General features: G+C 41.9%; 2 protein-coding genes across 2 annotated transcripts; both read left to right on the top strand.

Annotated features, from left to right (window-relative positions):
* Positions 1-33,334: 33,334 nt before the first annotated feature.
* INTU (inturned planar cell polarity protein) lies at positions 33,335-105,899 on the top strand (the record flags this gene model as incomplete). Its single annotated transcript, XM_080697314.1, has 16 exons — positions 33,335-33,423; positions 53,282-53,817; positions 59,452-59,537; positions 67,874-68,077; positions 74,254-74,372; positions 76,891-76,980; positions 80,521-80,598; positions 85,184-85,373; positions 88,207-88,260; positions 91,483-91,545; positions 93,364-93,585; positions 94,897-95,379; positions 97,539-97,636; positions 99,014-99,203; positions 103,352-103,509; positions 105,788-105,899. 16 exons carry the CDS (start codon positions 33,335-33,337, stop codon positions 105,897-105,899), a joined length of 2,772 nt encoding a protein of 923 aa, XP_080553440.1.
* A 7,910-nt stretch (positions 105,900-113,809) lies between these two features.
* Positions 113,810-132,433, top strand: SLC25A31 (solute carrier family 25 member 31; the record flags this gene model as incomplete). Its single annotated transcript, XM_080696971.1, has 6 exons — positions 113,810-114,035; positions 118,268-118,395; positions 124,651-124,768; positions 125,869-126,023; positions 127,365-127,490; positions 132,236-132,433. 6 exons carry the CDS (start codon positions 113,810-113,812, stop codon positions 132,431-132,433), a joined length of 951 nt encoding a protein of 316 aa, XP_080553097.1.
* Positions 132,434-134,849: the final 2,416 nt, after the last annotated feature.

Raw genomic sequence — 134,849 nt, forward strand, 5'->3', positions numbered from 1 at the left:
TAAAATATTCTGGAATCAGCTAGTAGTTATGGTTGAACAACTCTATGGATTTATTAAAAATCACTGCATTGAGCCAGGCGTGGTGGCGCATGCTTGTAATCCCAGCATTCGGGAGGCTGAAACCGGAGGATCACAGTTCCCAGACAGCCTCAGCTACTTAGTGAGACCCTCCACAACTTAGTGAGACCCTGTTTCAAAATAAAAAATAAAAAATAGGGCAGGGGATGTAGCTCGGAGGTCAAATGCCCCAAGGTTCCATCCCCAGACCGGCAAAAAACAACAACAACAAAAAATCACTCCTGTCTCAGTCTCCCACATACGAGGATTATGCCTGGCTAATTTTACACTTTCAAATGGTGAATTTTAGCTGGGTATGGTGGCTCACGCTTGTGATTCCAGTACTTGGAAGGCTGAGACAGGAGGGTCACAGATTCATGGCCAGCCTCAGCCACTTAGTGAGGCCCTCCACAACTTAGTGAGACCCTGTTTCAAAATAAAGAATAAAATAGGGCTGAAGGTATAGCTCAGAGATCGAGTGTCTCTGGGTTCAATACCCAGTACCACAAAAAAATAATATAAAACGGTGGCTTTTGTAGTATATGAATTACATTTCTATGCTTTTTCAAATGAAGGAGAGAAATTCTCTGAGAAGTAGAAAGAACTTGGGGACTAATGACCAGACATAGAATAAAGCTGCCCTCGTTTACCATTGACCAGTAAACATTTTCTCCTTATAGTCTGCAAAAGAGAAAAAGAAGTACTTCAAAATCCAAAGGCTAGCCGGGCATGGTGGCGCACGCTTGTAATCCCCGTGCTGGGGAGGCTGAGACAGGAGGATCGCACGGGTTCGAAACCAGCCTCAGCTACTTAGTGAGGCTCTCAGCAACTTAGTGAGACCCTGTTTCCAAATAAAATATAAAAAAGGTCTGGGAGTATAGCTCAGAGGTAGGAAGCCTCTGGGTTCCACCCCCAGTACCATAAAAAGAAAAATTCAAAGGCTGTAAAGATAATAAAGATAAAAGCCAGGCGTGGTAGTGCACATTTTTTTTTTTTTTTGGTGGTGGTACTGGGGTTCCTGAAAACCCTTCTACCTCGGGCTACACTCCCAGACCTATTTTATATATTTTCTTTAATTTGGAAACAGGGTCTCTTAAGCGAGCAAGGCTGGCTTCAAACCTGCGCGATCCTCCTGTCTCCGCCTCCCAAGCACGGGGATTACAGGCGTGCACCACCACGCCCAGCATGGTGCACATTTATAATCCCAGCACTTCGGCGGCTGAGACAGGAGGCTCACAGATTCAAGGCCAGCCTCAGCAATTTAACAAGCCTCGCAGAAACTCTGCAAGATCCTGTTTCAAAATAAAAAAAAAAAATAGGGCTGTATCAGAGATAAAATGCCCCTGGGTTCAATCCCGGCACCAAAAAATACATACATACATACATACATACATACATACATACATACAATAAAATACATTATACTTTATTCTATCCTGGCCAGGCAGATCCTTTTCCTACATGCAGCAAAGATTAAGAGGAAGGTGGAACTCTCTGTGGTGATAGAACATGGTACTTGAGATCCTGGCATCCCCCACACATCTTCCACGAGGACATCCCAGAGTCCTTTGCTTTCGTGGGTGGTGCCAATCATTAAATGATTTTTCTTGGCCTCATACTCTTCTCCCATACTGTGAGCTGTGGTGCTGAGGCCGGGGCGGGAAGCTGCCACCAGCTTTGCCAGTTGAGTGCCGGTGCGCTTTCCTAGGCAGCAGAGCGAGGCTACAGAAGGGAGAGTGCAGACAGAGGGGGTCCTGGCGCTCAGGGCCTGCTCCGTGCTTGCCATCCTGAGTGAGAGCCTCTTCAGTCCAGCAACAGCTCCTTTTGTAGAGGCAGTTGATTCCTGCTTTTTCAGAACCAGCCTCCAGCATCCCTCCAAGATCCAGCGCTGGCCGAGCAGCACCGTGGCCTACAGGTCCAGTTCCAGCTTCTCAGGGCTCCTCCAGGCTCCGTGTTTATAACATTCCAATGCCTTTCTGCCAGGCTGAGGATTCACAACTGCTTCCTGCAGTGCTCTGCCCGTGGGACCTCTTCGTCCAGTTTCAGTTATCTGGTTAGCAGCTTTATACCTACTTTCCTGATTCTCTATATTCAATTCCTTCTGTTGAAGTAACCAATGTGCTTCATCAGCACTGTAACATGTATTTGTCCCTCATTCCTTTTTATAGCTGGATAATATTCCATTATATACATATGCCACAATGGCTAGTTTCACACCAATTTCACCTCACTTAACTAAATAACCATCATGGTATGCATGTACCGATTGGACGCTGACAAACGCACCACCCTTCAATCCACGAACAGCAGCTTTCAAGGCTGCCTTCGCAGTCTTGCCTTCGCAGCCTAGACCGACGGCCTCTCACCAGCCCTTCTTGTCTATTACTCCAATTTCCTCTGTTCAAGAGGTGGTTAAAAAAAAAAGTATTATCTTCCCCTGTGATGTCCAATATGGCAGCCACGAGATGCATGTGGCCATTTAAATCTAAATCAAACTTAAAAAAAAAAAAATAGTTGAGCCGGGCGTGGTGGTGCATGCTTGTAATCCCAGCATTTGGGTAGCTGAGACAGGAGGATCATGATTCAAAGACAGCCTCAGCTACTACTTAATGAGGCCCTTGGCAATTCAGCGAGACCCTGTTTCAAAATAAAGAATAAATAATAGGGCTAGGGATTTAGCTCGGAGATAGAATGCCCCCAGGTTCCATCCCTAGTACCACACACACACACAAAAAAAATAATTAGCTGCATGGTTGTGCTAACCATATTTCAAAAGCTCACTATCCTACTAGTGGAAAATAGCTACAGTACTGGACTGAACCAAATGCCTCCAACACCACAGAAAGGTCTACTGAACCGCATGAATCTGCACCTACCATAAAACCTCCAAACTCTATCATAAAACCTCCAAAGTACCTTGCGGCTGCTGGTCGACCTGCAGTCACAGCCTTCCTAAGACCTTAAGGGAGACCCGCCAGGGAAGCACTAGAGGTAACGTCAGGGACATGAGCCTTAGAAGTTTTCTGGACTAAACTCTGCCATTTTTCTTTAACCCAGTAGTTCAGTTCTCATTTATCTTTTTTCCTAAGTACATATAACTTCCTATCTATTCTGATTACATGTTTGTAAAACTATAGACTACTCCAGGGCAGAGCTTGGGGGTTTTTCACCCACACCCCCCGCATTCAGGGGTATATATTTCTTGATCGCTCACCAAAGACTTACTGATTGAACATGCAATGAGGCTAGCTCTGATTTCACGGGATCGGTTCCAAACTGAAAAAATCGAGCTCTGCCAGCACAGTGGTAGTACCCTGCCTGAATAAACAGAAGTGATTTGCAATGCTTTACTCCTGTGATTTCTTCTGGCTTTTATTTTTGAATGAGTGCACCACTTCAAAAAACATCCCTTGTATGGCTCAGCCCAAAGAATTCCAGTAGGAGATGGTCGCCTTCCTTGATAAAACCAGCCCGGCATTAAATCCTTTTTGTTCCTGGGTCACAGATCAGATCCAAAATCAACCCCAAGCAACAGGAGCCAAGTGCACTGGCCCTCCCTCGAGACTTCTCTACAAGGGTGCTCCTGACTTCAGTGGTGTGGCTTTCAGAAAAGGCCCCGGAGACTTTAGACGGAAGGTTTCAATCACAGCGTAACTGTTAAGTCGTTTTGAGCAATTTTTTGCAAGCTCATATCTGACATTAAAGCATTTGTAAGTTACAACAACCTTCGCAATATTTATGAAGACATTTTGAGGTAAATGTGTGTTTTGTGCAGTTTACAGACCATTTCTGCAAGCATGACAATGTGCTGGGCTGGCAAGTGAGTCATTTCTCTACTTCACTGCATGTATGCTATGGTCATTCTACATTTAAAGTGGGGATGATCAGCTAGGCGAGGAGGTGCACACTTATAATCCAAGTCCTTGGGAGGCTGAGACTGGAGGGTCACAGATTTTCAGGCAGCCTCAGCAACTTAGTGAGGCCCTCCACAACTTAGTGAGATACTGTTTCAAAAATAAAAGAATAAAATAGGGCTGGGGGTGTGGCTCAAAGGTAGAGGGCTCTAGGATCCCATCCCCGGCAGCACACAAAAAAAAAATTTAAAAATAAAGTGAGGATAATCAAGATTAATGTGCCGGGCGTGGTGGCGCACTCTGGTAATCCCTGCGTTTGGGAGGCGGAGACAGGAGGATCATGATGGTTCGAAGCCAGCCTTACTGGCTTAAGAGACCCTGTTTCCAAATAAAAAAGTATAAAAATAGGTCTGGGCATGTATTCCAGAGGTAGAAGGGTTTCCAGGAACCCCAGTACCAAAAAAAAAAAAAAAAAAAAAAGGATATGAGAGCCTGGCATGGTGGTGCACACTTGTAATTCCAGTACCTGGGAGACTGAAGCAGGTAGATCGTGCAGATTCAAAGCCAGCCTCAGCTAATTAGTGAGGCTCTTAGCAACTTAGGGAGACCCTGTTTCCAAATAAAATATAAAATAGGTCTGGGAGTGTAGCCCGGAGGTAGAAAGCCTCTGTGTTCCATCCCCAGTAGCCCAAAAAAAAGGAGGGGGGGATATGGGGATGACTAATAAGTTAATAAATACATGAAAAGATGTTCAACATCATTAGCCATTAGGGAAATGCAGATTAGAGCCACAAGATAGTACTACATGACTATTAGAATGACTGAAATATGAAATGGGGACAGCCCCTCGTGTGATCAGAAACTGGATCACTCATATCACCAATAGGAAGGTAAAGGGCACAACCACTCTGGGAAACAGCTTAGCAGTTACTTATAAAGTAGATATGCAATGACCACTTAAGTCAGCAACTATACTCTTGGGCCTTTATGCCAGAAAAGTGACAACTGAAATTGTGTTTTTGGTGTCAAGTCTGAAAATACTTTGGCCCTAGATCAAAAGATTGCACATGGATACTTACAGAAGCTTTGTTCATAATAGCCCCAAACTGGAACCCATTCAGATGTCATTCAATAGATGAACTTTTGAACAAACCATGGTACAGCCATACCATGGAGTACCACTTAGCAATAAAATAGAATGAACCGTTGAAACGGGTGACAGCGCATGAATCTCCAGGGAATTACATTTAGTTAAAAAAGAAAAATGCTCGAATGTTACAAAATATATGGCTCATCTAGACTTTATACAAACATTCTTGAAATGACAAAATTGGAGAAATAGAGAACAATTTCACAGTTGCCCTGAGGCCAGGAATGGGGGATATTATAAATATCCCATGGGGGATATTATAAAATGCCAACACAGAAAGCCTTATAGTGATGGAACTAGGTTTTAGCTCCCCTCTGGTGTGGACATACAGTCGTATGCGTGTGATGATAAATTGCACAGAACTAAGTGTGCATGCGCTGTGAATAAAAGTAAACCTGAGCCAGGCGTGGTGGCGCACGCTTGTAATCCCTGCGCTTGGGAGGCTGAAACAGGAGGATTGCATGGGTTCGAAGCCAGCCTCAGCTACTTAGTGAGGCTTTCAGCAACTTAGTGAGACCCTGTTTCCAAATAAAATATTTTTTTAAAAAAGGCCTGGGAGGATAGCCCAGAGGTAGAAAGCCTCTGGGTTCCACCCCCAGTACCACCAAAAAAAAAAAAAAAAAGTCAACCTGAGTACAATCACTGGATCACTCCGACACTGTGCTATGGTTGTGCAAGATGTTACTGTAGAAGGAAAGCTGGGTGGAGAATACACCCTATTTCTCTGCATCATTTCTTACAATTGCATGTGCTAAATCTATAATGATCTCAGAAGAAGCTTAATTTTTTTTAAATTGGCTCTAGACTTGAGTCATCAAAATAATGCATTCTACTAATATAATCCTGTTAAGGATAAAAGCTTACATGAAGCTGAAGCAAGGGGCTCAAGCCTCTTTGACTTTGTTCTCTCATTATTGCCGTATGAAGCAGCATCAAGACCTGAGCCCAATCAAAACACCGGCAATTACCATGACTATGTTATTTGCTGCAGAGCCTGGGAGTAGGAGATGCAGAAAGAAGATAGAGGTTGCAATTTCTCATCATAAATGTCCCCAAGAAAGCCAAAGGTTAAAAGGTCGAACAGGCCATTCCCCATCCGTGGACAACCAACAAAGAAGCAAGCACCAGGCTGGGTGTGCCGTTCCCCTGTGTGAGTGACTTGGGCAAGGAAACTGAGTGCAGCTCCTGCTTCACAAGCATCCAGTGTGGACATGCAGAAGGAAGGGCAGCCCTGCTTTCTTCTACAAAAGTATTTCCATTCCCTCTTGGCCATAAAACTACCATTTTACAGATAAAGAAATCAAAGAGCGAGGTCAGAAGCAAATTGCCAACATTGCAGAGTTAATAAATGACAAAGCCAAGATTCAAAACCAATTTTTCTAGCTCCAAATCCAGTGCTCCCTCCAAGGCCAGCTATGCCCTGCCTGCTAATAGCTTTAGACAGTCTTGGCTAATAACTGCATGGAACCCCGTAACTGGCAGAAGTGTGTGATTAAATAGATGGTACTCACCCTTCAGCCTGTAGATTCTGCGTACTAGTTTGGAGAGATAAATCTTTGAGGGCAGATGTAGGAAAATGATTTTGCATGTGAATATCCCATTTCATTAATAACACGCAAAATGCTTTCAAGTACCCTTGATCCTCACACAATCCTATAAAATAGGTAAGTCTGGATTTGTTATCACAATTTATTAAAATAAGGAAAAATGCAGGTTGAGTGACTTGCCAAAGACGTCAAGGTCTTATATTAGTGGTGGAGCTGGAACAAGAACTTACGTTCTATATCTGCAGGTTTCAGATACTTCTTTTTCTATTTTATTAATTCTTTTCCATACAGAGGATAGAGATTATTAACCCTCTCCTTTTAAGAACCTAACGTTGTCCTAAAAAGAACCTAAATGATTTTTAGAACAAACTCAATAGAAAACTCCGGCCCGGTACTTCCTTTGTGGGGGTGCATAACTCCTGATTCAACTTCTTTAATGGTTATAACAATTCAGGTTTTTAAATCCTTCTTAAGTCAGTTGCAGTGGGCATTTTTCTAGGAATTTGTCCACTCTGCTTTTAAATATACTGGCATAAACTTGCTTGTAATTGTCTCTTATCCCTTTCATCTCTGTAGTATAGTCTCTTCTCCATTCCTTATTTTATTTGGGGCCTTTCTCTTTTTGATACAAACCTTGTCTTCCATTTGGCACTTTACTAGCACTTCAAAGAGTCAACTTTTGACTTCTTTACTCTTTACTGGATTTTTTTCTAACTTTACTAATTTCTCTCTTATCCTTATTATGTTTTTTCTTTTATGTATGCTTACTCTTCTGTATTTTCTCTCAGGGTTTTTTTTTTTTTTTCAGTACTAGGGATTGAAGCCAGGGGTGTTCTACCTTCAAGCTACACCCCCAGCCGTATTTTTTATTCTTTATTTTGAACCAGGGTTTCACTAAGTTATGGAGGGCCTCACTAAGTAGCTGAGGCTGACCACGAACCTGCAATTCTCCTGTGTCAGCCTCCCAAGTACTGAGATTACAAGTGTGCACTACCATACCCGGCTACTTTTTCTCATTTCTAAAGAGACTTTAATAGGTTAATAATTTTCAAATGTCTTATTTTATAATACAAATATTTAAGGCTATACATTCCCATAAGTCCTCTTTCTTATTTTTCCTAGCTCCAAGCTACAACCCCAGCCTTATTTTTTATTCTTTATTTTGAACCAGGGTCTCACTGAGTTGCAAAGGGCCTCACTAAGTAGCTGAGGCTGGCCACAAATCCATGCTCCTCCTGTCTCAGCCTCCCAAATGCTGGGATTACAAGCACGCGCCACCACACTCAGCTTTGCGCTATTCTTTAGAGGGGAAGATGTGGCTTTATAGGTGAGATGATATATTTTTTAATTAGGCTGATGTAACCATTCTTCAGTATATACATATATCAAATCATCTCACTGTAGCCCATAAATACATACAGCTACTTAGTGAGGTTCTCTGCAACTTAGTGAGACCCTGTTTATTTTGTTTGTTTGGTTGGTTGGTTGGTTTTTGGTGATACTAGGGGTGAAACCCAGAGGCTTTCTACCTCCGGGCTATACTCCCAAACCTTTTTTTATATATATTTTATTTGGAAATAGGGTCTCACTAAGTTGCTGAGAGCCTCACTAAGTAGCTGAGGCTGGCTTCGAACCCGTGTGATCCTCCTGTCTCAGCCTCCCAAGCGCAGGGATTACAAGTGTGCACCACCACGCCCAGCACCCTGTTTAAAAATAAAGAATAAAAAGATCTGTCTGGGGATGTAGCTCGGAGGTAGAATGCCCCTGGGTTCAATCCTCAGTACGGCAAAATAATAATAATAATAATAATAATAATAATAATAATAATAATAATAATAAATAGTAGTAGTAGTAGTATGCATGTATTTCACCTACAAGGTTCCCAACACTAACAATTCTAAAGAAATTCCTGAATACCCAACTGTACCTGAAATTGCACTGGAGCTTCTGATGGCTGCAAACTTCTTAGATCGTTAAATAAAAGAAATCATAAAAGACCATTAATATTTTCATTCTTTAAAAAAAAATAAAAGATTTGTGCCTTTTACTAGAGAAACATGTGGAGCTTTGGAAGGGTTTGGAACAGAGAAGTGTAACCATTGACTTTAATTTCTACAAGAAATTTTCTCCGTTAAATTTGAATATTAAGGTCAAGGAAACCTTTTGTCAGAAACAGTCTTTTCTTTCTTCACACATATGCGCATAAAAATACATGTTACCTAGATAAAAAGGAGGTGAGGAATCCTCAGGAGAAATGGTTTTGAGTGTTTGTGTCCTATACTGAGTATGCCTTTTTTAATCCAAGGTTTCTGTAAGAAAAAAAAAATCATAGATGATCAGAAATTTAAAAGTATGTTTTTTATTATCTAAAGAATAGTGAAACTACTTTATGTTTAAAGATACTATAAATATGTACATGAAGTATGCTTTGTCCTTGAAGAATACACTATGACATTCTTTCACCTAAGAAAATATATATATATATATATACATATACATCATTTTTTCATGGGAAAGTGATATTCTATTCAAAAGATGAGCCATACTTTATTTTTAAAACATTTTTATTCCCCTTTCATTTGTTCCTTACATTTGCTATATAAAGAAATCTTTGATGAACAACTTCTCATTTATAACCTGTTACTTGTTTTATTACTTTATGGATATACATTTCTTTTTTAAAATACTTTTATTTGTGCACTGTAATTATACATCACAGTGGGTGTCAAGGTGACACAGACACGTGCACACTGCACTTGGAGCATTTCCTTCCCCGTCCTACCCTGGCCTCCCATACACATGAGCGAGGTTGATGATGATACCTTCACGTGTGGGCATAACATTGTTTGAACTATTTGGATATGCATTTCAAGATGTGACTTTGCCAAGTTTACTTTCAGCTTTTCAGGATTCCCCAGTCTGTGGAACTTTCCTGTTCGTTTAGCTCTCTGAAAAATGATGGAAGGTATTCTTTTAACACAGTCACCCCCGCCCTGCTGGTCGATAAATCCGAGCATTGCCTGAGCTGGATATGGCCAAAGAGTACTTAGCCAGGTGTGGACGGAGAACGTGCAAGCTACTCGCTAGAATCCTTTGGGATGTGCACTTAACAGTCTTCTCCCAAGAGAAAAACAAAACCGAGATACGGCAAGAATTCAAAGAAAACTCTGGAAGCCCTGACCTGCTATTTCTTGGTTTCAGCATTTCAGGATGATTATTATGTCATTTGCAAGCAATGGTGCAGCTTATTCTGCTCAGATAACACATATTTCTCTTTCTCCAAAGATGTCTCCCTTTATGTCTTCCTTCTGAATGTTCTTTAACATGCTGTCTCTGGAGAGAAAAGAAAAGAATTAAACATAAGAAAGAATTTCTGGCAGAAGAGTACAGTCTGCACCAGAAAATGGGCTCTGTCTTGCTTCTTAGTTTCTCCCACAGTTAGAGGTCTGCAGAAGAAAAAATATTACCGATGGAATTACTCCTTAATCTCTATATAGTTTTATTTGGAAACATTCCTAATCTGGCACGGCAAAATAATTTAGAGCAAGTAAAAACAGTGAAGTTGACCATTCCCAGACTCAAGCAAACGCCCGAGGTTGGTTCTGTCGGAGAAACTGGGCATCTTGAGGCCAGGTTGTGCCGAATGAGCGGGACGGGGAGAGAGTTTTCAGCACCCCTGTGCCTCTGTGCACAGGCCAGGGCTCTGTGATTGGAGGGGGCGAGAGGAAGCCGATCAGAGTGCTCTGGTATCCTGAAAAGAACACCAAATGCAAATATAATGGGTTTGGTTTGTGGCTCAAGACTCAACTATTTCAACCATCAATTTGGAAAGCATTATCACTAAGAAACCGTAGGGTGTGGCGGTCAAAGCTGGACTTTGGAGTCCAGCAAAGGAAAAATAGAAGACCTCATCTTGGAACTCAAAAAGACTGGAGACTAAAACTTTTTCATGTCCAAGAGTTAAATATTCATCTTCAGAAAGCCTGTCCTAAAAACAGGTGACATGGAGTAGCCCTGTCATTTATAGATAAATTCCTTAATTTCTGTCAGCCTGAGTGTGCTAGTCTTTAAAGTGGAATTAATAACACCCCCCCACACACAGACTTCTGTGAGAACTAAAGGTGTAAAACACTCAGCCTGGTGTCTGACACTGCGAGGGCAATGAATATAATTGTTTCTCCTTCTGGGTCACCTCTGAACCGTCCAGGAAATATAAAAATGCACAACTCAAATATCTTAAATCTAAAATATGGTGCAAGTATAAAACCTGCACCTACATTAGAGATTTAATCACAGCACTTTACATCAAAATATATGTTTTGTTCACATATAAACTGTTTTCAGATAAATTAGGTCATTGCAGTTAAATGCCTGCCACCATATCTAGCAACTTCCACTTGACCCATTGAGGATTAGAACATAGACATTCAAACACATGCCCAAGCCAGGCATGATGGCACGGCCAGAAATCTCAGTACTTGGGAGGCTGAGACAGGAAGATCACAGGTTCAAGTCCAGTCTTAGCAACTTAACAAGGCCTTATGCAACTTAGCAAGAATTTGTTTCATAATAAAAAACTAGGGTTGAGGATATGACTCAGAGGTGAGATTAAAAATAGATTCAACTGCCGGGCGTGGTGGCACACGCTTGTAATCTCCACGCTTGGGAGGTGGAGACAGGAGGATCTCGCAGGTTCGAAGCCAGTTTAAGAGACCCTGTTTCCAAATAAAAATTTAAAAATAGGTCTGGGAGTGTAGCCCAGAAAAGGGTTTCCAGGAACCTCAGTACCACCAAAATAAATAAATAAATAAATAAATAAATAAATAAATAAATAAATAAAAATAGAGTCAACAAATAAAAGGAAATCTCTTAATTCCAGAAAACATGTATAATGTTTTTTTTCCAGTAAGTATGTATAATAAAGATGTTTGTTTATTAGAAGCCTTAATTACTTGCTTACAGGAACAATTGTTTAATTAAGCATATGTTTAAGTAGTTGTAGAAAGACATAGAATTTTAATTTCAAAATAAAAAAAATAAAACGTTCTGGGGAGCCAGGTTTGGTGGCATGCACCTGTAATCCCGATATTTGAGAGGCTGAGACAGGAAGATAAGATTCAAAACCAGCCTCAGTAACTTAACAGGACTGTTTTCAAATAAAAATAAATATAAGGCTAGAGGTATACCTCAGAAGTAGAATACTCCTGGCTTCAATCCCTAGCACCAAAAATTAAAACAAAAGGGAATGGGGTATAGTTCAGAGGCAAGATGGCCTCGAGTTCAATCCTGCTCCCACCCCCCAAAAAAGCTCAAATCTTTTCTCCTACTCACACTTCCCACTTCTGTCAGTTCTTTTCTATAATACCATCCTTCTCGGCCTTCTCCAATCTCTACAGTCTCCAATGAATTCCACGAGGCTCTCAGCAACCGAGACCCTGTTTCAAAATAAAAATAGCTAGGAGCATAGCTCAGTGGTAGAGTTTCACTGGGTTCAGTACTCTGGATCACACAAAAAAGGGAATTTGTTACCCCCTTTTCAAGAAACATGAATAATAAATGTGCCAGAATTAAAAATTTGCTCCGGTATTGATTTCCAATAAAAATGTGCTGGTCCCTCCGGCTCTCGGTACTGCGTGCTGTCGGCCACTTGGTACCACACCGCCTTGGACTGCGAACTGATTGGATAAATCCACTGTTATCATAGATATTTCCCATAAGTTGTTAGTTCAGTGGCCCCAGACCAATCCATGAGGAATAGCATGCTCATTTGTTGTTTGAATGTAATACCTTACAGTTTCTTTCACATACCACACGCATGCCTGTAATGTTATTTAAAAGTTATATGGATATGGATATATGAGTTTTTAAAGACTTTTTTTTGCAGACCTGGGGGTGAACCCAGGGGCGTTCTACCTCCAAGCTGCATCCCAGCCCTACTTTTAACTCTTAATTTTGAAACAGGGTCTCACTGAGTTGCAAAGGGCCTAAGAAGCTGAGGCTGGCCACGAACCGTGATCCTCCTGTCTTTACCTCCCAAATGCTGGGATTACAAGCATGCGCCACCACACCCACCTTGATAATTCTAATAAAAAAGACTATACTATAACTCTCAGTTATAACTCTGAACTTTGCTTAAAGTTTCATTTTTATTAAAGTTTTATTAAAGTAGAAACCATTTATATAAATAGCTTGAGAGTTTCTTGTTTTCACTTATAACAAAGAATCCCTATAAATTTGAGACATTTTTTCTTCCTTTCTTAAAAGGGCACTGAGCAAGTTCCATGCTCTTGCCTGAGTTTAGGACAGTGACATAACATAAAAATTTAAACATTTTCAGCCGGGCGTGGTGGTGCACGCTTGTTATCCCAGCATTTGGGAGGCTGAGACCGGAAGATCGCAGTTCGCAGACAGCCTCAGCTACTTAGTGAGGCCCTCCATAATTTAGTGAGACCCTGTTTCAAAAAATAAAGAATAAAAATAGGGCAGGGGCTGTCACTTGGAGGTCAAACGCCCCTGGGTTCCATCCCCAGACCCACAAAAAAATTTTTAAACATTTTTAATAAAAACCTTACAAATGTATTGGCAAAAATATTTAAAAATTAACTGGATTAATGGAAATTAACATGTCCATGAGCCAGCACATAATCTCTTTTAAAAATTCATAGCAGCTGGGTGTGGTGGCGCAGGTTTGTAATCCTCAGGCTTGGGAGGTGGAGACAGGAGGATCAAGCTGGTTCAAAGCCAGCCGCACTGGCTTAAGAGACCCTGTTTCCAAATAAAAATATAAAAATAGGTCTGGGAGTGTAGCCCGGAGGTAGAAGGACTTCCAGGAACCCCAGTGCCACCAAAACAAAACAAAAAAAAAATCATAGCAATCATTTTTAGAACCTTAGTTTTTCTATTTCAAAAGTAATTCATACTTCTTAGAATTTTAAAAATATTAATATTGACCAGGCATGGTGGCACACACTCGTAATCCCAGTATTTAGGAGGAGGACCACAGGCCAGTCTCAACAATTTAGTGAGGCCACCTGCAACTTAGTGAGTCCTGTTTCAAAATAAAAAATAAAATCAAGCTGGGGATATAGCTCAGAGGTAGAATATCCCTGGGTTTTATCCCCAGTAACACCACACACACACACACACACACACACACACACACACACACACACACACTTAAAAAGAGAAAATTTCGATAATAGTGTTATCACCCTTAGTCAGCTTTTTGTCACAGTGATAAACATAACAAGATCAAGAACCTATTTTAGCACATGGTTTCAGAGGTCTGTCCATGGCCGGCTGGCTCCGTGGCTCAGGGCTCGAGGGGAGGCAGAACATCCTGGCAGATGGGCAAGGTGGAGGAGAAATGCTCACCTCATGACAGCCAGGAAGCAGAGGAGAGAGAGGAAGGTCCTGGGGACAAGATGAACCCTCCCAGGGAGTGCTCAGTGACCTAGTCCCTCCAACTAGGTCCCACCACCCCAGAGCCCAGGAGACTGACCATTGGTGAGGTCACAGCACTCATGACCCAAGGATCCCTGAGAGCCCACCTCCGAATGCATGAAAGTGAGGGGCATTCCAGGTTAAAGCCCTAGCACACCCCAAAACACCAAAGGGCAGACAAAGCTGAGTAGATCTCGGTGTCTCACCAGGCTAGAGAAGCTGGCACAGGAAGAGAACACTATCGAGCCGAGTCAGAGATTGAGAGTTGCTGCAAATTAAAGTCAACAGAAATGTCATTACTGCACCAGGCGTGGCACTGCACATCTGCAGTCCCAGTACCTGGGAGGCTGAGACAGGAGGCTAGCGGGTTCAAGGCCAGTCTCAGAGGCTTTGAGCCTATTTAAAAATAAAAAGGGCTGGGAGTATAGCTCAGAGGTAGAATGCCTCTGGGTTCAACTCCCAGAAACAAAGAGAAAAAAGAAGAAAGAAGGAAAGAAAAAGGAAGGAAAGAGAAAGAAAGAAAGAAAGAAAGAAAGAAAGAAAGAAAGGGAAAGAAAGATAAAGGAAGGAAGGAGAGAGAGAAAGGAAGGAAGGAAGGAAGGAAGGAAGGAAGGAAGGAAGGGAGGGAGGGAGGGAGGGAAAGAGAGAGAGAAAGAAAGAAAGAGAAAGAAAGATGAAGGAAGGAAGGAAGGAGAGAAAGAAAGAAAGAAAGAAAGAAAGAAAGAAAGAAAGGGAAAGATAAAGGAAGGAAGGAGAGAGAGAAAGGAAGGAAGGAAGGGAGGAAGGGAAAGAGAGAAAGAGAAAGAAAGAGAAAGAAAGATGAAGGAAGGAAGGAGAGAAAGGAAGAAAGAAAGAGAAAGAAAGAAATATAATTACTTAAAATATGTCCACACAAGGTAAAATGGGCATGTTTTAGTGTAAGAAGTACTCCAGGCATGATCTACAGACATTAGTAAATGTGCTGAATGAATAAATCTTCCCCTATTTAAAAAAATTAATTGTTGAATTGATTTTTTTTAAATAGGATCTTGCTATGTTACCCACATTGGTCTCAAATTCAGCTCTGAAGTGAACCTCCTGCCTCAGTCTCCTCAGTAGCTGGAATTCCAGGGCCCCGCCCACACACCCTACTGAATCATCCAAGAGTCGTGTATATTTTTCAATAACATATTTAGCTTTCTAATTACATTTAACAAAACCTGTCATTTCATTCCCTGATATCACACTAACTTATAGAAGGCGGATCAGAAACAGTGCTGATTAGGAGAAACTAGTAAAAGACCCAAAGCTTACTGGAATCATTCAGAGATTTGCAAGCCAAGGTATTATGAGGTTAGTGATTGAAAAAGAGATATAAATGTTCATTTTTAATATTTTTACATTATGTTGTGATACAATTGAGAAATTCACTCTTCCCGGTTTGTCTTTTTTCCGTGTTTAAGGTAATCTCCCCTTGCGTTTATCTTCTTGCTCCCTGTATGACTGGGTGCTTTTCTGCAAGACCTAGACACTGTCCGGCAACTAGATTGTCATTTCTGGGGAAGCACTGACTCTCACAAAGCAAGTTATAAAAGGAGGTGTCGTCTTCATTTTCACACTTAAAAACACAGATCTGGTAAATACCAAAGTCAGGATTCAAACCCCAAAATGAAGATTTCTTGCAGTCACAAAGGACTTTATGCCTTTTAGAGAAGTTTATGCCTACTCTTTCAATTTTCTTAACTTACCAGGTAAGGTGGCTCATACCTGTAATTCCAGTTCTTGGGAGGCTGAGACAGGAGGTTCACAAGTTCAAGGACAGCCTCAGCAAGTAGTGAGACTCTCATCAACCTAGCAAGACCCTGTTTCAAAATAAAGCCGAACATGGTGGCACATGCTTATAATCCCAGCATTTGGGAGGCTAAGATCGGAGGATCGCAGTTCACAGACAGCCTCAGCTACTTAGGGAGGCCCTTCGCAACTCAGTGAGACCCTATTTCAAAATAAAGAATAAAAAATAGGGCAGGAGGTTTAGCTCACAGGTAGAAAGCCCCTGGGTTCCATCTCTAGTACTGAAAAATAAATAAATAAATAAATAAATAAATAAATAAATAAATAAAATAGGGGTGGGGTGTAACTCAGAGGTAGAATGTCTCTAGTAACACACACACACACACACACACACACACACACACATACACACTTCTTTAACTTTCATCAGATTCTTCTTTGATGTGAAAAAAGGAAGAGATATGTTAAGATCATGTTTATGAAACTTTGATAAAAATTTCACATACAAATACAAAAATGAGTGGTTAAAAATGCTTTCTCAATTTTTTTTTTTTTTTTTTTTTTTTGGTGGTACTGGGGTTCCTGGAAGCCCTTCTACCTCGGGGCTACACTCCCAGACCTATTTTATATTTTTTATTTGGAAACAGGGTCTCCTAAGCCAGCGCGGCTGGCTTCAAACCTGCGCGATCCTCCTGTCTCCGTCTCCCAAGCGCGGGGATTACAAGCGTGCGCACCACGCCCAGTGCTTTCTAAGATTTTTTAAGCCATGTTGTTGCATAATGTTACTGGTCTATATACTTGCTCATACTGTTTTATATATTGTGGCATAAAATCAAACAAATACATAGGTAGTAGCCACATGTCTGGTCTAAAAATAAACCTGTCCAAGGGAATTAAAACTAAAACAATCTGCTTTTTCTTTCATATCATATCTATCATAACAAATGTCTGTGCAGATTTTCACTTAGTCTCAAGTTACTGGAGCACATTTTGCTGCGGCATGCCTGTGGTATTGTGAGAATGGCGATGCCCAACCTAATACCTAGAACACAGAGGAGGGACCCCATGACGGAGTTCCATACAGAGACAAATAAGCTAAATTATACAAAGACCAAAAGAATGCCTAAGTGGCACAAAGACTGGAATAAAAGCAGGATGAGTTCAGTGGTCTTATAAAGTGAAAATTGGGAAAAATATAATTTAACCCCTCAATGCTGCTCCTATATAAATTTTGTTTTTTGTGTTTTAAACTCTTCTATGTGCAGCCAGGTGTGGTGGCGCAAGCTTGTCATCCCAGCGTTTGGGAGGCTGAGGTTAGAGAATCACGGTTCTAGGACAGCCTCAGCTACTTAGCAAGGCCCTCTGTAACTCAGTGAGACCCTGTTTCCAAATAAAGAATAAAAAATAGGGCTGGGGGTGTAGCTAGGAAGTAGAATGCCCCTGGGTTCCATCCCCAGTACCACAAAAAAAAGAAAGAGAGAAAGAGAGAACAACAAAAGAAAGAAAGAAAGAAAGAAAGAAAGAAAGAAAGAAAGAAAGAGATATTCCATGTGCATTTAAAATAAAGATTACAGTTAGGCAAATTTTTCCTATGCTAGAAATTCTGAAAACTTGATATTTGCTAATTTTTGTTGGCATATTTTAAGAGAAATGATGTCACAATGAAGTTATTTAGGGGTTTGTTTTCATTATAATTTCAGTGTATATGGGGTATTCTTGGGCCCTGTGACCCACTCATTCTTTTTTTTTTTTTTTTGGTTGGTTAATTTTTTAGTATTTTTTCATAAGCAGAGACGTGTTAGAAAATAAAATTTTTCATAGTCAATTTCTTAAGCTTTTAAACAAATTGCATAATATGTGAACAATTGGATATAAAATATTGTGCAAATGTCTTTGAAAAGAGTAATGGATGCCCTCTAGTGTCTCTTGCTAGAATATGTTTTAATAATAGGGAAATAAATTATGTATTTAAAGTTTATTTTATAACTCTTTAAAAAGTAAACTCATAAACAGTAGAATCTAAATGTGTAAAATGTGTCACATGTTACTAAAAATGAGAGCAGCAATATAAAATATATGTCCTATTTAAATAATAGATATTCTTGGACTGTACATATGTAACCACAATCGTGACAGAAATCTTAGCTGTTCTGAGTTTTTCAGATATAGAATGCACATCTCGCCTCCTTCCTAAGTACTACCTTTCTAGCTACCATCAACATAAAAGTAGTTACAGGAGTCATTCTTTTTTTTTTGTGGTCCTGGGGATGGAACCCTTCTACCTCCGGGCTACACTCCCACACCTATTTTATATTTTTATTTAGAAACTGGGTCTCTTAAGCCAGCGAGGCTGGCTTCATCCCAAGCACGGGGATTACAAGTGTGTGCCACTACGCCTGGCCACTGGAGTCATTCTTAAAGGAGCAATATATACAGGTAGTTTGTCTCAAAAGCCATGCCTGTGGCCTGCCCTGGGGCATGTATATACAGATCTCTCTCCTCTCTTTCCTCTCTCTCCTCTCTCCTCTCTCCTCTCTCCTCTCTCCTCTCTCCTCTCTCCTCTCCCCTCTCCCCTCTCCCCTCTCCCCTCTCCCCTCTCTCCCCTATCCCCTCTCCCCTCTCTCCTCTCTCCTCTCTCCTCTCTCCTCTCTTTCCCCTCTCCTCTCTCCTCTCTCCTCTCTCCTCTCCTCTCTTTCCTCTCTCTCCTCTCTCCTCTCTCCTCTCTCCTCTCCCCTCTCCCCTCTCCCCCCTCCCCTCTCCCCTCTCTCCCCTCTCCCCCCTCCCCTCTCCCCTCTCTCCCCTCTCCCCTCTCCCCTCTCTCCTCTCTCCTCTCTCCTCTCTCCTCTCTTTCCTCTCTCCTCTCTCCTCTCCCCTCTCTCCTCTCTCCTCTCTTTCCTCTCTCCTCTCTTTCCTCTCTCCTCTCTCCTCTCTCCTCTCTTTCCTCTCTCCTCTCTTTCCTCTCTCCTCTCTCCTCTTTCCTCTCTTTCCTCTCCCCTCTCTCCTCTCCCCTCTCTCCTCTCTCCTCTCTCCTCTCTCCTCCCTCCCCTCTCCCCTCTTCTCTCTCTCTCTCTCTCTCTCTCTCTCTCTCTCTCTCTCTCCCTCCCTCCCTCCCTCTCTCCCTCTCTCTCTCTGGAAAATGAAACGCTATTTCTGTAGATACCTGCTGTCTCTACTAAAGCCCCCACTGGTGAAAAGAGAAAGCAGTAAAGAGACCAACTGACCTGAACGTGCGCCAAGCTTGTAGTATCCCAGCATGCGTTGCCTTCGGTTTAAACCCAGCAATCATTCTGTAAACTTATAATGCCAAGAATTAAAAAGTCCAATGGTCATTCATAGTGGTCAAGAGCCAGTACCTGACCTACCTAGTACAGCACTTAGAAGAGGCAAGAACTTCAAACAGCATGGTGGTGGGTACCTGAGCTCGTCCTGACCTAGACTGCGCAGGTCACCTGGCAGCTAAGGGACACGGCCGACACAAACTGAAAGAGCATCGACAGAGTTGAGCTGAATACATCAAGTGGTGGCTCTGCGGTCTGTTTGTTCCTAGCCATAATCCCTTCGACTTCTCTTGGAAGAGACTCCTCTTGTCTTCCATGGACTTGGTATTCCGTGGAAGGTACTTTACCTTCTTAGAACCACAAGATGAGTAGAGAGCGCAGCCTTGGCCAGACTTCAACTTAAGGAATAAGAATCGTGGCAAAGCAAAGGGAGGGTGAAAGGTTGACTCCATCCGGGTATAGTGGTGCACGCTTGTAATCCCAGCACTTGGGAGGCCAAGACAGGAGGATCGTGGTTCGCGGACAGCCTCAGCTACTTAGGCCCTCTGCAACTCAGTGAGACCCTGTTTCAAAATAAAGAATAAAAATAGGGCTGGGGGTGGAGCTCAGAGGTAGAATGTTCCTGGATTCCATCCCCAGTACCTTAAAACAAAAGTTGTGTCATAGATCCCAAAGCAGCCTTTTTTCTGACCTCCTCAAGAGATAGATAACTCAACTTTTCCTCATCAACTCTGAGATACTAGAGCGTTTGTTTCCTCTCTCTCTTTGCTTACGCTAACCAGAATAAAGATAATTAAACTACTTTATAACAATGGTGTTACACTTATCACAGTTGGGCTTGCATAACCCATGAAGAATAAAGTTAAATAGCACAATTATTTTAATTATAAAGGAATAATTTATGAGCAATATTTTGTTAGCATACAATATCACTGTCAGTTATTCTTTTAAAATAGAATTTCTGGAGATAAATTATTAATGGATTTACAAATGAAGATGAAAAAGTATTAGAGCACAAATATTATTCGTTGCAGATAAGCAAAGATTTCTTTTTCATTCTTTGCTTCCCCAGATCGTATAAACGTATCTCCCCTCTGACACTGCCCCAAAAACTGAAGGAAGAGAATTGCTTTCCTATGACCTCTAGATCTTTCATTCAATTAATATTTGTGCTTCTTGTTTTCATTTTTAAACTTTCAAAGGATAATTAAGTGATATGTTTGTCTTGATTATTAAATAATCCACATATCTTACATGACAAGAAAAGTCTATTTAAATCATTGTTTCAAAAAAATGATATCTAAGAGCTATCTTAGCATGTACTGGAAAACTCAAAACTCCTCTAGAGGACCAGAGCAACCTTAGAAACACAATGAAATTCTGATAATCCAAACTTAGTTTACCAAACGCTCTCACATGGCTCTGACCCTTACCATGGTGTGAAAGCGTCAAAGATTTGCATCTCTGTCTTACAGATAAGGAATCTGAGACTCAAGACGGCCAGGGGCTTGCCCAGCTCTGCAGGGTCGTCAGAGAGTGAAGCCGAGGCTCAACCCAAGACTGTCTCTCGGGCTCTGGACCTTCCCACTCTATCACCCTGCAAAGTATTGTGAAGTTTTATTTTTCCAGAGCTGTATTACCTCCTAGCAGAAGTATCAGTGAGATGGAAGCTAACCAAGAACTCGGCATGCCACCAGACCCTGGGCGGGCTCCAGAAAACGTTACTGGTGTTCCCGGACTGGTTCTCCTGGACTTTCTATGAGGAACTGCGAAATGTCTTGCACTCCATAACGTCAATTATTCTTTAGGATATCCCAGTAATGCATAGCCCATTTCAAGGAGAAAGCCAAACCAATCTGCAGCTCCGTTTGAATCCTCACCACACTTCCTATTAGAAGTGAAACACTCCAAATAACTCCAGTCCCTCCTTCCACAAGTGGAAAATAATCCATGCAGTTATTTGCTTCCGTGAACGTCCTCTCCACTGTGGTCTAACGACCTGCCGTGCAAACCTGAGAGTAAGAAAGATGTACTGGGATTCACGGCTTCTGATGTCTGAATCCACAGGGCTGACGCAGAAGCATAACCGGCTGAACACGGTTCATGGAGGCCAGAGACAGAGCGGGCAGAGGGGTACGCATGTAATCCCCAGGGCCACAGCCCCAGACACAGACTTCCTCCAGCCCCAGCTACCTGCCTCCCTCACCACCCAATTAATACGTTCAGATTGTTGATGCATCCGTGCTTTACCCACTGATGAGATTAGACCTCTCCACTCAAACAGAAGCAAAAACTTCGCAGCGTTTTTGCATTATCCACATGTGAGCTTTTCTATTGCCCAAATGTGTGTGTGTGTGTGTGTGTGTGTGTGTGTGTGTGTGTGTGTGTTATTGGGGATGGAACCCAGGGGCATTCTACGCCAAGATACACCCTCAGCCCTATTTTTTATTCTTTATTTTGAAACAGGGTCTCACTGAGTTGCAGAGGGCCTCACTAAGTAGCTGAGGCTGTCCGCGAACCGCGATCCTCCTGTCTCGGCCTCTCAAGTGCTGGGATGACGAGAGTGCGCCACCGCGCCCACCTCCAAATCTTCACAGTATCTTTTCCAGAAGTGGTGCTGGATTTGCACTGATGCATCCTTACTCTCGTCCATGTTCCTCTGTGACTGTTGCAGACAATAACACCAGCTAAATGAGGGGTCCACCCTGTGGACATGGAGCCAGTGATCTCACAGGACACGGTTTCCCCTGCCACACTAATCAACAAAACTACCAGATACCTGAGTTTAAGAAGTCAAAATGCAGCCAGACATGGTGGCACACACTTAGAATCCCAGTACTTGGGAAGCTGAGATAGGAGGATTGCGAGTTTGAGGATATCTTCACCGAGTACTGAGACTCTCATCAACCTAGGGATACCCTGTTTCAAATTTAAAACATAAAATAAAATAGGACTGGAGTGTAGCTGAGAGGTCTAATGCTCTATGTTCCATCCCCAATACGACACACCAAAAAAAAAAATCCTATTTAATGCAGAAGAACCCATTATTAGACATCCCAAATACTAGAAAATAAGATTGATTGCTTCACTTATTTTTCATAAGACTTTAAGAAGGGATATTGCATTAGCCTGGGATGCGGGAAGAGCAGATACCTAGACACACTTGAATGTGCAAAGATTTTATAAAGGGAAATATCCCTGCAGACAGAAATGGAGAAGGAGCTGGGAGAGGCCCAGAGAGCCGGTAGGTTGTCCACAAGTCTAAGCAAAGATGAGGATGGAGGGGGATAGGGCTGAACCGAAGCATGGCAGACTGCGTACAACCTGAGGAAGGTGTGGGAGACCCCTGAGAGGTCCTCCTGCCCAAGTGGACAGATGAAGGAGACTCCTGTCCCCAGGACCCAGCGGGCCTCAGTATCCCGTGGCACTCCATCACTGGCCAGAACCCCAGCAGGAAGCAGAGGGGTTTCCACGCACAGTGGCCGAGGCCCTCACCCACAGGTGCAATTTCACGGCTGCCCCTGATAATACCAAGGGAAGGTGTAGGAAATAAATATTCCTGAAACCCTTCAAATGTTAAAGGAGAAGGTCTGTTTTTATCAGGAGATACAGTCAAAATTCGCAAAGAAAAATAATCCCATAACGTTTGGGACAATAAGAATAGCATTGCTAAAAGTAGACTCAAAACCCAGAAGAGCGTTCAGAACTACAATTCTTAGAAAATGGATATTCTAGATCATCAAATAAAAATTAGGAGCCGTGCTCAACACCAGGTGGAGCTGTTTTGCTTTTTAAAAGCATGAAAGAGGATTTTCCCCCCCCCCCTTAATTTAATACAGGTTTAGGCTGATCACAATTTATAGCTCTTAAGCCCTCTTTTAAAAATCATTTGAGAGCCGGGCGTGGTGGCTCACGCTTGTAATCCCCGTGCTTGGGAGGCTGAGACAGGAGGATTGCACAGGTTTGAAGCCAGCCTCAGCTACTGCATTGAGGCTCTCAGCAACTTAGTGAGACCCTGTTTCCAAATAAAGTATAAAATAGGTCTGGGAGTATAGCCCAGAGGTAGAAAACCCCTGGGTTCCAGCCCCAGTGCCACCAAAAAAAAAAGTAAAATCATTTGAAAATTTTCATACCATATTTATCACCATTGTAAACCTGATATTTTTCCACATACCACAGGCTAGATAAAACTGCGATGCGAATATAAAGGCAAGACTAAAAATGTTAAATCTCACCAAACAAAGCTTTAAATAATACTCTCTACATTCTTCCAAAGGAAAAAGGAAAAACTTGATTCCAATCTCATATTCAGTCCCTCAGCAAACCAGTAACCTCTGCAAATGTTACCCAACACCCCAGTCTATTCCATAATCATCCTCTGTTTATCTAAAGTACTTCCTCTGTAGGGAGTGTATTGCTTTCAAACAGATTTCAGGTTATAAAAGTAAAGTATTATATTTTAGCAACTTTTCTATGTCAATACCCAAGAGAAAGCAAAGGATACATGTTTAAATGTTTATAATGTTGTTTTTTTTTTTTAATAAGGAGGGTGCTGAGAGGTATGGTGTAGTCATCATGGCTATGCTTCTGAATTCATTCATTGCCACTGCAGAACAAAACATACAAATAAGTGAATTTATGTAATAAAAGAATTTCAGTTATAAGTTTGACAAATCCTTTGGTGAATGAGTTAAAGCCCCAATTTTAAGACGTTAATTGCTACATAATAATTGCACATCCATAGGGCTTGCAGAGCGATATTTCCATACATTGTATACAATGGATAATTCATCACCGCAAACATTTACTATGCTTAGTGTTGGAAACCCTCAAAGTCCTCCCTTCTGTTTTGATATATATAATAAATTATCACTGACTATAGACCTCCTGTGATGCTGCAGAACACCAGAACTTACCCCTCTCCCAGCTCTCTTCCAGTACCCATTAGCCAACCTCTCTCTGGTCGCTCCTCCCTGCTTCCCTCCCAGGATCGGGTAAGCAGCGCTATTCACATGTGATTAAGAATATGCAGGTTTTGTCTTGCTGTGCCTGCCTCATTTCACTTATAATGTCAAAAAGACATGTCCTCCAAGTTTATCCATGTAGCCACAAGTGATAGTATTTCATTCTTTTTATGGATGAATGCGATTCCATTGCGTGTGTGTGCGCGCGTGTGTGGTGTGCGTGTGTTCTCTATCCATGCGTGCAATGATGACCACCTAGGTTAGATCTACATCTTGGTGATTGTGAACAGTACTACCATAAACAGGAAACCCAGCTTGTTTGAATGATACAATTGAGGTGAAACTTCAGCTGGGACTCCTACAAAGGAGAGATTGGGCCAAGAACAAAAGGCAGGCTGTTTAAGGTGAGTAGGTAGCTTCTACAAATGCCTGTGGGTCAGAAAGACAGCTCAAATCCTAAAAAGTAAGTGTTTCTGCATACCTAAAACACAGGATTGGAGGGTTGAAAGCGTGGGGGATTTGTGAGGACCAGACTGTGTGCGGGGAGGGGGTGTCTTTCAGCAGAATTGGGAAGTCTGTATTTCATCCACGAACAACGGAAAGCCTACATCCAGGCTCTGTGTTAAATATAAAAGAATACGATAACCAGACTAAAAAATGTTCAGTGTCTAGAGGAGCAACATGTGAAATGAATCACCAGTCTACTAATCACAATAGCCTTCTTAGATACGATAATACGAGCTTTCCTTACCCATTAAAATAACAACATTGAGATACAGACTCGGTCCATATAACAACTGTTGATTTCAGTGAGTTTTTTTTTTTTTTTCATTTACCCTAAAACCTCTTGAAAGTTTTCAGGAATCAATCTCTCTCTCTCTCTCTCTCTCTCTGCCTCCCTCCCTTGATTCTCCCTCCCTCCCTCTCCTGGGATATTATTACTTTTTTTACCCAAAATATGCTAAGTAAATGCAATAAAGAAATGTGATATTTCAAAAGTTTCAGAAAAAAAGACAATCACCAACTCACTCCATACATTTCTAGTCAAGAAATTTCAAATGGAGCAAATTTGAATATTGTTTCATGTTTGGATGATTCAAACATATTCTGCTCCATGGACCTATACCAAGAGATCTATGCTCTGCATCTTGAGATACACATGAGCTATCCCCATGTGTTTCAAAGAACTGTAATGTTTACTTGTATTTTGTCTGGAAGGTGTTTTTTTTTTTTTCAATAAACTTTACTGAAAGTACAATTTGAGTGCAAATAATTGTGAACTCCTTGAAATAATAATAACAACAACAACCTGGTGAATATCACGCTGAAAGAAGGCATGGTGTCACACACCTTTAATACTAGTACCTGGAAGGCCAGGAGAGGAGGATTGCAGGTTCAAGGACAGCCTCAGCAAGTAGCAAGACTCTGCTTCAAACACAAAAAACTAAAAGGGCTGAAATGTAGCTCGGAAGTAGAAAGTGCCTGGGTTCAATTCCCAGTACCACAAAAACTAAAATAAAACTTAAAATAGGAAAAGAATGACTCTCTGCTGTCCATCTCTAACATTACCATCTTTTCTTACTTTAAAGACTCCAATAAATCATCATTATGCCTCATTTTATGAACAATCTGTATTTAGTGAATTCCTAGTTGTTATCATACTTATATTTCCATAATTCAAATGGGTTTTTTAAAAATTTACAATTTTTAGTGCCACATGATTATACATGATAGTAAGATTCAAAGTGACATGTTCAGATATGCACACAACATTTCATGGTATGCTTACATTATAACCCCATCCCATACATGATAGTAAGGTTGATAGTGATAACTCAAGGAAAATTTTATTTATTTATTTATTTTTGCAGTACTGGCGATGGAACCCAGGGGCATTCTACTGCCAAGCTACACCCCCAGCCCTATTTTTTAGTTGTTTATTTTGAAACAAGATCTCACTGAGTTGCAAAGGGCCTCACTAAGTAGCTGAGGTTGTCTTTGAACCATGATCCTCTCTCTCAGCCTCCCAAATGCTGGAATTACAAGCGTGTGCCACCATGCCCGGCAAAGATCAATTGATTTTTTTTAACCTGTGGAAAGTATTTCATTACATTGGGTTGAAACGGACTACTTTGTCGTTTTCCCATTAAAATTCAAAGAAAAAATTAAATGATTGCAATTTAATTATATGGGTTTCAAAATAATGTCATCAAGCAAGGAATGGGTGTTTATCAAAGGCAGAGTTGAAGCCAAACATTTGAGATGTTTCAACAACTGCAAATAGGCTCTTTATTTTTTATTTATTTATTTATTTATTTATTTATTTATTTATTTATTTTGGTGGGTCTGGGGATGGAACCCAGGGGCATTCAACCTCCAAGCTACACGCCCTGCCCTATTTTTTATTCTTTATTTGAAACCAGGTCTCACTGAGTTGCAGAGGGCCTCACTAAGTATCTGAGGCTGTCCACGAACTGTGATCCTCTGTTCTCAGCCTCCCGAATGCTGGGATGACAAGCGTGCGCCACCACGCCCAGCTTAGGCTCTTTCTTAAACAAGAAATTGGAGAGGAAGAAAATGGCGACTGTGGGACATAGCACATCTCAGTAGCTGTAACAAACAAAAATCAACTACCAAGAAGGCAGCTCCTTGACAAAACAAAAGCAGCAAAGATAGCTTAATATTAGAAAATGTAAAATAACTTAATATTAGAAAATCTATTACTGTAATTTACTTTAGTGATGTAACTCAAGATAAAAACGATGATCTCTCTGTTAATACTAAAATAGCAGCCAGGTATGGTGGTAGATGCTTATAATCCCAGCATTCGGGAGGCTGAGACAGGAAGATCTGGGTTCGTAGACAGCCTCAGCTACTTACTGACGTCCTTTGCAACTCAGTGAGACCCTGTTTCCAAATAATGAATAAAAACTAAGGCTAAGGGTGTAGCCAGGAGGTAAAATGCTCCTGGGTTCCATCTCCAGTACTGCAATAATAATAAGTAATAATAATAATAATAATAATAATAATAATAAATAATAATAATAATAATAATAAATAAGTAAATAGCGTCTGACAAAATTTTGGACTCATCCTTCATCGTCCCCTTTAAATTGTTGACTGGTAACCCATTCAGCTCATAGGTTGAAGCCCTAATCTCTGGGATCTCATAACATGATAGAGAAGATAGAGAGAGAGGAGAGGCCGGTGCACCTGGAGAACAGTAAAGATCTGAAGAAGATCGTCTCAAGTCTGCAGCTAAGGTCTGGTAAGCAGGTGACATGGGAAAACTTCCCAGGCCAGAGAAAGAATCCCTGGAAAGAGGGAGGCAGAGTGTTTGGTCCTCAGAGCTCACACAGAACAGGCAATAGTTCTTGTCGCCACCAGCCAGAGTGGAGACGAATGAAATAAGCGGGAAATTGGGTAGAATATGAGTCTGTAGTAACAGAAAAAGAGCAGTGCTTACCTGGGGATAAGCGAGAAGGGGGAGAGATGGGTTACAAAGAGCTCGTGGAAACTCCAGGGCTAATCAGTACATACAAGATGTACATTCGAGATCATCTGGAATTGTCTCCCAACACTCAGATCTTGGTATCCAAATACCATTCACTTTAAAATTAATCCATCAATTAACTTTTTATAGATTTATTTGAGCTGGGCACAGAGGTGCATGCTAGTAATCCCAGTGCTTGGGAAGCTGAGGCCAGAGGATGGAAAATTTGAGACCATCCTCAGCAACCTAGTGAGGACCTGTTTCAAATTTTAAAAATATATACATATAAGCCAGGCGTGGTGGCACACGCTTGTATTCCCAGCATTCGGGAGGCTGAGACGGGAGGATTATGGTTCATGGACAGCCTCAGCTACTTAGTGAGGCCCTCTGCAACTCAGTGAGACCCTGTTTCAAAAAAAAAAAATAGGGCTGGGGGTGTAGCTCGGAGGTCAAATGCCCCTGGGTTTCATCCCCAGACCCGCAAAAAAAAAAAAATATATATATATATATATATATATATATATATATACACACACACACACACACACACACACACACACACACATATAAAAGGGGTGGGGTGTAGCTCAATGGTAGAACGTGACAACAAGATGCACACATAATTGTTGATTGGCTCCTGGGTTTTTTTAAACTAGTAAGAGATTTTTTAAAAAATTTAAAAAACTTAAAGAGATTTTTTTAAAATTTGGGAACTTGACAACATAAGGTTGATGGGTGATATGAGTTTGTCCGTGGTATTGTGACCGTGGTACTAAGGGTCCTGTAAGGAAATGTCCTTTGTCTTTGGAAGCACATGTGAAGTATCAGGAATAAAGCAACATGATATCTGTGACTTACTTTCAAATAATTTACTTATTTGAAATTCCTGTTTGCTTTTCAAATAATTTGGGAAAACAGTATGAATGTGGAGAATGCTAATTAATGAACTGACAGTAAAGGGTACTTGAACTCTCATTTTACTGCTTTCTTATTTATTTATTTATTTATTTTTATTTATTTGCAGTACTGAGATTGAACCAAAGGGCATTCTACCGCCAAGCTACATTCCTAGGCCCATTTTTTATCTTTATTTTAGGTCTCTAATATTAGCTTTTACACATTTTAAATTGTCTACCTTCCCCCACCAACCTTGCATCTCCTCCTCCCATTATACCATTGATGAAAAGCTTTTTGAATGCTAAGTTACATCTTTTGTCTCTGAGGGTTCTCAGTCATATGAATCTCTCCCCAAAAAATACTTGAGCCAGATGTGATAAGCTTAAATAAACTGTGTTTCTTTTCCCCATAGAAAGCACTTGCTCGGACATCGTAAATCCCATTTATCTCCCTAACAAATAACACTTTCTGTGCAACCTTCATTCCTTTTAGGTTTCCTTTCATTTGCTTAATTAATTATGGAAACACATCACCCTTATTTCTACCACTGTGTCATTAATTATATTTGGACCTTGACAGGTCCAACATATAATTGAAAAGTGACAAAATGTAAAAGAAAATTGACAAAGGTACAGCATCTCTGGAGCACTTCTTGGTCCATGCCCAGTTCTGCCAAAAAAAAAAAAAAAAAAAAAAAAAAAAAGTCGCATTAAGACAATCTCTGTCTCTTTCAGGCATTCCAAGGCAGTTATGTGTTTAGGGGGAAGAACCTCAACCTTTAGAGTTTGGGAGCAGGAAAAGGAAGAACCAGATAATGAAAATGAGGGACCAATTAGGTGGGAATTGTTCCACAGACAATTCGCCCACACCTAACCCTGAAAACCCTCCGTATTGGATTTAGACCGCTCCATCAAAAAGTGCCACAAACTTGGCAGTCTTAAATACCTATTCACAGAACTGGGCGTGGTGGCACAAACTTGTAACCCCAGTACTTGGGAGACTGAGACAGGAGGGTCTGTGTTCACAGCCAGCCTCATCTACTTAGTGGGGGGCCCTCTGCAACTTAGTGAGACCCTGTTTAAAATAAAAGAATAGCAAATAGGGCTCAGGGTTTAGCTAGGAGGTAGGATAACCCTGGGTCCAATCCCCAGTACCACAAAAAAAAAGACCTATTCACTGTCTCAGAAGTCTAGTGAGACTCAAGGAGTTCCTTGCATAGGGATCTCACAGGCACCAGTGGGGCTGAGCTCTTATCAGAAGGGCAGGGGAGATCTTCCAAGCTTATTCAGGTTGTTGGCAGAATTTAGGTCCTCAGGCTTTAGAACTGAAGCCACAGTTCCTGGCGGGAAGTCAGCCAATGGCCATTCTGCTCCCAGGGTCTGCGCACAGGCCCTGTCGTGAAGCCCCTCACCACAACCAGCAAGGTTAAAATGGTTACAATCAGAATGTTAGTCCAATCAACGCACAAACATTGAATATGGTGAGAATCTGTTAGTGGTAAGTTCCCATATGAACTACTGTGCTCCGATTTTGAGTTTTTAGTATTTGTTCGTTCATTCATTCATTCATTCATTTTGTGGTACCGGTTGTTGAACCCAGGGGCATCCTATCTCTGAGCTACACCCCCTCCCCTCTGTTTTATTTTTTACTTTGAAACAGGTCTCACTAAGTAGAGGAAGCTGGTCTTGAACTTGTGATGTTCCTGAGAGCCTCTCAAGTGCTGGGATTACAAGGGTGTGCCTTGTAAGAAGGACTTGTATGTGTCCTTATTTTGTAGAAGTCTGAACCAATGGAATATGTTCTTCCCAGCAAATAACTACAGGTAAACCTCACTTGCAGGAAACATGGTAATATGTAGACCTAGCTTTGTTATGAAAACGCAAAGAGATCTATAACATCATGGGCTCTTCACAAATTTTAAAGCCAGGAGGAAGTTAGCCAACAGTTTCAAACAAGATAAATAAGTAAAATCTTGAAATACAGTAGCAATTGTTTGATTTATAATATAGCTATTCCCTAGACAAAAGATGTATAATATGCCTTCTTTATTTTTAATATGCTTTTATTGGTGCATGATAGTCTCACATGGTAATGTAAATCACGTTGACGGTGACATACATGCACACGGTACTTACTGCTCACCCCCGCCCTCTCCCCAGACCCACTTCCCCCTACAGAGTGCTGAAAGGGGCATTGATATGCTCACATGTGTACATAAAGTCAGTGGCGGTAATTTCTTCAAGAAGCTCACTCTCCCCTCCTCCCTTCCCTTAGACCACCTCCCTTGCTCTACTGGGCTTTCTCCTCCATTACCTGAAGCCCTTCTGGTATCCTGATTATGCCCTAACCTCCAACTCTTAGAGAAAACATATGACCCTTCCCTTTCTGTGTTGGCTGATCTCACTTAACATTATGTTTTCCAGGCCTATCCATTTTCCTGCAAATGGCATAATTTTGTTCTTTTTTTATTGCTGAGTAGAATTCCATTACGTGGATATCCCATATTTTGTAATCTATTCATCTGTTGATGGGCACCTAGGTTGGTTCTATAATTTGGCTATTGTGGATTGTGCTGCGATGAACATGGATATGCATGTATCGCTGTAATTCTCCAATTTCAGCCCCTTTGGAAAGGTCATGGGCTTTCTTTAAAAATGCTACTAGGGTACTCATGCTATTCATGTACCCTTAAATGATACAATATTTCACAAGTCTCTCATGTACATCCAGTATGGTAATCTAAATAATAATTGGAAATGTTCACCTGGAGAATTCAATTGTCAACTATTTGTCAAATCATTCTTTTTATATATTTACTTTAATATATCCCAATATTAAGGATAATACATATTTATTGCAAAAATAAATATAAAACAATATAAAGAAGGAAATAAAAATCACTCTCACCTGGGCATTGTGGCCTATGCCTGTAATCCAAGTACTTGGGAGGATGAGACAGGAGGATTACAATTTCAAGGACAGCCTCAGCAATGTAACAAGACTCCAGCCACCTACTGAGACCCTGTTTCCAAACAAATTTGCTTCCAAAAAAATAAAAATAAAAAGGGCTGGAGGTGTAGCTTGGCAGTAGAAACCCTCTGGATTCAATCCCCAATACCACAATAAAAAGAAAGAAAAAAACCCCACAATTCTACGTCCAGATGTAATCATTTTAAGATTTGGTAAATAGTCATTCAACCACCTTCTTAATTTTTGCAGAGTTAAAAACAGACTGAATATACAGCTTTGTCTCTTAAATGTTTGCTAAGAGCTTCAAGCTTAAATGGTTTAGTAGGCTGGATGTGGTGGCGCACACTTGTAATCCCAGTACTTGGGAGGCTAACATAGTAACACACACACACACACACACACACACACACACACACAGTTTTTGTTTTAATCTATTAGTGTTTATAATTAGTATGTAATCTATATAATCAATGGTCTCTGGAGTTCAAAACGACAGTTTCCCAGCTTCTCCATTGTTTCTCCCCCTACTCTTTCCTTTACCATTCTGACTGATTCTGACTTGGACGAAGGCCAGAGGAGGGAATCACACAAGGGTCATTTCTCCTTGATAGAGAAACACTCAGCTAACCTTCCCTCCTCCTCCTCCTCCTCCTCCTCCTCCTCCTTCTCCTCCTCCTCCTCCTCTTCCTCTTCTCCTCTTTCTCCTCCTCCCCCTTCTCCTCCTCCTCCTCTCCTCTCCTTCTTCCTCTTCCTCTTCTTCTTCTCCTTCTCTTACTTCTCCTCTTTCTCCTCCTCCTCCTCCTCTTCTTCTTCTTCTTCTTCTTCTTCTTCTTCTTCTCCTCCTCCTCCTCCTCCTCCTCCTCCTCCTCCTCCCCTTTCCTCCTCCTCCTTCTCCTCTTTCTCCTCCTCCTTCTCCTTCTCTTCTTCTATTCTTTCCTCCTCTTCCTCCTCTTCCCCCTCCTCCTCCTTTTTCTCTTTCTCCTCTCCTCTCCTTCCTTTTCTTCTCTTCTTCTTTCCTCCTCCTCCTCCTCCTCCTCCTCCTCCTCCTCCTCCTCTTCTTCTTCTTCTCCTCCTCCTCCTCCTCCTCCTCTTCTTCTTCTTCTTCTTCTTCTTCTTCTCCTCCTCCTCCTCCTCCTCCTCCTCCTCCTCCTCCCCTCTCCTCCTCCTCCTTCTCTTTCTCCTCCTCCTTCTCCTTCTCTTCTTCTATTCTTTCCTCCTCTTCCTCCTCTTCCCCCTCCTCCTCCTTTTTCTCTTTCTCCTCTCCTCTCCTTCTTCCTTTTCTTCTCTTCTTCTTTCCTCCTCCTCCTCCTCCTCCTCCTCCTCCTCCTCCTCCTCCTCCTCCTTCTCTCTGTCACACACACACACACACACACACACACACACACACACACACACCTTGCACACTTCCAGTGTCTGGAACTCCGCCTGGCACTGGTGGAACGAGCCACCCGTCTAGGTTTAGGCTGCGGTGTGTGTGTGGACGTCTTTGGCTTCTCCGGACAGAATTTAAACCCACCGACAGCTCGCGTCTCTGCCTTCCCTGAGCAGCCAGGGCCTCGGGGCGCGGCCGCTGCCCTGCCGGCTTCAGGTGGCAGCTTCCCGGCTGGGGGCGGCGCCTGGACGCGGAGTCCCCGGCGGCCATCGCTGTCTGGGAGGGAGCTGCGTCCTGCACTGGGCGGCGAGAGCGCAGCTCCGGGTGTCCCGGGGCGCCAGACCGCTGGCTGTGGGCCTGCATCGTGGGATCGGGGGGGGGGGGGGGACCCCAGACGTGGACCAGGGGGCCGGGAGTGACGCCCACAGAACCTGGCGAGCGGTGCGGGTGCCTAGGACTTTGCGCTCCGGGAGGACCTGGGCGCCCCTCCACGGTCCAGGCTACCTGTCCAGCGCCTGGGCCGCGCCCCCGCAGCGGGGATGTTTCAGCCCGGCAGGTCCAGCATCCCCAAACCTGCTTCCCGCAACCTGGAGGACTTGGACTCCGTGCAGCGCGTCCTGTTACACAGGTCAGTCCCCGCCCGCTGGGGGAGACCGCCCCGCGCTCCCCCAGGGGTGCGGCCGAGGGGAGGGACAACTTTTCTTTGGGGGGTCTTGCTGGAAGCGCCTGGCTTGGGATTCTCGCCCCTACAGCGCTGCTGCCGAAGGGAACTGAGACCTGCATTCTAGCCCTTGCAGAATCCGGTACTGGCGACCCAGTGGGTCCCGCTGCGGGGGCTCCAGCCCGCGCGGGGATTGCCCATCTTCTTAATAAAGAAGGGACGGAACCCTTCAGCGACGCTGTCTTTTAAACACCTCGATACTTCCTCCAGGAAAAAGGCGCGGGGAGGTTTGTTTGGACTTTGGTTGTGACTGGAATTAGGAAAAGCCCCTTTTTTATTTTTTATTTTTAAGCTCATCTAATTGCACCCCCAACCCCTCCCACGCGCGCGTCCAGACACTCACACTACACAAAAGAAATTTAGGAGTGCCTCTGTGAAGGAGATGAGAGCCCTAACTTTCCGTAAGCTGTTAGTGTATTAATTAAACGCCCGCAACTTAATCCTTTATGCAAACCTTATCCTTTATGCAAAATAGACCATCTAAAAAACCCATCCTTAGGCTGATTTTTTACAGCGGAGAACGTCCTTAGAATCCATGTCCTTCTAAGAGCGACTGGCTGAAAAGTCAGGGCAGTTGCTGTTGCTGCTTTAGCTATAGGACACGAGAAAAGAAAAAGAAAAAGCCTTTTAGAAACAGAGCAGCAATATCTCTCGAATACATTTGTGGCCAGAAAAAGTAAATGGCGCTTAGTAAATATCTGTCAGGGGGAGGTTTATGTGAGTTCTCTCATCTGTAAACGTTTCCAGTGACCCTTTTAAGTCTCTGTGCAAAACCATATGAGCCCAGAAATCCTGTTCCACTGGGGGTGTGAGTACAAAGAAAGAAATCCTGCAGGGCAGAAACTGGGTTTCTTCTATTTAAGAGCTGTCTTCTGAAACTTGCAATTTTCTAACGTTGGTTTCCTCCACCCTACTCCCCACCCGTCAAAAGAGTTACTGCTGTATGAGGTAAAATATCGTCAACTGAGCAGCTAAGAGTATTCTGCTAAATTCCCAAAGATAATTCCCCTGGCATTTGACAGAAGCACAGTCCAGGTACAACCCCCAAAAGCATTAACTAGAAACTCTTAACTTAGCAGTTTTGGTAGAGCAGGTGGGACGTGTGTTTTAAATGCTCAAAACCGGTGCAGCAGAATTTCTGGGCGTTTTAAATGACAGGTGTCAATACATTCCAAACTGATTAACAGGACAGGAGTTTCAGACCCAAAGCATCAACCTGTCTGAATGACTCAGGGGGAAAGAATATGTTTATAGTCATTAAGACAGACAGACAGACAGACAGACGGGAGATGACAGGAGATGACGGTTTCTGGAAGTTAGCAGCAGAGTACTTCTAGAACAAACCTGTTCAGTATTAGAATGAGAAGCTACTTCGTCTGAGTTACAAATAACTGCTCCCATAAGCCGCAGGGACCCATGGAACCTGAAACCATCAGTGTGTCCCAGTCAGGGATCACAGTGATTTGTTTTTAACAGGCTATGAAACTATTTTTGCTTTATAATGCATTATTTTATTAGTGATTATTATTTTTAAACACACTGAAAATTTGAGACCTCCATAGACATTTTCTCTTTCATTTGATGACACAATTTTCATACGCATTCATGTTTAATCCAGTGTCTCTTGCTTTCATATATAAAGATTTGTTTAGGCATAATAAAAATTAGAGAGATCAGATAAAGTTTGAATCATGCTCATCCAGTATCTTAGTTCCCAGGAACTAGACCAGAGATGTCCTATTTTTAAAATTAGTTTTGTAACATTTTCATTTTAAATTTAAAAGTCTTCCTTTTAAAACATCCTTTTAAGTTATTCACAAACATTGGCAATTAAATAGACCAGTGACCTTGGGCCATAGAAAATGCATTGACAGACAAAATTGCAGACTGTTCTGTCTTACTTTTGTATTTTGTTTTAAAGGATAAGTCTCCTGAGCATTTTCTTAATTACTTTTATATTTTCCATTGCTAATATGGCTTTCAGACTGCAGAGCATTAAATTGCTAAGCTTTTGAGAAAGATACTTCAGCCAAACCAAAATTGATGTAAAGTTACAAACTTTTGCCTGCCTGAGGTGTTAACTTCCAAATGTCAATACTAAAATCATGATTGCTCAGCAAAAAAAAATTTTAAACAAAATAAAAATTTAGCTATTTTGGTTTTTGGAAAAGTGTTCCGACTGTCTGAATCAAGAGAAGCTTCTTCACTGGCATTTCTGCTATAATGAAGTAAGTTAGAATTTTTGTGTCATCTTGATTATAAGAAGTATAATCATCAAGCTAGCACTCATTAGTATTTTGCAAAGATTTTTTTAATTTGTACACTACGCTTTTGCAATTTATCTATTCCCTTGAAGTGTGTGTGTGTGTGTGTGTGTGTGTGTGTGTGTGTGTGTGTGTTACTAGGGATTGGTCCTAGGGGTGTTCTACCTCTGAGCTATACCTCAATCCCTATATATTTTATTTTGAAACAGCGTCTCATTAAATTGCTGAGACTGGCCGCGAACCTGTGATCCTCCTGCCTCAGCCTCCCAAGTACTTATATTACAGGCATGCACCACCAAACCCGACTTAGAGTCCTACTTCTGTGATATACTAGTTATGCAACTTGGCAAGGCTTTTAACTTGTCTGTATTTTCCTGTTCTTTCTGTCATCTTTATACTACAGGAGGTAATATGTAACTCCTGATATAGTAGTATAGATATCTGATTACACAAAAGTGCTCTATAAAACTAAGGTTTTCTCAAATGTAGTGGGACTGTGATAGTATTTTTTAAAATTTTCATTGGTGCATTGTAGGCATACATGTTAATGGAGTACAAGATGGTGGAGGCACACATGCACACATCACCCAATTCCCGCCTCATTCCCTCCCCCTCCCTCCTTCTCATGTTTGGCTTAGTGATTTTATTGATATGTTTGTGAATGTACATCATGAACATTAGAGAATTTCCCTCTTCCCCTCCCATCCCCTCAGTTAGGTCTCCTTATTTGCTCATCTAGAATATCACCTTCTTCATCTAGTAACTATTTTTATTTTTATTTTATTTTATTTTTTAGTAACTATTTTTAAAAGTCAGAACACAAAGACAGCTATCCTTAAAGGTTCTGAGAAGGCTCCTCAGTCTGAGAAGTCTTCTCAGTCTGTGTCCAAGGTCTACTGGCTAATAAATGGCGCTGGTGCGAGAGTTCTGGTCTCTGACACCTAAGCCTTCAGAGAGAGAGTGAACAGGTGAATTTACTCTGAAAATGTTTGATGATCCAAATTTCCTATTATTGCCAATTGTGAAAATAGAATAGTCAAAACATCGCAAAGAGAGCTTTCTGGGAAACGGTGTATCCCAGTAAGTATGCCTTTCCTATTATATTCTCTTTAAGTGCTAATAAAAGTAAAAGCTAAAATAAGTCATAACAAAATCAGAAGTTTTTAAAAATAGGGCATAAAGCATGCCCTACTGTCTTTTTTAAGGTATAAAACATTAGAGTTCAACCATTATCTCATCGGCAATTTCGGGTCCAATGGCCTCCAGGCTTTAAGGGGGCCTTTCCTCTGAGTGGCAGCTCCTGGTCTGTGGCAGTGGAGCATGCTATCAAAGTTGTTATGGTCTGTAAATACAGATGGATGCATTGGGTTTGGGGACTTGTGCATCCTGTCATTCACTTTAATTACTTTTATGCCCACTTCTGGATCCTCACTCATATTCCATTATTATTTAAACCTTGACCCTATGATCTTATACCAGCTCCATATATTTTAACAAGTGATTCAATTTTTTGTAGGAAATGAGTGTTTTAGATCATCCTTCATTCCGTAAGTTCTGCATTGCTGATGCTTGTTTGACATATTATGACTCTATCTTAAATTTCAAAAATTCTATAAGTATCAATTTTTAAAATCATATCTTACTCATCTATGAAATTATTTATTCGTGTTTTAAAAATAATTTTGGTTGTCAGTATTACCATATAGTTCATAAAGTATTAGCTCTGTGTTCACGATTAAGACAATATTAGTTACTAGAACTCTATTATATGAATCTTTACCTTGTGGCTTAAAGTTTTTAATGAATATGACCTGCTATGGCCCTGTCTTGCTGTACATTGCTAGCTTATCTTCCTCCTAGAGAAGAGCTCTTGAACCTGCTAAAGATACTAAATATTTAATTGTGTTCTTATCTGGTGTATTTTATGTCCGAATTGTATTTTGCCAGGTTGAGATGGTAATCTACAGAATAAGGTTCTCATGTATCATATGTCTTAAACTAAACATCGTTGGGCCTCAGAAGAAAGTGGCCATTTGTGTAGCTGAAAACAGAAAATAAGACTGTACCCAGTCAAAATATTTTTGTGTGTGTGGTACTGGGGTTCCTGGAATCCCTTCTACCCCCGGGCTACATTCCCAGACCTAGTTTTACATTTTTATTTGGAAACAGGGTCTCCTAAGCCAGCGCGGGCGGCTGGCTTCGAACCTGCGCGATCCTCCTGTCTCTGCCTCCCAAGCGCAGGGATTACAAGCGTGCGCCACCACGCCTGGCCCCAGTCTAAATCTTTGAAGTCTATTTGTGATTGCTGGTCATGAAACAGACAAAGAGTGTTTTCCTCACTCTTTGAAGGCATCTTCTTTTCCTTTCCTCGTTCTCTCCAATACACATACGGGCATTGAGTATTAATAGGAAGGGCTGTTTTGAAAGGAGCTGCTTGAACTGGGTCTTGAAGGAAAATGTAGAAGTATCACTGCATGGTGAGAGAAGTATGGAATTGATATAAAATAGCTAAGTTTTGCCAGGCGTGGTGGCACACACTTGTAATCCCAGCGTTTGGGAGGCGGAGACAGGAGGATCATGGTTGGCGGACAGCCTCGGCTACTTAGTGAGGCCCTTTGCAACTCAGTGAGACCCTGTTTCAAAATAAAGAATAAAAATTAGGGCTGGGGATATAGCTTGGAGGTAGCCTGAGTTCCATCTCTGTAAAGAAAAAACAACAGCTAAGTTTTATTGACACTTCGTGTTAACCAGGCAGGTGGTTTTATTTGGTCTTTGGTATGTTGGGTATTGGGGACTAAACCCAGGGGCATTCCACCTCTGAGCTACACTCCAGCTCTTTTTATCTTGAAACAGAGTCTCACTAAGTTGCTGACGCTCTTGCTAAGTTGCTGAGGCTGGCCTCAGCAACCCGTATCCTCCTGTTTTAGCCTCCCAAGTACCGAGATTACAAGCGTATGCACAGCACCGGGCTCTGTATTAGGATTCCTTCATTGGATTCTCAACAGTCCTGTGACATAGGTGCCATTTGCAAATAAGAAAGAAGTTTGGAGAGCCAGCTTGCTGGAGGCTGTGTAGATGGTGGATTCTGAAGCACATAGAGGCCTGCCAGACTCACATTCAGGACAAGGAAGAGGGTCAGCCTGTTCAGGACGACGCCACTAGGCTCCTTACGCAGCAGAACTGAGGGAAAGATTAGAGCAGTGTTTCCCAAGCTTGCAGAACCAATGGGGAAACTTATTTAAGATTTTTTATTTTAGTATTAGATTTTCAGGCCTCTCCTCAGGAGCTTCGGATTCTGTTGATGTGAGCAGGGCCTGAAAATCTGAATGTTTGCTGGGCATGGTGGCGCACGCTTGTAATCCCAGTACTTGGGAGGCTGAGACAGGAGGATCACAGGTTCTTGGACAGCCTCAGCAAATTAGTGAGGCTCTCAACAACTTAGTGAGACCCTGTTTCCAAAAAAAATAAAGTATATCTTAAAGTATAGCCCAAAGGTAGAAAGCCCCTAAGTTCCATCCCCAGTACCAAAAAAAAAAAGTTTCACATATATTTTATACACAGGGTCTGAATGAAATTTTATCCACTATCTTCAGTCTACCTGTGTTTTGACTGTGACCTATCAATGAGGTCAGCTGTGGAATTTTCCACTTGCAGTGTCCTGTTGGTGCTCAGAAAATTAGGAATTTTGGAGGATCTTGGACTTCTTGATTCATAGATTAGGGCTGCTCAATCTATATATGTTATGTTTTTTACTATTTATATATACCAATGAAAGTTTAATTTATGGATTAGGCACAGTAAGAAATTAACAGCAACAATAATAAAAAGGACAGTTATAATAATTGTGATCAATATTATATGAATGGGATTGTTCTCTGTCTCTCAAATATCTTATTGTAATATACTCAGTATGGGATGGCACAATGCCTGTGATTCTATGAAATACATATTTGGTTTTTGTCCACAGTCCTTTTTTTTTTTTGGCACTGGGGATTGAACCCAGGGACATTCTACCTTCGAGCTACATTCTCAGTCCTATTTAAAAATTTTTTTTATAAAGTGTGGTCTCCCTAGGTTGATGAAAGCCTCGCTACTTGCTGAAACTGTTCTTGAACCTGCGACCCTCCTGTCTCAGCCTCCCAAGTACTGGGATTACAGGCATGCTCCACTATGCCAGCTCTACTTCCTAGCTTAGAACTCCCTTCCCAAGGCAGTCTTAAAAACTCTAATCTTCCCAACCTTTCTGTCTTGGAGCTGGCTATAAATAAATTTCTGATTTCCTCATCTAATAGGAGGTTATAAAATATGTATTACAGAGAGGTCCTGCCCATACTTGGTAGGAAAAAATGCTGAAGAATCTACACAGACTGGCACCGCTGGGTTTCCCCATCCAGTCTATTAGCGATCATTCTTATGCAAACGAGTTTCCATAAAAACCCAAAGGGGAGCTTCCAAGTAGCTGGGCCCATGGAGTTCGTGGAGGTGGCCCGCCCGGAGGCCCTGAGAGCTCTGCCCCTGCTCCAGTACCTTGCCCCATGCCTTGCTTCATCTGCAGCCTTTGTACTATGCTGTACAGTAAACCAGTGAATATATATCCAAGTTCTGTGAGCCACTTAGCAAGTTAATTAACCTGAGGAGGGATTTGTGGGAACCCTAGTTTATAGCTGGTCAGTCAGACGCACAGGTAAAATGAACCTGGGGCTTGCAAATGCCATTTAAAGTGTGTGTGGGGAGGTGAGCAGGTATGGTGGTACACACCTGTAATCCCAGAACTGGGAGTCTGAGAAGGAGGCTTGCAGGTTCAAGGCCAGCCTCTGTAACGTCCTGAAACTCTGTTTCAACATAAAAAAAATTTTAAAGGTGGGCTGTGGGTGTGGCTTAAAAGTAGATTGGCCCTGGGTTCAATCTCCAGTATAAAAAAATAAATACAGGTTGGGGCGCAGTCTTGGGGACCGGGCCCTCAGCCTTTGGACCTGACACTGAATTAGATCAGAGGACGCCCAGCTGCCGTCTGCAGTTGCAGGATCGCCTGCTTTTGTGCTGACGGGGAGAAATCCCACACATTTAGAGGTCACAGAAATCTTCTGTGTCAGGTGTGGTGTGTCAGCAGAAGGAAAAGCACACCATCTGTGGTTTTATTCTAGAAAAAAGTGAGGCCATGACGCAAGGTGACTTATTTAGGCTCTGTGTCCTGGCGTTACCCTGCTGCTGACCTTCCTAGTGGACAACACCATGACCGCCTACCTTATAACCCAGCTATGAACTGAATAATGGGCGGGTACACATACAGTGTACACACATGGGACAGAGAAGACTCATGCCCCCGATGAGATGCAGCTGGCCTGAAAGGGTATCATTCTTCTACTCAGAGCAGCATACAACTCAAAACACGCGGAGTGTCCACTTCTGAAGCTTCTTCCAGTATCTTCTGACCTTGACTGACCTCAGTTAACTGAGAGGGAAGTACTGTACTAAGTCCTGAGGAGAAAATCTAACAAGTGTAAAGACTCCTTGGCTTTCTTTCTTTTTCTTTTTCCTGCTAGCCATGTAGCCATTGATGAGATGTGTTGAGTAGATACAGAATAGCCCCTTGGAGAGCTCATAAATTGGTGTCTGCAGCTGATATCATAGAGTCTTGAGAAGTGTAATCCCAGCAGGTGGTGATCCAGCCCAGTGGGGTATGGCTAGAGGTGTGAGGCTGGGAGTGAGACCTTGGGGGTTACATAAATGGCTCCTCCCCTCCCTCCCTCTCTTCCAGCTTCCATAATGTGAGGAGCACAGCCCGTGTACTCTTCCTCTCTCTGCCTCCTGCCACCATGTCTTGAGACTCTGGGTTCCCAGCCTCACATGGACAGACGCCAAACCTTTAAGAGAATAAATCTTCTTTCTTCTAGTTATGCGGACAATCGTTTTAGATTATAGATACAACAATTCTGACTTGCACACTCTCCAAGCCTCGGTGTCCATATTTTTATATGGAGAAAATATCAACTAAGTTTCATGTGAATACTTAGCATGATATAAAAACAGGGCAAGTACATAATTTGAGCAATGGCTTACAACCAGTGCTAGCCATTGTTTTGTACCTACAAACACTACTTGATGTCGGTATTTACAAGATGGGGGAGTGTACCTGTTTACACTTTCAGTTTCAGTGAGAGACGAGAACACTTCTGTGTAATCGCTTCTCAGCCTTCTGGCTAAGATCAAGTTTAGTGTCTGTTCTTATCAGTTTAAAATCCTGTTAGAGAAGGAATATGAAGTTAACTTCACAACAGTGGCACCTGTTCTAAGCACTCCACGATATCTGCTCGGGAGAACTGTAATGTTTGACATGGTACATACATATACATTTAGAAATAGTCCACGTATGCCGGGCGTAGCGGCCCACGCTTGTAATCCCAGCATTAGGGAGGCAGAGAGCACAGTATCAAGGTTCGCAGACAGCCTCAGCTACTTAGGGAAGCCCTTCCCATCTCAGTGAGACCTGTTTCAAAAAAATAAAAAGACTAAAAAATGGGGCTGGGGGTGTAGCTCGGAGGTAGAATGACCCTGGGTTGCATCCCCAGTACCGAAAAGAAAAGAAAAAGAAATAGTCGATGTATTCAGAGTGATCCCTGCAGCCTGCTGTGTGGTGGCTGGGTGTGCATGGTGGTGCCTGCCTTCAGCACTTGGCAGGATCGTGGGTTCAAGGCCAGCCTCCGCAGTTTAGTGAGACCCTGTTTCAAAATTAAAAAATGAAAGGGCTAGCTAGGGGTGTAGTCTGGGATTACTCTTCAATACCCAAACAAGCTAAAACAAAGTATTTATGTCCTGGCAGGGATGCAGAGTCCCAAAGGAAAGATAGAGGATATTTACCTCTAAGGAAAAGTACAGAAAAAAAAAAAAGGGGGGGGTGGGGGACAGGAGGTCAAACTGGAAGCTATCCAGCGCTGGAAGAAAAAGTGGAAATCCTGGTGTCCTAAGTTACGCAGCTCCGAAGGGAGGACGTAAGAGAACGAAAGAGGAGAGAAAGCGCTTAAGTTTTTGCTCCCGCATCGCTGTAGCTGAGATCTTCAGACAAATTTCCCCTCGCCTCCCCTCCTGCTTCCCCGCCTCTGGGACGCTTCCCGTCTCCCTGGCAACGCGCGCTGAGCCAATCACAGACAAGCCCGCGATCACGTGACTCCGCCCAGTCCTCCGTGGCGGCATCATGGCGGCCCCGGCGGGCGGCGGCGGCGGAGTGTGACTCGCTAGTGATGGCTGCTGCGCCCTTGATCATGGCGTCTCCGGCTGGCAGCCGCTCGCCTCGGAGCCCGGACGCGGGAGACGGTGCGTCCCGCAGAGAGGAGGACGGCGATGGCGAAGCCGGGGCCAGCGACTCGGGCTCCTACACGTCTGCGAGCAGCGATGCCGAGTAAGGGTCGCGAAGGGGGTCAGGGGTCCTCGCGCGCTCATCGGGCGCAGCAGAGCCGGGGCTGGGTCCAGGACGGGGCTGCAGTGAGTGGGTGGGCGCGGCCCGCGCTGCGTGTGCACGGCGGCGTGAGGGGTGGTCTCCGCCCGCTGGCCGTCAGGTCCGTGCTGCCCAGGGTCTCTTAGAGTTCCGAAAACTTCTGAGCCCCTTGACTGCGTCTTTTTTTTGGTGTCATAAGTTTTTTGTGACTTAACCTCCTAGCGTTGTTCATCTATTCAGAAGACACTGCACACTGTGTGTGTGTGTGTGTGTGTGTGTGTGTGTGTGTGTGTGTGTGTGTGTTTTACTGGGGATTAAACCTGGAGGGGTGGGTCTACCTCCGAGCTACACCCCCAGTCCTTTTTAATTTTTTATTTGGAAACAGGGTCTCGCTATGTTGCTGAGGCTGACCTCGAACCTGCAAGCCTCCAGTCCCAGATTATAGGCGTCTGCCACAAGGTCCAGATGACCACCGTTCAGTTTTAATAAGACGACTATATAACTTATTTTTTTTCTTGTAATGGGAATGAGTAACCATGTATGCAGAAACGATGTCCACGCATAGCCTCTCCATCACGGACAGTTTCCCTTTGTACTTTAGGACATTTCTGCTATATTTTCTTATGCACCCCCACATTTTTCTTTTCTGTTCTGTCATAATTTGGTATTTATATGTGTATTTATTTTTGTAGTACTGGGGATTGAACCCACTGGCATTCTATCTCTGAACTAAACCTATTTTATTGTTTTATTTTTATTTTTATTTATTTATTTTTTGTGGTACTGGGGGTGAAACCCAGGGGCTTTCTACCTCCGGGCTATACTCCCAGACCTATTTTTATACTTTATTTGGAACCAGGGTTTCACTAAGTTGCAGAGAGCCTCACTAAGTAGCCGAGGCTGGCTTCGAACCTGTGCAATCCTCCTGTCTCAGCCTCCCAAGCGCTGGGATTACAAGCGTGCGCCACCATGCCCAGCGCTTATTCTTTTATTTTTAAACCATGGTCTTATTAAGTTGTGCAGGGCCTCACTAAGTTGCTGAAGCTTGAACATGCAGCCTACTGAGATAAGAGGATCATGGGTTTGAGGCCAACCTCAGCAATTTAGTGAGATTTCGCAGCCTCCTGTCTCAGCCTTCCAAATCCTGGGATTACAAGCATGCGCCACCCATGCCCAGCCTAGCCTTTAATTTTTAAACTACAGACACCTAAGTGTTCTCTTTACTTTATCCTTAGTAATACCATGAAGAAGTTATTTTGACTTACAGTATTCTTTGCTGCTCAAGGGATCCATCCCTTACTGCTATGGATTAATAACTTTTTTTTTTTTTTTTGGTGGTGGTACTGGGGTTCCTGGAAGCCCTTCTACCTCCGGGCTACACTCCCAGACCTATTTTGTACTTTTTTATTTGGAAACAGGGTGTCTTAAGCCAGTGCGGCTGGCTTCGAACCTGCGCGATCCTCCTGTCTTCACCTCCCAAGCGCGGGGATTACAAGCGTGTGCCAACATGCCCGGCTGGATTAATAACTTTTTGAAAAACTATTTGTACAGCTTGAAATTAATGACAAACAGAGAAAAGTTTAGGTACCAAGACATCAACCAGATAACGGACTGTTATACATAGTTTTAGGATGAATTATTAACACACATTTTGAGACTTCGGGGAAGATGGCGACCGAGAAAAGCGGGGCTTAAGAGCCCCGCTAACAACTAATCTCCATTACCACAAAATCAGCGCCTTTCATAGCCAGAAAACACCATCACCAGAGAAACAAAAAAATCACCAGGCTCCAGAGAGAAAGCGGACTGAGAACAGAGCTCAGAGCCACAGAGGAGATACACCAGCCTCACGCCTGAGACCGCGGCAGCAGCGCCATACTGCCGGCGGCAGTGGCGACTTCACCGAATGGCTACAGCAAGCCGAGGTGAGCCGCTGCGGAACAGCCAGGTGGGATTTCTCGCCGCAGGTAAAATCTAAAGCTCCCAGTGGCTGAGCTCAGCACACGCTGCAGGGATTCAGAGTGGAAATCAAAACCAAGAAGAAATACGCCAGCCTCACGGCCGAGGGCGTAGCAGTGGCGCCATATTGCCACCGGCGGCAACAGCAGAGAATTCACCGAATCCACTACAGCTACATCTGCGTACTCAAGAACAGTGAGTCAAATTGCGGGCCACAGAGGAGAAATCCCAGTACTGTACTCCCTGGGACTTGACCCAGTGGGGGAGGGGCGGTGGCAGAGATATCACACCATAGGAGAACGTGCAACCTGGCACCCCCCCACAGTCTAAAGCAGCCTCTATCGACTCTCTGGGTCGGAGACTCTGTGATACAACCCAGTAAAGGAGTAGTGGGGTCTGAGATACTACAGACTCGAGATCCAGAACACCTTAAGTGAAGTCATAGTGACCCAAGGGAAGAACCCAGAGAAGGCACAAACTTCCGAAATCATGGGAAAGAGGAATAATACTGGAGCAATGAATGTCCACAACCCCACAACATCAGAACCCGATAAAACAGAAAATCAGAGATTTCTAGAAGATCAAATCAGGAAAATAACTGTAGAAATAATAGAGGTGCTTCGAAAAGAACTCAGAGAGCCAAAAAGAGATAAAGGATGCAATTAATGAAGTAAAGGCCTCAATTCAAAGCACAAACAACCTATTAGACCACATGGAGAACAGAATCTCGCTCTTAGAAGATGATCATTCCAAAAATGAACGCATAGTTTCTAATCTAGGAAAAGAAATCTGACAGCAGGAATCTGATATTGAAGAAATATGGGCCCATTTTAAGAGAGCTAACTTAAGAATAATTGGAATAGAGGAGGGAAAAGAAAGTGAAACCAAAGGGATCAACAATCTCTTCAAGGAAGTAATAGCAGAAAATTTTCCAAACATAGAGCAAGAGGTTGATACAAAGGTCCAGGAAACTTATAGAACTCCCTTTAGACAGGATCGGAGAAGAGGATCCCCACGCCACATAATTGTCAAAATGACCAATGTGGAAGCCAAGCAGAGAATCTTAAAGGCAACAAAAACAAAGGGCCAAGTGACATTCAGAGGCAAACCAATTAGAATCACTCCAGACTTCCCAAACCAAGTCATGAGAGCCAGAAGGGCTTGGAGTAACATATTCCAAACTCTGAAAGAAAACAACTTCCAGCCAAAAATTTCCTACCCAGCAAAACTTTCTATCAAATTAAATGGAAAAATAAGAAGCTTCCATGACAAACAGAAACTGAAGGAATTTATGTCTTCAAAACCAGCACTAGAGAAAATACTCAAAGAGATTAACTACAAAGAAGAAATAGGTAACACACACCAGAACCAGAGAAACAAGATTTTCCATCCAACAGACAACTAAGACTGGTTATCTGTGGAGATTCATTATTTATGTTAGTCTTTTACCTATCTCTAAATGGTATTGTTTGCCTTTATTGTTGTTAATTTTTAGGATTTCTAGTTGGAATATTAATATACCTTCAGATATAGCATTTGGAAATATTTTATCCCATTCTATTAGTAACTGTTAACTCTGTTTACATTGTCTTTGGATATACAATATTTTTTTTTTATTTTTTAGGGAGTTTGTATACTCTTCTGTTGCCTGTGCCATTGAAATCATATCCAAGAAATCACTGCCAATTTCAATGTTGTGAGGTTTTATGACCCAGATTTTCTCCTAAAATTTAATAGTCTTAAGATTTATATTTAGGTCTTTTATCTATTTTGAGTTAATATTTGTATATGGGATTAGGTAAGGGTCCAACTTTATTCTTTTCCATGTAATTATTATGTTTCAACAATATTTAGTTAAAAGATTATCATTTCCACCACCAAATGTTCGTGGAAACCTTGTCAAAAATAACTTGACAATATAGGGAAGAATTTAGCTCTAGGCTTTTATTTAACTCCAATGGTTTATATATCTGCCTTTAGAATAGTACTACACTGTTTCAATTATTGTAGCTTTATGTGGTTTGAAATCAGAAAATATATATCTTCTAGCTTTGTTCTTTTTCAAGATCGTTTTGGGTATCTAGAGTCCATTTTCCATATTAGGATAGATTTTTTTTCCTGAAAAATAAATATATAAATATATGATAGTTTCACCTAAAAAAATAGAAAAAAAATATTCTCTGGTAAGAAAGAAAGTAAAAAGAAATATTGAAATGTTATCTTTAAGTCATCAAAAGCTTGGTATCAGACAAATGAAACTGTTATGTGAGATTATCATTTTTAATTTTGGATAAATTGCTATAATACTAGATGTCAACCACTAAGCCAAGCATGGGAGGGAGGGATGGGGAGAGAACGGGGTGGGGTTCGGGTGGGGGCTGACTGGGCGATGTGTGCATGTATGTCTACAAAAGTTTGTATCCCACTATGATGTATGAATACAGTGCACCAATAAAAAAAAAAACACATTTTATGAGTGGAATAATGGTTACAAATGATTAATCTGTATTTGGGAATAATAGTTACCTCCGAATTATTTTCATCTGTCAGTATGTGACATATTTTTGTCATTGTCTTTAAAGGTGTGGGGGAGGGAGACTTAATTAATGAAACAATTAAAATAATGCTTTGTTCATAGATGAAGTTATCAATACCAACTCCAGCATTTTGTATAGGGAGGGTGAGGGAGTGAGGCGGGATCTGGAGGGAAACATACCAAGTGCGACGTGCATGTATATTTCTATCACACCGAACCTCGTTATGATGCTTAATTACAATGTGCTAAGAAGAAAGAGGAGGAGGAGGAGGGGAGGAGAGGAAGAAGAGGAGGAGGAGAAGAAGAGGAGGAGGAGAGGAGGGGGAGGAGGAGGAGAGGAGGAAGAGGAGGAGGAGGAGGAGGAGGAGGAGGAGGAGGAAAGAGAAAACTGCTTACATATGCTGCAGACAGTGAAGAAGAAAAGAAGGAGGGAGGAGGAGGAGGAAGAGGAGAAGGAAGAGGAAGAGGGAGAAGACTGCTTACATATGCTGCAGTCAGTGAAGAAGGAGGAGGAGGAAGGAGAAGAGGAAGAAGAGGAAGAGGAGGAGGAGGAGAAGTAGTAGTGATAGTAGTAGTAGTGGTAGTGGTAGTGGTAGTGGTATGGGGAGGAGACTGCCTCGTACCTCCATAAGCTGCAGTCAGCCTTGCAGGTGTTGGGCTTCCTACCATGGACAGAGCCAGCGCGTACTCAACGTCATACAATTATGAACCTTAATCTTTCTTATCAATGCAGAGAGATGTGGTTTTTCTGTCATCTTTTGGTCTGCAAGAAGTGTACTAAGAAAATTATACTGCGTATCGATTCACATAAAGTCTCCTGAACTTTCAAGGCTCTAGTGAATACCTGCATGTCCTAGTGGGAAATAATCATAGTTTTCACTTTGTACCTGAAACCCATTTGAGCTGTGTGTGATTGTCAATAATGTTATCATTTGGGGGATTAAATTACTTTAGAGTAGCCCGGTGTGGTGGCGTATGCCTCAATTCCAGTAGTTGGGAGGCTGAGACAGGAGAATCACAGGACAGTCTCAGCAACCTAGTGAGACTGTTCCAAAATAAAATAGGGCTGGAGGTGTGGCTTGGAGGTAGAATGCCCCTGGCTTCCATCTCTAGGACCACAAAAATGAATGAATGAATGAATGAATGAATGACTTTAGGCACATTTTGGTAGAGGTGTTTTTTTCTTTCTTTCTTTTTTTTTTTTTGGTTTGTTATAGAAGATTTTAGACTTGTGTAGCATACCTTTTTTTTTTTCCTGTGGGGATTGAATCCAGGGGCATTCTACCTCCTAGCTGTACTGGGGCTTCATACCAGTAGGGCATGGGAAATCATGATAAAAAAGAAATACTCTTGAGGCTTTATTTCTGGTCTCGAAGACATGAGAGGGGAGGAGTCAAGAGGGCCAGAGTCCTCAGAGGAAATTCAGCTTTTCTTTTTCCGTGCTTACAGGGTTAAGATTGGGTCTTTATTTTTATTTTATTTTATTTTATTTTATTTTATTTTATTTTATTTTATTTTTGTGGTACTGGGGTTCCTGGAAGCCCTTCTACCTCTGGGCTACACTCCCAGACCTATTTTATATTTTTGAAACAGGGTCTCTTACGCCAGCGCGGCTGGCTTCGAACCTGCGCGATCCTCCTGTCTCCGCCTCCCAAGCACGGGGATTACAAGCGTGCCCACCACGCCCAGCTAAGATTGGGTCTTTAAATCATCCACTGTCTCTTCGGAGCATTGTGTTAGGAATGCTTTAGAAGATAAGGGGTTGCCTGGCAGTTTTGCAAGATCAGCAGCGGCTGCTGTCTTCAGCACCTTCCTTAGGGCAGTGTTCCGCCCTTAGCAAAGCCAGCAAAAGGTGTAAAAACAGGACATAGCTTAGCTAGCGAAGGTGCGTGGAGGTCATCGCCTTCACTTCAAGAAAGGCAGTCTTCTGCCAAAGCCAGCAAGAAGCTATTAATCCTTAAGTCAGTGTTTTTTAGACTTAGAACAGCTTCCCACAGAGCTACACCCCCCAGTACATTTTATTTGAAACAGGGTCTCACTAAGTTGCTACAGGCCTGGCTAAGTCGCTGAGACTGGCCTTGAACCCGAGCTCTTCCCGTCTCAGCCTCCAAAGGACGGGAATCACAGATGTGCATCGCCATGCCCGGCTGCAGTATCTTAGCCTGGCACATGGGCCTGCCCCCGCGGAGGCTTCGGAAATAGTACTTGTGGTTGGGTTGGGTTGGGTTGGGTTGAGGGAATCACTGACTAATTTCAGTATGGGATCGTGGAAAATCTGTATTTACTTAGCAATAATGCCAAGTTTCTTTGCTGTAATCTAGTTACCTATCTTATTAAAGCAGCATGAACGTACTTCCTGTTGGTCAGAAGTTGTCCATTGTATGACTTAAGATTTTTAATGTTTCAAAAAGTGATTTGTTGTTGTTGTTGTTGTTTTTGTTTTATGTTAGTTTTAAAACTTTGGCTAATAGAAAGAAGGAAGAAAAATGGTCAAAGAAATTTTAGCTGACAAAAGCTAAGGAACCTCTACCTAAAACAAGACTGACTAGAAAAAAAAGCAGATGTCTTTTTAATTTTTTTTTCTTTAAGCTGGGCGTGGTGACACACACTTGTAATCCCAGCATTAAGGAGGCTGAGACTGGAGGATCGCAGTTCGCAGACAGCCTCTGCTACTTAGCGAGGCCCTTCGCAACTCAGTGAGAACCTGTTTCAAAATTTAAAAAGACTAAAAAATAGCGCTGGGGGTGTAACTCGCAGGTACAATACCCCTGGGTTCCATCCCGAATACTGAAATTTTAAAAATTTGTTTTCTGGGATTTTTCTAACAGCTCTACAATTGATATAGAAAACCTGCACATATTTAAAGTATATGGTTTGCTTTTTGACGGGTCTTTCAAGGTCAGGAGCATGTCTGCCTCACTGTAGATTTTCCTGGTGCTCCTAAGGCCACACCTACACCCTCACTTCTCATAAACACTTATTTGTTTTCTGCCACTGTCCAGGAGCTTGTATTTTGTAGAGTTTTATAAAAATGTAATCATGCAGTGTAGATTCTTGTCTGTCCTCTTTTACTCTGCGCAGTTATTTTGTGATTTATCCTTGCTGTTGCCTGTAGCAATCACTCCCTCCCTTCCTGCTGCCTTTTTTTTTTCTTCTTTATTTTTCTAAGTAGTATTTCACTGTTTGGATATACCAAAATCTATTCCTTTCTTTGAGTCCTAACATGGAAATATACTGTGTGTAGAATCAAAATATTTTATTCAAATTGATAATACCATACCATTAACTTCTTCTTTTTTGTGTGTGGTACTGGGGTTCCTGGAAGCCCTTCTAACTCTGGGCTACACTCCCAGACCTATTTTATATTTTTGAAACAGGGTCTTTTATGCCAGCGCGGCTGGCTTCAAACCTGCGCAATCCTCCTGTCTCTGCCTCCCAAGTGTGGGGATTACAAGCGTGCGCCACTACGCCCGGCTACCATTAACTTCTAATTTAAGATATTTCCCTTTTTCCTCGCCTGATCTAAGCCCTGATTTCTGTTTTCTTTTAATTGAAGTTTCCTTTTATCATATTAAGTAGATTAAAAAATCAAGAATTGACGTCTTCATTTATCATATTAGATAGATTAAATAGTCAAGTAGTATGGAACTAGGTATATAGTGAGAAATGGCCATTCCCTGTTAGGCCTCTCTACTCCTGCCCAGCATGTTTGAAGAGTATGTTACTTTCTCCTTTCTCCTCTAGCTTGTCTTCCAACTAATACGCCTCTGATCCTGTTGACACGCTTTTCTGTGCCTACCCTCCTCCCTCTCCTCTCCGTCCCTGCAGGCACGAGCTTACCCAAAGGCTTGCCTGTGTCCTCTCTCCCGTTCCCCACTGGAGTAGCCGGCCAGTGGACCTGGTGCCTCTGAATTCTGTGTCCACTCTGTCTTCTGTACAACTGCAAATAGTGCAAATGTCCCTCCTTTAATAAGGAAATGTGTCGATATGGCTGGCTATTGTATAACTCTTTTCTTGAGGTGGTTAAGGAAATTGCCATATTATTTCAGATGATGAAAGATGATGGCATTAATGCAAAATGTGCCCTGAGAGCATCAGATACCTCTACAGGGGGGTTTATAGTGTCAGCCTAGAATTCTCGAATGTGCTAGGAATTGAGACTCTTCTTAGCATCATCGGGAGCTCATGTTCTTTAGTTATACTTATGTCAGAGCTTAGACACGTGAACTTGCTTATTTGCAAATTAGCCAGATTTCTTTGAGAAGAAGGACTTATATTTGCCTGCTCATTTAGGGCCTTGAAAACCAATTAAAGTGTCCTCAAAATCTGCAAGCAGGCTACAGACATACAGTTATTTCTGTGTAGAGCCAGGCCGAGTGATCAAAATAAGACTTTGATTAAAAGACATTCACCCAATGAGAACTTTGCAGCTTACACCAGAGGATCTCAGACAGTGTTGGAAGGGCATTTGCATAGTGCTAATTAACGTAACCCATACGTTAAGGACGCCGAAGAAAAACTGCTCTATTTGATTCCTTTTGGTTTTTAAAATAAATTTTAAATTTTGGAGTAAATTTTTAAGACTTACCAAAACGTTTCAAAGATAGTATAGTATTTCTAGAATCCCTTCACTCCATTTCTCCTGCTATTAATATCTTACACAACTACTGCTTACTTGCCAAAGCTAAAGAAATTAGCACCGGTCGGTTGTATTAACTAAACTCCAGACCTTATTCGGGCTTCCATTCTTGTGTTCATGTTCTTTTGCTGTTCTAGGATTCGACCCCGGGTACCATACTGCCCCTAGTCATCCTTTGCCCTGGTCTCCTCTGGTCTGGCACTTGCTCAGTCCTTCTCTGATTTTCGCATCCTTGGCCACTTGGCCGAGGTAGTGTCTGCCAAGTCTCTTCACTGGAAAATTACTATTTACTACTTTCCCTCTCTGTTCCGAGGACGCCCATCACTAAGTTCCTCCAGTCCCAGCCTCCCAAGTACTGAGATTATAAGCGTGTGCCACTCTGCCTGGCTTTTTCAATTAATTTTATTTTTTAAAAAATCTCCATGCAGCCGGGCGTGGTGGCGCACGCTTGCAATCCCCGCGCTTGGGAGGCAGAGACAGGAGGATCGCGCAGGTTCGAAGCCAGCCGCGCACTGGCTTAGGAGACCCTGTTTCCAAATAAAAATGTAAAAATAGATCTGGGAGTGTAGCCCGGAGGTAGAAGGGCTTCCAGGAACCCCAGTACCACCAAAAAAAAAAAAAAAAAAAAAAACTCCATGCATTCTACAAAAGGACTCTTTTCTTAACTGGTTTTCTTTTCTGACACTACACCTATTCAATTCCCTCTCCCACGACTCCCATTCTTGAAAACTCGACAAAAAAAAAATGTATGCCATTGGAAATAAATGTTCATGTTCGCTATAAATCAGAAATGGTAAGTAAAGTTTGAAACAATCAAAGACAAAGACCTGGCACCCTTTCTCACCATCTACTCCGCATCCTTGCCCCTCATGGGAAGACGAAAGTGTTCTGTTACGTTGGACCGATACTCAGATGCTCTCCTCTCTCTTTCCTAGCGATTTAGAGCCGGAATGGCTGGACAGCGTGCAGAGAAATGGAGAGCTGTTCTATTTAGAACTCAGTGAGGGTGAAGAGGAGTGCCTCCCGGACACACCGACCGTGAACCACGTCCGCTTCAGCGAGAATGAAGTCATCATCGAAGAGGGTGATTACAAAGACAGAAAAAAGCAGGAGCCCAAACTCAAGCGCTTTACCAAAATTTTGAAAAGTAAGAGACTGTTGCCCAGGCGCCACAATAAAAAAAACAGCAATGAGAATGGGCCCGTATCCATTCTGAAGCATCAGTCCCATCAGAAGACAGGCGTCATCGTCCAGCAGCGGTTCAAAGACGTGAATGTCTACGTAAACCCCAAAAAGCTAACCGTCACCAAAGCCAAAGAGCAGCTCAAACTTCTGGAAGTACTGGTTGGGATTATCCACCAGACCAAGTGGAGCTGGAGACGAGTCGGGAAGCAGGGGGATGGAGAGAGGCTTGTGGTCCACGGCCTGTCGCCGGGAGGATCAGCTCTGAAGAGCGGTCAGATCATAATTGGTAAGTGTTGCTGATGAACGCCAGTATTTGTTGGCAGAGATGCAGGATTAAGGATGATGTCTGTGACAGGTGTGATGGAAAACAGTGACGTACACTGTATCCACCAATGAAGAACTGATTTATGATATTCGGTGTAGTAGTGAAATTCTTGCAGATGGCGGACCGTCAGGCACAGTGGTCTCAAAACAAGCCCTGGAGTGTGTCGAAGACATGTGCCCCTTGTCTGGGCTGGGGAATAGTTTCACTAGCTTTCAAGTTTTAAATTATGTAATTTTATTTCATCCTGGTTATATTTGCTGACAAGAAGAAGGAAAAGAAGTTGATTGTACAGTGATAATTTGGGTTTGGATGGCTGTATCCAATAACATGGTACAAAAATATATACTTTATGAATAAAAATACTTTTAAATTGTATGTTTGCACTCGGGCACACGAAGTTCTTGGAGTGGTTTTAAACCATTCTGTTTGGCATACTTAGCAACAGTGGTGTTACACATAAATTTCCTTTTAAGGATGCTCGTCATAAAATATCCCAACAATTTTGAAAAAAGATAAATCCACATTTTGAATATATATTAAAATGAGCATTTTGTGTTGCTGATGATATTTTAAGGTGTTAGATATAACATTTGAGTTCATAGCCACCTTATGACCTGAAGATAAATGACGTATTAGTGATGAAACTTACGTTACAATAGTCTTTTAAGTTCACCCAGCTTGAGAGCTTTAAATACAGGAGCATTTATGGATTGGAAAACTTAATAGGGAATGTCATGTTGGTGTATATTAAATCATAGAAGAATTTCAAGAACGGCAGGGCCAGGGAGAAAAAGAAAGTGAACTCTAAGGAGAAGCACTCCCGAAAAGAAACAAAGGCAGCTTTCACCACGAAGAAACACTTGAAAATAGAGTTCATGATCATGATCGCTTGCAGCTCTTGTGAACCGCTCTGCCCATTCCTTATAGACGTCCCTCCTGCGATATATGGTGTGTGTGTGTGGGGGGGGTGTACTGGGGTGGAACCCAGGGGCTTTTCTACCGATTTTAGGTTTTATTTGTTTTTTGGTTTTTTTTTTTTTTTTTTTTTTTTTTGGTGGTACTGGGGTTCCTGGAAGCCCTTTTACCTCCGGGCTACACTCCCAGACCTATTTCTACATTTTTATTTGGAAACAGGGTCTCATAAGCCAGCGTGCGCGGCTGGCTTCAAACCTGAGCGATCCTCCTGTCTCTGCCTCCCAAGCGCGGGGATTACAAGCGTGCGCCACCACGCCCGGCTTTAGGTTTTATTTTGAAACAGGGTCTCCCTAAGTAGCCGAGGCTGGCTTCGAACCTGTGCCATCCTCCTGCCTCAGCCTCCCAAGTGTTGGGATTACAAGCGTGCGCTACCACGCCCGGCTGCATTATACGTTTTTTATTTTGGGGATTTGGGTCTTTGCTTCTTCCTTTAGTCCCCTTGCTCACTCTTTTAAATTGTCAACACCATTTTTTTTTTTGCAGTTTATTACTTTTTATAATTATGCTACATAGTAACTTCTGTATCACTTACAATACCTGAGCTATATGTTGTCTACTTTTAGAAAGTTCTAATGAGTTTCATGCACTTTTTTTTGCAAATTTAACTCCACAGAAGTCCACTGATCACTGCATTAACTTTGTGTGCAATCATTGCATGTGTACACAAAAACTTTGAAACGCGTAAATAAAGAGATGGCGTTTGTGAAGGATGGCATTTCTCAGGATCTCAACTCTTTGGGTGACTGCAGATGCAATTGTGACCCATTAGGGGTTTTAATCAACATCATCCAAAAACCTAGGCCGTCCCCATGGGATCCAGATGACTGTAGTTATAAAGCTGGGTGCATTGAAGCCGGGCGTGGTGGTGCACGCTTGTCATCCCAGTACTTGGGAGGCTGAGGCAGGAGGATCGCAGGTTCTCCGCCAGCCTCAGCTACTTAGTGAGGCCCTCTGCAATTTAGCGAGCCCCTGTTTCAAAATAAAGGATGAAAAAAATAGGGCTAGGGGTGGGGGTGTAGCTCAAAGGTAGAATGCCCCTGGGTTCCATCCCCAATAGCGTAAAACAAAAACAAAAACAAAAACAAAAAAAACAAGTGCACACAATTGCCAACCATAGTGATACCCATTTATCCGTTTAGACTTTTTTACCTATTTCCTTATGAGTATAATTTGTCTGCTCATAACTTGTTATATCCAAGTGCCTATCAGTAGTATACCTGAATGTGTAATCTTACCAAAATCTGTATGTTATTATTTCCTATTTTATTGTGTAAAGTGGCCAGCAAAGTGTTTTATTGTATTTTTGTGGTTTTGAAATAAATTTTTCTTTTAAAATGCAAATAAATGTCTTTTAAGGAATCTTTTAAAATGATTTTTTCCTAGAATTATGTTTTACAGATTTTCATCTCTCCAAATTTTAGATTTAAGGAGTTTAGATTTTAATCTTTCAGTATTTTAACGGTTAGGATTATGGTATTCAGGATTGTGTCTTTTGAGATACCGGCCCAAACCCCACTTCACAGACTTGAGAGATGCTAAAATTATTAAAATGACAAATGAGGGTGTGCCGGAGAGGATGTAGAGAGGTGGGAACGTTTACCTACTGCCTTCGGTAACACCCCGTGGAGACTGTTTCCTAAGTATCTACTATAGCTGGATGCATGTTCCCGGTGATTTCGAAGGGAATCTAAATGCAACGAAAACGTGTCTACCTGAGCATTCTTACCGGTGTCACCTACGACAGCTAAAATTTCAAGCAGCCGACTCCAAATTTAAAAAAAAGAGGAAGAAATTATGCGCATGAAAATATTTATTGAAGCATTTTAAATGCTTTTAAATTAAAAGCTTTTACATTTTCAAACAAGGGTTTATTTATATTATCATTTAATAAATTTAGGATGTGATTGGCTGTTAAAATTAAATTTCTATAAACTATATGCCAACATAAGCATTTTTATCACTTGAGAAGTTTGAAAGGACAAATGTCCGTTTTTTAATTTTAATTTATTTTAATTTTTTAATTTTACATAGGGTCTTGCTCAATTGCTAAGACTGGCCTTGAATCTGTACTCTTCCTGTCTCTCCCAAGTACTGGGATTATAGGCACGCACCACCACTCCCACCTAATTTTCCTATAATTTTATGATAACACATGCCTTTGACTTTTAGAGGTTTGTTTGACATGGTATTTTAAGATGCTCTTTTCTGTAACACTCAACTACCAATTTGTTTGTTTGTTTTGTTTGGTTTGGTGGTACTGGGGTTCCTGGAAACCCTACTACCTCCGGGCTACACTCCCAGACCTATTTTTATACTTTATTTTTTTTAAATTTGGAAACAGGGTCTCTTAAGCCAGTGCGGCTGGCTTTGAACCTGCGCGATCCTCCTGTCTCCGCCTCCCAAGTGCGGGGATTACAAGCGTGTGCCACCACGACCGGCCTATCAATGGAGTTTTAAGACACAAGTTTAAAATGGTTTCACTATTTGGATGCCCGGAGGCTAGCACATCCTATTGATGACAAAACCCAACATTGGAATGGTCCAAAAGTGGTTTGTTTTGCATCGGGACTCCTATGTTTACCATTTCTTTTATTTTTTTAAAAAGGTACTACCCCTGTAAATAATTAGATATAGTACTCTTGTTTAATCTCTTGAGAGGAATTAGAGGGACATCTTGCATTCATTTTTTCAGGTCGACCTGAGGTTCAAAGTTTATTTTAGTCCTCAAGAACTTTTTAAGAAAAGTTCTCAGTTGCCCACAGTACCATAGGAGTTGATCATCATAACGACTCGGTTTCCCACGCTGGGTAATCTCAACTGAGTGGCATCTCTTGAGCATCTAAACCTAGTGCAGGTTGTCATCAATCTTCACACAGACAGGGCCTGAGAAACTCTACCTGCTCCCTCTACACCCAGCCCCGTCCCCATGCGACGGAGCGTCAGAGACAAAGAGAAAGCAGAAGGAGCCATACCTACAGTCTCAGGGTTCCTCCCTGTCCCCCAACCCCAAAGAGGGCCAGCTGATAGGTAGGAGTGGTTTGCATTAAGTACAAGAACTTTGAACTTGAGCAACACCATGAATAATAAAAAATTGAGCAGGACACAGTCTTGACCTCTGCTCTAGAGAGACACTGTGCCGTCCAACAGAGTGTGTTATGCAAACACCCTTGAAAAGATAGTCTAAAACTCAGTGCAATGGCTCGCAAGATGACTAGAAGCCTGAGACACCCATGGAGAACTGTCTACCAACACTCTTTGACCAGTGCAGGTGTTCATTACCCATCTTGCACAAATATTAAGCTCTTCGAAGAAATCTATGTAGAAGGTAGGTGTTTTGTTTGCTTTCTTTGGTTTTTTGTTTTTTGTTTTGAAGAACTGGGTGGAGGGTGTTGAACCCAGGGGCATTCTACCTCCAAGCTACACCCCCAGCCCTACTTCTTATTCTTAATTTTAAAACAAAGTGTCACTAAGTTGTGGAGGGCCTCACTAAGTAGCTGAGGCTGGCCGTGAACCAGCTGTGTCAGCCTCCCAAATGCTGGGATTATAAGCATCACCACCACGCCCAGCTTCTTAGTTTTTTGCTTCTGCATCTGTAGTACTTAGAACAGTACCTGTTTCACAGTAGGCGCTCAACAAATGTTCATGGAATGAGTGAATGCATATGAATTATTCCATTGATATTCTAATGACATGTTTTGGAATTATAAGAAAAACAACTGAGGTATGTCTATCTTTCTACTAACGTGGCACACTGGTGTTTGGTACTACCTTAATTGTGTTCTGAAAGTAAATTTCCATTCTAACACTGATCTTTATTTTATTATCAAATTTGAGAAATGTATGCGCTTAGGGAATAGCCATGGAAAAGCAGATTTTTACTGAAACACACATTTTGATAAGGTTGGAACCTTTGAAGGCAAGAACTGTGTGTAGACACAAATAAGTAATAGCTATGATGTATCATGTGGATTTAATTAAAATTACAGCTGATTTTTTGTTGTTTTACTGTGAGTCTGAGTGGTTAAATATAGTTTTGTTCAGAACAAGAAAACTTGGTTTATGCTAAAAATGTTCCATTTGTCTTTTGGGTTTACAAAACTCTTCCAGTAACAACAGGAATGGGAATGTTCATCTCTTTAAATATACATAAGTTGTTGGGCGTGGTGGCGCACGCTTATAATCCCAGTACTTGGGAGGCTGAGTCAGGAGGATCACACAGGTTCGAAGCCAGCCTCAGCTACTTACTTAGTGAGGCTCTCAGCAACTTAGTGAGACCCTGTTTCCAAATAAAAATATACAATAGGTCTGAGAATGTAGCCCAGAGTTAGAAAGCCCCTGGGTTCCATCCCTAGTACTACTAAATAAATAAAATAAATAAATACATAAATAAATATTCATAGGTTGTATTTAGTCATGGAATAGTGGTGGGCAGTATTTTGGATTAGGAAGAACAGAACTGGAGACAAGCTCTGTCACTGATGGGCCATATAAGCCTGGACGAGTCCTGGAGCATCTGTACGTATTTTGAGGAAGGCAGAATAGACGTTTAAGTGTTTGGGTTCTACATTTCTTTGGTTTTCGGATACTCACGCCGCTCCCTTATCGCTGTCTTGGTTTTAGGTGATGTCCTTGTTGCTGTGAATGACGTTGAAGTGACCTCTGAAAACATCGAGAGAGTTCTCTCTTGCATTCCTGGACCTATGCAGGTTTGGACATTCTTTTTTCTGTGTCTTCTAATGAGTTACATAAATACACCTTGTACCATCTTACTTTTTTAAGATTCTGTGAAATGGACAAGTATAATGGGCAAGTTACACTTATGCTTGGTTATTTAAGACGTGTTGGCTCTCGGTAACACATTTAGCTTTGGGGCATTGTTCTAAAAGGAAAGAAATATCTGCAAATGAAGCATCCTGGGTAACGCAGAGCAGCAACAGCAGCAGTCATAACAATATATATAATTACCAACTTGCCATCATAACTACCATAGGTGCTGATGACAGCGTAGTTCCTAGAGAGTCATTTCAAACAGTTGTGGAATTTTTCTATTCTCTGGCTTATTAAAATCACTGTTGTTATAAAGGTCTTTTTAAATGTTATTTTATGCCGGGCGTGGTGGCGCACGCTTGTAATCCCCGCGCTTGGGAGGCAGAGACAGGAGGATCGTGCAGGTTCGAAGCCAGCTGCGCGCACTGGCTTAAGAGACCCTGTTTCCAAATAAAAATGTAAAAATAGGTCTGGGAGTGTAGCCCAGAGGTAGCAGGGCTTCCAGGAACCCCAGTACCACCAAAAAAAAAAAAAAAGTTATTTTATTTAGAAAATGAGTCCTATTTTCTTGATTATTTTATTATCTAGTTAAGCCTTTCTCCTGAACCTTTTTTGGCTACTTAATGAATTATTTTCTTTCCTCATAGATAAAAATAAATTTTTTTATAAATTACTTTGATACTCTAAACATTGACATTTGTATCATAAAGGATATTTTAGGATAGCAGATGTATTTTTTTCTTTTTTTAGCAGTACTGAGGATGGAATCCAGGGTCATTCTACCTCCAAGCTACACCCCAGCCCTATTTTTTGTTCTTTATTTTGAAACAGAGCCTTACTGAGTTGCAGAGGGCCTCACTAAGTAACTGAGGCTGGCCACAAACCACGATCTTCATGTCCTAGTCTCCCAGATGCTGGAATTACAAGCGTGCACCACCAGGCCCGGCTAGTAGATATATTTTGAAAGTGCTATGCCTTTTATTTAGGAATACTCTCTTCTGCTAACCCTCTGATAATTAGCTTTCTCTTTTTCTTGGAAGGTGAAGAAGATGATGTGCTTTAGATAGGCTATAAGATCCATTGGGCAGTGAGAAGATGAAGTAGTCTTTAGATTGGTCAAGATAAAAACCAAAATTCTTCATGGGCATAATCTGACCTACATTTGACTTGAGATTTTTAAATAAGACCCATGAGGAAATTCCTTTTATTCTAAGAAGTTCTCTCTCTTTTTTTTTATGGTACTGGGATGCAACCCAGGGGCTTTTCTACCTCCGGGCTATACTCCCAGACCTATTGTATACTTTATTTGGAGACCGGGTCTCACTAAGTTGCTGAGAGCCTCACTCAGTAGCTGAGGCTGGCTTCAAACCTGTGCGATCCTCCTGTCTCAGCCTCCCAAGCGCGGGGATTACAAACGTGCACCACCACGCCTGGCTAAGAAATTCTTATTTCTTAGGCCTACTTCCTTCTCTTGAGCACACTCATGGGTATTAAGATGTGCACACACACACACACACACACACACACACACACACACACACACACACATACTCTCTCTCTCTCTCTCTCTCTCTCTCTCTCTCTCTCTCTGTAAATCTTTCTGTCTTGAGGAATGTAAAATGAAAATAAAATAAAAATCCTAGGATAACTGGTAGCCAGTGACCAGCAGTGCCTAGGAATGGACAGGAGACAGGGTGGTCTTTGAAATGTTAACTCTCAAACGAATACCAGACAGCCACAGAGCTAAAGTAGGGTGTAGGGAGACAAGGGGATTGTTGGGTGGGCCAGAGGCCTAGGATACCCTAGGATGCCCTGCCTTAGACTGCAGCTACTTAGCAGTCAGCACTGCAGAACTGCAGCGTTTTAACAGAACCAGCTCCTTCCAGATTTCATGGCTGCGGATAAGCCCTGGAGAGGCCCCCTCTTTCTTCCCTATCGCATGTACCCGCAGATCGCCAGTATCACCAGAGCTTAACCAAACTTATGTTGACTGTAGAGGTACATCATATTTGATTAACAGTCGCAAGTTCATTTATGTGCACTTGACATCAAAAAGAAGGGAAAGAATGATTTCAGACCAGCGCTCCTTACAGTTAATGCACCCTCATCCCTCGTGCAGAGGCGTCGTCTACACGCTGCCTGTCCACTCCACCTCCTGTGGCATGACTATCTTGCTGCATTGTGCGTGATTCTGGGTTTAAATATAACATTTTGAGGGGTACAGGGAACTTCTACCTCTGGGCTATACCACGAGCTTTATTTTTTATTCTTTAATTTGAAACAGGGTCTCAGCACGTTGCGGAAGCCCTCACTCTGTTGCTGAGGCTGGCTGTGAACCTGTGACCCTCCTGTCTCGGCCTGCCAAGTACTGGGATTACAAGCATGCATGCACCACCACACCTGGCTATAACATATTTTATGCCACATCTAATGTGGTACTTAAAGGCCATGAGATAGCAGTTCACTTTGAAGATGGAAGAAAAACTGAGTTCAGTGTTTTGTAATAAGAAACAGTGTAGTGTCCAAAGTGGCCGTCCCTTCCTAATGTAATTTCAAGGAGCTTTTGAGCACGAGGGTATAAACCCATTATGAATATATTATTAAAATATTTTTATTATTTTAGAAAAGTAGTATAACTTTTCTGTTACGAAAGTAATATATGTTCACTGTAGGAATTTTGGAAAATACAAAATAATAAGGGACATAAACCTCTTAGACTCCCACTACCTGAAGATATCTACTGTTAATATTTTGGAATACTTCATTCCAGTGTTCCCTCCTGAGTATGAACATATATATATATGCATGCTTGCTTGTTTCACTAGCAGAATTGATATTAGAGCTGTGTCTTTCTGAAAAGCAGGTACCTGCATTTTGAGCAGTGTATCTTTAATAAGATATAAAATAAAACATGGTTTAAATTCTTCTAACTAAAAACCATAATCAGTTCGTGCACCACATTTTTCATACTTTGTCAGTGCCAAAAGGGGATTCAACTGCAAGCCTCCACTCTCAGCCATCTCCCCTACAGTGAGGTGAATTGGGAGACCCTGGCGGCAGGAGTGGGGCTGGGAAGGGAGCCAGGGCCCTTGTGTGGCCAGATGTATGTCAGGTACTTGGCTTATATCATTGCCATTCAGCTTTCTATCACTGTGACAAAATACCTGAGGAATATGCTTATAAGGAGAAAAGATTAATTTTAAAAGCCCACCTTTAAAAGGTTCCAGGGTTTCTGTCCCTGGTCAGTCGGTTGCTTGATCTATTGTTTAGGGGCCTTTCATGGCAGAGAGCATGTGATTGGGGGCAAAGCTGTTTACTTCACGGAAGCCAGGAAGGAAATAGAGATATAAGAAAGGGCCAGGGTCCCAATAGCCCCTTCCAGGGCACGCCCCCATCACCTGACTTCCTCCAACAAGGCCCCACCTCTTAAAGGTCTCACCACCTCCCAGGACGAGCCAGGCTGGTGGCCAAGCCCTTAGCATATGGGTCTTTGGGCAACATTTTTGATCTGTAATGTTCCACCCCCGGCCCCCAGAGTGGGCGTTTATTTCACAATGTAAAGAGGAGTCGATCCATCCTCACAAGTCCCCACGGTCTTCCCAGTCCTAGCATTGCACAAAAGTCCAAGTCCAGAGTTTCCCCCGAGACTCAAGATGAGCTCGGCTACGAGCCCCTATGAAAATGACAGAGACAGTGGCACAGGGTAAACATTGCCTTCCCAAAAGGAAGGAAAATAGAGGAGGCATCAGCCCAAGGCAAGACTGAAAGCCGGCCAGGCAGATGTTCAATCCTGCAGCTCCGTGGCCGGCGCCTGGGGTACGTGGTGGTCTTTGTGCACTCCAGAGGGCTCGGCAGCCCTGCCTCTCCGGCCTTGCTGCAGCCCATGGGGCCACGGGGCTCCCTCTCGCTACCTAGCCTTCTTCTGTGGCCTTTACCTCCCTGGCAGGCTCTCCACAATCCTGGTCTTCATGGCAGCTCTATCTCCGCTTTCAGCTGTGCCTGGCCCTATCCAGGGCTACTTGCAGGGACTGACACCGTCACACACTACCTGTCCTCCCAGGCTTCTCAGGTCTCGGTGGAAGTCGCCGTGACCCAGAACTTTTGCATTGGGCTTGCCTTGCAAGACCAGCATCACTTGGCGACACCGAAGTCCACTGTCTCCGCCAGCTCTCCCAGGCCCGCTTTAAGTGTGGCTGAAGCAGCCTCTGAGGACAAGGAAATGAACCCCAGACACAGTTCCCGAGGTGGCCCGTTCCAGCAGGGTGCCCCAGAACTCTCTTCTCCGAGGAAAGTCTCTGAAAGGGATTCATGCGTTTATGCCCTTGGCCCTTCAAAGGCAGTCTTGCCAATTCCCAAGAGGCTGTCAAAGCATCTTTTCTATTGTCCATGAACGAAAAAGCTTGGCTTCTATTCAATGGCCTTAATCTGTACACCCGCCTTGGCTGAGACTTTAAACATGCTCCTTGTCTGGCCAGACTACAAAGTGCTTCAAATCTTTCTGCTCTGCCTTTTGCTCCCAGTTGTCACTGCAAATTTGGCTAAAAGCAGCCAGGAATACCCATGCCACAGTCTGAATTCTGTTCTGCCTTGACATTTCCTCCACCAGATTAATTAGTCTGTCACCTTTAAACTCAGCCTCCCACAAAGTCTGAGGCCATGCAGGAAATGTAGACAAGTTCTTTGGCCAAAATGGAACATGGTTGGCCTCTAGTCCACTTTTGGAGAGAGGCCTCATTTTCATCTGAGACCTAATGAGCCTAGCCTCTACTCTGCATTTGTACAAGCATTTTGTTATTCTGAAGCCTCACTGGAATTTGCTTATTAAACTCTCTTTGCAGCGTTCTCGGTTTTCTCTAGCCTGCGCCTCCCAGCTTCTCCAAATTCCTCCTACAAACCAACTCCAAAGACTCATTAGGTGTTGTCATAGCAACGATCCCAGTGTTCGCTCCCAATTTCCTGACATTTAGGATCAAACCACAACAAAGCTACACAATTTTAGTTATTAGCGTGCATCTCTTAAACATGAAGAAAAAGAATCCAAAAGAGATTAAATCGTTTTTCCCAAGGTTGCAGAAATAATAATTCAAAGAGCTAGCACCCAGATTGAGCCCAGAGCACGATCCTCCCATTTCACACACAAGCGGTGTGGAGCTTGGTGTCTGTATCCTTTGGTCTTCCTGGCCGGCCCTAGCTCAGGTGGATTTGCCCTCCAAGTAGTTGTCTAACCTGGTTTGTGTCTATGGCATTTGTGAAACAGTTCCCCAAGCAATAAGAGAAGAGAAGAAGGCTTGTTTCTAGAGAAGGCCATAGGAGACCTTTAAGACTTAGATTTGGAAATATCTAACAGTGGCAGTTTGAACCTATGTCTCGAGGGTAAGAGCGGCCGGAGAGGTTGTCCAGCAGAAGATAGAATGCAGAAGAAGAGGAAAAGGAGGTCTGACCTCCATCAGAACCTCCCAAGAGATGTTGTGTGCATATATGAGTATGTCACTTTAAATCTCACCATGATGCATTGTACCAGTAAAATTCTTTAAAAATTTTTTCAATAAAATAAAACCTCACACTGAGCAAGTATCAGACCCTTCCAGGTTTCCGTTTCCTCATCCACAATCACAAGAGATTGGAGAAGGTAACCTTTTTTTTTTTTTCTTTTTTTTAGTACTGGGGATTGAACCCAGGGGCATTTTACCTCCGAGCTACACCTCCAGCCCTACTTTTTATTCTTTATTTTTTGAAACAGGATCACACTCAGTTGCGGTGGGCCTCACTAAGTAGCTGAGGCTGGCCGTGAACTTGCGATCCTCTTGTCTCAGTCTCCCAAGTACTGGGATTACATGCATGTACCACCATGCCTGGCTGGGGAGGGTAATCTTTGAGTAGAGTTCCCACTTTACTGTTTTGTGCTTACTTTTTAAGTAGTCTCTGTTCTAAATAGGCCCAGGATACTAGAATGAAATCCAGAGAGGCAAAGCCTGCGGTACTTCATGAGGTACAAAAGTGGCCAAATCATTGCTTTTAAAGCTAAATTTTGACATTTCCAAAATAGTTGTCTCAGATTCTTTGAAAATGTTAACATCATGGGGCTGGGGATGGAGCTCAGTGGGACAGCATGTGCTTCACCTGTTGGCTCAAGCCTCGGGACCAAGAAGGACAAAAAGGCTGTAGAATCCTTGCACACTAAGACAGATTAGGTGACCTATAACTAAATGTAGTAGGCAATCCTGCATCGCGGTGAAGAATAGCTTGGGCTTGGACTTTATTAGATAATACCCCAGGCAGAGTATCCCTTACCCAAATACCTGGAACCAGAGTGTTTCAGATTTTCAGATTTCGGAATATTTCGAGTAGAATTGAGTAGTTATGCATCTCTGATCTGAAAAATCCAAGCTCTTAAATACTCCAAATTCTGAACGTTTTTAAGCATCGTGCCGGTGCCCCAAAGGTCTGGAATTTGGGAGTATTTCAGATTTCAGGTTTTTGAAGTAGGAAATCTAACCCTGTATGGTCTTTAATAAGTGTGATATTTATACTGTGATTATGTAGAACGATGCTCTTCATCATAGGAAATGCTGCGGAGGACTTCAGGATGAAGGATTTATTTTTTTATTTTTTATTTTTGCAGTACTGGTACTGGGGATAGAACCTAGGGCATTCTACCTTCGAGCTACACCCCAGCCCTATTTTTTTTTTTTTTGTATTCTTTATTTTGAAACAGGGTCTCACTAAGTTGCAAAGGGCCTCACTAAGTATCTGAAGCTGGCTGTGAACCAGGATCCTCCTGTCTCAGCCTCCCAAATGCTGGGACTGTAAGTGTGCACCACCACGCCCGGCTAGGATGAAGGGTTTAAATGTCTGTAAATAATTCTCAAACATTTCAGCCAAGTTTTTTTTTTTTAAATAATACCTATGAGGGGAGGAAAAGAGAAAAAAGAAGGGATAGAATGGAACAAATGTGGTGAAAGGTAAACAGTGACAAAACTGGGTAAGAGATCTAGTCATCGTGCCCTTTGCAAATTTTCTGTAGGTTTGGAAAGGACGCCCACTTGCTCTGGGTCCCACGTCTTTCTCTGCGGCCCACCTCCTGTCACCAGTGGTCACGCCGTCCCACTGGCACCCTCAGAACCCTCTTCGGGCTGCAGTGCTTTAATTGTGGCCTGTTTAGGTCACAGTCTCATCCAGCTGTGCTTTTTCACATCCGTCTAAAACAACCACTCCTAAAACAAGCTATGGGTTCTTAGCAACCTGGACATCAGGCCACACAATTCAAAGAATTTAAAAGCTGGCTTCATGAAGCTGATGGGCGGCCTTCTCTGGCTGTGTATGCTCCAGGTTCCAGCATGTTGATCTTTTCTCATGGTCCTCAACCTCTGTTTTAAAGGACCACAAAGAATGTATGAGGCAAGAGAATTTGAAATATCACCTCATGCACACGCACATCCCAGTACTTGTGAGGCTGAGACAGGAGGATCAAAGGTTCGCAGCCAGCCTCAGCTACTTAGTGAGGCACTCTGCAAATTAGTGAGACCTGTTTCAAAATAAAGAATAAAAAATAGGGCCAGGGGTGTAACCCAGAGATAAAATGCCCCTGGGTTGCATCTCCAATACCAAAAAAAAAAAAAAAAAATGCCTCTGAGCACTAATGCCCATGCCTGTAATCCCAGGACTTGGGAGTCTGAGACAAGACAATCACAAATTCAAGGCCAGCCTCAACAGTTTAGCGAGACTCTCATCAACCTCATGAGACCTTGCTTCAGAACAAAAACTAAAATGGGTTGGGAATGTAGCTCAGAGGTAGAACGGCCCCGGGTTCAGTCCCCAGTACAAGAGAGAAAAGAAAAAAGCAAGTCACGCTGACTCTGGTTGTGCGGGGCGCTCTCAACCTCAGCACGCTTGGTTCTTGCCCTCTTTGGATGAGTGGTGTCGCAGTCCAACGTCCTGTTACTCTCCCACGTTCTCAGACCACGCTCATTTCTGGTTTTCCGTGGTATTTCTTGTGCATGCAGTCAATGATTAAATGAATGGATTTTTGTGCAGAGCATTGTACATCTTACTCAGTAAATATGTGTGATTCAGTCTCCCAGATCCCATGCAGAGAGCTGGGGCTGCAAAGAGAAACAGATCACACAAGCCCCGTCGTTGGGCGCCCTGTTTCCTGGGGTATTTTCTCCATCCTGAAGAGACGTCAGGGTCTGTGCCAGCAGAGATCGTTCTGTGTGAAAAGTACAGCTGCTTTTTACCTGGTTGAAAGAGCAGCCCGCTGTTTTCATTCTTCAAGGTGAAACTGACATTTGAAAACGCGTACGCCGTGAAAAAGGAAGCCACCCAGCCAAGCAAGAAAAAGGCGCCATCAAACCCAAATGACCTGGTCAAACTTGTGTGGGGAGAGGAAGTTGAAACGGTCCAGCGGAGCATCCTCAGCACCCCTCATGTCGCCATGTATCTCACCCTGCAGCTCGACTCGGAAACATCGGAGGAAGAGGTGAGTGGCTTCTCAGACGGGCCAAGGAAGCGCGGCGTGGTGGTGAACTTGTGATCCCAGTACTTGGGAGACTGAGACAGGATCTCAGGTTCGAGGACAGCCTTAGCAAGTTGTGAGACTCATCAACCTCGCGAGACCCTGTTTCTAAATAAAAATAAAATGTAGCTCGGAAGTAAAATGCCCTTGAGTTAAATTCCTGGTGCCACCAAAAAGGAAAGAAAGGAAAAGACGTTCAGAGTTTGCCTGTCAGTAGTGAGCATTTTTGTATAAGGAGAAGCTAGAGCTAATTAACTATGTTTTATTGTTAATCTTTAAAATCATCTGTAAATATACAGATTATAAAATATAAAATTGTCTGTAAATAAAATATACTTCACCAGCCAGGCGTGGTGGCACACACTTGTAATCCCAGCATTCAGGAGGCTGAGACAGGAGGATCGCGGTTCGCGGACAGCCTCAGCTACTTAGTGAGGCCCTCTGCAACTCAGTGAGACCCTGTTTCAAAATAAAGAATAAAAAATAGGGCTGGGATCTGGGAGTGGTGGCACATACTCATAATCCCAGCCTTCATGAGGTGGAGACCGGAGAATGGCAGATCGTGATTCATGGACAGCCTCAGCTATTTAGGAGGCCCTCTGCAACTTGGTGAGACCCTGTTTCAAAAAATAAAAAGACTAAAAAAAAAAAAAAAAAAAAAAAAAAAGGGCTGGGGTGTAGTATGGAGATAGAATAGCCCTGGGTTCCATCCTTAGTACTGAAAAAAAAAAAAAATAGGACTAGGTATATAGCTCAAAGGTAGAATGCCTTTGGGTTCCATCCCCAGTACCACAAAAGAAAAATATTTTTGAAATAAGGTCTCACTAAGTTAGCATACACTGGCCTCAAACCTGCCATCCCCCTGTGTCAGCTTCCCAAGTACTGGGATTACAGGAGTGCACCACCGCACCAGCTTCTACTCCTAACTTCTAGAAGGTCAACATTTTGGGGTTCCACATATGAGTGATATTAGGTGGTATTTGTCTTTCAGTGCCCAGCTCACTCGACGTAACACAGTCTCCTCTAGTTCCAGTCCTGTTTCATCTTTATATATATGTTCCTCGACTTTTCATTACTATGACAGCACACCTGAGAGAGTCGCTTTGTAAGAAGGATAGGTTTTTTTGTAGCTCACAGTTGAGGAGTTTTCAGTTCATGGTTGGTTGGCCTGTTGCCTTCATGCTTGTGGCAGAAGGAGCCACTCGCACCATGGCAGTCAGGAATCACAAGAGTGAGAGAGGAAGGGGCAGCGTCCCAATATTCTATCCAGGGGCGTGCTCCCCAATGACCTAGCTTACTCTGACTCAACCTCTCCTCCTAGAGGCTCCACTACCTCCCTGTAACAGCAGCTGGGGCAAGCCTGCAACATGAGCCTTTGAGGGACATTCCAGGTCGAAGCTGTAGCAATGGCTAAACAGCTCACTTTCAGCTTTCAACAACTTCGTTATCTGTTGATGGACATTTAGTTTGATTCTATGGCTATTGTGAATAGCACTGCAATAAACATGCAAATAGAGGTGTCTCTTTTATATACTGATTGTCTTCTTTGAGATTTACCCAGTAGTGGGATTCCTCGGTCATATGATTGTTCTATTTCTAGTTTTTGTTTTAAGGGTCTTTCATACGTTTTTCTATAGTGGCTTATCAGTTTACATTCTCACCAACAGAATATAAGAACTCCGTATTCTTTGTCTTGGTTGATTAGTTTTTGTTTGTTTGTTTGTTTGTTTTTGAGTTTTTGGTAATAGTCCCTCCAATTGGGATGAAGTATCTCCTGTGGTTTTGATTTTCATTTCTCTGATGACTAATGATGTTGAGTATTTTTTTTATATATCTGTGGGCCATTTGAATGTCTCTTTTGCCAAAAGATAGTTGCCATAAATGCATGAGGCGATTTCTGGTCTCTCTGTTCTGTTCTTTTTGGCTGAGTATCTGTTTTTTATGTCAATTCCATACTTTGATTCCTAGTTTGAGTCCTGTAGTATGATGTCTCCAGCTTTGTTCTTTTTGCTCAAGATTGCTTTGTCTATTTGTGGTCTTTTGTGATTCCATTTAAAGTTTGGAATTGTTTTTCCTCTTTCTGTGAAGAATGATATCAGTATTTCAGTAGAGATTACATTGACTCTGTAGATTGTTTTATAGTATGGACATTTTTGTATGCAAGTATGTTAAACTAGAGACTCAATCCAAGGGTACTCTCCCATTGAGTTATACCCCCAACCTTTCTTATTTTTTACTTATCATTTTAATTTTATTTTTATTTGTTTTTGCGATACTGGAGATGGAACCCAAGGGCATTCTACCTCAGAGCTACACCCCAGCCCTATTTTTTTTCTTTATTTTGAAACAGGGTCTCACTGAGTTGCAAAGGGCCTCACTAAGTAGCTGAGGCTGTCTGTGAACCACAGGCACCATGCCTGGCTTTATTTTTTATTCTGAAACATTCTTGCTAAGTTGCAGAAGTTGGCTTTGAATTTGCAACCCTCTGGTCTCAGCCTCCCAAGTACTAAGAATACAGGCATGTACCGCCACATCGCCACATCCGCTTAGTATTTTAACAGTGTTTAGTCTTCCAATCCATGAACATAGGATATTTTTCCATTTATTTGTATCCTCTTGTATTTCTTAAGCCACTACTTTGTAGTTTTCATTGTCGAGATCTTCTACCAACTTAGTTAAATTCATTACTGGGTATTTTATTTTGTAGCTACCATAAATGGGATTGTTTTCTGAATTTTTAGCAAATAAAGATGCTACTGATTTCTGTATGTTGCTTTTGTATTTTGTAACATTACTGACTTTATTATGTCCAACAGATTTTTGGAGTCTTTAGTGTTTTCTGTAGACAGGACCATGTCATCTACAAATAAGGGCAGTTAGACTTCTTCCTTTCCAACTTAGATGACCTTTCTTTTTCTTGCCTGGTGACAGTGGACACGGCTCTCAGGATAACCCTGCTTTGTCCCTATCCCGGCAATCCTAGCTAAGGCCCTGGCTTCTTTTGCAGTGACATGGGAAGGAGGCTGGAAGAGTTTGGGTTGATGCCTTTGGAAACCTCTGTACTTCCAGCCTGCCAGCAGTTCAGCAAGTATGTTTTGGCCATGGATCTAGTTTTACATCATGAGGGTCTCAGAGCGTGTCGTCTGCCACAGTGCTTTGAGCAGAATGGAAATCTAAAATGTTTTCATCTATTTTTTATTTTTTATTTTTGGCTTTTGGAATCCCTTCAGCCTGTATTCCAACAGTGCCAAAGACATTTAATCCAAGGGTCATATTTTTCTTGTGTCGCTTCTTATGTCAAAATTTAATCATTGAGATGGAAGAGAAAATAGTTACTTCGTATCTATTCGTATATTTGCAATTTTCTGTGTTCTGAAAAATAAAGGCTCACAGTTAATAATTCCAGTTTCTTGTGTGTATTGCTGGCTCTGTTTATCTTGAAAAGAAATGAGACTTTTAAGCATTTATTATACAAAACACTCAACAAGTCTCAGGAATAATTTACACCCTGAATTTCTCTCGGGCGTTTGGCGCAGAATAGTGCTCAGACCTCTTGTCTGTCTTCCCTTGGGAAAGTGTGTAGCTGTTTCTTCACTGAGCAGGTTTCTGTCTCCTGCCAGCCCTGTATCGGCACCATAATTAGGAGAGGGGTTTTATTCAGAGTGGCAAATGCAAGCTACTACCAAGTGCTTTACAACACAGCTAATTAAACTGGTTAGGAGCAGTACAGCTTGCCAGGCCTTTCACGCTGAGGCTTTTATGACTGGAAAGGAGGCGCTCTCGGTTGCCCTCTCCTACCAGAACACTTTACAATGAAGTGTCACGGGTCACTTTGTTTTCTGTGAGTTACATGTTTGATAAAAGCTTTTAATCCAGTCAAAAGATTTGGACTATAAGGGCCATAAACTGGGGGACTTTAAAAACTAATCAAAGATTATTTCTATTAAAACAGTATTTTTGTTATTTGTTTGAGAGAGAGAGAGAGAGAGAGAGAGAGAGAGAGAGAGAGAGAGAGAGAGAGAGAAGAGAAAGAAAGAGAAAGAGACTGGGGATTGAACCCGGGGGCCTTCTACATTTTTTGAGCTATACCCCCCCCGACACATTTTATTTTTATGTTGAAGCAGGGTCTCACCAGTAACTGAGAATGTAAGTTGCTAAGGCTGGTCTTGAACCTGTGATCTTCCTCTCTCAGCCTCCCAAGCATTGGGACTATAGGTGTCACCACCACACCCACTCACTATAGGTGTTTTTAGCTAAAGAAAATTATAGCATTATCAAAGTTTAAACTTATTGTAGACAGAGTAGACTTTAATCAATGTTTGACTCAATGTCTGGAGATAAAATAGTGTCTTAAAACTGTTTCAACATTGGCAATACTCCAAGAAAGTTTGAGTCACTAGGCAGAGTGTATTTGGCCAACATAGTCTATAGCAATTTTTATTCATTAAATGTGCTTCATAAGTATAAAATTTGATGTATGCAGCTTATCGCTGTTTATATTTGTTATAATATAAAAATTACCAGTATAAGCCAGGTGTAGTGAAGCACGCTTGTAATCCCGTGCTTGGCAGGCTGAGACAGGAGGATCGCACGGGTTCAAAGCCAGCCTCAGCTACTTAGTGAGGCTCTCAGCAACTTAGTGAGACCCTGTTTCCAAATAAAATATAAAATAGATCTGGGAGGATTGCCTGGAGGTAGAAAGCCTCTGGGTTCCACCCCCAGAACCACCAAAAAAAAAAAAATTACCAATAGATGGACAGCACATCAAGTGATTATTGATCAGAGAGAGAAACAGAGCCAGATGTTTCACACTCTATAGGGGAAACCCAAGGAGAGGAACAGGCTAATACTTAAGGAGTTGGGGTTTCCGATGGTGGCTGTGTTAATATTTATAGACACAGTTAATAAAGAGCACAACTAGAAGCCACTCTGAATTCTCCATATTTTCTATCTAGAAATTTTTATTTTGCTTGCTGTTATTTTTCCTTGTCAAGAAAATAGATTTTGGCTTAAATACAAAAAAGTAAAACCCACACACAATAAAGAGATAAACACAATAGTTTATTTCTTTGGACTTTAAAAGGTCTGAGCACTGTAAATATCCTGGTTTTAAATTTTGTTATTTTATTTTGTAAAAGCTATATATTTCCTGGGAACATACTCTTCTTGAAAGTAGAAAAATGCTAGGCATTTTGTAAATTCTCATAGATTTGTAATTTCTATAATTTAAAATAAAATATGTTCTTTTAACATTTGAATTCAAATCAATTTTTAAATTTGAGACAAAATTTTATAATATCTCAAATTTTAAATTTGAGACAAATAATATTTTATAATTTTATAATATTTTATAATGCTTTTTCTCCTATTTGTACCACTTGAGTTTCATACTCTTACTTTGCAAGTTTAGTTGCAGTTTTGTCTTGGCTTTAAATAAATAGTTAGTAACTTCACCTAAAAGATGAAGATTATCTTTGAAAAGTCAGTATGAGTGGGTACGGTGGTACATACTTGTAATCCCAGTACTTGGGAAGCTGGGGCAGGAGGATCACAAATGAAATATTTTAAAAGTAGGGCTGGCGGTGTACCTTGGAGGTAAAATGCCCCTGTGTTCAATCCCCAGGACCACACACCCACAAAAAAAGTCAGTATGAAAGAAATCAAATTGAAGACTCCTAAAATTTCCATGTGTTTACATATTACAAATATAATCTGTTTCTTTTACATACCTGTATCTTTTCTACAAGATAAGAATACCTGTATAATGAAATATAGCAAAATAGTATTCAGAGTTTTTTTTTTTAAGGAGATTCAAGTTTAAAACACTGTTAATTATAATTTCAGTTAATTAGTATTCTACTTAGTATATATTCTGGTACTCTGAGCGATTGGGATTCCCCGGTTTATTTTCAACCCGGCTTATTTTCAACCGTAGTATTTTAAATGCTAGTTAACTTGGTGGAATTCCAAGCATAGCCCTCCCCTTGTCTTTGAATAAAACTCTCACTGAAGCTGAAAGGATTCCTTTCCTTGTTGCTATTCTTTTCTTAAGACAAAGTCTGAACTTTCCAGGACAAAAGTGGTGGTGTGGGGCCGGGAATCGAGGTGTTTGATCGTTTCTGTTTCTTTTCGTTTAACAGCGGGAAATTCTTTATCATTATCCAGTGTCTGAAGCGTCTCAGAAACTTAAAAGTGTAAGAGGGATTTTTCTCACACTTTGCGACATGCTGGAAAATATAACAGGGACACAAGTTACTAGGTAATAATTTTTATTTTGTTTGAGCTGTTTCTTTACAGTTCTCTTCTTTGCTCTCACGCTTGGAATCCCAGCGCTTGGGAGGCTGAGACAGGAGGATGGTGCAGGTTCAAAGCCAGCCTCAGCTACTTAATGAGGCTCTCAGCAACTTAGTGAGACCCTGTTTCCAAATAAAATAGAAAATAGGTCTGGGAGTATAGCCCGAGGGTAGAAAACCTCTGGGTTCCATCCCCAGCACCACAGAAAAATAAATAACTAAAAAAAATAAAGTTCTCTTCTTTGATTCTGACAAATAAAATGCTAAAATGAGCACAATACAAGCATACTTGTAACAATAATTAGATATTCATATTAGTAGGATATCTGCAGAGTTTGGGTTTCATGTGCATTATATGGAAATCATCTATTATTTAGGCATCTATTTAATCTATAGCATAGATCTCTTTTCTTTTTTTCTTTTGGTAGTGGTGCAAGAGATTGAACTCAGGAACAAACAACAATCCCAGCCCTATTATTTAAATATTTTATTTGAAAAGAGGGTCTTACTAGTTACTAAGGGCATCGCTAAGTTACTGAGGCTGGCTTCAAACCTGCGACACTCCTGCCTCAGACTCCCAAGTATTGGCATTTCAGGCTTTGCTACCATGCCCGGCTGACAGTATAGGTTTTTAATACAGCTGTAAATCTGCATGTTTTGGCACGATTTAATTAACAGAATTGAGCTAATGCCCTATATTTATAATTTCATAAAGGTTGGGGTGAGATTATTAGAAACCTAAACTTCTGCATGCTTTTATCTCAATTGTTAACTTTCTAGACAAGACCTTTATAGTTGACAGGAATGACTGAACACTGATTTTGTCATATAGTTAGAAAATATTCTTACAACACCGATATAAAAATTCAGAATATATTTTAAGAGTATTTAGGATTCTGTGTCATCCATTAAATGTATTCGGTGATGGATAAACGAAACTGATGTCCTGAATTTTTAAAACTAGAGCACACCATCTAGTAATTACAGAGCTATTCCACGTTGATTTATTCATCCTTGACTTTGAAATGCCATAATTAATTTATGAGATGAGGGAGCGCAAAGCTTTTGAGCTTTTTTCCCTCATAAAGTATTACAAACAAATTTTCTTTTTTAGTATTGCTTATTGCAAATTTTAAGATCCCCCATATTACTGATAAAATATCAAGCTGGATTTCCTAGGCTTTCATTTTTCTATTTCCATCTTCTGGTAAAAATGACACTTTCAGACACCAAGAGCGTGTGCATGTATGTCATCGTCAACATGATTTACATCATGATGTGACATTATAATGTGCCAGGAAAAGCACACAAATAAATAATTTTTAAAATGACACTTTTATGATTTTAAAAGAGATAGGACCTTTAAGACAAGAAAATGAAGAATTTTTATGTTTTCCAAAATAAAAGTCATGTTTTAAGTCTGTGAGTTTTGTGTGTGTGTGTGTGTGTGTGTGTGTGTGTGTGTGTGTGTGTGTGTTTGTTTTTCAGTACTAGAGATTGAACCCAGGGGCATTTTACCTTCAAACTATACCCCCAGACCTATTTTATTCTTTATTTTTAAAACAGGGTCTCACTAAGTTGCAGAGGGCCTCACTAAGTAGCTGAGGCTGGCTGCTAGCATTTGATCCTCCTGTCTCAGCCTCCCAAGTACTGGGATTACAAGTGTGTGCCATCATGCTTGGCTGTGACTTTTAATATATATAGAACTTAGTTCATTTCCAAAACAATAGGGCCCATTTAGTGTGATTCAGTCATTAAAAAGCAGCTTTTATCTGTTACTGTTCTTGTAGTGCTAGGATCAAGCCCAGGACCTCGCACTTGCTAGGCAGGTGTGCTACTGAGCTACACCCCAGCCTTCTTTTTATTTATTTTTAACAGCTGTATTGAGATACAATTCATAAATAATGCATCTTACCTATTTAGGGTTTCAAGTGTATTCACAGGTATGTGCGACCATCACCAAGGTCAATGTGAGAACATTCTTATCACCTCAAAAAGAAATCCAGAAAGCCTAGCGTGGTGGCGCACGCTTGTAATCCCAGCACTCGGGAGGCTGAGACAAGGAGAAACACGGTTCGTGGCCAGCCTCAGCTACTTAGTGAGGCCCTTTGCAACTCAGTGAGACCCTGTTTCAAAATAAAGAATAAAAAACAGGGCTGGGGGTGGAGCTCAGAGGTAGAATGCCCTTGGGTTCCATCCCCAGTACCGCAAAAAAAAAAAAAAGAAAAAAAATTCAGCATGTTTTAAAATAATGAGTCGTCTTTGGCCTAGAATTTCTTGGGTTGTTTCTGTTTTAGGTTCTTAAATATTTTAGATTATATGCTCTCCTCATACAGTTCTTTCCCTTTCTGTGTGGCCGTTATATACATGCCAAGATATTTGCTTATTAAGCATTCAGTTCTTAAATCATACCATATGTAATGTTTTATAATTGTATGACATTTAAAGATATTCTAACTTTATTTTGAATTTCTTTTTTCCAAGCTCATCCCTCTTTTTAAATGGGAAGCAAATTCATGTGGCTTATTTGAAAGAATCTGACAAGTTGCTGTTGATTGGCTTGCCTGCTGACGCGTAAGTTGAAGTTTTTGTTTGCCTTGAAGTTATTTCTATTATAATGCTAACAAAAGCCTGTTTCATAAAAATGATGACATTTTTGTCGAAAGGCAAACTGCTTAAACACTTTTATGATTTGAAGGTGCACTGCATTAGCAAAATAGTTACCTGTGTTTGTTTGGCAGAAAGGTGTGTTGGAGGCCCCCCTGGACCAGGTAGTAAAGCGGGGCTGTTGGAACAATTCCTTTTCTTTCAGCCAGTACAGAATTAGCTAAGAGATTATCTTATTTTCTGCCTAAAGTTTTGCTAATACCGGAATTTGGATTTTACATGTGTACAGTTTGGGTTTGGTTTTGTCTTTGTTTTTTACTGTTGGAAATTCCAGAGAGTTAAAGGTTCTATAAAAGCCAGGTGTGGCCAGGCGTGGTGGCGCACGCTTGTAATCCCAGCGCTTGGGAGGCTGAGACAGGAGGATCGCACAGGTTCGAAGCCAGCCTCAGCTACTTAGTGAGGCTCTCAGCAACTTAGTGCGACCCTGTTTCCATTTAAAGCATAAAATAGGTCTGAGAGTTTAGCTCGGAGGTAGAAAAGCCCCTGGGTTCCACCCTCAGTACCACAAAAAAAAAAAAAAAAAAAAAAAAAAAAAAAATCCGGGCGTAGTGGCATATGCTTGTAATCCCAGTTCTTGGGAGGCTAAGACAGGAGGATCCCAGGTTCAAGGACAGCCCCAACAAGTAGTGAGATTTTCATCAACCTAGTGAGACCCTGTTTCAAAACAAAAATAAAATAGGGCTGAGGGATCTAGCTAGAACATAGAATGCCCCTGGGCCCAATCCTCAGTACCACACACACAAAAAAAATAATAATAAAAAGGTCTCATAGGGTGTTTTGCCTTGATATTGTGTGCCCTCAACAAGTAATGATTTCTCTAATGGTATATTTTATATTATCATCATCTCCCTCTTTTTTGAAGCTATTTTGAAATATATCTTATTTTAATAATTAGAAATAAGCCGAGCATGGTGGCGCATGCTCAGTACTTGGGAGGCTGAGACAAGAGGATCGCAGGTTTGCCGCCAGTCTCAGGTACTTAGTGAGGCCCTCTGCAACTTAGTGAGACCTGGTTTCAAAATAAAGAATAAAAAATAGAGCTGGGGGTATAGCTTGGAGATAGAATGCCCCTGGGTTCCATCCCCAGTACTGCACAAAAAAATTATTAAGAATAGAAATAAAAGCAGGCTTGACATTTATAATGAGCTGGCCGTGAGCCCAGGGACCGCACAGGTACCTTACCATCGCTAATCTCAGCTCTCCCTAAAGTCAGCACTAATGTGCTCGTGATTACTGGCTCTATTTTAAAGATAAGGAAAAAGTGGTGCGTCTACATATGCTACACAAGGCTGCTTTTTAACCAGCTGATGTGCCCTCTGTTATCTAAAAAGGGACTGTAGTGAGCTGGGAGTGTACACTTATAATCCCAGTACTCGAGAGGCTGAGCCAGGAGGATTGCACGTCTGAAGCCGACCTCTGTAATTTAGCAAGACCCTCAACAACTTAGCGAGATCCTGTTTCAACATGAAAGATTAAAAGGGCTCCGGTTGAGCTGGGCATGGTGGCGCACGCTTGTAATCCCAGCATTTGGGAGGCTGACACAGGAGGATTGTGGTTCAAAGGCAGCCTCAAAGTGAAGCCCTTTGCAACTCAGTGAGACCCTGATTCAAAACAAAGAATAAAAGTAATAGGGCTGAGGGTGTAGCTCGGAGGTAGAATGCTCCTGGGTTCTATCCCTAGCACCATACGCGCACGCACACACACACACACACACACACACACACACACACAAAATTATTAAGAATTGTTTTTAAAGTATGGGTTTGTAAGAATTGGAGAATCCAGAGTAATGTAGTCTAGCATGTGATGGCTAGGTAAAACATTTCTCTTTTTAAGACTTTTGTGGTAGCCCAGAAGACGAGAGAAAGAACAGACAGTACAATGACAAGATAAAGGCATGTTAGAGCACCCTTGTTATCCCAGCATTTGGGAGGCAGAGACAGGAGGATCTCAGTTTGTGGACAGCCTCAGCTACTTAGTGAGACCCTTTGCAACTCAGTGAGACTCCGTTTCAAAATAAACAATAGAAAATGGGGCTAGGGTGTAGCTCACAGGTACAGTGCCCCTGGGTTCCATCCCCAGTACCGAAAAAAAATAAAGTAAAATAAAATAAAGCCAGCATGGGCATTGGGAGAGCACAGGCGGCCCCCATCAAGGAACCCAGGAGGCCGTTGTGCTGTACTGCAATGACACCTGCCAAATTGGGCAGAGACAGCATCTAGGAGAAGTGTTACCCTAGAGCCAAGACAGGCTCATCACTCTTGAGGTCCAGCAGGGGGTGTCTAGACAATGTCTCAGTCTTCCTCAAGCTTAGGAAGGCCATCTTCCTAAGTAGTAATGTAACCCCTATCCTAGAAACGTAAGCATGGTAAGTTTTTTTTTTCTTTTTTTTTCTTCCTTCTTTATTTATTTATTTATTTATTTTTATTTATTTATTTTTGGCAGTATTAGGGATGGAACCCTATTTTAGATTCTTTTTTTAAATTTTTATTTTTATTTATTTATTTATTTATTTATTTTTGTTGTACTGGGGGTAGATAAAGAATGAAAAATAGGGCTGAGGGTGTACCTTGAAGGTAGAATGTCCCTGGGGTCCATCCCCAATACTGCAAAAAACAAAAAAAGGAGGAGGAGGAGGAGGAGGAGGAGGAGGAGGAGGAGGAGGAGGAGGAGGGGAGGAGGAGGAAGAGGAGGAGGAGAAGGAGGAGGAGGAGAAGGAGGAGGAGGGGAGGAGGAGGAGGAAGAGGAGGAGGAGGAGGAGGAGGAGGAGGAGGAGGAGGAGGAGGAGGAGAATTATTTAGCTTTCCTTTGAATGGGCTGACTACTGTGCTAACCCTATTGATTCATTACTTGATTTCATCAGCCTGAAAAAGGGCTCAGTGATTGCCGGCCTCATTTTGGATCTCTTTTCTTTTCTGTGTGTGGTTCCAAAAATTGGACTCAGAGCCTCCAACATGCGAGCCAAGTGTCTACCATGAGCTCTCTCCCAGCCCGGCTGGCCTCAAGCAACCAAACCCTAAATGGGTTTAATAGTTTACATATAAATGGTGATGTTCCCTTTTTATGTGTGTGTGGTACCAGGGATGGAACCTAGGGGCATTCGACCTCAGAGCTACAGCCCAGCCCATTTTATTATTTTACTTTGAAACAGGGCCTCACCAAGTTGCCAAGGCTGGCCGTGAACCTGTGATCCCCCTGTCTCAGCCTCCCAAGTACCGGGACGCAAGCGTGCTCTGCGAAGCCCAGCTAACGGTCCATATTTGATTCACACTAGATCCCAACCAAGTCCCTCCAGGTGATCAGATACTAACACAGTAAGCAACCATTTTTTCCTAGCTCAACTCACCATCGACATATCCCTGACATAAACATGGAAAACATTCTTTTTTTAGATATGTGTCATTTGATTATGTTCTGAATGCATATGTGTGTGTGTTCTTTTTTCAGAGTTCCTCTTCCTCAACTCAGGAATATGATAGAAGATGTGGCTCAAACCTTGAGGTTTATGGACGGTTCTTTAGAGAGGTGAGCACTTTTGTAACTGAGCCTCAGGTTTTAAGTACATAATTCTGCAGTGCCTTTGCACTTAATATTGCTTCTCGCTTGGGAAGCCAGTGGTCTGGCTCTGCCATCTGCTTCTCTCCAGCTTTACCATATTAAAATTCTCTCATTTTACTACTGGTTTTCCTTTCCTTTCCTTTTTCTTTTCTTTTTTTAAATTTTATTTATTTATTTATTTTATTTTTTATTTATTTATTTATTTTTTATTTTTTGGTGGTACTGGGGTTTCTGGAAGCCCTTCTACCACCGGGCTACACTCCCAGACCTATTTTATATTTTTATTTGGAAACAGGGTCTCCTAAGCCAGCGCGGCTGGCTTGGAACCTGCGGGATCCTCCTGTCTCCGCCTCCCAAGCGGCGGGGATTACAAGCATGCCCCACCACGCCCGGCGCCTGGTTTTCCTTTTCTAATGACAGATGTCAGGTTTTCTTTTAATTCATTTTCCTCCTGTTTTCGTTGTTGTTGTTTGGTCTATTACATACGCAAGTGTGTGTGTGTGTGTGTGTGTGTGTGTGTGTGTGTGTGTGTTGTGCTGGGGATGGAACCCAGGGCATTCTACCTCCAAGCTACACCCCCAGTCCTATTTTTGATTCTTTATTTTGAAATAGGGTTTCACTGAGTTGCAGAGGGCCTCAGTAGGTAGCTGAGGCTGGCTGCGAACCCGGATCCTCCTGTGTCAGCCTCCAAGTACTGGGATTACAAGTGTGCGCCTCCAGGCCCAGCTCACTTAGGTGAAATTTTTAGTCAAATAGTGATACTATATTCTATAATAATTACTATATTCTGAATTACTGTCAACTGAACACATTGTTCTAGGAGCAAATGTCTGAATTTCTTTACAACATACAGCAAAGAATAAGACTTTTAAGTAAGCTTTGTGCTTTCTTTGCTTATAAGCCTACTGTCAACTTCACTATCCAAAAATATGTTTCTTTTGAGCTGGGCATGGTGGTGCACGCTTGTAATCCCAGCATTCGGGAGGCTGAAACCGGAGGATCGCGGTTTGCAGACAGCCTCGGCTACTTAGGGAGGCCCTCTGCAACTCAGTGAGACCCGGTTTCAAAATGAAGAATAAAAAATAGGGCAGGGGGTGTAGCTCGGAAGTCTAATGCCCCTGGGTTCCATCTCCAGACCTGCAAAAAAAAGAAAAAAAAAAGTTTCTTTCTAAAAAGCTTTATTAAAAAATACTGTTAGAAAAATAGATAATAAACGCATATGGTAATTAGAGAAGGTATTGACGAGTTTCATGTTATTCTTCCCTTTCTTCATCTAGGATGGGACACACATATTTTCAACAAAAAACATGGGGAGGGGGTATTAAAAGCCCAGTCTGTTGTGCACACAGCTACTTGTGTCCTCTAGTGTCATCTACTCAATACATTTGTATGTTTTCCCCACAGATGGGTTAATTTTTTTTACACACTCCAGTAGTAACATTATAGCAGTGATTTCTTTTTTTTTTCTTTTTTTATTGGTGCACTGTATTCATACACCATAGTAGGATACATACTTTTGTAGACATACAAGCACACTTTTCCCAGTCAGCCCCCACCCGATCCCCACCCCATTCTCTCCCTATCCCTCCCTCCCATGCTTGGCTTAGTAGTTGACATCTAGTATTATGGCAATTTATCTAAAATTAAAAATGATAATCTCACATAACAGTTTCATTTGTCTGATACCAAGCTTTTGATGACTTAAAGATAACATTTCAATATTTCTTTTTACTTTCTTTCTTACCAGAGAATATTTTTTTCTATTTTTTTTAGGTGAAACTATCATATATTTATATATTTATTTTTCAGAAAAAAACTCTATCCTACTATGGAATATGGACTCTAGATACCCAAAACGATCTTGAAAAAGAACAAAGCTAGAAGATATATATTTTCTGATTTCAAACCATATAAAGCTACAATAATTGAAACAGTGTAGTACTATTCTAAAGGCAGATATATAAACCATTGGAGTTAAATAAAAGCCTAGAGCTAAATTCTTCCCTATATTGTCAAGTTATTTTTGACAAGGTTTCCACGAACATTTGGTGGTGGAAATGATAATCTTTTAACTAAATATTGTTAAAAAAATAATAATTACATGGAAAAGAATAAAATTGGACCCTTACCTAATCCCATATACAAATATTAACTCAAAATAGATAATAGACCTAAATATAAATCTTAAGACTATAAACTTTTAGGAGAAAATCTGGGTCATAAAACCTCACAACATTGAAATTGGCAGTGATTTCTTGGTTATGATTTCAATGGCACAGGCAACAGAGGAGTATACAGACTCCCTTAAAAAAAAAAATTGTATATCCAAAGACAATGTAAACAGAGTTAACAGTTACTAATAGAATGGGATAAAATATTTCCAATTGCTATATCTGAAGGTATATTAATATTCCAACTAGAAATCCTAAAAATTAACAACAATAAAGGCAAATAATACCATTTAGAGATAGGTAAAAGACTAACATAAATAATGAATCTCCACAGATAACCAATCTTAATTGTCTGTTGGATGGAAACTCTTGTTTCTCTGGTTCTGATGTGTGTTACCTATTTCTTCTTTGTAGTTAATCTCTTTGAGTATTTTCTCTAGTGCTGGTTTTGAAGACATAAATTCCTTCAGTTTCTGTTTGTCATGGAAGCTTCTTATTTCTCCATCTAATTTGATAGAAAGTTTTGCTGGGTAGGAAATTTTTGGCTGGAAGTTGTTTTCTTTCAGAGTTTGGAATATGTTACTCCAAGCCCTTCTAGCTCTCATGACTTGGTTTGGGAAGTCTGGAGTGATTCTAATTGGCTTACCTCTGAATGTCACTTGGACCTTTGTTTTTGTTGCCTTTAAGATTCTCTGCTTGGCTTCCACATTGGTCATTTTGACAATTATGTGGCGTGGGGATCCTCTTCTCCGATCCTGTCTAAAGGGAGTTCTGTAAGTTTCCTGGACCTTTGTATCAACCTCTTGCTCTATGTTTGGAAAATTTTCTGCTATTACTTCCTTGAAGAGATTGTTGATCCCTTTGGTTTCACTTTCTTTTCCCTCCTCTATTCCAATTATTCTTAGGTTAGCTCTCTTAAAATGGGCCCATATTTCTTCAATATCAGATTCCTGCTGTCGAATATTTTTTTCTAGATTAGAAACTATGAGTTCATTTTTGGATTGCTCATCTTCTAAGAGTGAGATTCTGTTCTCCATGTGGTCTAATAGGTTGTTTGTGCTTTGAATTGAGGCCTTTACTTCATTAATTGCATCCTTTATCTCTTTTTGGCTCTCTCTGAGTTCTTTTCGAAGCACCTCTATTATTTCTACAGTTATTTTCCTGATTTGATCTTCTAGAAATCTCTGATTTTCTGTTTTATCGGGTTCTGATGTTGTGGGGTTGTGGGCATTAATTGCTCCAGTATTATTCCTCTTTCCCATGATTTCCGATGTTTGTGCCTTCTCTGGGTTCTTCCCTTGGGTCACTATGACTTCCCTTAAGGTGTCTGGATCTCGAGTCAGTAGTATCTCAGACCCCACTACTCCTTTACTGGGTTTTATCACAGAGTCTCCGACCCAGAGAGTCGATAGAGGCTGCTTTAGACTGTGGGGGGTGCCAGGTTGCACGTTCTCCTATGGTGTGATATCTCTGCCACCGCCCCTCCCCCACTGGGTCAAGTCCCAGGGAGTACAGTACTGGGATTTCTCCTCTGTGGCCCGCAATTTGACTCACTGTTCTTGAGTACGCAGATGTAGCTGTACTGGCCTCGCTGAATTCGCTTTTGCTGCCGCCGGTGGCAATATGGCGCCGCTGCTACGCCCTCGGCTATGGGGCTGGCGTTTTTCTTCTTGATTTTGATTTCCACTCTGAATCCCTGCAGCGTGTGCTGAGCTCGGCCACTGGGAGCTTTAGATGCTCTCTGCGTGGAGAAATCCCGCCTAGCTCTTCTGCAGTGGCTCACCTCGGCTTGCTGTAGCCGTCCCGTGAATTCGCCGCTGCCACCGGCAGTATGGCGCTGCTGCCGCGTCTGCCGCGTCCTCGGGCGCAAGGCCGGTGTATCTCCTCTGTGGCTCTGTTCTCAGTCCGCTTTCTCTCTGGAGCCTGGTGATATTTTTTTTCACTGGTGATGGTGTTTTCTGGCTATGAAAGGCGCTGATTTTGTGGTAATGGAGATTTGTTGTTAGCGGGGCTCTTAAGCCCCGCTTTTCTCGGTCGCCATCTTCCTATAGCAGTGATTTCTATGACTAGCAAGAGTCACCAGATCTGGTGCCTGTAATCCCAGTACTTGGGTCACAGATTCAAGATCAGCTCCAGCAACTGAGGCTGTCAGCAGCTTAGCAAGACTCTGTTTCCAAATAAAAAATAAAATAGGGCTGGAAGTGTAGCTTGGAGGTAGAATGCTGCTGGGGGCTCAGTCCCCAGTACCACACACACACACACACACACACACACACACTAAGAGTCTAGTCGTTGGGAGAGGAGCCAGTCCCTGCAGAAGTACACGAAAACCGAGCACCTTCTCCACGGGCCGTTTTAACTTACATCTCTTCTTTCTTCAGTGCCTTTTGCCGGGAAGAGAATGGTCCCCGCCTGGATCATTTCTTCAACCTGTTCTTTCAACGAGCACTTCACCCTGCGACCCCACACTCGAGGGGCAGTCCCAGCGCGCAGCAGTACGATGCTCACGGCGCAGTACTTCTCGACAACCTCCCCGGGGTCCGGTGGCTCACACTTTCCCAGGAGGTCAAGGTGAGTTCAGAGGTCATATATAAGGACCAGAACCCGTGGTCTCATTATAATTCTCTGCCCTCTCTTTATTTTTCTTAAGCTTTGTATAATTTTCACGATTATGAGTAAAAATTAGCGGGTTAGTTGATGAAGGAGAATGTTCAGAGCAGTGACCTTAGCGAGAGAAGTAATCCTCTGTGACTAGAAATGAGCTTTTTCATCTGACTTTAAGTTTAAGCTTTGTCTAAACTCAGAATTCCTTGCAGAAATCACAACGGTATGTCTTAGTCTGGAATTCTGTGACTGCTTTTATAATGCAAGGTTAGGATTCTGGTCCTGTAAAGATTAAAAAGGGGCCAAAATGATTGACTGACAAGGAATAGTCTGAATTAAAATACAAACTCCACTAATAACAAAATCATTCTTTTTTTGTTTTGGGGTTTTTTTTTTCTTTTTGGTGATAGAAGTTGAACCCAGGGGTCTCACACTTGCTAAGCTGATATATATATATATACACACACACACACACACACACACACACACACACATACACTAAGCTACATCTCCAGCACAGGAAAATCTTTCTTTACATGAGCATGTGTGTTTAGCTTTTGGCTTGTCCCATATATCGCATATCAAGCATAAGACTTCACGATGATTAAGAATTCTCAATGTGACTTTAATCATAAATCATATCTATATACCCAAAATAACTTTACTATTGAATGATTGGCAAGATCATCTCAGAACTTTTCACCAGTGTCATCAACTTCTCATACAGTCTGCTTAGTTCTGGTTTTGGTATTGGCATTATATGAGCCACTGTTTTGTAACCACCTCTCTGCCCATGAAGAAATTCAGGCTGAGATATAGAAAAACCCAACTCAAGAGTCTACTCTCCACGAAACTCTGCCATGCGTGACAAAAGAAACGCGTCTGTGACAGCCGAAGCATCATTTAATTGGATGCGTCAGTCTCTCTGCTAAGTTTCTCGTCTATAAGACGGGGAAATGATAGTCCCGACCTCACAGAGGAGTTGTAGATTCCTGTGTGTAAGAGCAAGTTTAAAAGAAATTTCACTGATCGGGCAGGGCGGCGCACGCTTGTAATCCCCGCGCTTGGGAGGCGGAGACAGGAGGATAGCGCTGGTTCGAAGCCAGCCGCGCTGATGTAAGAGACCCTGTTTCAAAAAAAAAAAATTATATATATATATATATATATATATATATATATATATATATATATATATAAAATAGGTCTGGTAGTGTAACCAGGAGGTAGAAGGGTTTCCAGAACCCTGGTACCACCAAGAACAACACCAAAAATTTTTACTGGCTGGCACTTTTATTTTGTCTTTAGATTTTTGATATCTCAGGCCAATAATTACCATTATATAAAAATTAAAAAGTATGAATATATAAATTAATGTAACCGGTGCTTTTCATAAGAAAATATAAGTTTTCAACACAAAAAGTCAGTAGATAACTTTGCCTTTAAGACAGCAAGACCCTGGCTTCAGTTCGCTGCCTCTGTGCATTCCTGCAGAATGCAGGTCCAGCAATAGGAATAGCAACTCATTAAACAGTTTCTGAGAATCAAGAAAAATCACGAGTCTGTAATGTCTTTATCCTATAAGTTTTCCCAAGATAAATAATAACCACACAAAAAAAGAGAACATGAAGTATTTGCTAGGTGCAGGAAAATGTAGGTCGCAAATGAGTAATAAGTCATATTGTGTGAAAAGCGTTGAAAGCGAGGCTAATGTTCCGACAGCCTCCGTCATCTCTCTAAGACACAGTGTGCGAAACACAGTCCTGCAGAGAATGCCTTGGCCTTCAAAGGAAGAAGGGATTCTTGTTCACACTAGCTGTATGCCATAAATCTCAGTCGCCAGTAGTTTTATATATATTGACTATAGTTTTATATTAGCTGCATATGTATGTGTATATATATATATATGTATTATAGATTAAATTTTACTTTATTTTTAAATTTTGAATGTTTCAGAAGAAAGCTCAGGCAATTTCCAGAAAACAAAAGCCAAATCCTATGTAAAAGTTTTTCTTCTAATAACTCTGTTGGGTAGTTAAACTGTGCCAGATCCCAGGAGCCCTCCTGCCTTCATGTTTTAATCTATGAATAAAGACTGGCAATCCTTCTATTCAGAACATTGTGTCCAAGCTCGAGACAAGGAAGAATGTTGGTGTCTTCCAAGAATCCAACTGTTGGGAAAGATACAGGAAATCGAGGAACAAAAACAATATAGATTGGCTATATTAATATTGATTCTCATTTTCCACTAAGAAATGTAAGAGGTTAAAATGTCTAAGTTAAAAGCAAAAAGCAATTTTTTAACCTCATACATGGTTTTGTATTGAGCAGAAGGTTAAGACCATTTTGTAATAATAAAAATTATTGTTGAAAAATGTCTCTATCTTAAATAAATCAGCCAGGCATGGTGGTACATACCTCTGTGCCCAGTTTTTGGGGAGGCTGAGACAGGATTGCAGACTTGAGGCCAGCCTTATCTATTCAGTGAGGTTCTCAGCAATTTAGCAAGACTGTTTCCAAATAAATAAAACAGGGCTAGAATGTAGCTTGGAGGTAAGGCATTGCTGAATTTAATCCCTAGCACTACACACAAAAATAAATAAATAAAAATAAATCTTTCTATAATTAAAAGCTTAAAATAAGATGCTCCATTTTCAGGCATTCCTTAAGTAACACAAAAGAGAAGGATCTTTACACAATTCTCCAAGTACATAGTATGCATATTTTAATATGGCCATTACTGAAAGGCAGCTAATTTGAGTTAAATGTTTTTGTTACTCTATTTTTCTTCTTCTTTACATAGATGGAATTAGACACAGCATTAAGTGACCTGGAAGCCGCAGATTTTGCAGAACTGGTAAGCACAGGAGGGGGTTTGGGAGAAAGGCTCAGTGGTGAATTCTTATTTTGTAAATAAGTCATTATCCTAAGCACCTGCCAACTGGATCTGTAACAACCTTGAAACACTCAACATTCGGTCTCTGTTGATGCTGACCAAGTCTATTTTGCTTGCTTAAAGATTTTCTTACTTAGTGGAAAATATTTGTTACACTATGTAGATTCTGACGCTAAAATGATTAGTTGTAATTATTGTCCTTAAGAACAGGGCATTTTGAGGAAAGGAAGTATAGATGTAATATTGATCAACTTAAGTGAGAACCTTATAGATCTGAATTTAATTGGGAATCATCGACAGTTTTTAATCCTTTAAAAAGTATATTTCCTTGCTCTGTCTAGTGAAAAGGCCAAGAAATAGTGATCGTCTTTGTAGCAATAAACATCTCTAATACCCAGAGCTATTGTGTATAAATAGTTTTTCTCAGCCAAAGGAACAAGATTCCCCTGTGAAATGGTCCATTCCAGATTTAGGACAGAAAATATAAAAGTATGGGAGCATCTTATGCCAAAATCCCAGAAGCTTTTGAAAATGTCTAGGGGTGTCGCTCATAGGCCTGACATCGCCAGACACCAGCTGGAAGCAGCTCTCTGTTGAGCATCTGTAAGGACAGTCAGTGACTGCGGCAGGCTGAAACACATGGACGTGTGAGCCCAGGAGTTTATAGGACAAGAAAGGGGTCTCCATGATATGAGAGCGACTTCTGGCCACCATGATGCGAAAGTGATTTACAGCCTCCATGATGTGAGAGCAATTTCCAGCCGCCATAATGTGGGAGCAGCTTCTGGCCTCCATGAGGCAGGAGCGACTTCGGGCCACCATAATGCGGAAGCGACTTCTGTCCCCCATGATATGGGAGAAGCTTCCATGATGCAGGCCTCCATGATGCAGGAGTGACTTCCGTCATGCATGATGCAGTGACATTCATCCTCCATGATATGGAAGTGACTTCCGGCCTCCGTGATGGGGGAGCATCTTCAGTTCTTCATGATGTGAAGCGGCTTCCAGCCTCCATGCTCTCAGAGCAGCACCCCACCCCCCATGCTCCTTGCCACTGCACCTGCTGGCATTTACGCTTTGCAGCCAGCCCTAGGGACTGAATCCTCTAAACTATATGGCAGTATACTTCGAGATCTTTCCTTAGGACTTTTGCAAGGAGAAGGTCAAGGAGGGACCCTGGTTCATCCATATATCATGTATAGTAGAACACCTTCATTTTCATCTCCACTTTCATTAAACATTAAGTTTCCACTTGAAAACTTGTTTTCAGGCCAGGCATGGTGGCGCACGCTTGTAATCCCCGCTCTTAGGAGGCGGAGACAGGAGGATCTCACAGGTTAGAAGCCAGCCTCGCTGACTTACGAGACCCTGTTTCCAAATAAAAATATAAAATAGGTCTGGGAGTGTAGCCCGGAGGTAGAAGGTTTCCAGGAACCTGAGTACCACCAAAAAATAAAGAATTGAATTACTCCTTTGAAAGTTTTATAGGTGTGAAATATAATATGTAGATATTTGTAAGGGTTTTAATTTTTTTGATGGGGTACTGTGTAAATCTTGTACTTATAAATGTAATGAAAGCATTGACAGAAAAAAATATATACAACTTTTATAAAGGATTGTGTATTGACTGAATACATTTAAGACAAAATATATATTTTGAATATATTTTGAAACCTATTCTGCCATGAACAGAGATAACATATCTTTTTACTATGCCGTTGGTTTTTAGGTTAAGCTTCCTAATGTATAATAAATTTGCAATGGATAAAAAAAAAAGAATTGAATCATTTAAAAAAGAAAATAAGGATAGGAAAGGGAAAAGAGAAACTAATGAGTTAACTTTGGAAAATGCTCAAGAAACAACTTATTTTTGTGAAAACTGGTAAATGAGGAGGAATCCAAGGCTTATCCTGCCTTTGTTGTCTGGACCATATGTAAACATATGATGTGGATGATAGAGAGGGAGGGTCTCTTTTTGGAAGTGGTCCGCTGAACACAGCAGGAGAGATGGCGGAACTGGCCGTTCGTTTGGTAGTTCCTCCGTGAGGGGATGGATCTAGGAGGGGCCGCTAAGAGCCGCTACTATCACAGAGAGAAAGGCGGCCACATAGTCTGTGGTTGCTGGTGGGCGCATTCAAAACCACCCACGGGAGACGCTTGACACCTCAGTGTCTGTTACTACCAGATTACAGGGGCCGCCCAGGAGAAACGAACATGGTAAATGAGCTTATTTGGGAAAGGGAGGTTTCATTCGGCAAAATCTAGACTGCAGGCAACACTACAGGGCAGCGTAGTGTCCAGCGAATCGGGAACGGGTGGATTGAGGCAGGGAGAGAATTGAGAGAGAATGTCCTCTTTCAGTGACAAGGGACTTAAACATGTCAGCCACGGGCACCGGTTCTTGGACCCTGATTCAAACAAACTTGATTCAAACAAACTTTCTGACAGCCTCAGCAAGCAGCGAGATTCTCATCAACCTAGCAAACCCTGTTTCCAAATTAGGGCGTGGGGGCACACACTTGTAATCCCAACATTTAGAAGGCTGAGGCAGGAAGACTCTAGTTCGAGGACAGCCTCAGCCACTTAGTGAGCCCCTCTGCAACTCAGTGAGACCCTGTTTCAAAATAAAGAATAAAAATAGGGCTGGGGGTGTAACTTGGAGGTGGAATGCCCCTGGGTTCCATCCCCGGTACTGAAAAAATAAAAATTATGAGTGGAATTTTTCAAATGGTTGTGTGTGTGCGTTTAAAAGTATTTTGACATACCATTCAGTTGCCCACAAACAGGTTGTACCAATTTGTGATTTAAAAAGTAGTGTATGGCCATACTGGATATTTTAGATGATGTATAGTAGAAGTGTTTTGTCTTAACAGGTTTTTTTTTTTTTCCTAAAGAAATCCATCAGGGAATAGCAATTTTTATGTTTCATTCTTAAATGTTTCATATCAAAAGTGTTTTGTAAGAAGCAAAAAGAAGGTTGTTTTCAGTCAAATAAATATCTGTTCATTTTATATTTCACCCTAGTACTCTGGTATATTTATTTCCGAGGAAGATACTAGAAAAAAGTGCAGCTAGTAATGAATGCAATTGCCATTCTGACTACTGTCGATGATCTGGGAGCTTTTGATCATGTACACACACGCAGGCCACAATATAAATTCACTGTGAACTTTTTTCCTCCAGTCTGAGGATTACTATGACATGAGACGGCTGTACACAATTTTGGGGTGTTCTCTATTTTACAAGGTAAGTCGAAACTTCAAATTTTTGTAAATAACCACCTGCTATATATGAAGATATAAACTAAATTAAACCTCAATTTTTTTGTGTGTCGTGTGGGTCTGAGGATGGAACCCAGAGGCATTCGACCTCCGAGCTACACTCCTGTCCTATTTTTTATTCTTTAACTTGAAACAGGGTCTCACTATGTTGCGAAGGGCTCACTAAGTAGCTGAGGCTGTCCGCAAACTGCTATCCTCCTGTCTCAGCTTCTCGAATACTGGGATTACAAGGATGTGCCACCACGCTTGGCAAACCTCAAATTTGTAAACACATGAAAGGTACATTTATCTCTTTCCCTCTGAATGTAGAAACTATAAGATTAAGATCTTAAAACAAGAGTTGTGCCTACACACTTATAATAAATGTTTATGGCTTCGTTGCATTCTAAAGCACTTGCAAATGTATAAAGGAGAAACAGAACTCAAAACAATCAATTATGTAAGGGAAAAGAACAGTATGTTCTTGATTTCTATTCACAGTGGTGCTTTTTATCAAATTTAACTACTTTTAAGACGGGTGTGGTGGTGCTCACTTGTCATCCCAGCATTCGGGAGGCTGAGACAGGAGGATCGCGGTTCGCGGACAGCCTCAGCTACTTAGTGAGTCCCTTTGCAACTCAGTGAGACCCTGTTTCAAAATAAAGACTAAAAAAATAGGGCTGGGGGTGTAGCTTGTAGGTAGAATACCCTGGCTTTTATCCCCAGTACCACAAAAAAATTAAATATTTGTATTTACAAAAAGAATATTTTTGTATGTGCGGCACTGGAGATTGAGCCTTGGAGCATTCTATCTCTGAGGTTTACCCCTAGACCTATTTTTTTATTTTTACTTTGAAACAGGGTCTCACTAGGTTGATGACAGCCTAACTACTTGAAGCTGCCATCAAATCTGCAATCCTCCTGTCTCAGCCTCCCAAGTCCTGAAATTATACGCCTGCGCCACCACACCTGGCAAAAAAAATAAAATCTTTAAAACACAATGTGTAACTCATCTAACCAAGAAGCAGACAAAACGATAGGAGACAGAGTAGTGAAAAGAAAGTCCCTCCCTGCCTTCTGCCCTCCTTCTCCATGCTCTATTTTCAGAATTCAGATCTGGTCTAATTTTGACAAGCACTCAGGCTAATACGTCACGCAGGTGATCTTGCTTTCTGCCAAGATTTGTCTATTGGGGCCCTTAAGTTGTCATTTGGTTTCTAGTTTGGCCTCAAGGGAGTATTTTAAGCCAACCAATGAAGTGTTTGTAAAAATCTTAAAATAAAACACCAGGCGTGGTGGCCCACACTTGTATTCCCAGCATTTGGGAGGCTGAAACAGGAGAATCACAGTTCATGGCCAGCCTCAGCTCCTTAGTGAGGCCTTCTGCAACTCAGTGGGACCCTGTTTCAAAATATAGAATTTAAAAAAAAAAAAAATAGGGCTGAGAGTGTAGCTTGGAGGTAGAAGACTTCTGGGTTCCACCCCCAGTACTGCAAAAAATAAAGAATCTTAAAATATGGAGTTACTCAATTGGGTGTGGTGGGACATGCTTTTAATCCCAGTACTTGGGAGGCTAAGACAGGAGGATCCCAGTTCATGGCCAGCCTTAGCTATGTAGTGAGGCTCTGCACAACTTAGTGAGGCCCAGTTTCAAAATAGAGAATAAAAAACAGGCTGGGTATAACTCAGGTAGAAGGCTCCTGGGTCCGATCGAAGTTCCACAAAAACAAAAAAAGGTTTGATGAATACAGGATTACCGCTCTGTGTGTCAGTAGTTGACCGACTCTTCCTGGTTCAATTCAAGGGCTACCTGATATCCAGTCACCTGCCTCGGGATGACCTTGTCGGGATTGCTGCATACTGTCGCCACAATGGCCTGCTGCCCTTAGCAGCAAGACAAAGAATTGGTCAGTTGATAATATGGAGAGAAGTATTTCCTTCACATCACCTTCACCCTTCTGCAGATGCAGACGCCAAAGTCTTTCAGGAACCGGGGGGGAGATACTTTTTGCTTATTGTTGGCTTGGTAAGTTTTCCTGAGCTGCTTTCTTGAAATGTTTTCCTGTCAATTTACAGTCTAGATAACGATGCAAACAAGATAGCCATTTAAAACGATGAGTGCGCCGGGCGTGGTGGCACACTCTTGTAATCCCAGCATTCGGGAGGCTGCGACCAGAGGATCGCGGTTCGCAGACAGCCTCAGCTACTTAGTGAGGCCCTCTGCAACTCAGTGAGACCTGGTTTCAAAAAAAAAAAGAAAAAATAGGGCAGGGGATGTAGCTTGGAGGTCGAATGCCCCTGGGTTCCATCCCCAGACCCGCCAAATTAATTAATTAATTAATTAAACAATGAGTGTGCCAAATACCAATGTTCAAGAAAACGTTCTGTGTCCCTCTATTCCTTTTCTTTTGTACCCATTTAGCATTCGTGAAGAAACATTAACAAAATCCAGGAAAGTATTTTAATTTCTCAAGATCTCTTGTTCTCTTTTGTATAGTGGTTTTTAATCCTTTGTCTGATTTATAAAAATGGAAAGAGACATGAAAAGAATCTAGAATCAGAAATAAAATAAATGTGATTATAATAATTGAGGTGTGTGTGTGTGTGTGTGTGTGTGTGTGTGTGTGTGTGTGTCTCCCAGGACTGAACCCAGAGGCTTTCTACCTCCAAGCTATACCCCCAGCATTTTTTATTTTGTTTTGAAACAGGGTCTCACTAGGTTAGTGAGGGTCTCTCTAATTTGCCGAGGCTGTCCTGGAACCTGGGCATCCTTTTGTCTCAGCCTCCCAAGCCCTGGGATTACAAACATGTACAGCCACAGGCATTTGGCTTAATGGAGGCTCTTTGAAAGCTATATTAGGCAATTCCATGTACCAAGAGAAGTGACCAAAGGCATATCAGAGGAAGACAGTGCAAGACTGTTTTCAGCTGGGACCCAGAAGTATTGATGATAGCCCAGGAAGGAGCCGAGCGTGGTGGCACACGCTTGTAATCCCAGCATTTGGGAGGCTGAGACGGGAGGATCGAGGCACCAACAGCCTCAGCTACTCAGTGAGGTTCCTTGCAATTCAGTGAAACCCTGTTTCAAAATAAAGAATAAAAAATAGGGCTGGGGGTGTAGCTCGGAGTTAAAATGCCCCTGTGTTCCATCCCCAGACCTGCAAAAAGTAAATAAATAAATAAAAATAACCAAGGAGGGAAAAAGGCAGGACTTTTCATGACCATCCATAATTAAGCTGTGCTCCCGTAGGTCTTAAGTATTCATAAATCTATAGCTGCCTGTCTTATGTAAATGTCTTCCTGGCGGCCAACCCTCCTGAATCTCTTCCTCCCATAGAGACATTATCTGTTGTGTGTCCTACTCGAAGCTGGAGGCTGTGCGTCCAGAGCTATTGGGAACCCCGGGCCCGACTGCATCTATGTGGATCAGGTCAAGAGCACCCTGCGCCAGCTGGAAGGAGTGGAGTCCCGCCTAGAGGGCCAGCTGGCCGCCTCCTCCCGGCCCTGTTTGTCCTGCGCTGACTGGTTCCTCGCTGCGCCCCGTGAAAGGACAGAGAGTCTGAGCACTTCTCCCATCGTCAGTAGGCTGCAGTGCGTAGCCAAAGGAGCAGCCTCTCCAACGTGCAGAAGAGCCCTGTTTGGCGACCATCCCTTAAGGACACGGAAGCCCAGTCCCTCCAGAAGCAGCGGAGGGTCTGACACTGGCTGCGAAGGTGGAGAAGGCGTGGCCCTTACCCCCCACGCCACAACCGATGTAGTGGGAAGGCAGAGAGAGCCTCAGGGCGCCGATGGTCCTGAAGAAAGTGGGGCCTTGCTCAAGGTGCGTGTTCATCCAGGGTGTGCGTTCTGGGAGCTGCGCTCTCTCTAGCCCTCCTTTGATGATAGCAAGAGAATGTTCTGGCATACTTCTTTGGGTGCATTGTAACTGTTCATCAGAATGAAATTCAAAGTCACTCCAACAAACATGCGCTTCACCTCCGACCTGCCACCCACCCTTCCCTGGTAACGTGAGGGTGGTGCGGACACCTTCATCCGTGGGCACAGTGTCATCTGAACTGTTTCTTTTCTCCTCCCCACCTCCCTCCCTCTACCCCTTCCAATACTCTACTAGTCTCTGTCTTCAGTTAAAGTTCCTTTTGTTTTCTCTCTTCTCTCGAGCAGGAGATTTTGTTGTTGTTGTTATTGTTGCAGTATTGCGGACAGAACGGGGGAGGGCATTCTACCTCTGAGCTAACCTCAGCCCTATTTTTTTTATTCCTTACTTTGAAACAGGGTCTCACTGAGTTGCAGAGGGCCTCACTAAGTAGCTGAGGCTGTCTGCGAGCTATGATCCTCCTGTCTCAACCTCCCAAATGCTGGGATTACAAGTGTGCACTGCCACGCCCAGCTGCAGGAGAATTTTTTTTTAATGGTAGATCATTCCTTATTTGAACTAATAGCTACTGTAGTCCTTATTGACAACCAGATTTAGATCTAGAGAAGGGCCAGGCTTGGCCTCAGCACGCTTGTGATCCCAGTCCTGGGGAGGCTGAGACAGGAGAATACGGGTTCGCGACCAGCCTCAGCTACTCAGGACCTCTGCAACTTAGTGAGACCCTGTTTCCAAATAAAGAATAAAAAATAGGGCCGGGGGTGTAGCTCGTAGGTAGAATGCCCTGGGTTCAATATCACATAGTAGACTGGAGCCCTTGATGGCTGTGCAGTAGTTCTTACAAATAGAGAACGTCTTTAATCCCACATTCCCCATTCATCTCTTTGTTCTCTGCTCACAGTGATAACAAGATCATCCTCACTGAAGTATCTGGGGGGAGGGGAGTCTGACTGAGTAGCCAGGAAAATGTTCAGCAGAAACAAGAATTAGAAATTTGTGTGTATGTGTGTGTGTGTTTTCCTTTTTTTTTTTTTTTTTTTTTTTGGTGGTACTGGGGTTCTTGGAGGCACTTCTACCTCCAGGCTACACTCCCAGACCTATTTTATTTATACTTTTTATTTGGAAACAGGGTCTGTTAAGCCAGCGCGGCTGGCTTCGAACCTGCGTGGTCCTCCTGTCTCCACCTCCCAAGCGCGGGGATTACAAGTGTGCGCCACCACGCCCAGCTTCGTTCCTATTTTTTATAGACAAATATAATCTGTATTTGTGAACTTCTAGTCTGCATACTGAAAGATTCAAAATGTGACTGGGAAGCGAAGAAGACATTCATATCCACATTTCAGATAGCTTAGCATTTTTCTTCATTTTCCTCAATGAAAATACCACAAAACATCCCAGCGGTTATGAGTGAGGTAATCGCCCTGGAATGCTTTGTGATTATACTAGTGATGCTGTGGTCTTTCGAAACATGCTTCAAACTTGCCATCTGGGTGGGTGGGGTGGATGCCAGACAAAGCACAAAGAAAGGAGAGTCTAGAAGGTACCAGTGCCACGGGCGCTGCAGAGCGGCCCTGCACACGCAGGACGCAGCCACGCAGCCGGCCTCCTCTTTCCAGCAGCAGCAGGACGCTGCCAAAGCCCAGGGTGGGTGCACCGAGGAAGTTCTCACATCAAAATGCTGCCCGTTATCTCAAAGCGCCCCCAGAGGGGCTGAATAGACTTAAGAATAACAAAACCAGAAACTGCTCTTACAAGGAGAAGAATTAACCTGTAAGATTCAGCCACCGAACACATGTGGACTGAACACCTACCAAGTACCAAGGGCTGGGCTGCATCAAAGAGAAATTTGGCGGGGCAACAGGTGTGCAAATGTATACATGGGTTAATGGCTCCTTAATGGCTCCAGGAGAAAGTTGCCAGGGAGCGCCATCTTGCCCTCCTGTGACCTCTTCCGGGATCCTTGGTAGCCAAGGATAAGCCAAAAGGTCCAAGTTAGTATCGAAAATACTTAAAAGTAGTAAGGAGTTCACTTAGAAGAGTTTATGATTTTTAAATAGAACTTTGATTCTACTCTTAGATATAAACTGAGCTACTTGACTTTTTTTCAGGTCACTAAAAAGAAATCTGCCCTTCCAAATCCATTTCATTTGGGAAATTTGAAAAAGGACCTTTCAGAAAAAGAGCTGGAAATATATAATGCAACAAAGTAAGAAACTTACTTTTAATGTGCTTTTTCACACAACTTTCTCTTCTCTTTTTTTTCCTTTGTACTGATAATTAAACCTAGAGGCATTTTACCTCTGAGCTACACCCAGCCCTATTTTATTTTTTATTTAGAAACGCAGTCTTACTAGGGTGCTGAGAATCTTTCTAAGTTGCTGAGATTGCCCTTGAACCTGCGATCCTCCTGTCTCAGCCTCCCGAATATTGGGATTACAGGCATGTGCCACCAGACCCAGCTTGACTTGAACTCTCTTTATTTAGGACAGTTCGAGTTCCTAAATTAGGAAACACAAAAAGATTACTCAACACATATAATTTTGTTATATCTTATATATTGGAGAAGGGCAGCAAAATATTGGCACAGCATAAATAACTACATTCTCCTAATTCCAAACTGTGTAGTATTTCTGTAATGTTTCACATATGATATACATATATAATGATATTTCTGTACTATTATGGAACATTACACATTTAAGAAAATGAATACATTTATTAAGAGATAAAAACACATGAAGTAATATTTCAAAACGTAAAAGCTTCCCTTTATTTCTCTTCCACAGATAACTTTCCTTTTGTATGCCTAATGTTTTTATATTAGAGTGTACTAATTTAGACTCCAGTGGATGCCTAATTATCTCTAAACCTGGGACACGCACCCCCAATGCTTAGGAGTGATGGTTACCAAGCTTCTCCCCTAAGTAGCCTTACTTTTTTTTTTTTTTTTTTTTTTGGTACTGGGGGATTAAACCCAGGGGCATTTTACACCCCCAGCCCTATTTTGTCTTTTTTTTTTTTTGGTGGTGGTGGTACTGGAGTCCCTGGAAGCCCTTCTACCTCTGGGCTACACTCCCAGACCTATTTTATACTTTTTTATTTGGAAACAGGGTCTCTTAAGCCAGCACGGCTGGCTTCGTACCTGCGTGATCCTCCTGTCTCCGCCTCCCAAGCACGGGGATTGCAAGTGTGCACCACCATGCCAGCTGAAAGGTATTTTTATATGTGGGCCACCTTAGACTAATACCTTGTTTGTGGCTCATTAGATATATAGGCCAGACAGGAGTTACATTATTCATTACCAACCATGGAAAAGAGGGGCTTAGCCAATTTGGGTTGTTTAGCAAAGGGGATGATTAAGTTACTTGCAAATGAATTGGGGTTTATCTATCCCTGCATAACATGTTAATAATCATCCTAGGCTGTTCTTCAGCTAAAGTACAAAGAGGGAATCAAATGTTTGGCCCAGTTTTCCTTTCCTAATTATACTACTGATATTATTTTAAACTTTGCAAGAGGTCTACAGGATTCAGAATGACACAGTGCTTTTTCATTTTGCTTCTGTCTCTCTCTCCTTTCTGAGGTTGACATCTGGTCCTGAGAACACACTTTTCCACTATGTTGCCTTAGAAACAGTGCAAGGAATCTTCATTACTCCTACCCACGAAGAGGTGGCGCGGCTCGGCGGATCTGTCCACGCCCAGCTCGTCAGGAATTTCCACCGCTGTTGTCTTTCCATCCGCGAGGTTTTCCAGCAGACGCTGGTGCAAGAGGTAGAGACAGGTTTATAGACGCACCAGCATGGTTTTCTGTCCGAATCAGTTCCAGATCTCCTAATGCTCTCAGCAGTCCGCGTGTCCAGCAGTGTTTCCACTTACTTACCTTTGTTATCTTTTGTTTATTCACAACAGCCTTTTGCTACTGAAGGGGTTCTGTGCGTGCCACTAAACCTCCAAGCGTAGGTTTATAATACTCGGGTGTCCTCAGATATTTCATTCAGTATTGTACCTGCTGGATTTATAAGTAGTAATGCCATATATGATTGAAATATCAACTATGTTATTTAAAATGTGTTGATTATTTTTTTGGTGCTACAAGGAATTGAACCCAGTACATTCTCCTTCTGAGATACACTCCCAGCCCTGTTTTTTTATTTTGAAGCAGGGTTTCACTAGGTTGATGAGAGTCACCACTTGCAGAGGCTGCCCTCAAACCTGTGATTCTTCTGTCTCAGCCTCCAAATACTGGGATTACAAGCATGAGCAACTGTGCCCAGCAAGGTGTTAATTTCTTAAAAGGGTAAATATACAAATGTTTACTTGTCACTAGTAAAATATTATACAGCCAAAAAGCATCTCTGAGGATGGTTGTAATGCATACAGAAAGATGGGTGCAGGGATGTCACATCTGTGAAGACCTTAAGTTTAAAAGTAAAACATGGGGCTGGCAATGAGGGACTGAGCCTCAGCTCTTCCTATGTCCTCTGTACAGTGAGTCCACTGAGTCACATCATCTCCCAGGCCTTAGTCAGCAATTTTTTTAGTCAGAATTTTTTTCTTTGAGTTCTCAGAAATTATTAAGCAAAATCATTAAGTGTGACCGCACCCCATGGGAGGTTCCTATGCTCTGTCTTCCCCGTTCAACATAACTGATAGATTCTTTTTTTGTTGTTCTCAGTACCACAGATTCAGCCCAAGGTCATTCCACCTCCAAATGTTCCAGAGGTTATTAAGTCATTAAAACTTGGGGCAGAATCAGACATGTTATTAAATTGGGAGCAAAGGTCTTATAATGTGGAAGACACATTTTTAGAATTATTAGAATATAAACACAACATTCTGTCTTGACAACTGCACAGGTTCCTCCTTGCTGCAGTTAATATACCAAGGGCCTTTCAGTTTTGTAAGATGGCCTTTCCATGATTTTCATTTTGTCATTTATTAGTGTAATGCTCCCAACAGTATCATTTAGTGCTGGGGTCCAGCCCTAGCAAGAGTCGGGGGTCCGCGAGCGGTGGGGTGAGGAGTCGGCGAAGTTCGGCGGAGAAACAGCTTACAGACTCAATGGAGAGTGAAGCTGCTCTCTTTATTTTCCATTTTTGCTCTCTCTACTTTTGGTTTTGGCAAGCATTTTATACTTTCTTTTTTGCCTACATTCTACTCTTACAATTTTTTTCAGAATTAATACATCAATAAGTATACAGAGAACTGATACATCAAGGCAAGGTGACAGACGGCCAGATTCTTTTTCAAGGGAACAGTTCCTCTTACAAGCAATCATGGAAAAGATCAGAAGTTTATTATTAACTTACTAATATAATATAAAAATAATATCCTATGCTAAGCATTAAATTCTCTGATTGGTATACATCATTGTTTTCAATCAATAGGCACTACTGAGGAGAGGAACGTTTCATACTTTCCCATGTCCCAAGGCCATGCCTGGGTACCCATCTATTCTGCGGCTGTCCACGCACCCATTGTACAACCAAAGTGGGGTAGGGTTACTGGGGGGTCAGTAGCCACTCTACCATAGCCTACCTCGATTAAATATGCTGGCTTTTTAGAATTCATGACTGTGGGAACAACTTGTCTTGGCTCTGTTTTAGGTGTATTGTTAATGTTGCTTGGGAAAAGCCTGGGGAGGATCGGTTGCCTTTAAGGCTTGTTCTGCTTGTTATTGTCTGAGTCTTCATAGAATTCTTGTTAGATCGGTCATTTGGAAATGTAGGTGCAACTCATCCATAAATGTTATGGTTTCAGGGAGTAAATCTTGAGTTATTTTAAACAATTGGGGGCCATTAATAACATAAGTCTCAGGTATCTTTTTGGTAACAAGGCCAATTTCACAAAAATTCCCAAATCCCCACGCCTAATACTGTTCCCCAGAAGGAGTTGCCGCGCGCCTGTTCCAGGGAATGTCTGCCGTGCAGCGTTCCTGCTAAAGTGAGCCTTGCTCAATTTTAGACTGGAAAGAAGGTGCAGCAATTTAGAGCTTTTGGTATATATTTACTAAGGGACTCTATATGCCATATTACATCTTCAAGCCCAGTATGGGGGACAAAGATAGAAACCAGATCATCATACCAGTAAAAACAGATCTTATCCAACGATGTTGTAGGTGTGGCCAATTAGCTGGACATTCTGTAGTTTTGGTCCAGCATCCCTTTACCCAGGGGCATCCCAAGGTACACTTGCCTACCCAGCCTAGCGGTGTAGACATGGCCAGAGGTTGGTGCTGCACAGCCATTGGGTACCATTTGATGCTGGCCATCTTGTTCCTGTGTTTCACCTTCTAGGGGCAAACCAATCAGTGTCCTTTAGTATAACCATACACTTGCAGTTATATATAGGAATCTATCACAGTTTGTGAGTGGAATGATTTAAATCATCGAGAGAATGGTTTTTCTGTTCCCAGCAGAGAGCTGCCTTTTGGCTCAGCTGTCCCATAGTGGGTGTCATCCAGACATGTTTATCCCATATTTAAGAGTATCCTTTTAAATATTTTTTACTATCCCTTTTTATCTTTGATGTCTCTGGGATGAATTCGATTTAGCAAAATGCCACATGTGAACATTAGTCTCATTTAGAGAGAAATCTTTTCCATGGTCCCTTTAATACAAAGTCTCATTTATGGGCCACTGGAAAACATTCGGTTTTAGCAAGCTTTAAAATGTCGTTTTCAAGAGCCGGGCATGGTGGCGCACACTTGTAATCCCCGCGCTTGGGAGGCTGAGACAGGAGGATCGCACAGGTTCGAAGCCAGCCTCAGCTACTTAGTGAGGCTCTCAGCAACTTAGTGAGACCCTGTTTCCAAATAAAATATAAAAAAGGTCCGAGAGTATAGCCTGGAGGTAGAAAGCCTCTGGGTTCCACCCCCAGTACCACACACACACAAAAAAAAAGGCATTTTCATTCTGTTGCTCTTTCATGAGTTTTTGGAGTTTTAGCCAGTCATGTCTTTGCAAGGGGGACACCCACCAAGGTAGTCCAAGCGAGGTGGCAGTGGGTAATAGCCCACAAGTCAAACAGGCACCTTTATTGGCATATTGTTGTGCTTGGACCAGTAATAAGTTATTTTTTCCCTGGAAGAATGATGCAAAAGTTAGAAGACAAATAAGTTGATATTTTTTAGTCTGGATAGATATAATTACAAGGAAAAAGCACAAAGAAAAAAATAATAAAGACCTATCCTGATTCAGTCTTCTTGTGTTCTTCTGAAGAAGACTTTTAAATTTTCCAAAGGCTCAAAGGAAAATTGTCCACAGGTCTTATCAGCATCCAGGGGTTTATCCTGACTCATCAGAGCCTTGATTCTGCAAAGTTGGCCACATCGAGTCACCCAGGCTCCTTTGCTGTGATGTCCATCTGGCTAGAGGACTGATCAGAGAGGCCCTTGCTGAGCCTTGGGTGTCCTCGGCCTTTGAGGGCAGCCATGCTGAGAGCAGATGGCCTCGCTTCCCTTCAGAGGCAGGAGCAATCATGCTTCCACTGTTTTCCCTCTTTGAAGAGGGAGCACGACCCAGGTGCAGATGGACAGTACTTAGGGCAGTCCTTAACCCAGTGCCCAGGCTCCTTCTAATAATGGCCTCGAGTTTCTTACCCTCTCTCTGGAAGGAGCCTTTGAGGGCTTTTTTCTAAGAAACACCAGACCCTGTATGGTGAAATGAAACATTATGATGTTTTTAGACTTTAAAACTGTATTTTCCCTTTCCTTCCCAATTCATCTCCTTTCTACATAATATTTTATTTTCTGTCCTACATCAGTATTTTAGTTTGTGTTGAGCAAGAGTAGTTTCTTACTGTGAACTCCCCTGCAGGCGCATGGGTATGAGGATCAGGCAGTTCAAGTCTATATGTGAAAACATCTTAAAGTAACACTGCTAATACCCACTCATGCTAATAACACCTATATTTTTTAGAAAAAGAAAGCACCGATCGGTGGAGATCACGCAGATCCTACACATTCAGTGTGTTCTCTCCATCCTGTGAAGGAATATGGAGTGTTGTTTGAATGCTCACCTGAAAACTGGACGGAGCAGAAGAAAACCGCCCCAGTCGTGTCTTACTGGGTCGTGGGGTGAGTAGGGAAGGAGTATCTGAAGGAAAACTAAGTGTTGGAAAGTGAGAGAAGGTAGCAAAGAAGATTTAATGTTTTAAAATATAGGCATAAGCCGGGCGTGGTGGCGCATGCTTGTAATCCCCGCGCTTGGGAGGCGGAGACAGGAGGATCGCGCAGGTTCGAAGCCAGCCCCGCGCGCTGGCTTAGGAGACCCTGTTTCCAAATAAAAATGTAAAAATGGGTCTGGGAGTGTAGCCCGGAGGTAGAAGGGCTTCCAGGAACCCCAGTACCACCAAATAAATAAATAAATAAATAAATAAATAAATAAATAAATAAATAAATAAAATAAAATATAGGCATAAGATGAGAAAGGTAGCTGGAATATGTTAACGTGTTTAGAGTTTATTGTATTTACTATCACCTTTAAATTCCTCCCAAAACTTATTTTATTTTTGTAGTACTGGGGAATGAACCCAGGGGCTTTCTACCTCTGATCTACACCCCAAACCCTTTATGGTTTTGTTGTTTTTTAAACAGGGTCTTGCTAGGTTGCTGAGAATCTCACTGTATGTTTCTGAAGCTGTACTCAGACCAATACTTTTGTCCCGGTTTCTCAAGTACTGGGATTATAGTTGTGTGGCATCAGCCATGGCCCCCAAGACTTTTCCTATTTAAAAAAAATGATTTTGCCGGGCGTGGTGACGCACACTCGTAATCTCCACGCTTGGGAGGCGGAGACAGGAGGATCGCACAGGTTCGAAGCCAGTCTCGCTGGCTTAAGAGACCCTGTTTCCAAATTTTAAAAATATATAAAATAGGTCTGGGAGTGTAGCCCAGAGGTAGAAGTGTTTCCAGAAATCCCAGTACCACCAAAAATAAATAAGTAAATAAAAATAAACAAAATGATTTTTGGGGGGTCCAGTTCTTATCCAATCAATAAAAGAACAAGTCCACAATTTTCTCCAATTTCTTATTTCTTTTCTTTCTTTCTTTCTTTCTTTCTTTCTTTCTTTCTTTCTTTCTCTCTCTCTTTCTTTCTTTCTTTCTTTCTTTCTTTCTTTCTTTTTTTTTTTTTTTTGCCGGTCTGGGGATGGAACCCAGAGGCATGTGACCGCCGAGCTACACCCCCTGCCCAATTTTTTATCCTTTATTTTGAAACAGGGTATCACTGAGCTGTGAAGGGCCTCACTAAGTACCTGAGGCTGTCTGTGAACTGCGATCCTCCTGTCTCAGCCTCCCAAATGCTGGGATTACAAGTATGCACCACCACACCTGGCTTTTTCTTCTTTTTTTCCTGACTGACCTGAAAAATTATAGCCCCTACACCAACACATTTTAGTCACTCCTTTCCCTGGTGTGTTACTTTGGTCTCCACAGATCTTCAAAAGGATAGTTTGATTTTGCATTATATACGCCAGGACTTAATACTTGTGTACAAATACTCTTTAACAAAACCAAACGTGACCACGGATGCTGGCACATTCCTATAATCCCAGTACTTGGAAGACTGAGGCATGAAGATCGCAAGTTCAAGGCCAGCCTCAGCAACTTAGTGTGACCCTGTTTCAAAATAAATAAAAAATTAAAAAAGGCTGGGTGTGTAGCTCAGAGATATGGTGCCCCAGAGTTCAATCCCTGGTACCAAAAAAGAAAAAACTGAAATTCTAATGTTAATCTCCATTTAATATTGTCTAAAAAAAGATCCATCATAGAACTAATTTTTAATAACAATTAAACTTTAGAAAGTTGCAATAAAATGGTAAATAAACATTGTACTTAAGATGATGCTAATAACCGGGTTTGGTGACACACACTTGTACTCTCAGTACTTGGGAGGCTGAGACAGGAGGATCACAGGCTTGAGGACAGCCTAAGCAATATAGCGAGACCCTGTTTTATGATAAAATTGGACTGAGGGCATAGCTCAGAGGCAGAATGCCCCTGAGGTCAGTCCTCATTATCACTAAAAGAAAAAAAAAAAAATATATATATATATATATATATATGTTAATGCTATCTGCTATATTATATTCTAATTATGAGACTTAATATTTTAAAACTGAGGGGTGTAGTAATCTACATTGATAAAACTGGATTTTGACATTCTGGAACAATAAAAACAATTGGTATAAACCATGTTTTTGTATTTAGAAATAAATTGGACTGCATTCCTGCTGGATTTAAATTAGTGGTTTCTGAATTTTGTACCGATTCTTTCAAAAACAAGAAGGTTTCTGAAATGGAAGGGCTTTTTTCATTTTAACTTTTGAAATGACTGTGTTCTTGTTTTCTGCAGGAGACTCTTCCTTCATCCCAAACCTCAGGAACTTTACGTCTGTTTCCATGACTCGGTCACAGAAATTGCTATGGAAATGGCTTTTAAGTTGTTTTCTGGATTAACACTGTAGCTGTGCTTTGGGTGCGGAGCATGGGGCAGTATTAGAACTGCTGAAATTCAGGCACAGAGATAATTTGAAGTTATTTCCACTGTTCATCGCAGAACATACTGTTGCCAGATCTTGAGATGAAACGTTCCAGGGTTTGATGCGTTAGGTCGTATAGTAGGATTGAGACTTTTGAGAAGATACCTGGTCAAAAAACGTGAAGAGGGAGCTGTTAACTTATTACCATTTGGGCATATAATGTTAATATATTGACAAGTTTGAAATAATGTAAAGTTGATAACATAAAACAATTAGAGGAAACATTTATTTTGGGAAAATACCCAATTCCTTGCTTTTTTTCCTCAAAAGTGGTATTAATATCTGGCCAAAGAATCATGCAATTGGGAGGAGGTGACCAGGTTTTGTAACTAATTAGTATGGTGACCATGAGCCAAGTATTTGTACTGCTGAGCTCAGAGTTTTCACGTACAAATGAGATCATAGCATTGAGGTTTTGAAGCCCCTCTTAAGAAAAATGCCCCGTCTTTTCCGTCTTTTCTTTTGCTCTTGCCTATTGGTCAGTACCTAAGTTTGTAATGTCAAAACACTGATTCCTTAATGGACCAAATATGTTTTAAGCGTTTTAGTAGATACCTCACTGTGGGGGTGGAGATGAAACTTTCTTTTTATTTATTTGATTCTCTTTACCCTTTTAAGTAAGCTCTGTTTTGACCAGGAGATATATACATACATATATATGTATAATTTTTATTTTGGTGGTACTGGACATGGAACCCTTCTACCTCTGGGCTACACTCCCAGACCTATTTTATATTTGGAAACAGGGTCTCTTAAACCAGCTGAGGCTGGCTTTAAACCTGCGCGATCCTCCTATCTCGGCCTCCCAAGCATGGGGATTACAAGCGTGTGCCGCCAGCATGCCCAGCTTGACTAGGATATATTTTTTTAATTTTCTGTAATGCTCATTGTTTTTGTGTCTTTTTTTCTTGTTGTTGTTGTTGTTTTGTGTGCGTGTGTGTGTGAGAGAGAGACACACACAGACACAGACACAGACACAGACAGACTGGGAAATGGACCCAGAGGCATTCTAACTCCAATATACACCCACAGACCAATTTTCTTTCTTTTTTTTTCTTTTCAGTACTGGGCATGAAACCCAGGGGCATTGTACCTCCGACGACACCTCCAGCCCTATATTTTTAGTCTCTTTATTTTTGAAACAGGGTCTCCCTGAGTTGTGAAAGGCCTTGCTAAGTAGTTGAGGCTGTCTGTGAACCGTGATCCTCTGGTCTCAGCCTCCTGAATGCTGGGATTACAAGCTTGCGCCACCACGCCCAGCTGATTTTATTTCTTATTTGGAAATAGGGTCTCACTAGGTTACTGACAGCCTCACTAAATTGCTAGCTGTCCTCAAACCAGCAATCCTCCTGTCTCAGCCTCCCAAATATGGGATTACAAGTGTGCACCACCATAACCCACTTTCATTTTTTCTTTTCATTGAAGCACATTCAGATATATACACTGTGTGCGCATGTGTGTGTGTGTGCGCGTGTGTGTGTATGTGTGTGCGTGTGTGTGTGTGCGTGTCTTTGTGTAGTACTGGGGATTGAACCCAGGGGCATCCTACCTCCAAGTTTTACCCCCACCCCTATTTTTGTCTTTACTTTGAAACAGGATCTCAGTAAGCCAGGTGAGGCTGGCTGCAAATCTGTAATCCTCCTGTCTCAGCCTCCCATGTACTGGGATTACAAGTGTGCACCACCACACCTGGTTTCCTATATATACACATTTTGTACAACTCATGAATTTCAGGAAAGCTGTATGTAAATCTTTTTTAAAAATCAAGTCATGTTAAAAACACTAAAGAGGTTAGCTGAAGAAATGCAGTGACAAATCCTTTGGAAAATATTTTTTCTTCCAAATATGGCCCATTATATATTAGGTTTCCCAAAGGGGAAGCACTTTAATCACGAATAGTTTACTTGTAGGAAGAGAAGAGAAAACTAAAGCCAGGCATGGTGGGATACACCTGTAATCCTAGTACCTGGGAGTCAGATGGGAGGATCCCAGGTTCAAGGCAGCCTCAGAACTTAGCAAGGCTCTCAGCAACTTAGTGAGACCTTGCTTCAGAATAAAAATAAGATAGTACTGAGGGGTAGCCCAGAAGTACACACCCTTGATTCAGTTCCCAGTACAAAGAAAAAAACTAATTGGTAAGATTGTGTGTGTGTGTGTGTGTGTGTGTGTGTGTGTGTGTGCACGCGCACACGCGCGATACTAGGGATTGAATGCAGGGGCACTCTACCTCTGAGCTACATCCCCAGCCCTATTTTTTTATTCTTTATTTTGAAACAGAGCTAAACTGAGTGTTGGAGGGCCTCACAAAGTAGCTGAGGCTGTGAACCTGTGATCCTCCTGTCTCAGCCTCCCAAGTACTGCGATTACAAGCATGCGTCACCACAACTGGCTCAGAACTTTCTTTTTTTCTTTCTTTTTTTTTTTTTGCTATGAAAATTTGGTATATTGAGGGAAAATAAGAATATAACTGATTTTTATATGACATTTACCCAATAGACCCTCTTACAGGCTCTGATGCCCCCCAAACTCTGTGGTCCTAGGCTGTTTTTCTTCAGGATAAGTGTTGGCAGACAAGAGTTCAGCCCATCTAAAATTAGCCTCTGCCTTTCCTCCACCTCAAATGTGACCCCTTCAGCTTAGAACTAGTTACAGAACATCCTGGGTGCCCATGTATGTCCTTGGTCTTAGAAGGAATACCATTATCCCTATGTGACCAATTTAAAGATTTTTACCCAGGCATTTAAGATGCAAACCACTGCATACTTGACTTAGTAGTGACTTGTGGGCCTTAATTTTGGCATTCAAATCGGGGAAAGAGATCTTGGTTCTTAAAATGTTGTAGAAAATAGTAGAAATGCCATCGCCTTAATCCCACAATATTGAGTCAGGTGGTAGACTCGTAGCTACTGTCTTAGGACTGCTTATGTGTATATATATGTATTAAGGCACTTATGTATTTATTACATGTCTTAAATTTCTGGCTATATTGCCTCAAAACACCACAACGTGTGTGTGTGTGTGTGTGTGTGTGTGTGTGTGTGTGTGATGCTAGGAATGGAACCTCGGGCATTCTACCTCTGAGCTACACCCCTAGACCTATTTTATTCTTTATTTTGAAACAGAATCTCACTAAGTTGCAGAGGGCCTCACGAAGTAGCCGAGTCTGGCCGCACACTTGTGACTTTCCTGTCTCAGCAGCCCAAGTACTGGGGTGACAAGCATGTGCCACCCGCCCTGTTCACATGCTAATTCTAACACTGATAATTATTAATATATATAGGTATTGATTAACTCAGGTTTTTAGACAGACTGAACTAAGACTTGAGATTCTTAACATAAGGGACTTTTTTGTTTCATTTAGTGAAATTTTGATCCGTTCATGATTTCCTGGTGTCAAAGAATCATGACAACACAATCAGTAACTAAAATTAGAAGGCAAAGCAGACTGCTAATCGTAAGAAAAGGAGAATCACTTACTGTACTGCGTATGAGCATTATAATTTCCATGGTGCAGAAGCATTCCATTTTTAAGAAATAAAATCAAACATTATCTCATTTTTCATCTCTAAATGGATACTGAAGGAATAATTATAGGTAAACCTAGTTGCCCATTTTCCAAAATATGTCCAGAGTCACATCTAAAAGTCAGCACGTCTGATTATTGGGTGACAATACACCTGTCACTTTGAGGACTGCTTTCCCAGCAGGAGACTCGAGTCAGATTTTATTAGCTTCATGCTAATGTTCATTAATTAATATTAATGAATATTAATGGAAAAAACTCTAATGAGCATTTTTAAATATAAAGTTTTATTGCCATCATCTGTCTCACAGCCACCACAAGATCCATCTTGGACCCTTGCTCCCTCCCCCCTTTCCTCTTCTCTTCTCTCTTGCTTTTTGCCGTGTCAGAGAACTGCACCCAGCAGGGGAGTGTGTCTTGTTTGTGCCAAGGGCCTCTAAATGATGGTGCGTACTGACAGGGTCGTGACGTTGCTGTGCCTGCCGTTTTCACATTTCTAGTATAAATCGTAAGTGCTGTGAAAGCAGTTCGCTGGGCTTGTCCGCTTTGTACACTGTGTTGTTCTTATTCTTCCCAAGTGGTGATGCCATATATTACGTGCTCTAAACCGTCAGCCTCTACTACCGTTTGTTATTACGATTATTAAATGTCCACGGGCTGGGAATCAGGGGAGTCAGCGACATCGTACCGACTCCTGTACAACATATCGGAAAGAAGCGGAGAAAAAGCATTCACCACTAAATGGTTTGAAGAACAGGAATTTGCACTTTGGATATTTTAAAAGACATCATTAAATGCTATTATATTTAACCTATATACCAAACTGTATGAAGCAATTTAATTTTTTTAGAGTTTTATTTCTATACTCCATATGACCAAAGCTATTTTTATACATTATTAATAGTTTTAAATAAAAATGGTTCAGAGGTTTGTTTGCAGTTGTGTTGCCTCTTCATACATAAATCTGACAAATATTTATTGAACTACCCTTTTCCAAGCACCATTCTATATGCTAGTGATATAAGACTGAACAAAATTGCTAAGATTCCTGCCGGTGTGAGGTTTACCACAGATAAGATAAATAAGTAGGTTTTAAAATAATAAGAGAAGCCAGGCGTGGTGGCGCATGCTTGGGAGGCTGAGGCAGGAGGATCACACGGGTTCGAAGCCAGCCTCAGCTACTTAGTGAGGCTCTCAACAATTTAGTGAGACCCTGTTTCCAAATAAAGTAAAATGGGTCTGGGAGTATAGCCCAGAGGTAGAAAAGCCCCTGGGTTCTACCGCAGTACCACAAAAAAATAAAAATAAAAAATAAAAGAAGAGAAGAAAAATGGAAGCAATAAAATAGGCTGACACGTGTCAGATACAGTGGCCATCAGAGGCTGCTGAGATGACCTTAGGCCAGGAGGACACTTAACACATGCTGGTCATTAGCCGGGCAAAGTGGCACACCCTTGTAATCGCAGTACTTGGTAGGCTGAGACAGGAGAATCACAGGTTCAAGGACAGCCTTGGTAAGTAGTGAGACTCTCATCAACCTTGGGAGACCCTGTTTCAAAATAAAATAAAATAGGATTGGGGTGTAGCTCAGAGGTAGAATGTCCCTGGGCTCAATCCACAATACCACAAAAAATAAATAAATAAATAAATAAATAAAATAAGGATGCTGGGTTTTGTGTGCATGTGGCACTAGGGGTGGAACCCAGGGGCTTTTCTACCTCCGGGTTATACTCCCAGACCTATTTTATACTTATGGAAACAGGGTCTCACTAAGTTGCTGAGAGCCTCACTAAGTAGCTGAGGCTGGCTTTGAACCTGTGTGATCCCCCTGTCTCAGCCTCCCAAGCGCTGGGATCACAAGCGTGCGCCACCACGCCCGGCCTTATATTTTTAATATCAACACAAATCACCAGAACTTTTCTCCTTCCCTCAACCAGTCAACAAAATGGAGCTAATGAAAATAAAGATTTTCAGCTCTGATCTATTGAAGAGTTGATTCAGCACTCTTAACGTAAAGAAACTACCTTTCTTTCTTTCTTTCTTTCTTTCTTTCTTTCTTTCTTTCTCCTTACTCAGGATTGAACCCAGGGGCATTCTATCTGTGAGCTACATCCCCAGCACTATTTTTTATTATTTATTTTGAAACAGGGTCTAAGTTGTGGAGGACCTCACTAAGTAGCTGAGGCTGGCCGCAAACCTGCAATAATCCTCTTGTCTCAGCTTCCCAAGTACTGGGATTACAAGCGTGCGCCACCACACCCAGCTAGAAGCTACATTTCTAAGTAGACACTTTCATTTTTATCAATCTATATAAATGAATAGATGTCATAAATAAGCTTGATACCATAAAGAAATATGTTATAAATTATCAATTTGAAGTCAAATGGGGAGGGGACTGAGAAGAGAAAACTGCCCTGGGAAGCTGTCATTTCTGTCTTCAGAGATATTTATGTTCCTTGTGACCAGAAATGGTTCCTCATGGCTTTTTTTTTTTTTTTTTTTGGTGGTACTGGGGCTCCTGGAAACCCTTCTGCCTCTGGGCTACACTCCCAGACACCTATTTCTTTATACTTTTATTTGGAAACAGGGTCTCTTAAGCCAGCAAGTCTGGCTTCAAACCTACGCGATCCTCCTGTCTCTGCCTCTCAAGCGCAGGGATTATAAGCCTTATAAGCCACGCCTGGCTCCTCATGGCATCTTTAAAAAAAAAAAAAAAAAAGCCCTAACCTGGAGGAAATTCAAGTTTTCCCCTTCAGCTGTGGGGTGTGTGTGTGTGTGGGGGGGGGGAGAATGCTTGCTAATGCTTTAAATTACCCAAAAAGAAACTGAAATTTTTCTTTTTCTAAATTTTCTTGTTTTTGTTTTTGTCCTGGGGATTGAACCCAGAGGGATTCTAACTTCAAGCTATACCCCAGCCTGACTTCATTTCTTATTTGAAAACAGGGCCTCACTAGGTTGATGAGAGCCTCACTACTTATTCTGTCCTCAAACATGTGTTCTCCTGTCTCAGCTTCCTAAATACTAGGATTACAGTCATGCACCACCACAACCGGTTTCATTTTTCAGATTTTTGCAGATTAAAAGCCCATAATTTCTGAAATTTGCAGTGGGTCTTACAAAGAGTCTTGAAGTCAGTGAATGAAAAGGCGAACAAATTTTAAGCCTAGGAATATTGATTAAAGCAATTACTTCAGAAAGAGTAATCTGACAGCAACAGGGGCATTCTACCTCCAAGATACACTCCCAATCTAATTTTTTTTTTTTTAAACAGGGTCTCTTGAAGTTGCGGAGGCCTCGCTAAGTATCTGCGGCTGGCTGCAAACCTGCGATCCTCCTGTCTCAGCCTCCCAAGTACTGGGATATTTTTTTTGTGTGTGTGCTACTGGAGGTGGAACCCAGGGGCTTTTCTACCTCTGGGCTATACACCCAGATCTATTTTTTTTTATACTTTATTTGGAAACAGAGTCTCGCTAGGTTGCTAAGAGCCTCACTAAGTAGCTGAGGCTGGCTTTGAACCTGTGTGATCCTCCTGTCTCAGCCTTCCAGGCACTGGGATTACAGCGTGCACCACCACGCCTGGGCAAGTACTGGGATTAAAAGTGTGCCTGCACCACACTCGGCAATCAATTTGATTTTTTTTTGGTTTTTTTTTTTTGTAGTTCTAGGGGCTTTCTACCTTTGTATTACACTCCCAGATCGTGTGTGTGTGTGTGTGTGTGTGTGTGTGTGTGTGTGTGCGCGTGCTACTGGAGGTGGAACCCAGGGGCTTTTCTACCTCTGAGCTATACTCCCAGACCTATTTTTTTTTATACTTTATTTGGAAACAGAGTCTCGCTAGGTTGCTAAGAGCCTCACTAAGGAGCTGAGGCTGGCTTCCAATCTGCATGATCCTCCTGTCTCAGCCTCCCAAATTCTGGGATTACAAGCGTTTATCAGTTTGATTTTAAGAGAATTTTAAAATCGGCTAACGCCACGAACTGGGTCGCTGGCCTGCCCTCGGCTGGGCCTCTCACTTTCCTCCTTTTGAGGGTTGCCCCAGCCTTCCTGCTCCAGGGGACGGCCGCCGCGTGCTGCACCAGCCTGCGCCAGGTGCCGGGAGCCCACTTCCGGGTCACGTGCCTGGCATCACGTGGCCCGGCGGCGGAGGCGGTTGGTGCGCCTGCGCAGCTCCTCGCCCCGCCCTCCGCGCCGCTGTCCCTCCCGGCGTGCCCCGCGCTGCTTCCGGCCAGGCGGCACATTTTCGGCTTCCCGGTGTCGCGCTCCAGCCTGGCTTAGGGCCGCCGCTGTCACGTTTGACGCCTTTCTGCCCGCCATGCAGCGTGAGCCCGCAAAGAAGAAGAAGCCGCTCTTCGACGCCGCGTCCTTCGGGAAGGACCTGCTGGCCGGCGGGGTGGCGGCCGCCGTGTCCAAGACGGCCGTGGCGCCCATCGAGCGGGTGAAGCTGCTGCTGCAGGTGCAGGCGTCCTCCAAGCAGATCAGCCCCGAGGCGCGCTACAAGGGCATCGTGGACTGCCTGGTGCGGATTCCCCGCGAGCAGGGTGCGTGGCGCCGGGGAGGGTCTCTCCTTCCTTCTCTCTCTCTCTCTCTCTCTCTCTCTCTCTCTCTCTCTCCCTCTCTCTGTCTGTCTGTCTGTCTCATGGTACTGGGGTTCCTGGAAGCCCTTCTACCTCCGGGCTACACTCCCAGACCTATTTTTATATTTTTATCTTAAAACAGGGTCTCTTAAGCCAGAGCAAGCGGCTGGCTTCGAACCTGCGCGATCCTCCTGCCTCCGCCTCCCAAGCGTGGGGATTACAAGCGTGCGCCGCCACGCCCGGCAGAGGGTCTGCTCTCTTGACCCCTGTGTTTCTTAACCTCCCAGAATCTAGCTTCCGAGCCAGGCTTGCAGGTCCCGCCTTTTCAAGGGCGTGAAGGCGTAAACGTAGCCGGCCCTCTTACTGGAGAGCCCGCCTCTGCCTTTCTCTACTTTTCTCTGTTGCAGTTTACCCCTTGGTGCACCTGCGATGGCTGATGGCTCCAAACGGAAGTAGGCAAGGACGATGAAATCAGGGACCCTGTTGTGCGCGAACTAGTGCTCTGAGTCGCTTAAGTATTGATCAACTTAGTAAGCTTACCCTAACTGGAAATTGATCAACTTAGTAAGCTTACCATAAGTGGAAATACGGAAGCATCGGACCTCCCAGTACTTTGGTTGTTTCATGGTTGTTATTTGTGGTGTTGGGGATGGAACCCAGGAGCATTCTACCTCCAATCTACACCCCAGCCCTATTTTTTATTTTGAAACAGGGTCTAAGTTGCACAGAGCCTCACTGAGTTGCTGAGGCTGGCCACAAACCCGTGATCCTCCTGCCCCGGCCTCCTAAGTACTAGGGTTACAAGCCTGCGCCACCTCGCCTGCCCCTCCTAGTACTTTGATACCTATCTGGAAGGAAATTCTGCGTAAAATGTAAAAGGGTGCGCCCAAAACTCAGTTATCAAGATGCATAGTATTTGATGTAATATTGTTTAAAAAAATTATGAGCAAAATAAAAAAAAAATCTGTTTTGTATCAAGCCCAGGCTTTATGTAAAATTATAGCCTGGGGCCATGGCACACACCGCTAGTCACAGTTAAGTGGGAAGCTGAGACAATATCTCAAATTCAGGACCAGCCTCTGCAACTGAGATCCTTTTTTAAAATAAGAAGGGCTGAGTAGAAGCTCAGAAGTAGAATGCCATTGGGTTCAATCCCCAGTTCCAAAGGTGCAGGGAAGGCACCTTCTCTAACTGCACATGGTGAAGCAGCCTGTTTTGCAAGCTAATCCAGAGGCTGAGGCAGGAAGATCCCTTCAGCCAAGGATTTTTGGGCCAGCCTGGGAAACATAATGAAACCGTGTCTGTTAAAAAAAGAAAAGAAAAGAAAAAACTTTCTTCCTAGAGATGTGGTCACAGTTTTCCCCCGACTTGCTGAGTATATGGGATCAGGAGAAGACTGAAGGCATTATGTCAGCTGCGTGTTTAGAATGCCTCATTGGGACCTAAGCTCAGATTCTTGACTGGTTCATCCCTTCCCATTCACTTTTATTTTTGTAGTACTGGGGGGTGGAACCCAGGGTTTTCTACCTCCAGGCTACACCCCCAGCCCTAATTTTATAATTTATTTGGAAACAGGGTCTCACTAAGTTGCTGAGAGGATCACTAAGCAGCTGAGGCTGGCTTTGAACCTGTGTGATCCTCCTGTCTCAGCCTCCCAAGCACTAGGATTACAAGTGTGTAGCACCACACCCGGCTTTGCGTGTGTGTGTGTGTGTGTGTGTGTGTGTGTGTGTGTGGTGTACTTGGGGTAGAATCCAGGGGCATTGTACTTCTGAACTACACCCTCAGTCCTATTTTTCAGTCTTTTTTATTTTTTGAAACAGAGTCTCACTGAGTTGCGAAGGGCCTCACTAAATAGCTGTGGGCAAACCATGACCCTCCAGTCTCCGCCTTCCGAATGCTGGGATTATAAGCCTGAGCCACCACCCCGGGGACCCCATTCATTTTATCATAGCAAGCTTCCCATTTTCCCCAAGGTGTGTGGGTAAGTTTGTTGTGCTGCTGGAGATTGAACCCAAGAGCAGTCTAGCTCTGAGCTATACCCCCAGACCTTTTTAATTTTTATTTCAAAATATGGTTTCACTAAATTGCTGAAAGCCTAAGTTGCTGAGGCTGACCTCCAGCCTGTGATCCTCCTGTCTCAGCCTCCCATTACTGGCATTTCAGGCATGTGTCACCACAATGGGATCCTTCAAGTTTACTACAGGAAAACCAGGAACCCATTTCTCCTTGACCTATGTTTATTCTAATATTTCTCCAGCAAAGTATGGGCCTCTATTGTTAGTTCACCCACTAAATGGTTAGTCAAAGTCAGATGTTTTAGACAGATTGCACTAACCAGTGCTAATTTATTTTGTATTTAAAATTTTCAGAATATTTAAGCCAACATATTCAATACAGATCTTTTAACTTGAAGTAATTCTAAATATTGTTCTGAGTTCTACTTTCTTTCCCTTCCAAGCTGAGATATCATAAGCAGCACTTGAGAAACATGTCCTCTGCTCTTAGGTACTAGGCATTGTTAGAGAGCGTCAAGGGTCAGGAACTCAAACAAGGATGGCGTTGCCCTCTAGAGGCAGTTTTGGAAACATACGGGGAAGTTTTTGCTCTGTAGTATGAAGTATAATACTAAGTTGCAGTGAATGCAATGCAGCGTCAGGAATGCTGCCCACCTCCCACTCTGCCCAGGCCAGTGCCACACCGTGTAGACTGGCCTCGCAGCCTGAGTGACGCCAGCGTCTCCCACAGGACCTCGGGTAGCAGTGGGGGTTATTTGTGATTGGCCAGGCTTAGCACCTGACTCATAATTACTTGTAACACAGACTCTTCGAGGCATAGCTTTACTGATTCCAGTAATAATAGCATGTAAGGAAGCAAAGGCAAGGTTATATTTCATTATGCTCAGAATTTTACTGAAAGTTCGTTCTTTGTCATTGTGAAAACTAACTCTACTTTGGTATTTGGTTATTGCTTTTAATATATATGTTTGTAGATATTGCAAATACATGGTTTTATATATTTGTGTGTGTATGTGTATATATATATACACACACAAATGTATTTACCAAGCCCATTTTTCAAACTCAGTGTGTCTCTTAGTTACAACAGATTGAGTATAAGTGGAGGCAAAGTTGAGGCCAGTGGCTTGGATTGCGTCCCACCAATTTACCTACTAAAATACGCTATAAATTCCTTAACCTTCTCTTTTTATATGGCAGTGAGAACATTGTTTTTTCTTTATGGTTAGTGAGGTAGTCATTATCTTTGAGTTTTGCTTCTGAATAGTGAAGGGAATTCTGTAAAGTATATATTATATGGAGAGTAACTGAGCCTGATACTGTTGAAAAATCACCATTCTAGATGATTCTGGAGTTTTACTAGTCAGGCAGACTCTGACATTATATTTTCTGGAATTGCCTTCTCTCTTGTTTTTCATATATTCTCTAATTTTATTCTCTTCTTTAATCAAAGACACAAGACGTTCTTGCACTCTCTTCTTTATCATTTTCTTTCCATCCCAAAAACAGATCTCTTTATGTTTGCTTTGCTACCTCATTTTATAAGCTTCATAAAAAGCTCTGGATTTATCCTGCCTATTCTTTAAAATTTTTTTTGGATAGTTGTGCTAGAGATTGAGCCCATGGGCATTCTACCTCTGGGCTACACTGCAATCCCTATTTTATCTATTTATTTATTATTTATTTATTTTATTATTATTTATTTTTTGTTTATGTATTTTATTTATTTATTTTTTGGTGGTACTGGGTATGGAACCCTTCCACCTCCGGGCTACACTCCCAGACCTATTTTTTATATTTTATTTGGAAACAGGGTCTCTTAAGCCAGAGAGGCTGGCTTCGAACCTGCGCGATACTCCTGTCTCCGCTTCCCAAGTGCAGGGATTACAAGCGTGCGTCACCATGCCCGGTGCTGCAACCCCTACTTTATTACGTATTTGGAGATGGTCTTACTAGGTTGCTGAGAGCCTTGCTAAGTTGCTAAAGCTGTTTTCAAACTTGCAATCCTCCACATGGAGTTAACACTACCTTTTTTACAGTGGAGACACATATATTTTAGAAAATGTTATTTTTCTCATGAGAAAGTATATGCTTTACGTAGTTCAAATAGTTAAGTTCTGATAAAATTGAAGATTATACTAATGCAATATAGGTTTATATGTCTGTTTCTTTTTCTAGGTTTCTTCAGTTTTTGGCGTGGCAATTTGGCAAATGTTATCCGGTATTTTCCAACACAAGCTCTAAACTTTGCTTTTAAGGACAAATACAAACAACTCTTTATGTCTGGAGTTAATAAAGAAAAACAGGTAATTATATTTCAATATCTTTAAATATCTTTTCAACTGGTTAGATTTATCTTACCTGTCATGCTTTATTTGGGGACGAGGTGTTTCAGTTGCAGTTAAAAATAATCAAAATAGAACATATTAACTGTTAATAAGTTATAGTATTATTAAGTTATAGAAATATTATAAAGAATGAAATTATATTTTACAAGTTGCACTAAATCTCAGCATAACTTTAATAACTAAAGGACTTTTTGTCTCAAGCAAGTATCTCCCTAAACATTTAATGCAATTTACATCAACTACTGCTTTCTTAAACACAAAATGGCAGTCAACAAATACGTGGGTTTTTTTTGTTTTTTGTTTTTTTGCAGTACTAGAGATGGAATACAGGGGCATTTTACCTCCGTGCTACACTCCCAGCCCTATTTTTTCTTTTTTCTTTTCTTTTTGTTTTCTTTTTTTTTTCTTTTTTTTTTGGCAGGTCTGGGGATGGAACCCAGAGGCATTTGACCTACACCCCCTGCCCTATTTTTTATTCTTAATTTTGAAACAATGTCTCACTAAGTTGCAGAAGGTCTCACTAAGTAGCCAGGCCAGAACACACACCAAAAAAGAGAGAGAGCAAGAGTAAATCAAGTACAAGAGAAAACAAAATGAGGAAGAGACACAGTAAACATGAGCTGTTTAAGACTTTTGCTGCCAGGCGTGGTAGCTCACGCTTGTTATCCCAGTATTTGGGAGACTGAGACAGGAGGATCACAGGTTCAGAATGGCCTCAGCCACTTAGTGAAGCCGTGTTTCAAAATAAAAAATAGGGCTGGAGGTGGACCTTGGATTGAACCCTTGGCTTCAGTCCTTAGTTCCACAAAAACAAAACAAACAAAAAACAAAGACTGTTGCTGTGTAACGCTGTATACTGTTGTATAGTTAGGTTTTTTTTAGTAAACCCAAATGACTGCATTCAAATAATAAAAAGTAAATATACCAAATGTTAACCAAGTCACTTATTAAATAAACATATACTATTTATAATTGTATATATTACACTTTTATATGCATGGAAAAACTGTTTACATGGCATCATGATAAACACATAAATAATATATTGCACTTTAAGATAAATGTTCATAGTACTTGAAATCTACATAAAAAGCAGAAATAACTGGGCATGGTGGCCCACACTTGTAATTCCAGTACTTGGGAGGCGAGACAGGAGAATTGCAGGTTCACGGCCAGCCTCAGCTACTTAGTGAGGCCTTCTGCAACTTAGTGAGACCCTGTTTTATTCTGTGAAATCAGCATTACCTTCCTACCAAGAAAAAGGGCTAAGATAAAAAAAGAACCACAGGCCAGTATCCTTGATAAACATGGATGCAGAAACACTCAGCAAAATACTAGCAAACTAAACCCAATAGATTAAAAGGATTATCCATCATGATCAGGTGAATTCATCCTTGGAATGCAAGGATGGTTCAGCAGACACAGATCAGTAAATGTGATAACCCACATCAACAGAAGGAAGGATAATGGTGATCCAGATAGAAACCAGTACATAAACACTGGAACCGAACTGCACTTTACACCAGAGGGGCCTGCCATGTTCTCAACAAGCCGTCCAGCAGCAGCAGAATACACACCCTTTCCCACGTGCACATAGAACAGTTTCCAAGACAGAACCTGTTAGGCCACAAGCAAGAATAAGCAAAGGAGGTTGAAATAATAGTGTGTATCTTTTGTGACCACAGTGAAATCAAACTAGGAATAACAGGAGGAACTTACAAGATGGTAATGTTCTAAATTACTAACTTAGAATGAACTGAAACTCATTTTATCTTGGTGTACTGCCTCTCCTGCATCTATTTTCATTTTCGGTCTGATGGGACAGTTTTTGTTACACAGTCATCTCCGGGGTCACCACTGTGCACAAACAGATTCTGCTTTTCTTTCCCTTCCTCCTTCCTCTCTCTTTTTCCCTTTCTTCCTTCTACTCTCCCTTCCCTTCTTCCTACAATTAGTAGGTTGACCATAATACTAATACAGGTTGGCACCGTATCATTTTTTCATGGTTCTCATATTCATTATCAGAAATATCCTGATATGAATAACGAACCATACAGTTATGCACCCAAAAAGTCAGTGATCTGCCTTTTTTTAATAGAAAGGGGGGAAAATTAAATGGGACTTAAAGTCTATTCATAAACCTTTATTTACATATCATGTTTGGTTTGACTTACCAGTTTTAAGAAAAGATTATTTATTGTTTTAAGAAAAAGGGGAAAATATTATAATGATACGTTGGCACTTGAAATTTTAACCAAAGGTAGCTCTAGAGGCCAAACTATGTCTTTCTCTCCCCAGCTGCCTAGTCTAGCTTTCTAACCGCTTGGTTTTGTATGACTATTTGCTGTTAATATATATTTTTTTACTTTCCTATATATATATATCTGTTATTCCTTTTTAGATCAAGGTAAATGCAGTGATCTTAAGAAAGGGTCTATCCATAGCTTTCAACAGTATCAAAGAAGTGTAAGAAAGTCTTTAAAAACTTTTCCATTTCTGTTTTACTGCTAACTTGCATAGAATCTCTCAAGTCATATTCCCAAGAAAGATACTCTGGCCCAGCTCCTCTTTCCCTGCCAGGTTTCTGTGGATTAGCTACCCTGCTGCCATGCGTAGTCTCCTAATCTAATTATCTTTTATGATTTTGAAACATGGATACTTACACAGTAGAACTGATGAGTTTCACTTAGAAGGAGCCATGGGAGTCTGGAAACAGTAAGTGGCATTATCAGTATATGTCATTGAGTAAATATCTGTTAAATACATGTCTCCAGGCAAGGTCCCAAGCACTTGCTGCAGGAAATGAACAGCTAAATTAAGAATCCCGGCCTCCAAAACAATGAAAATAATCTACATGCCTCTCAGCTGATGAGGAAACAAAATATGGTATATCCACATAGCAGAATATTATCAGGCAAATAAAAGGAAGCACTAACACATAGTGCAACACGAATGAATCTTGAAACCATTGTTAAAGAAGAAAGCCCATCAACCGCATGGAATGGCCCGCATGGGCACGTGTGAGAGACAGAAAGCGGGCTCATGGTTCTGTGGGGCTCGGCAATGGGGAGGCAGTGGAGTGACTTATAAGGAGGATGAGGTTTCTTTTGGGTGACGAAAATGTTTTAAAACTGTGGCAACGGTCATACAACTCTGAATATACTAACAGTTCATCAAATTGTATATGTTATATAGAGGAATTGTATGAAGTATGAATCATATCGCAGTAAAGGTATTAAATAAATCCTGACCTCAGAAAATTTACTTTGTCGTATAAATGAATGTAAATAATTATAAACTGAAAAGTATAGAAGTAATTATAAATTGAAAATAGAAGATGTTATGTATTGTTTAAAAATTGAGTCTGCGTGGGTGTGGTGGTGCACACTTGTAATCTCAGCATTTGGGAGCTGAGACAGGAGGAGCGCGGTTCGCGGACAGCCTCAGCTACTTAGTGAGGCCCTCTGCAACTCAGTGAGACCCTGTTTCCAAATAAAGAATAAAAAATAGGGCTGGGGGTGTAGCTCAGAGGTAGAATGTCCCTGGGTTTCAAATAAAAAGTGAGTCTGGAATATGTTAACACATTTTACATATTGAGCCTCTGTTTCTCTGACAGATTAAATATTTTTGGGAAGAGGGTATGATTATGTGCAGTTTCAGAGGAGTTGGCGATTAAAGATTTCATGAAAGGGGTAGAACTTAGAGCATGAGACAATTTTTGTTTAAAAAATAGAAAGGAGATGAGAACTTTAAGAGTTGTATGGCTAAAACTTAAAACTTTTTATAAATAAGAGCAAGCCAGGTATGATGGCACACTTCTCTAATCTCAGTACTTGGGAGCCTGAGACAAGAGGATCACAGGTTTGTGGCCAGCCTCAGCAACTTATTTGAAACCCTGTTCCAAAATAGTAAGATAGGGCTGGTGATAGAGCTCAGAGGTATAATCCCCTGGGCTCCATTCCCAGTACATTCAATCAATCAGTCAATAAGCAAGGTAGCTAATATAGTAAGAAATTGAACTTGACTGGAATTACTCACTTTGATGTATTTAATGGTTACAGTAGCCTTATACCATGGATTTTTCCAGAACAGCTTCAGTTCAGATAATCCTTTTTTTTCCTGTAAGCCCTCAATGTGAACAGCAGCTCGCTGGACATAGGGAGGGCTCGTTTTAAATATTTAGCAAGGAGTTGAACATGCTCACCAGCCATGTAAGCCAGTAGAGATTTAACTTACATGCTGCTCAGCTTCACTGTAACTAGTGTCTGCCAATTTTTGTCATCATTTGAGCATAAGTGTGTGTTTGAGCTGTTCAGATTTAATTCTACTAAAATTATCAGGTACAATTGGGCATTTTTAAGTACTACTGCCCCCTCTTCTAAAACAAGGGCAAAACTAGCACCTCCATATGTACCTAATATTAGATAGACCTTAAAATGATGTTTGGTTTGACTTACTTGGTTTCAAGAAGCAGAGACTGGCTCAGATTACTTGGGGGCAGGGGTAACTCTAAGGTTAATGCTCGCCCTTGAATTTAAACCGAAGTGCTCTAGGGACCAAACTGTGCCTTTTGTCTTCCGCTCCCAAGTCACCTACCTGGTCCAGCTTTCTGTCTACTTTTTATTGGTGTGTTTGCTGTGTTTCATAAATGTTAAAGACACAAATATAGAAGCTGCTTGGAAGGGTACTGGGGATCGAACCCAAGGGCATTCTACCTCTGAACTACACCTCCAGCTTTATTTTTATTTATTTTGATGCTGGGGGTTGAACACAGAAGCATTCTGCCTCCAAGCTACATCCCCAGCCTGATTGTATTTCTTACTTGGAAACAGGGTCTCACTAGGTTGCTGAGACTGGCTTTGAGTCTGTGATCCTCCTGTCTCAGCCTCCCATCCCAAGTACTGGGATTACAAGAGTACACTACCACGCCTGTCACCTGTCTTCTTTTTATTTTATTTATTTTTTTGCAGGTCTAGGGATGGAACCCAGGGGCATTCTACCTCCGAGCTACACCCCCAGCCCTATTTTTTTTCTTTATTTTGAAACAGCACATAGCACATTATCCAGGATGTTTCTCTTCCAATTTATGTAGCCTTTTCGGTTTGTTTCCCAGAGCTGGGAATGGTGCCCAGGACCTTGTGCACACTGGGGAGCACCCCCAGCGAGTGCCTGCCCACAGCTGGCCTCTGCTTCTTACCGGGCATTCCAGAAGACAGCCTTTGCGATGCTGGCATGCCAGTCCCAGGGTATTGTAATGCCCGCCAGCCGTGGAAGCCCAGGACAGCAAAAGGGGCCACATGACAGAAACGTCGTTTTCGACGCTTACTATTGCTCACCTTTTTACCTCTCCTGTTTTTATTTATTCCATTTCAATTCAGTGTTAATATCATAGTGGTCCTTTGTGGCCATTTTGTATACCAGACATTCTTAACCTGGGCTCTGTGGATGCTTCAGAAGAACCGTAAACACTAAAAAATCTGTTTATATGTATGTGATTTTTCTTGGGAGAAAATAATGCTATTATTAACAAAAAATGTACACAGTCTAAAATGCTAGGTGAATAATGTGGCCTCCTTTTCTACCTTGAGTTTCTGTTGCTGGAATGTCGACAGTAAACTATCCTGGAACTTAGCTGGTGTAGTGGTGCATTCCTGTGATCCTAGCACTTGGAGACCGAGACAGGAAGACCACAGTTTTAAGGCCAGCCTCAGCAACTTATTTCAAAATAAAAAGGAGCAGCCGGGCGTGGTGGTGCACGCTTGTAATCCCTGCACTTGGGAGGCGGAGACAGGAGGATCCCGCAGGTTCAAAGCCATCCGGGCTGGCTTAAGAGATCCTGTTTCCAAATATAAAAGTATAAAAATAGGTCTAGAAGTGTAGCCCAGAGGTAGAAGGGCTTCCAGGAACCCCAGTACCACCAAAATATAAATAAATAAATAAGAGCAGGCCAGCCTTGTCAACTTAATGATACCCTGTTTAAAAAAAAATTAAATAAGGCTGGGAGTATAGTTCAAAAGTAGAGTGGCCATAGAGTCAGTCCCCAGAAACCACAAAAAATATTAAAAAAATAAAAGGGCTGAGGGTATAGCTTGGAGGTAGAATGCCCCTGGGTTTAATCCTCTATATTAAAAAAAAGAGAGAGTTTACCAGATAGCTTAAATAGTTAGGCTCTATAGCTTTAAAATGCCTTTTAAAAAAATGAATGTGTTTCAGTTCTGGAGGTGGTTTATGGCAAACCTGGCTTCTGGCGGAGCTGCTGGCGCAACTTCCTTATGTGTAGTCTATCCGCTCGATTTCGCCCGAACCCGACTCGGTGCTGATATTGGAAAAGGTATGGGAGTTCTGGAACTCTTAGCTCTTTCTTCTTTGTGTTTTAAACCACGTTATGTCTTGTATTATATGCTATATCCATGATATTACTAGATATAGTCTACAAACTTTTTATTCTCAACCAAAGGATAGAGTCATGTGAGAGCCTAAAGTACATGCTACTTTTTTCTCTCCCCTTAAAAGAGAAAAGGAGAAAGCCTGTTTTACAGAAGAGGGAACAGAAAGACTGTGACGTGGCTCTGTTTTTTCTAGATTCTTCTGTGCACCTTTTACTGTAGAGAGTATGACTCCTCTGTAGCTTAAATACATAGCTCGCACTCTCGTGCACACTCTCTCTCTCTCTCTCATTGCAGTACAGGGAATGGAACCCAGGGACATTCTACATTTGAGCTACATCCCCAGCCCTATTTTTTTTAATTCTTTATTTCAAAATACGGTCTCACTAAATTGCAAAGGGCTTCACTAAATAGCTGAGGCAGTCCACAACCATGATTCTCTGTCTCAGCCTCCCAAATGCTGGGATTACAGGCGCACACAGCTCTCTTTCTAGAGATTCTTTTTGCCTCTTTCTAAGATTTTTCTAGTAACTTTTGATAATTTTTGTTTTTAGGGTTTTGTTTGGAGGGTTGGTTGGTTGCAGTACTGGGGTTTGAAACCAGGGGGATTCTATCTCTGAGCTACACCCCCAGCCCTGTTTTTTTTTTTTTTTAAACAAGGTTTCACTAAATTGTGGCCTTACTAAGTGGCTGGCCACAAACCTGCAATCCTCCTGTCTCAGCCTCCTGAGTGAGTACTGGGTTTACAAGCATCCTCCATCATGCCCAGCTTAACTTTTGGTAATTTTAATGAAATGCTTTAAGTCAGGTTGTTTGAATTATATTGCTGTAATAAGAAATTGACATTTTCACTTAATTTCTTTTCAGATATCACTTGAAGCCTTGATTATCCTTAAATGAATGGGAGGATTTTGATTTGTACCTTCTTATTAGATGGATTTCTAGGTGGCAGTTTCAGATCACTTAAATATGCAGTGTTTAACTTTGAAAAAAATGTTTATTTGACATATAATATTGCTAATAGTTTTAAATGGCCTTATTGTAGGTCCTGAAGAACGGCAGTTCAAGGGCTTAGGTGACTGCATCATGAAGATAGCAAAGTCAGATGGAATGGCCGGTCTGTACCAGGGCTTTGGCGTTTCGGTCCAGGGCATCATTGTGTACCGAGCCTCCTACTTTGGAGCGTACGACACCGTTAAGGTAACCTGGACATGATCAGAGAGATCGTTTGTCCTTTTTACCCTAATTAGTGATAGATTCAACATCTTAAATATGTTAATGTAATTATGCGGATTAAAAAATAATAAGACATGAAATATTTAATCATGACTGCCATAACCGAATTAAATTGTAACCATATTATGGATCTGACTTTACTTTTAAAGCATATATCAAAACATGACTCTTGTGTTTATACTGTATATTGTTAGAAATGGAAAACATACTAATAAGGCATACAAGTGGATCATGCTAGCTATGCATGTATAGTAATCAAATCAGGATACAGGAAGACATGAAGCAGTTTCTGTGATTTATATTAACCTATCGCCCTACATGTGAAGAGCTAGCATGCTGTGGAGTAGTCAGTCAGGTAAATGCCACTGCAGCACGGTACGCTCCTGCCTGCGGTTAGACTCCATGTTTTATTCTCCAGGCTGCTTTCAATATGCGTTTCCATTTCAGATGGTAACGATACCTCTAAGGTAAGAAAAAGAAACCGTGATAATAATGGCTATCATGTTTTGAGCTATCACTTAGTTCTAGGAACCTGCTGAAAAGTACATAATATTCTCATAGTGTTCTAGGATGATATAAAATCCCCATTTTTAAAAAATAAATAGCCTAGGAATATTTAAGCAATGTATCAAATGCAAGCAGAAGGACCATGCTCTTAATCACTATAGCAAAATATTCCAAAGGAAGCAATGAAATTAGTATCAGTATTATTAAGATTCAAACTTCAAGGTAGTTATATAATATATATCTGTTCTCCCGTATTAGTATCAGTGTAGTTGAATATCATTTTTATTGTGGTCCAGACAGTTTCTTTTAGTTTTTAGTGTACTTTTTAGACAAATATACTAATGGAATTTGCAGCATATTAAATACATGTATTTAGTCACAGCAGAGTTTCTGTGTACTCTCCTCTGCGTTTCCCTCTTATTTCCTGCAGCAGTTAAGATATTTAGGAACATCTCGCTAGCGTGGAGCTCTAAAGCTGCTCATCAGATTCATCAGTCAGTGGTAACGGCAGCACTCTTTCTCAAGTCTACAAGAATGTTTTGGTCACTGAATGCTGTCATTCGTAGTTTCAGGTGCCATTAATAACAAATGCTTTTTAATAGAAAATATGCTCTTTTTAAAATAAGCCTCTGAAACATAGTCATATGTGTCAGTTTCCTTTCTGCTACCATTAAATCTAACTATTACATGTGAAACATGATTGCACTTTTATGTATTTATAAAAATTATCCTTTGACTTAAGAATTAAACATATTTTACAAATTAAAATGGTTTCTTGATACTATTTTTCTTTTGTAGGGCTTATTACCAAAACCAAAGGAAACTCCGTTCCTTGTCTCCTTTTTCATTGCGCAAGTCGTGACTACGTGCTCCGGAATACTCTCCTATCCCTTCGACACAGTGAGAAGACGTATGATGATGCAGGTATTTTATATTATTTATAAGTTTTATTGAGTTTTCTAATATCTCTGATATCCAGGCATAATTTATCTTGGATATTTATTCAAATTTCAGAATTTCTTTTAACTGGAAGGCATAGGTCATTTGCTTTACATAGCTCAGGTAATATACGGTGTTTTCTGCCTTGTATTCTTTCCTGCACAAAACCCCTGCCAGCCAGCAGGGCTGCTGCCTCACTGTCTTCAGAATGGAACAGCCTTCTGTAGAGGGGAGGGCCGAAGCTGGACTAGCACGTCCACCTTACCTGAAGTAGGAGATTAAGTGACACGGGCTCAGTTACAAGCCATTGACATAATGTTACTTGGTATAGTATATTTTGATGAAAGTAAAGAATTTTAAGCTCCAAGGATGAAAACTTTGTTATAATCTGTGTTCTAAATATAAATCCCTAAACCAAAGTTTTTATATATTTTATCTCCATTGCTATTACTTATTACATTTATTTCCTCAACATTTGAGTGCTTGATCTATGTTAAGCCCTGTTTAGACAAATAAGATAGAACACATAGTCTAGTATTGAAGACTTACAATTAATGGTTTAAATAGAAACGTGTATGGGTTCCAGGAGTGCATAGAGCAGAGGTGCCCATATACTTAAAATGATTCCATGTGGCCTCGGGGAGCAAAGTCTATGTAGTGATTGTAATCACTGAGGGAGAGTAGCATACAGAGGTATGGCTGGAGTCCTAGGTCACTGTAACAGACGGCAGGATTCGTGAGAGCAAGTGAAATGATGAGGCCAGAGAGCTAGAATAGTATTACAAGGCCTACAGTGCGCCGCTTCCTCCTGAGCACTTTACACTTTAACCCTCTGAATCCCCAGAACGGTTACTGGGGTGTAGTCACTGTCATTGACCTATTTTTATCATCTATTACATGGTCCTGGAAGACCCAGTAAGCCGCCTAGTAGGGTAAAGCTAACCTACTACTTTACTTGCAGACTTCGCTGCTGTTGCTACGTGCTTTACTGGGGAATGAATCCAGGGGCATTCTACCTTCAAGCTATACTCCCAGCCCTATTTTATTCTTTATTTTGAAACAGGATCTCACTGAGTTGGAGAGGGCCTCACAAGTTGCTGAAGCTGGCCACAGACCAGCAATCCTCCTGTCTCAGCCTCCCAAGTACTGAGATTTTAAGCATTGCCACCAAGCCTGGCTTGACTTTGCTGCTTTTACATCTCCGTTTCTTCTTGATATAACTAGCTCTTGTTTGGCACATTGACAAACTTTTTAAAACTTATTTTTAATTGATGCATAATGATATATATTTGTAGGGTACAGTGTGATACTTCAATACATATAGTGTGTACTGGTCAGATCACAGTAATGAAAGTATTCATCACTACAGACATCTATCATTTCTTTGTGTTAGTAATAATCAAAATCCTACATTGGAAAACTTAAAAATGGAAATTTTACACATAGACTGTTAAATTCATGATTTTGAAACTTTGGCTAAGTAATAAAATACCCATGTTCTTAGAAAGCGCACACTGAAGTATTTGAGGATAAAGATGGCTGGTGTCTATAACTTCCTCTTAAAATGGTATACACGAAAATTATGGGTACGCGACCTTTTACTTGTATGTATGAATATCAGTATGCTAGAGCTGCTATAACAAGTACTAAGTACTGCCTGGGGAACTTTACAGAAATGTATTTTCTCACAGTCCTGAAGAGCAGAAGTCATCTCAGACTCCAGTGTCAGCAGAGTTGGATGCTTCTGAGGGCCTTTCAACTTGACATAGGGATGTCCATCTTCTTCCTGTGTCTTCTCATGGTCCTGCCTTTCTTCCTCTTGTAAGAACAGTCTTACTGAATTAGAACTCACTCTAGTGGCTGATTGCCTGTAATATTAATACCTTAAAGACCTTATCTCCAAGTAGAATAGTATTCTGAGGTACTGGCCCTTAGTTCCTTCAACATGTGATTTGGGGGAGAGAATGTATCTCATAACAGTGTTACTTTCTAAATTTTATATACTACAGCATTGTTAACTCTATTACAAATGCTAGTTCATATGTACATACTTTGTTTACATAGACAGGTATATAATTGGTAAGTAATACGGATTTTTTTCCTCCCTTTATCAATTTTTTTTTTTTTGTAATACTAGGGATTGTGCTTAGGAGTATTCTACCTCCAGGCTATACCCAGCCCCATTTTATTCTTTTTGGAAACAGGATCTCTCTCTCACATTGCTGAGGCTGGTCTCAAGCCTGTAGGCCTCGGATTACAGCCCTATAGTACCATGCCTGGCTCTTTTCCAAGTCTCACACTTCTCTTTTTTTCCTTGTCTGTCTTGTTTCTAATTTTATAAGGAATGCCTTCGGTGTTATATAATTTAATTATTTTTTGTAATGACTCTTGTCATGTTATGGTAGTTCCTTTCTGTTCCTGTGTTAGAATGACTTTGAATCATGAATAATGGCATTTTTCCATATTCATTTAAGATGAGTATCAGTTTGGGGTTTATTTATTTATTTATTTATTTATTTATTTATTTATTTATTTTTGGTGGTACTGGGGTTCCTGGAAACCTTTCTACCTCCAGGATATACTCCCAGACCTGTTTTTATATTTTTTTATTTGGAAACAGGGGCTCTTAAGCCAGTGAGGCCAGCTTCGAACCTGCGTGATCCTCCTGTCTCTGCCTCCCTAGCACTGGGATTACAAGCGTGCGCCACCACGCCCGGCCCGAGTATCAGTTTTTTTATATAACATGTTAGACACAGCAGTATTATTTCTAGAGTAGAACTCATCTTATATGCCTAGGATAGACATGTTTATCATGATGCATCATATCTTATAGCCCTTGCTAGGTTTGATTGGCTGGTGTCTGTTCAGGATGTTTGCACCCACATTTCACTGACATTGGTGGCATTTTTTCTTTGTACTGTCAGAACGCTGATAAAAATGCCAGGGCTGGGTGCAAGTCTGTAATCCCAGAATTTGGGAACCTAAGAAGCAGGATCGTAGGTTCAAGGCCAGTCTTGGTAATTTGGCTAGACCTTCTGCAACTTAGCAAAACAAGGCTGGGGTGTAGCTCGGAGGTAGGATGTTCCTGGACTCGATCTCCAGTACGAGAAGAAATATGCTAGAGAGTCTTCTCACTTTTTCTCTTGAGTAATTTCTGTTGAGATTGGAATTGTTTCTTGAACTCTTCTAATAGAACTCATACTTGATGCTATCTGCATTTGTGGCTTTTCTTGTTAAGAATATTCTGAATGAACAACCAAATTCCTTAACAGTTATAAAGTTGTTCCAGTGTTCTTCCTAATCTGCTGGTAAATTATACTTTTCCAGGAATTTATTCCATATCTTCTGAGTTTTAAAAATAAGTCATGATTATCATATCTTTGCTTTCTGTAATCTGAGTCATATGCATTTTGTTACCTTTGCTATTTCTTTCTGTGTGTATGTGTGTGCGGTTGTGTTTTGCTGGGGATTGAAGCCAAAGGCATTCTACCTTCGAGCTAATTTCCTGTGTGTGTGGGGGGGGGGGCTGCTGGGGATTGAATACAGAGGCATTCTACCTTTGAACTAATTTTCCAAGCCCAATTTTATTTCTTACTTGGAAACAAGCTTGGTTGATGAGACTCACTACTTAGGGAGTCCTTGAACCTGCGATCCTCCTGTCTCAGCCTCTCAAGTACTGGGATTACAAGTGTGTGCCACCACACCTGGCTTTGTGGACAAATATTTGGAAATAATATTTAACAGAAAAAGAGAAAAGATCCCAAGGTTTATTTAGAATGCGATTAGAAGATTGCAGGTTCACGGCCAGCCTTAGCTACTTAGTGTGGTCTTCCTCAAGTTAGTGAGAATCTGTTTCAAAATAAATAGCCAGGTGTGGTGGCACACACTTGTAATTCTAGCATTTGGTAGGCTGAGACAGGAATATCTGAGTTCACAACCAGCCTCAGCTACTTAGGCCCTCCACAACTTAGTGAATAGAATATTTTATTCAAAATAAAGAATAAAGTTGGGCTGGGGTGTAACTCAGAGGTAGTACACTCCTGGGTTCAATCTTCAGCACCACAAAAAATAAAATTTTAAAATGGGGATGAGGGCATAGGTTGAAGGTAGAATGCCCTTGAGTTCAATCCCCACTTCTGTCCCCCAAAAAAATGTCCACAAAGTATTTCAAAGAACTAATTTTTCACTTTTTATGTCCTGTGTATTCTACACTCTTTTGCCTTCTTATGTGTTCTGTTGTGTTTGTTTTCTATTTTTCTTATTATTACTAATTTTTATAATTTTTACTATTTAGGGTAATATATATTAAATGTTTAGGTTGTTCATTAATTTCTAGTATTAAGTCATTCATTCACCTATAAACTACTACCCAGCTGCATCTTATAAATTTGAAGAGTTTTGTAGTTATTTGGTTTTCATTATTTCTAAGTATTGTCCCTAATACCTAAATATATTTTGCTAATCATCCTTTTTGCTATTCGTTTCTCTCTTAATTGCAATGTGAAGAGGAAAACTCATGGTCTCTGTGATGTCATCCTTTGACGTTTGTTAAGCCTAGTTCACTTTTTAAATGTGCCTGATAAGTATGGATATTCTCCAGCTACTAGGTATAGAATTCAATATATGTCCATTAACTCAATGTTAATCTTATCTACCCTTAATGCTGATATAAAACTGTCTTAAGATACAAGATATCAAAATAATAGAAAACTTTCCATCTTTGTATTTAGAGTGGTGAGGCTGAACGCCAGTACAAAGGAACCTTAGACTGCTTTGTGAAGATACACCGGCATGAAGGATTTGGTGCATTTTTTCGTGGTGCTTTCTCTAATGTCCTTCGTGGTACAGGGGGGGCTTTGGTGTTGGTGTTATATGACAAAATCAAAGACTTCCTTAATATTGACATTGGTGGTTCATCAGGAGATTAAAGTGAGAAATGTATTTAACTTATTAAACATATAAGTTACATAGCTGCCATTTGTATCATCAAACATTTTGAAAGTGTTAATAACTCTCAATATTCTTAAAGTACTAATTTTGCAATAAAGCATAGGCTTTTTTCAAGGATTTAAGTATTAAAAATCAGATAAATATGGGTTTCCTTCCCACTTAGACTCACTCATTTTAATGATAGTTTCTGTACTAAGTAGCATGTTATCTCTTAAAAGTTTATATTTATGATGATAATTATAATATTGTTGAAATCTAAGAAAGTATCTTCTTTTAAATTGCTATTCATTTAAAATACTTGTCTTCCCATCTTTTAAAAATCATAAGGTATGACATATTTCTTATAAGTTTATGAAGAGATGCCATTATGTCTGTAGGCATAAATAAGCTTTCTTCTACAACATCTGTACAAAGCTCAGGAATTAAGTGTGTATACTACTCATAGTATCATAGCTTTTGATAAGCACAGATTATATATCTGTCAGTTTAAATAGTCACTTTAATCACACTAAAACTAGTTGAAAAAATAAAATTTATCTTATTTGGTCTTTAAAAGATAGTCTTCCCAATATCTTGGAACAAAAATATTCTTTTGAAAAGTTTTTGTATTTTGTATTGATAATAAAGTAAGTTAAAAAAATTTGTAAGTGGGCTTTTTTTTTTAACCCCTGATTCTATTACCAAGCAGGGAATAGCAAAACTTTTGTCACATGTGGGAATGGGCTTAAAGACAGAACAAAAAATATTTTCCATAGAAATATATAAGCTCCTAGTGTCAGTTTGTTGGCTTTAATAGTTTTGTTGTGGTACTGAGGAATGAACCCAGGGGCATTTCCACCACCCCCCCCCCCAGCTACAGACCTGTTATTTTTACTTTGAAACCAGGTCTCGCTCTTTTGATAAGGTCTTACTACTGGCTGAGGCTGTCCTCGAACCTGCGATCCTTCTGTCTCAGTGGTTTTGTTTTAAATAGGGCATTCTTACACCCTTGGGCTGTACAAACATCGTGGGTAAATACATGGAACCAAATGCGCCCAGGAAGGTGCAGCGTATTCCAGAGTAACTCCTGGGGGGTGAGGCCCGGAGGCCACGAGGCCACGGGGCCACGGGCGCAGTGTCCAATCCCTGGCCTGCGCGCACAGCCCACTGGGAACCCGGCTGGCGGCCTCCGCAGAGGCCGGAGCCGAAGGCTGCGTGCGCCGCGGCCTCTTGGGCCCTCAGGATGGACCTCACGCTCCTCGTGGGGACGGCTGCGGGAGCCATAGTCGCCGTGGCTGCAGCTGCTGCTGTAGCGATGTTAATAGCGAAACGTAGAAATGTCTGGAGGAAGAAGAAGAAGGACCCCAGGAAACACCCCAAGCCTGCTTCCCGGGGGGCCACCCGGGAGCCAGGGGCCCGAGTGCAGCTGGAAGGCCAGGAGGACCAGGAGGACCAGGTAGAACCAGGGGACAAGGAGTCCCGGGATGACCAGGAGCTGCAGGACAAGGAGCCCCGGGATGACCAGGAGTCCCAGGATGACCAGGAGCCCCTGGATGACCAGGTAGAACCAGGGGACACGGAGTCCCGGGATGACCAGGAGCCCCAGGATGACCAGGTAGAACCAGGGGACACGGAGTCCCGGGATGACCAGGAGCTGCAGGACAAGGAGCCCCGGGCCGGCCAGGAGGAACTGGGGGACAAGAGCCCCGGGGCCGAGGGAGCTCAGCAGGCGCCGACAGCACCCCGGAAAGTGCGGTTCACAGAGGACCCCCGCAGGGCCTCGTGAGTATTAAACCTCGTCCTGAAGTCCAAGACGGGAGGCTGAGGCCGGAGGGTCGCAGTTCGAGGACAGCCTCAGCTACTTAAGCCTTTTGCAACTCAGTGAGGTCCTGTTTCAAAATAAAGAATAAACAAATAGGGCTGGGATGTAGCTGGGAGGTAGAGGGACCCTGGGTTCCATCCCCAGACAAGCACGCTTGTAATCCCAGTACTTGGGAGGCTGAGGTAGGAAGATGGCGGTTCAAGAACAGCCTCAGCTACTCAGGCTCTTTGCCATCAGTGAGACCCTGTTTCAAAATAAAGAATAAAAAGTAGGGCTGGAGGGGTTGCTCGGAGGTAGAGTGCCCCTGGGTTCAATCCATCAATCAACGAAAGGCAGGGCTGGGTGCAGCTGGGCAGCCGGCGGGGCGCGGCGCACAATGGGCGCCACCTCACAGCGGCGGGAGCGGCCGGCCGCGTCCCGGTTGCCAAGACGACCGCGGCGGCGGCGGCGGCCTGGAGACGCGGCCGGCCTCTCCGCCGCCCGGCCGCAGGGCGTCTGCTGCGCGCGGCGGCGAGTGGGCCCGTTCCGCCGCTCTGCTCGCCCGCACGCCTGTCCGCCTGCCGCCCGCCCGCCCGCCCTGCCAGCTCCGCCGC

Source organism: Muscardinus avellanarius, assembly GCF_963383645.1.
Source record: "Muscardinus avellanarius genome assembly, chromosome: 6".
Lineage (NCBI taxonomy): Eukaryota > Metazoa > Chordata > Mammalia > Rodentia > Gliridae > Muscardinus > Muscardinus avellanarius.